We start from the raw sequence: 144,179 nt of genomic DNA, 5'->3' as shown, positions 1-144,179 counted from the left end.
CCAGGGATGCAGGGGTGGTTCAACATACGAAAATCAATAAACGTAATAAACCACATTAACAGAAGCAAAGACAAAAACCACTTGATCATCTCAATAGATGCAGAAAAAGCCTTTGATAAGATCCAACATCATTTCATGATAAAAGCTCTAAGAAAATTAGGAATAGAAGGAAAGTTCCTCAACATTATAAAAGCTATATATGACAAACCTACAGCCAGCATTATACTTAACGGAGAAAAACTAAAACCATTCCCTCTAAAATCAGGAACCAGACAAGGATGCCCACTATCTCCACTCCTATTCAACATAGTACTGGAGATCCTAGCCAGAGCAATTAGGCAAGAAGAAGGAATAAAAGGAATACAAATAGGTAAAGAAACTGTCAAAATAGCCCTATTTGCAGATGACATGATCCTATACCTTAAAGACCCAAAAAACTCTAGACATCATCAATAGCTATAGCAAGGTAGCAGGATATAAAATCAACATAGAAAAATCATTAGCATTTCTATAGAATAACAATGAGCAAATGGAAAAAGAATGTATGAAAACAATTCCATTTACAATAGCCTCAAACAAAATCAAATACCTAGGTGTAAACCTAACAAAAGATGTGAAAGACCTCTACAAGGAAAACTATACACTTCTGAAGAAAGAGATTGAGGAAGACTATAGAAAGTGGAGAGCTCTCCCATGCTCATGGATTGGTAGAATCAACATAGTAAAAATGTCGATACTCCCAAAAGTAATCTACATGTTTAATGCAATTCCCATCAAAATTCCAATGACATTCATTAAAGAGATTGAAAAATCTACTGTTAAATTTATATGGAAACACAAGAGGCCACGAACAGCCAAGGCAATACTCAGTCAAAAGAACAATGCAGGAGGTATCACAATACCTGACTACAAACTATATTACAAAGCAATAACAATAAAAACAGCATGGTACTGGCACGAAAACAGACATGAAGACCAGTGGAACAGAATAGAGGACCCAGATATGAAGCCACACACTATACCCAACTTGTCTTTGACAAAGGAGCTAAAAATATATGATGGAGAAATAGCAGCCTCTTCAACAAAAACTGCTGGGAAAACTGGTTAGCAGTCTGCAAAAAACTGAAACTAGATCCATGTATATCACCCTATACCAAGATTAACTCAAAATGGATCAAGGATCTTAATATCAGACCCCAAACTCTAAAGTTGATACAGGAAAGAGTAGGAAATACTCTGGAGTTAGTAGGTATAGGTAAGAACTTTCTCAATGAAACCCCAGCAGCACAGCAACTAAGAGATAGCATAGATAAATGGGACCTCATAAAACTAAAAAGCTTCTGTTCATCAAAAGAAATGGTCTCTAAACTGAAGAGAACACCCACAGAGTGGGAGAAAATATTTGCCAACTATACATCAGACAAAGGACTGATAACCAGAATATATAGGGAACTTAAAAAACTAAATTCTCCCAAAACTAATGAGCCAATAAAGAAATGGGCAAGTGAACTAAACAGAACTTTCTCAAAAGAAGAAATTCAAATGGCCAAAAAACACATGAAAAAATGCTCACCATCTCTAGCAATAAAGGAAATGCAAATTAAAACCACGCTAAGATTCCACCTCACCCCTGTTAGAATAGCCATCATCAGCAACACCACCAACAACAGGTGTTGGCGAGGATGTGGGGAAAAAGGAACCCTCTTACACTGTTGGTGGGAATGTAGACTAGTACAACCACTCTGGAAAAAAATTTGGAGGCTACTTAAAAAGCTAGACATCGATCTACCATTTGATCCAGCAATACCTTTCTTGGGGATATACCCAAAAGACTGTGACACAGGTTGCTCCAGAGGCACCTGCACACCCATGTTTATTGCAGCACTATTTATAATAGCCAAGTTATGGAAACAGCCAAGATGCCCCACTACTGACAAATGGATTAAGAAAATGTGGTATCTATACACAATGGAATTTTATGCAGCCATGAAGAAGAACAAAATGTTATCATTCGCTGGTAAATGGATGGAATTGGAGAACATCATTCTGAGTGAGGTTAACCTGGCCCAAAAGACCAAAAATCGTATGTTCTCCCTCATATGTGGACATTAGATCAAGGGCAAACACAACAAGGGGAGTGGACTTTGAGCACATGATAAAAGCGAGAGCACACAAGGGAGGGGTGAGGATAGGTAAGACACCTAAAAAAGTAGCTAGCATTTGTTGCCCTTAACACAGAGAAACTAAAGCAGATACCTTAAATGCAACTGAGGCCAATAGGAAAAGGGAACAGGTACTAGAGAAAAGGTTAGATCAAAAAGAATTAACCTAGAAGGTAACACCCACGCACAGGAAATCAATGTGAGTCAATGCCCTGTATAGCTATCCTTATCTCAACCAGCAAAAACATTTGTCCCTTCCTGTTATTGCTTATACTCTCTCTACAACAAAATTAAAAATAAGGGCAAAATAGTTTCTGCTGGGTATTGAGGGGGTGGGGGGGAGAGGGAGGGGGCGGAGTGGGTGGTAAGGGAGGGGGTGGGGGCAGGGGGGAGAAATGAACCAAGCCTTGTATGCACATATGAATAATAAAGGAAAAAAAAAAGAAATTGTTGTCAACTCAAAAAAAAAAAGAAAACCACATGTAAAGTTATGTAACTATTTCACATCTTGAGGTAATAAGAGACACATACCTACTAAACACTTTATGAGGCAGCTTTGCCTTGCATTTGTCTTCATAATTCTGTTAAACTGTAAACTGCCTTGCTTACGTCCCTGTTTCTGCATCCCTCTAATTGTCATTGCTGAGACATCATCACTTTGAGTGAAGGCCTAATCTTGCCCTGTGCTTTGGGATTGGTCCTACATGAGGAAAGAAGACGAGCCTTAGGAGCCCCAGGACAGATGTTTCCACTTCCATTCCAGACTGTGCAGCCATTCAGCCCGTTGTGAAGCTGGGATTCTGGTGCTTGATGACTGGGATAGTATGTTATCTTCTTGTGATAGAAACTTTGACACACCTGTCTCCCCAAGGACTCAATTTCTTTTGTTTTCTTTTTCAGTTTTTTAACTTTACTTTTTTGTTTTTGATTCATTATACATTAATAACATGAGGAGATTTCATTGTGATAATTCCACATGCATATAGTGTACCTTGAACAAGTTCACCCTCTCCCCTATTATATGCCCATTGCCCATTCCCCTCTTCCCTCTTCTTTAAAACAGTGTTTGGTGGGTTTCATTATGCTGTTTTCGTATGTATGCATTCAGCATACTTCCATCCTATTCACCCGTAATATCCTTTCCTTTTTCCATCCCCCTCTCACTGATACCACCAGGCAGTTCCCTATTCATGGGACATTCATGTCCCCTCATGATCATCATCATCATTTTAGGTCTAGGTTCCACAAATGAATGAAAATATGTGATATTTGGCCTTTTGACCTTGGTTTATCTTGTTCAGCATCATAATCTCTAGTTCCATCCATCAAATGACATGATTTCATTTTTCTTTATGGATGAGGAATATTCCATGATGTGTATTATGTACGTATGTATATATTTATATATATATATATATATATATACATACATATACATTATATTTTCTTTATCCATTCCTCAGTTTTTAGGCACCTAAACTTATTCCACAGTTTGGCTATTGTGAACGGAGCTGCAATAAACATGGTATGCAGGTATCTCTCTTGTATATTTAGTTGCACTCCTTTAGATAAATGCCCAAGAGTGGTATAGAGGGGTCATAAGGTAGGTCTATTTTTAGTTTTTTGAGATACCTCCATATTAATTTCCAGAGTGGTTGCACTAGTCTACATTCCCCTACTTCCTTGTCATCATTTGTTGTTTGTTTTCTTGATGATGGCTAATCTGACTGGAGTGAGAAGGAATCTTAGAGTAGTTTTGAGTTGCATTTCTTTTATGGCTAAGAATGTTGAACTTTGATGCATGTATTTATTAGTCATTTGTATTTCTTCTTCTGAGAACTGTCTATTCATTTGCCCATATTTTTATTCATTTATTCATATGTGCATACATCTTTGGGCCATTTCTCTCCCCTGTTCCCCCCCCCTCCCCTCCCCACCCCGCTTCCAGGCAGAACCTGTTCTTCCCTTTTCTCCAATTTTGTTCAAGAGAAGACATAAGCAATAATAAGAAAGACAAAGCACTTTTGCTAACTGAGATAAGGATAGCTATACAGAGAGATTCTTAGTATAGCTTCCATGCACAAGTGTGTTATAACCCAAATTGATTCATCTCTACCTGACCTTTTCACTAGTTCCTGATCACCTTCCCATATTGACCTCTGTCACTTTAAGGTTTCTGTATTAGCTCCTCTGCAGTGGGGACATCAAACACTTTCAAGTTTTGGGTTTCCTACCTGCCCCCATTCCTCCCGTATGTGCTCTCCCCTTAGCATGTGACCCAAGTCCAACAACATTGCTGTATTTGCCCTAAATCTAAAGTCTGCATATGAGGGAGAACATACGATTTTTGGTCTTTTGGACCAGGCTGACCTCACTCAGAATGATGTTCTCCAGTTCCATCCATTTACCTGCAAATGATAAGATTTCATTCTTCTTCATAGCTGCATAAAATTCCATTGTGTATAAATACCACATTTTCTTTCTTTTTTTTTTTTTGTTTTTTTTTTTTTTGATTTATTTATTTTTTAAATTTTATTATTCATACGTGCATACAAAGCTTGGGTCATTTCTCCCCCCTGCCCAAACTCCCTCCCTTACCACCCACTCCGCCCCCTCTCTCTCCCCCCCACCCCCTCAATACCCAGCAGAAACTATTTTGCCCTTATTTCTAATTTTGTTGTAGAGAGAGTATAAGCAATAATAGGAAGGAACAAGGGTTTTTGCTGGTTGAGATAAGGATAGCTATACAGGGAGTTGACTCACATTGATTTCCTGTGCGTGGGTGTTACCTTCTAGGTTAATTCTTTTTGATCTAACCTTTTCTCTAGTTCCTGGTCCCCTTCTCCTATTGGCCTCAGTTGCATTTAAGGTATCTGCTTTAGTTTCTCTGTGTTAAGGGCAACAAATGCTAGCTACTTTTTTAGGTGTCTTACCTATCCTCACCCCTCCCTTGTGTGCTCTCACTTTTATCATGTGCTCAAAGTCCAATCCCGTTATTGTGTTTGCCCTTGATCTAATGTCCACATATGAGGGAGAACAGATTTTTGGTCTTTTGGGCCAGACTAACCTCACTCAGAATGAGGTTCTCCAATTCCATCCATTTACCAGCGAATGATAACATTTCGTTCTTCTTCATGGCTGCATAAAATTCCATTGAGATACCACATTTTCTTAATCCATTTGTCAGTAGTGGGGCATCTTGGCTGTTTCCATAACTTGGCTATTGTGAATAGTGCTGCAATAAACATGGGTGTGCAGGTGCCTCTGGAGTAACCTGTGTTGCATTCCTTTGGGTATATCCCCAAGAGTGGTATTGCTGGATCATATGGTAGATCAATGTTTAGATTTTTAAGAAGCCTCCATATTTTTTTCCAGAGTGGTTGCACTAGCTTGCATTCCCACCAGCAGTGTACAAGGGTTCCTTTTTCCCCATATCCTCGCCAACACCTATTGTTGGTGGTGATTTTGATGATAGCTACTCTAACAGGGGCAAGGTGGAATCTTAGTGTGGTTTTGATTTGCATTTCCTTTATGGCTAGAGATGGTGAGCATTTTTTCATGTGTTTTTTGTCCATTTGAATTTCTTCTTTTGAGAAAGTTCTCTGTTTAGTTCAGTTGCCCATTTCTTTATTGGTTCATTGATTATTGTAGAGTTTAGTTTTTTAAGTTCCCTGTATATTCTAGTTATCAGTCTTTTGTTTGGTATATAGCTGGCAAATATTTTCTCCCACTCTGTGGGTGGTCTCTTCAGTTTACAGACCATTTCTTTTGTTGTGCAGAAGCTTTTTAATTTTATGAAGACCCATTTGTCCATCGTTTCTCTTAGTTGTTGAGCTGCTGGGGTTCTATTGAGGAAGTCTTTGTCTATACCTATTACTTCCAGAGTATTCCCTGCTCTTTCCTGTACTAACTTCAGAGTTTTGGGCATGATATTAAAGTCCTTGATCCATTTTGAGTTGATACTAGTATAGGGTGATAAACATGGATCTAGTTTCAGTTTTTTGAAGATAACCACTTTTCCCAGCAACATTTTTTGAAGAGGCTATCTTTTCTCCCTTGTATGTTTTGGGCACCTTTGTCAAAAATAAGGTGGGCATAGATATGTAGATTCATATCTGGGTCCTCTATTCTGTTCCACTGGTCTTCATGTCTGTTTTTGTGCCAGTACCATGCTGTTTTTATTGCTATTGCTTTGTAATATAGTTTGAAGTCAGGTATTGTGATACCTCCAGCATTGATCTTTTTGCTGAGTATTGCCTTGGCTATGCACAGTCTCTTGTGTTTCCAAATGAATTTTAAGGTAGATTTTTCAATCTCTGTGATGAATGTCATTGGATTTTGATAGGAATTGCATTAAACATGTAGATTGCTTTTGGCAGTATAGCCATTTTTACTATGTTGATTCTGCCAATCCATGAGCACAGGAGATCTTTCCATCTTCTGCAGTCTTCCTCGATCTCTTTCTTCAGAGGTTTGTAGTTCTCCTTGTAGAGGTCATTCACATCCTTTGCTAAATTTACCCCTAGGTATTTGATTTTTTTTTTTGAGGCTATTGTAAATGGAATTGTTTCCATATATTCTTTCTCAATTTGTTCATTGTTGGTATATACAAAGCTGATGATTTTTGCCAGTTGATTTTGTATCCTGCCACCTTGCTGTAGCTGTTTATGGTGTCTAGGAGTTTTTGGGTAGCGTTTTTAGGGTCTTTAAAATATAGGGTCATGTCGTCTGCAAATAAGGATATTTTGACAGTTTCTTTACCTATTTGTATTCCTTTTATTTCTTCTTCTTGTCTAATTTCTCTGGCTAGGAATTCTAGTACTATGTTGAATAGGAGTAGAGATAGTGGGCACCCTTGTCTAGTTTCTGATTTTAGAGGGAATGGTTTCAGTTTTTCTCCGTTAAGTATAATGCTGGCTGTAGGTTTGTCATATATAGCTTTTATAATGTTGAGGTACTTTCCTTCTATTCCTAGTTTTCTTGGAATAGAGCTTTTATCATGAAGTGGCATTGGATCTTATCGAAATTGCCCATTTGTTAATCAGATTATTTGTTCTTCTTTCAACTCTAAATGGATCGAAGATTTTAATGTAAGAACTGAAACATTGAGACTGCTACAGGAAAAAACTAGAGAAAACTTGGAAGACATAGACATAGTAAATTATTTTCTCAATAGGACTCCAGTTGCCCAGGAAGTAAGAGCAAGAATTGACAAACAGGACTGCTTTGAATTAAAAAGTTTCTGCATATCAAAAGAAACAGTTGCCAGAATCAAGAGATACCCACAGAATGGGAGAAAATCTTTGCCAGCTATTCAACAGTAAGAGATTATTATCCAGAATATACAAAAAGCTCAAGGGCTCAATTTTGTGTGCCTAAACTGATGTTTATCTCTGTTTCTGCTGATTATTGGCTACCTAGACCTTTATTGAATGTCTGCCCTGACCATGAATAGTAGTCAAGGTTCAGTACTGGGAAGAAAAATCAGAAATACCTGAACTAAAGGACCAGAAGATTGAATTAGAAGCCAAGATCCAGGAGTGACTCCCAGAATACCATGAAATTCACTTTCCAGTGGAGTTACTGCCTCTCTTGTAATCAGGAAGGTAGGGAATCAGGAATGTGCTACTAGAACTATTAAAGTTAAAAACAAATTGAAATGAACAAAACTGTTATCCAGAGGGGAGGAAGCTGCAGCAGCTGCCACTGTATCTGCCTCTTGATAGCCATTAGCTGGAGACTCCAACCAGCAGAAACCCTAGCATTTCTATAACTCTGATTGCAGTCACTAAGCAACCCAAAGAGCTCCTCCAATTAGGAACTGCTTTTCCAAATGTGTATAGGTGAATCTGATTGGTGGAATCCAAGCAAATGTAGAACACTGATGGCAAGGAAGTCCATGAAATTAAGCATTAATTTTTCCTTCTACTTCGGGACAGAAAGTCACACTAGGAAAAAATGGAAATAAATGCCAAATGTTAGATCCAACACATCATGCTCACATACTGGAAATCCTAGCTAGTATGCTGAAGCTAGGAAAACACATAGAAGGAATATAGGTCAAAAAGGAAGAAATAGGACTTTGTATATACCAAATCATCAAGAACTTATAAGAAAAAAAAAGCTATTGCAACTATTAAGTAAATGTAGCAAGGTACAGGATATAAAGTCAACTTAAAAAAAATCAATTGTTTTTCTCCATGTGAGCAATGAGCAATTAGACATTCAGTTATATTCCAGTCAGAATTTAAACTTTAGAAAAATACCATTTACAATAGCATTAGAAAATATGAAATACTCAAGGATAGACTTTATAAAACATATGTAAGATCTGTAAATGTGTTGAAAATTATGAAATATTGCTCAGAGAATTGAAAAACCTAATCAAATCGAGAGACATAATGCTCACAGATTTGAAGACATTAATATTACTAAGATGTCCATCCTGCTGAAATTGACTTTTAAATTCAACACAACCTTAATCAAAATCCTTGTAGGTTTTCTAAATAAGTATTTATAAACTGATTCCAAATTTATATGGAAATTCAAAGAACTTAGAATAGCTAAAATAGTGTTGGGAAGAAAACCCCACAAAGTTGGATATCTAATACTACCTGAGTTCAAGACATAGTTTAAAGTAATCAGGTGATATTGGTGTACAAATAGAAAGAAATACCAATGTTTTAGAACAGTGATTCTAGAACTAGAGCACACATACATGCTAAATTGAATCTCCAGAAAAGTGTCAAGGTAATTCAATGAGGAAAAGATAGTCTTTTTGACAAATCATGTAAGAACAGCTAGATACACATAGAAAGAGAATGAACTTCAATCTGTTCTCACATCCTACACACACACAAAATGAACTCAAATGGATAACAGACCCAAATGTAAAAACTAAAATATTATGCCGTCAAACAATACCAGGAAATATCTTTGTTACTGTGAAGTATACATAGATTTTTTAGAACACTGCATAGATTTTAAGTTTCAAATGTTTTAGAGTCAAGTAGATGTGGATACTGTATGGATGCCTTTAGTCTATTTACTTTATTACTTGAAATACGAGTTTCCTCTTCAGCAAGACTTTTTATAAGGATTTCATGAAATGTTCTATATGAAGTATTTAGCACACTTTATTACATAGTGTGCACTATTTGAATGCTAAATATTAATGTAACCAAAACTGGCTGTCACATTCTTGGACTTTCATAAGATTTGCCTGGACTCTAGCACCTGCAATTCTGCAGATTCTGCGATTTTCAAGCACTCAAATTGAGTAACAGGGTGCAAACTGAAGCTGAGGCTGGCATTTTCTTAAGACTGGAGTTTTTAAAGTTCTGGTCATTAAAAAAAAGCAAAACATTATAGGTCACTAAAACTTCTACTCTTTGAAAACCACCTCACCCCAGTACTGAACCCAAGTCTTTGTGCATGCTAGGCAAACACTCTACCACTGAGCTATATCCCCAACCCTGAAAACCTCCTTTAACAAAATGAAAAGCAAACCATAGACTGGGAGAAAATATTTATAGCATATACGTCTGATAAAGAACTGGTGTCAAACTCTTATTATTCAATAAGAAGGCAGAAAACCTAATTTAAAATGAGCAAAGTATTTGGACACTCCTCACAAATGATATATAAAAAGTCAATAGGCACATAAAAGTGTGAACATTAGTAGTTATAAGAATAATGCAAAGTAAAACATAATGAAATATTACTATACACTAAGTAAAATGGTTATTATTTTTTTTAAAAAGTGATCATACCAAGTGTTGGCAAGAGTATGGAGCAATCAGTACTTTCATACATTGTTGGTGGACTATAAAATGGTACACACACTTTGGATGCCATTTTGGAGTTTCTTATAAAAGTTAAACATATAATTACCATATAACCTAGCAATTCTGTTCTTAGGAATTTGTCCAAGAGAAATGAAAACATATATCCACAGAAAGATTTGACTATGGATATTAATGCAGCTTTATTCATAATAGGCATAAACTGAAAACAGTCTATCAAAGGTTAACATGTACATGTACTTCAGTGGAATTACTAAAATTAGAAAGACATTTGAACTATTCAGTAATAGTAAGGATTGACATGCTGATACACAACAATCTAGATACATTTCAAAAGCATTTTTAAGTTAAAGAAAGTAGACACAAAGGGGCACATACTATATTATTCTATGTGAAATTTATTAACAGGAAAAATTAATCCATGGATACAGATGCAGAATTATGTTTGTCTTTAGTGGGGAGGGGCAGAGAGGGAGTGACAAGAAAGGGACATGTTTTAGGATGATGAAAAATCTCCTTTATGTTTATTGAAGCAGTGTTTACATGGTTACACACGAGTTTTTGACAAAATTCACCTAATAGTACATTTCAATAGTTATATTTTATTACATGTAATTTATATCTGAGTAAAGTTGATTTAAACTGTAAAAAAAAATCACACTATATAGTATATATACCTCTGATAGTGAAACTAATTTCTAATTTATACTCTCTTAGATGTATATAACCATATCACCTTTTTCCTACAGTGATAACAACTCTTGAGATGATAAGTCCTTCAAAAAGTTATCCCATTTGCCGGCTTCTATTTCACTTGCACTGCCCAGATGTGAGTGAATTGTTTGAAGAAGTACTAACTTTTTTAAAGGGTCAAAGGATAAACAACTGATATCAATGAGGAAGGTAAGAAGAAAACCTGTTTTGTTTTTGTTTTTATTAGCATATATTCATTATATGCGGGGATTCATTGTGCCAATTCTGAATTATATTGCACATTAGTTAGCTTGCCCTCACCATTTCCCCTCTGCAAATCCTTCCCTGCTCCACTTAAAACAGTTGCAAGAAGTTTCACCGTTCTATTTTGTGTCTGTATACTAAGCCCATCAACCATATTCCCTCACCTTCATCTCCTTCATTCACCCTCCTTCCAAAATCAGTGTTCAAAGGGGTTTCTCAATGCTTCCTGGCTGTCTACTTTACTTTAGTCAGTTTATCCCCCTCTGTTACTCTCCCTTCCCCTTCCCCTATCCCCTGTTATTCAACAGCTTTCAGTATATATTGCTATGTCCTCTACCTGCACAGATGTAATGTATTTTGATATTGTTGACTATCATTCTCTTTTCTTTTCTCTCCTCCCCAAGTTACAAACATGTTCTATATATAAATGTGTATATGATCATGTTTCTTTTTGTGTATACATTTATCCTTTGGATCTATCTTCCCACATATAAGAAAAAACATTCAGCCTTTGTTTTTCTGAACTTGGCTTACTTCCCTTGACATGATGTCCAATTCCATCTATTTACTTAAAAATGACATAATTTCATTCTTCCTTATAGCTGAATAAAACCCCATTGTGTATATATCTTATATTTTCTTAATCCATTCATCAGTAATAGGGCATCTGGGTTGTTTCCATAGCTTGACTAATGTGAACAGTACTGCAATAAACATCTGTGTACAAGTGTCTCTATTATATCCTGACTTACATTCTTTCAGGTATATACACAGAAATGGTACCACTGGATCATATGGCAGTTCTATGTTTAGCTTTATAAGGAAACTCCATACTACTTTCCATAGTGTTTGTACTAATTTACATTCCCACCAACAGTGTATAAGGATTCCTGACAAAACCCACTTTCACAAAAATAAAGAGAGTAAGTTTTCCAACTACTCTCTCTCTCTCTCTCTCTCTCTCTCTCTCTCCCCTTCCTGTCCTCCATCTCTCCCTCTCCCCTTCCCCCTCCCTCCTCTCTCTCCTTCCTTCTCCACCCCTCTTCCCTTCCTTCCTCCCTCCATGTATTACAGTCTCTCTCCAATCCTTGCATCAAAACCTTAGGGGCTGTTTTGGTTTCTCCTTTACCTAGTCAGCATAATTATTCACAGGTCAAATGCAAAATCCTTTGTAATAGTTTTCACATCAGCCTCATTTCCCTTCTTTCCATCATTTCTGCACTTTAGATCATCTGACCACTTCACCTCCTACTCTATTAAAAGTATACCAGCCAGGTGCTTATCACTGGGGTCTCTTTCCAATCCATCCTACTCCCTGGCTACTTGCATAATTTTTTTGAAGCACATTTGTATGTTGGTACTTACAGGATAAAACACAAGAAATAACAATTAAAAAAATTTCACCAAACTCTTTACTAAATAAAATCTTAATGCTAGTATTCTAAACACTCCAAAATTGGGATGTAATTTGAATTGCTATGCTTGTTTTCCATTATTTCCTTATATCTATACAGACTTACAATGTAGTGCTGAAAAACTGTTATTATTTCTGTAGTAACAAAGGCAACACAGTGAGTCAAATCTTTCTAAATAACTATATCCAATGGGCAACTTCTGGCACTTCATCAAATATTCAGAAAGACTTGTATTCATATGCCACAGCTGTTTCTGAGGTCTGGTTTCCTTCAAAGTACATGTTTCCTCAGGTCTGCTACCATAAAAAATGGTCTTTGCCCTCTCTTGTGTTAGACATATTTAACTAGTCCATTCTCCAAGCAAACGTTCATATATAGAAAAGAGCTCTTTCATACTTAGACAAGTTTTTATTTTACATAGTCTATTTTAGAAACCTTGGTTATATGTTCAGAGTGATTTTTCAGCTTTATTGAGATCACTGACAAGTAAAAATTGCATGTATTTAAGATCTATAACTTGATGTGTACACATGTATATGTTGTGAAATGATTTCTACAATCAAGTAAATTAACATATCCATCATCTCCTCCCTCCCTCTCTCCCTCTATCCTTCCCTCCCTTCTTTTCTCCCTCTTTCCCTTTATCCTTTCTCTTTCTCTCAGTCCCTCTCCTTCTTTCTTTTTCTTTTCCTTTTTTTCCTGAAACACTCAAAGTCTACCCTCTCAGCAAATTTCAAGATACACTATCATATTGTTAGCCTTGGTTACAATGCTGTACCTTGCAACTCCAGAGCTTACTTATCTTTCCTAATTGAAACTTTGTGCCCTTGACATCTCCCCATTTCCCAGACCTGCAACCCCGGATTAACTATCATCCTACTCGTTACATCTATGAATTTAATTTTTTAAGATCCACCTATGAGTGAGACCATACACTATTTATCTTTCCAAGTCTAGCTTGTTTTACTTAGGGTAATGTCCCCTGGGTTCATCTATGTTGTCTAAGATGAAGGAACTTCTGTTTTCTTTTTAAGATTGTGTAATATCCAATTGAATATATACACATCACATTTTCTTTATCCATTCACCCATCAATGGTTCATTTAAGTTATTTCCATATTTTGGCTGTGTTAATAATGCTGCAATGAATATGGGAGGGCAGATATGTCTTTGAGTTATTAATTTCATTTCCTTTGGCTATAGACCCAGAAGTGGAATTACTGGATCTTATATTAGTCCTACTTTCAATTTTTTGAAAAACTTCTATACTGTTTTTCATAGCAGTTACGCCATTTTATATTCCCACCAGCAGCTGCAAGTATTGGTACTTATTACCTTTTGTCTTTTTAATAAATGTTATTCTGACAAGAGTAGGATGATATCCCAGTGAAGTTTTGATTAGCACTTCCCTAATAATTAGTGGTGTTAGGCATCTTTTCATTTTTCATGGTTGACCATTTATTTATATTCTTTTGAGAAATGTGTATACAATTCCTTTTTAAATTAGGTTATTTGGTTTTTGGTTATCAAGTTGTGTGGGTTCATTATAGATTGTGGACATTGGCCCCTGATTAGATATATGGCTATAAAATGTTTTCTCCCTTCCCATAGATCATCTTTTCAGGTTTGCTTTTTAATTTGATGCAAACCCATTCATCCATTTTTGCTTTTGTTGCCTGTGTTTTGGTATCATATTCCAAAAACAATTGCCCAGACCAATATTAAGATGCTTTTTCCCTATGTTTTCTTCTAGTAGTTGTATAGTTTGAGGTCTTATGTTTAAATGTGAAATCCATTTTAAGTAGATTTTTGTATATGGGACAAGGTAAGAGTCCAATTTCATTCACTTTTTCCAGCACCCTTATTGAAGGAAGAATCATTTTTGTTTGTCTTTAATCATACAGTTTTTGTTAAATTCTATAAATAGTTTAGTGTCAACTTTGTGAAATACATTGTACTTGTAATGCCAAGAAATTAAAAGATGAGTAGGACAAAAGCATTTAAATGTTTTACAATGTGGAAAAAAAAATCAAGATAATAGATTCTGAGAATTTAAAGCCAAAACATTTCCATCACTACATGAGACATACAAAATGTTATAGTGGCTTAAAGAAGGGACAAATCAAATGTGGTATGTAAATCAAGGGTTAATTATAAGGGTAGTTTTTAAGGAGGTCTTGGAAAGATAGGTAGAGTTTTAAGAGGCAGAGATGGTTCAAGAAAGCTTTCTGCTCAGAGGAATGTCAAAGGTAAAACAAAAGAGCTCAGGAAGTTTTGGGGTTTTCAGGAAGGAGTCAGTGTGGCAATTTAACTAATCCATAAAAGGGATAGCTGGTGATGTAGGTTAGGTCCATGTCAGCAGAAAGTCTGCAGTGGCAACCTGAGGTGTTTAGATTTGTGTTCCAAGCAAGAAGCCTGCTAGGTACATTATAATAAATGCAAGATTGGCACTTTGTTTGAGGATGATTAACCTGCAAAGATAGTAGAAAGGAGAAAGAACCCCAAAATAAGGAGGAAAGCAGGGAGTCTAACTCAATAATAGGTGGGGGGAAAGTAGCACATCAGGAGGAAACAGGTGAATAGAAGTAGCATTCTAAAGCATTTTCACAGGACCATGTGTAATGGCTCATACCTGTAATCCCAGCTACTCAAGAACAGAGGTCAGGAGAATCGTGGGTCAAGACCAGCCAGGCAAAAAATTTAGCAAGGCCCTCATCTCAACCAATAAGCCAGGAATGGTGTTATGTGTCTATGGTCCCAGCTATGGCCCTGAGTTCAAACCCCAGTACTGCCAGTTTTCACAGGATTTAGCAATGTATTACAGTTAAAGGAAGAAAAGGAAGAAAGCAAACCTTGCCAGAGTACCTCCATGCTACAGGCACTGGGCTCAATTATCATGCTGAGGGATGCAGCAAGATAAGAAAAGCAAAGATATCGTCAAGGCTCCAGTGCAGGTAACTGGGAGAATGCTTATTTCTACTAATAGAAATTGGGAAATTAGGAGATTATTAGCTGTGGAGAGCTCAATGTTTTCATGGAACATTTAGGTGGTGCTCTGTAATAGCAATAAAAAGGAAAACAAGAGAACCCAGAGTTGGGCTTGGTGGCTCACTCCTGTAATTCCAGCTACAGGGGAGGCTGAGACAGTAGGATCACCTTTCTAGGACAGCCATGGCAAAAGTTTGTGACACTTTGTCAGTAAAAGAAAACACAAACAAAAGGGCTTGGAGTGTGGCTTAAGTAGTAGAGAAGCAAACCCCAGTAGGGCCAAAAAGGGGCAGGGATGAGGAATGCCTGGAAATCATCCAGGTAGAAGAAATAACAAAAGCTGACAAAAGATCACCAAAAAGACCTTGTAGAGAGAGAAGAAAGGCTCTGGGCAGAACGATAAGAATATTGAGAACCCTCGTCACTGCCAGTGCAAACCTTTTGAGTAATTAGTATGTGTCAGGATCATGTCAGACAATTTTCATGCACTGATTAGCACAATAAAGGAGTATATGAGGTTATAATTACGACTAATTAATTTTAATTTTTAAGATGCATTATAAGCGTGCCTTTTCAGAAATAAAATCTCAGATGATTTCAAGGTGGGAAGTAATGAAGAGGGTGATCACAGAAGGGAAATGAACAGAACACTAAGTTTTCATATCCTCTTTAGAGAATGCTGAGTCTCTTCAATGGTTAATCATTAAAATAGAAATACAACGTGTATTTAAAAGTTGTGGATGGATAGAGGATGTCTCTAAAATACATATTTTTAACCTATTAGAAATACAGAAATACTTGCAAATAGATAATTTTAGTGAAAACTATAAACACCCCTTTTACAGATGACACAATTTAGTGACAATATAGTGACTGTGACAATTTAGTGACTACATGTATATATATATATGCAGACAGACAGAAATACATATGAGATTATTGATAAGTATTGTTTTCAAATGTCCTTGGGGGTATTATTAAGCAAATGGGTATTGGATAAAGATAATTTCAATAAAATTCAAACAACAGAACTCAGAAAACAACTTCTAATGATATTGTAATTAAAAAAACACAAAAATAAACTTTATTAACTATTGAGTAAAGAAATTTAAACTGAAATTATAGGAACTATTTCTAAAATTGGTCAACAGACTCAATGTAATTCTTGTCAAAATCTCAGTGACTTTTATGCAAAAAATGACAAGGTGATCTAAAGTTCTAATGGAAATGCAAGGGCACCATCATAGCTAAAACAATATTGTAGGGGACTTACACTTTCCAATTTTAACACTCACTCTTTAGTTATGGTAATCAAGACTGTGTGGTACTGGTATTAAACACAGACATACAGGCCAGCAGAATAAATCCAAACATCTATGACCGGTTGATTTTCATTAGGTTGCCAATATTGTTCAGTGGGAAAAGTACTCTCTTGAGCAAATGGAACTGGGGCAACTGGGTACCTACATACAAGAATGAAGTTGGATTCCTACCTCACAAAATGTTTGTAAAAATGACTCAAACTTAATCAAAGACTAAACATATTAGCTAAAACTATAAAACTCTTACAAGAAACCAAAGTGTAAATCTCCATATCGGATTAGGCAATGAGTTCTTAGGTATGACATCAAAATTATAAACATGAGAAAAAATAGATTGATTTTAAAGTAAAACCTCTGTGCTTAGAAGGATACTGTCAAGAAAGTGAAAATACAGCTCACGGAATCAGAGAAAATATTTGCAAATTATATATCTGATAAGGATACACACATATACACACAAACATTCTCGATGTATACATACACACATATTGTTACTGGAAAATGATAGAATCACTTTGGAAAATAGCTTGACAATTCTTCAAAAAATTAAACACCAGTATTCACCAGTGCAATCAATCAAAATCAAACATTTCTTGAAAAAACTTGACAAACTAATTCTAAACATCCCCTTTAATCATTGAAAAATGTTGGGTTGGAGAAAAGTGGCTTCAGTACATGGCAGCCTAAGACCCAGAAACAGGCTTACCCACCCATCCCAGGCATATCTGAACAAAGGCCTCCTCATAATAGACCTAATGCTGGAAAATGCCTCTGGCATATTGGAACAGAATAAAAAGTGTGCTTCCTGTAAAGAGAAAAAAAAAGAAATTTAACAATGTATGCCTAGGTGATTAGGAAAAAAGTAATTCTCATGAAAAACCAAAGGAGAGTGGCAGATGCAAGATTTCTTCAGACCAAATATGTACAGCCAATTTTCTTTCTAACAGGATTTTTACCAAGTACTTCTAATTATGTAAAAAATAATAACATAAAAGTAAAATAAATAAATAACAAAAGAATAAACAAATTTTAATAACTCTTGAGTAAAGAGGAAATTATAGGGACTATTTCTAAAATTGGTCAACAGACTCAATGTAATCCCTGTCAAAATCTCAGTAACTTTTTTGCAAAAAATGACAAGGTGATGTAAAGTTCAAATGGAAATGCAAGGGCACCATCATAGCTAAAACAATATTGTAGAGGACTTACACTTTCCAATTTTAACACTCACTCTGTAGTTATGGTAATCAAGACTGTATGGTTAATTCTACCAAAGAAGTTTGAGAATGGTTACTTTATGTAATCTTTGACAGGTCTGCCAGCCACTACGAGTTACCTGTGAGGTTTCCATTCTTCCTTTTGATTTTTAAGTAACAGAAGATTTGGGAGTGGTAATATACTCTGCTTATAAATTCTCAGCCTCTCTTGCAGATGGGGATAGCTATGTACAATGCTTTTTACATAGGAAACATAAGTTAAAAGTTTGCCAGTTGTTCCTGGAAAGTTTTATTTTCTCAGTTTGCTCTTCTGCTTTGTGTTTCCTTTCTTTTCCCTGCCAGGAATACAGAACTGGGACTGAGACTGCTGTCTGAGACTGAAGCATCCATCTCCTAACCAGAGGAATGAGACAGACATGTCAAGGACAGAAGTAGAAACTTATAAGTTTCCTGATGACATAACCAGCTACATCAGCCCTGCTGTGTCTTTTCTGTTGATCAGAATATTTATCCACACAGAGGGGTGACATTTTTCTATTTAATGCTTTCTCTTTGAGTTATATTGTCTTATATATCAGACTGGTTATTTTATTTTAATCTTTTTTTCTTTGGAGGTCCTGGGGTTTGAACTCAGAGCTTCATGCTTATGAGGCATGTACTCTACTGCTTCAGCCATGCCTCCAGCCCTATTTTAATCTTTCCGTAATCTTTTACTGTAGATATTTTAAAAATAACTAGATATTTTCCTTTCTAATCTCAGTCTGTGACATTTTTACTAAGAGAATTAAGCTGATTTGCATTTATAATTACACTTTGTGCACTTAGTTATTTGCTTGCAAGACATAGAAATTTATCTTGAATTATTTTAAGCAAAATGGAAATTCAGTGGCTCCCACAAGAGTACAGCTAGAGACCCACTGAGCCAGAGACTTAATATCACCAGGATTTTCTTGCTCTGCCTCCCTTCTTTGCCTCTCTGACTAATTTTTTCCATACACACACCGTTTATCTCCCAGCTTTATCTCCAAAGAGAAAAGCCCTTCTCCGCAGGTCCTGTTGAACAAATCATGGAGAAGGAGTATGTTTGCAGTTTATGCTGAGTGTCTATGTGCCTATGAGCTGGAACACGGAGGGCTGGGTGGCAAGTAGGTGAGAATGAAGAGATTCTATGATTAACCTAGCCTAAATTAGATGGCCACTTCTTCCAGGCAAGTAAGATCATTTATTACCAATGTTATCTCCACTTGAAGTCTATGCTTAGAATAAGATAAGTTCAGGAAAAGCAACAAATGATCATTTTAATTGTTACAGAAATAAAGTATCTTATGTTTTACTTCCTGGGCTTTGATCCTTTCTCTTCTTGGGTATAGGCTATTAGTTTGCTCTTTTACTCTGCAGTAGTTGAGAAGGAAAGCATCCTGTTTCAATTAAACTATTCTTAGACTTTTGCCATCTAATGTCTGAAGTCAAGAGCAATGTAAGAGATTTTACTCCTCTATATGAACCATTTGGGGCTCCTTTGATGAAACTTCTCCCTTCTCTGCTGGGTGGATTCTTCCTTTTTTTGTTTAGAATATAGTCACAAAGTATATTGTCATCTTTGTGTTAAATAATAAACACTATCTGTTTCGAGTAACTTTATTTCAAATTTATAGTTCATTTGTATAAATCCAATTTATCTACGTACTTATTTTACAGATCACCCCAACTTGTAGCCACTACTTTTCTTGTCTTAAGTCTAAATTATGATTAATATCTTGGATTTCTGAAGCAGGCCTTGAAGACATTTAGGAAGACAATCTGTTATCTTAAAAGCAACTGAGGCCAATAGGAGAAGGGGACCAGGAACTAGAGAAAAGGTTAGATCAAAAAGAATTAACCTAGAAGGTAACACACATGCACAGGAAATTAATGTGAGTCAACTCCCTGTATAGCTAACCTTATCTCAACTAGCAAAAAACCCTTGTTCCTTCCTATTATTGCTTATACTCTCTCTTCAACAAAATTAGAGATAAGGGCAAAAGAGTTTCTGCTGGGTATTGAGGGGTGGGGGGGAGAGGGAGAGGTCGGAGTGGATGGTAAGGGAGGGGGTGGGGGCAGGGGGGAGAAATGACCCAAGCCTTGTATGCACATATGAATAATAAAACAATTAAAAAAAAAAAGGAAGACAATCTGTTTTCTGACTTACTGGATACCTTTTGCTCCCCTACCTGATGATAAATGACCTAGGTAACTAAGGATGATGGAAACCTTGATGACATTAGTTACTTACAGTCACTGTCCAGAAAGAAGTAAGGATCAAGTAGTGAGGCTGTTATATTTCAACCCTACTTTACAAGTAAGTAGTATTTTGTTCCTTAACTTCTATTTTACCATATATTTATAGATGATTTTCCTCATTTAATGTAATTTCCTGGTGAATGTGGTGAGAATTTAGAAGAAAATTTTCAGTATGTCCTTTATCACCATTTTTGGTAGAAGTTGAGATTAGTTCTGTAATTCTATACCCAAGTGCAATAGATTCAGAATATGAGCAAAGAAGATAAATGTTAGGAGTTTCCTATGCTTGTGGTCTGGTAAAGAGGGTGTGACACAAGTTATGTACTGATGAGAAAGTGAAGATGGTGGTCAAACAAGAGCCCTGCTGGCAAGGCCAGCCATCGCAGTATACTGCACAAGAAAGTAAAAGAGGCTGCAGTAGGCAGATATTATGAAAGAATAGGGAAAGGTAAAAAATTGTAAGTTATTTGAGGTTGGGAACGTAGCTTAGTGGGAGAGCACTTACCTAGCATGTACAAGGCCCGGGATTTGATTCCCAGGATTGCAAAAAAAAAAAAAAAAGTAAGAGAAAAAAAAGAAAATTATTTAGACAAATAATAGGCTCAGTGGAGTGAAAAATTTGATATCACTGTCTTTCTATTGTACAATTTTCTTTATTATTTTATCTCTGGCCCATGCTCACGTTGTATTGCACTTTCCATTAATTATATTCCTTAGCAGCCTTTTCAGTCTGCTTTATGGAAACCTACCCTAATTAAGAGTCAGACATAGCTGGTAGAGTGTCTCAAGTGGTACAGTGCTTGCCTAGCAAGCATGAGGCCCTGAGATCAAACCCCAGTACTACCAAAAATGAAAATAAAAAACAGTCAGGCACAGATTACTCATTTTCCCCTCTAAGAATAATGCCATCTCTGTTTAATCGTCAGTTCTGGTTTTTGAATAATCATTCTTCATGGTACCAATATGATAAAAGTTTTGTAATTATGCAGATGCAGCGAGAACAATGTGTAAGTCTGTTCTGCAAAGAAGAAGAATTAAAAGGACAGAGTAATGTTAATTCCTACTTGATAAACACATACTTGCTATTACGCATGCCACCTAGCATTTCTTCTCTGATGAGAAAGCTTTTCATGATTCCCTGATTATAATTGAGATCTGCTCTACCACATCCTCTGCAAAAGATTTCACCAGCTGCCTACTTATGGGTATGATTTAGCCCACACTTCAATCCTAGTGTTGTAATTCCAAGTTGTGTTCTTTTTTTTTACTATTCTGAATTGCATCCCATGTGCCCTGCCAGACTGTAAATTTCTTGAGGGCAAATACTCAGTAAATATTTGGGAGATCTATTTATTTAACAGGAGTTGTGTAAAATGGTGTTATGAGATGAAGAACTGATTCTGTGGCTAGAATATAATTCTGATTCTTCTGTATTAGGGAGATTTACATTTATTAGTAAATATAGCATCCATACTGAAACCACATGGAACTAACGGAGGTAAAAAAAATCTAAATTTAAATTACACCTATGGTTCAAAACTTTCAGTCATAAAGATACAAACGTACCTGCTTATCAAATCCTCTGCCACTGAACTGTGTATAGAGTCATTGCCAATTTAAACTACTCTCTCCAGTTTCATCTCAATTTGAACCTTGTGTACCTACCCACACATAATTACAAAATTAGGGACCTTCTCTAAGTATAGATTTTATCTTATTCTCATTTAATTATTGTGTCATGAGCATATCCCAGGTGAGTCAATATGGCCATACAGCTAGTAATCCATAATTAAATCATATTTAACCTGTTTCCTTTGTTGAACATGTACAGCTTCTAATATTTTTGCTATTATAAATTATGCTGCACTAAACAGCTTTGCCTGTAAGTCTGTAGCTGCATCTTTGATTATTTCCCTAGGATAAATCCCTACATCAGCCAGTATTTTAGCAGAAAATTAATGGTGCATTTTAAGTGTTTAATTTATAAGCAGAGCTGAACAAGGTGACCTGGGCATCTTCCTCTGTGGAATGGCAACATTAAGCTCTTCCTAACCCAGACTTCTTCATTATCAACACATTAAGAAATATAGAAGGGCTGGTGGAGTGAGTCAAGTGGTAGAGCATCTGCCTAGCAAGTGTGAAGCCCTGAGTTTAAGACCCAAAACTGCTCCCCAAAATAAATAAATAAATATTAGAAAAAATACAAGAAAAACATTTATATGCAATAAATATTTTTTTAAAAAAGAAATATAGATATCTAGCTAGGAGAGTAGTTCAAGTGATAAAGCACCTACCTAGCAGGCAAGAGGCCCTGAGCTCAAACCCCAGTACCACCACCCCCCAAAAAAGAAAAGAAATATAGATATCACAGATGATCTAGGTTTAAATTCTGATTACCAGATATTTTACCTTGGGCAACCCATGTAACCTCTTTCTTTTGCTTCTTCATATATACAGTTCTACAGCTGTCATTATCATTTTTAACTACAGTATAAGAAAAATAGAGAGCCATTTTCATTTTTTTAAGTATCTTAATATGGAGTTGGAAGTACAAGTAAACCTAACAGCAAGTATTAAAAGCAGATAATTTAACTAAAGAGATGTCTAAACAGTGTCTAGTGGAAATTAATCAGAAAATAAGAATGAGGGAGAAGATGTAAGAGGGAAGAGAGAAAACAAGAGATAAGTGAACCTGGCAGGAGCCCAGGGCCTGTAGGGAAAGAGGGCTAGTAGGAAATTGAAGGCGAACAAATACAAAAGAACTTCTAAGAAAAGAGTGTCTAATATTTAAGTCTATATTTGCATTTCTTTGATGTAAACCCCAGAGTTTACTAAAGTCTGCTTATCTGTTCTTATATGAAAGGGAATGAGTGGTGAATAAAGAGCCAGCAATGACAAGTGTGGTCTACCTCACATTCCCTTCTTCCTAAGGGAGGCTCTGGAAGCTTTTGTGGGGAGCTGAGAGCATTACATGATAATGACAATAGGTTTGGAATTGTAGGTGACAATAAGCACAAAAAGCATGGACGTTGAGGGAGGTCACTTTAAAAAGAGGAGGTGGAGGAAAAAATGTAAATATCTATTTCCTAGTGAGACTGAACAGTGGGACATTAGGACATAGAAACAGTAGAAATGGAACCAAGCCATATATTACAAATAAGACCGAGAAGAAGGCTTCTTATTGAGGCTTTAGTTCACAAGCAAAAGGGAGTTAACACAGATCAAGAGAATGCTTATTTAACAAAGGGAATAACAAGTTTTTATTGATTTTTTTTTGGGGGGAGTGGGCTAAATTTTGGTAATTGCCACTGGTCAATGGGCAGGGTTTCAAAAACTATTTTTCCTTCTTTTGCACAAGCATTCTGGCCTTGAAGTTTGCAGGCTAATGGGCAGCTGACTTAACCCAGGAATTGTTGAGTTATTCTTGCCACTGACATCATCTCACACAAATATCCTGGGCTATTGGTTTGGTCTTATGATAAAGCCAAGGGCCTTTAGGTTCTGGAGCTGCTCAGAAAGCACAAGGGCTAAGCAGAAGAAACACATACCAGCTCCAATGGGCACCGGGTCAAGTTAATCCTATATTGTAGTCTTAGACAAAACATTTTTTAAATGATCAACATACTTACATGCAGAGCTGAATAGAGTCTGACCCAAGGGTTAAGACAGCACAGGAGACATAATATATAATGCAGAGATGCCAAGCCTTTTATCCTCTTTTACTTACCCATCAGATATCTGTAGGCTTAAATGAAGAGTCAGTGTTTTTAGCAAAAGCAGCTTTCAAGTTTCTCAAGTAACATAGGCAACTGTTACTCACACGTCAGAAGTGTGAATAACACCTCCCACAGCAAAGCTAGTGGGAGGCTAATAGTGTATTGCCCAGCTGTGTGACCTCCAAAATTAGTGATTTTTACATTAACTAAGAGCAAGTAAAGCTAGAGGGTTTATTTAGGTTTTGCCTCAATAACATCAAAGAAGAGAATTTGTCGTGAAGGGACTAATTCTTCTCCAACCTATTGTCTACCATCTCAGTTGATGTGAGGGCTTACTGAGGGCATTCATGGGATGGGCATTTTATGGGATGTGGTCTTTCCTCAGTAATAATCACACACTTGTATTTGTCATTTCTATAGCCACCTCAGACCCTACTAGTTTCAGCTTGGTTTAGTTATAAGGGGCCCCTAATCTGTAAACATTCTGGCCTTGTGTCCTAATCTGATGTTTCATGACAAAGCTGTTGAAAGCATACTTTTAATAGAAAACAGGTTAAGGGCCCAGGGTTTATTTGCCTTTTCCCTCCTTGTGGAGGTCCCTACCTGTTTCACTAGTGTTTGAGTAAAGCCATGAAACATATCATGCTAGTTTCCTGTATTTATTCATTCATTCAATTTATTTTTATTTCTGCTCAACTATATTCTTAAATAATTTCTTTATGAGGATTCTGTTGTGCTGTTGGTTTGATCTTGGAACATACAGGTTTTTTGGTTTTTGTTTTTTTCTGGTACTGAGGTTTGAACTCAGGGCTTCACACTTGCAAAGCAGGTGCTCTATCACTTGAGCCACACTTCCAGTCCATTTGTTTTCTCTTAATTGATTCATCAAATATGCAGTGAGAGCTAAGTAAGTGTCAGACACAGTCCTACGTCTTGAGGATGTACAGAATTAAACAAAGTCTTATTTACAGAACTCAGTTTGGTGGAGTGGGGAGATGGGGAGATTAGAGAGAGAGAGATGATAAATGCATAAGTAAAAGAAACATCACATCAGATGGTGATAAATACTGATCAAAATTAAACAGATAAGGGAAAAAGGCTGAATCAGAGGAGGGTGTGAAGAGAGTATAAATTAAAATAGGATGGTCAGGGAAGCCTAACTACAAAGATGAAGGAGGTGAGGGAACAAGACTTGTGAATGCCTGGGAGAACATTGCAGGTAGAGGGAACAGTAGATGCAAAGCCTTGTGCTGGGAGTGTGTACAGGGTATGGAAAGATCAGAGCCAGCGTGGCTTCAGTGAAATGAGCTGAGGGGAAAGTCATAAGAGACCAAGTGTGATGAGGAGAGTGTGTGTTGGGGAAAGCCTGATCCTGTAGGGTAAGAGTGTCTGAGTCTTAGTGGAGTGGCAGTGACCCACACCTGTAATTCTAGCTACTTGGGAGGCAGAGTTCATGAGAATCACAGTTTGAGGCCAGCCTGGGCAAATATTTTATGAGACCATATCTCAAAAATACCCAACATAAAAAAGGGCTGGTGGGGTGACTCAAGTGATAGAGTGCCTCCCTAGCAAGCACTGAGTTCAAACTCAGTTTTGCCAAAAACAAAACAAAACAAATTTCTGAATCCTGATGCACATTTGAATCACCTGAAGATCCCCACCTTGATGCAGCCAACCCTGATTTCATGGGGCTGTTAGTATGCGTGTTTTAAGAGTTCCGGTGATTCTAATATACAGCCAGAGCTAGGTGCTGGCACTGTGAATAATGCAAGCTGCTGGAGAGCTTATTACTGAGAGGGAGAGGAAGCTCTCCAAGGGTTTGAGCAAAGCAGCAAATATTTTCTGACTTAGACTTTAGGCAGCTCCCTGGCTTGAAAATGTATGCTATTCAGTTATACATTTAAAAATACTTTAAAATCCCTGTTGAAACAAGTCATGGTATTAATGGAAATAAATAAAACTGTTAGTGTCTCTTGTGAGAAATATGCTCAGCTGTTCAAACTCAAAGAACGTACTCAGAGACATGTGGAGTACAGTAAAAGCGTCACTTTAATGGTGGTTTTGCAAGATTGTGCCTGGTGAGCAGACACACCTAAAGCAGTTACAACAAGCATTATATTTCTGGTGTGCAAGTCCCTCCCCCCGTTCCTCATTGGCTGAGTACTATGGGAGGGCGGGATACATTCTCACCCCCATTCCCAAGTCACCTAGATTTCCTATTGGGTTATTTAAGATATGCCTCTTGGGATTGGTCAGATTCTAGAGGTGGGCTTCAGGTGGTATTCACCTCATTTGTAGTTGGAAGGTTTCCTTGCCATTTGTGCCTTCTGGCAAGTACATAGTTTTTATTCATTCCCTCATTCTATTGTGATTTACCCCTCCTAGCTTAAGTCCCCCCCCTTTTTTTTAAGAATATACACAAGAAGTTTATTAAGAGAAAAAACAAAGTTCCCATGTGAGGTGGGGAAAGGCTCCAAGCCAGTTATCCTAAGTTCCTTTATCAGTTGGCCCTCATCCAAAATTCACAAACTGATGCACAAGCAAATGGCTAGGATTAAATATCTTGCCTTGAAAATGAACAACCACTAGACTTTATTTCTAACATCTATGAAAATGCCTGTCATATCCTACTTGCTAAACAAATGTGAATGTATTTGCATGAGAAGTGATTTGTATTGTTTCATAAAATTGTAAGATATGAAAATTATAACAAAAATGCTGTGTATTTAATATAGTATATCTGATAAAATTCTGTTTAGTACTATCCTTTAATTTCTGGTGGAAATTTATAGATACATAGTGAATTAGAAAAGAATATGCATAGACATAATTTATTTCTGCTTTGTGAATGTGAAGATAATGGCTTATTGTTGATCTATAAGACTCTGAGACTGGAAATAATATCTAACTGTGATAAACTATATGAAACCCTTGTAAGAATGATAAGAAATGGATAAGAAAAAGGATGTTTTATGGTGAACATATTCTCTATAGGGGGTTAAATACCATTTATAACAATTCTTTTGTGAAGTGTTTTATTGGAATGTAAAATACATGCCATTTATTTTCAAATTGCTTCTCTGTTTTGCAAAAGAAAAGCAAAGAAAAAATTCTGATAAAAATGAGTAAACATAGGTTTCTGTTCTGAGATTGAAAAAATATAAAGTATGAGAGTGGATACTGCTTCTAAATATAATAACTCTGGGAGCTCTATAAAACTGAGATCCTCATGTGGCATTCCAGAACCAGTTCTATATGCACCAGTACAACCTTCCCTAATACTTGTAAGCTCGTTGTTTCAAAACTGTGTATTATAAACATTATAAGAGAAATTTGAGAAATAAAGAAAGGAAAAAGTAGATCTCTATAGTATAAGGCTGTTAATGAAGAAATAGTAGGACTATTTTTTACTTCAAAATGGGTAACTGAAATAAGTGATGGGTATATTTAGTCTACCCTCCCTACAATTTTGACTGAATAGTCTACCCTCCCTATAATTTTGTTTGAACATGTTTCTCCCCTCTCAATTTTTAATGTTTTAGAAAGAAAAATGTCAAGTACATAAATACTCATCACCCATCTTCAACAATTATCTCTGCTAATTTTTTTTGTCTAGAAGCTGATTTTGTCTGATATCAATAAAGCCATTCCAGCTTGCTTTATTGGAATGTTTGCTTGGTGTATCTTTTTTCCATCCTTTTACCTTTAACTTACTGGAGTCATCTAATTTAAAATCCTCTTTTCTTTTTTGCAGACAGCATTGTTAAACCTTCGTTTTTTTTTAATTCCAATCAACATTCTCTGCTTTGTAAATGGAATGTGTAGACTTGGCCATGTGATTGCCTTTATTTATTTTCTTTTTTCTGTTATTATTCATATGTGCATACAAGGCTTGGGTCCTTTCTCCCCCCTGCCCCCACCCGTGATTGCCTTTAAGTGTATCATTTTGTTTTCTATTTGTCATCTCTATTCTAAGTTGGGTTTTTTTGGGGGGGGAGGTCTTTTAGATTGATTGAATTTTCTTATTTAATCCTTATTATAAACTTAGTTCTAATTTTGCTGTGTTTTCTAGTATTTACAATATTCATCTTTAACTCAACATATTCCATCTTCAAAGAATTTGTACTAGTTCATATAAAATAAAGAACTGATGCACAGATGACACACAAAGGAATTTTTAGGTGTTCAGGGTTCTTGGGTCCACTCTGAGAATGAAAGCACAGGTAGACGCCAGCAGCAGAGGTTGGGAAGATTTCATTTGTAGAGAAAAGAAGGAAAGGTTGCATGGGGGGCATGCAGGGGAACCCAGAAACCGGTGGTCCCATGGGTCCAGTTGGAAATTGGGTTTTAATAGCCTTTTTGTATTGCCTGAGGGAGGAGAAACAGAAGTTTCCTAGGAAGAAAAAATGTCTCCTTGCCAATTATCACCTTTTGGGACCTCCTGCAGTCAGTCCTTCAGAACCTTCTCATTCTTTGTGTCATTGTTGTCACAATACATTGTTATTTATTTTTGCTTTAAATAGTTTAAGTAAACTTTAAAAAGAAAATATTATTTTATATTTATCTACATACTTAGCATTTCTGATTTCCATCTGGTTCAATTTCTTCGGCCAAAATAATTTCCTATCAGATTTTTTATAATACAGATCTTCTGATGACAAATTTTTCAACTTCTATTTGAAAAAGTTTTTATTTCATGTTAATTTCTTGAAACACATTGTCTTTGAATATAGAATTCTAGGTCGACCTTTTGTTTCTTATAGCACTGCGGAATCAATTTCATCCTAGTAGATATTCTTATGTTTATTCCCATGTAAGAAATGGTTCTTTTATCTCTGCCTGCTTTTAAGGTTTTTTTTATCACTTGTTCTCAGCAATTTGACTAAGGTGTAGCTTTTGTGTGTGTGTGTTTGTCTTGTGTGTAGTTTACTGAGCTGCTTTGATCTGTGAGTTTCTAGTTTTCATTTAATTTGGAAATATTTCAGACATTCTTTTTTCAAATAAGTTTCTCTGACTTTCTGCTCTCCCTTTTTCTGCAACTCCAATTGAGGCAGGCTAAAATTAGGGAAAGTTTGGGACTCAGAAATAAATACTACATCTCAGGTTAACCATGCTCTGGCTCAGGGACCCCCTCACTGGGCTGGGAACCACCCAGCCCCCTCCCCACTCATTGATTATTGGATGGAAATCACCTGGTTCTTCCCTTCCCATAATAAATTTTAAAAGCACCTGGAGAAGAGAAGCACATTCTCTCTGCATCCAGATTCCACCTGGGCCCTACCTTGCTTCCTTTTGTATTTACCTTCCTTAACATTTAATAAACTCCCTTTACACTCATGTATCCTACAATGTATTCTTCCATGCAGGACAAAGAATTTGGAAGTCTTCTGATCACAGACTAGACCAGAGCCATTAACATTTGTGGTGAGCCAGCAAGGAGAAATGGTGAGATTACTCTGTTTCTACTCTTTTTTTCCTCTTAAACCATAGCCAAGGGAATGGGCAGAGCTCTGCCCTTGGGGAATGCAGGTGGGAGTGGGGGGTCTCTGGGACCCAACAGTGTCACCCAACATGTGGATCTCCCTACAGATCACATTGCAGGGATGGGCGAGACCCAGGGGTGCCCATCTGCCCAATGAGTGCTCCCCTCATGGCTTGGGGTTTGTGGAGAAGGGGCAGGCTGCCTTAAAACTGCACGACCCTTTTCCCTCCTTCCTCCCTGCTTTCTCTCTCTTCCTCCCCCATCCTGAACCATGCATGCATGTGGCATATGCACCCGTGTTCCAGGTCTCTGCGCCTGTCAGCCTATAGGCTGACTCTCCCAAAAATGTGCACAGAACACACTCCAGGGTCTCTAACCCCCCAGTCCAGGCAGCCATGTGGCCCAAGAGGCATTCCCGCCATGGCAGCAGTCAGCCATAACAGCCATCTCCCCAGCCACTAGGGCAGGCTGCCCATCCCCCACTTCCTAACCTGTCCTGTGCTATGGGACACTGGTGCCCTACCTGACCTGCCCCAGGCCTTACACTGCCTTCAGAGGTACTACCAGAAAAATGGCCTTGGAAGTTTGTCTTGGTTCTTGCCTCTGGCAGGAGAAGATTCAGTGAAAGTAGTTTGTTGGAAGAGGACTATTCTTTTGGCAGACTGAGGGCAGGTTGTCTCTAGAATGAGAGCAATGGGGTCAGGTTTTAAGGTTTGACATATTTATTAAAAAAAAAACTCTTAGCTTTGGGTCCTTTTGGTCCCTGGGGTGATTTCCTGAGTTTTGGTCATTGTCTTGTTAAGAGAGACTTTGAGTAATGTACTAGTTCCTGCTCTAATTGATGAAGAATTTCTGTTTGAAATTCCTAACCTTTACCCTGTCTAGTTCCTTGGTTTGAGCTTTTGTTTTGTTATTCACTTGTGAAAACCTCGCTGCTCCAGACATAGTTGTTTAGGATATGGATTACTCTTGAGTAGAAAGTAAATTAAACTTCACCATAGTGCTAACTTTAGAACTTCCTGTGATAGCCTCTGGGCTCTGGCTACCTGATCTTAAACACATATTAGTGGAGTTAAGTTAAAATGATCTCTTCCTGTGGCCACCACTTATGCCAACCTGCTACTGATCAGTGGGATTGGGGCCCTGCCTAGCAGCTGGGAAGCCTAGAGTGCCTGGGGCTGGTGGGAAGAGCTTGGTGGCTGGGAGGCTTGTGGCACCAGCCTAGGCCCCATCACTAAACAGAAATAGCAACAGCAGTGCCTAATAGGAGCCCAGTGTAGCTGTTATGAGCCACATGGCCTAGCAGGCTGGAGGGAGAGGCGCCAGCACTGGGAGCAGCACCCGTGGAAGCTAAAGGTACTAGCTCTGGGAGTCACCACCCCAGGCCTCAGGGCAGACTGCTCTTTCCTGCATTTGCTGTGCATCCATGGCATTCTTCCTCTTCCTCCCAGTCCTGCTCCTTTGCCTGTCTATCCATCATGCCTCTGTTTGCTGTGGGCACCTGGTCCCAGCTCTCACCCATACTCTCCTTGTCCCCATGGCCTGCAGGGGTCACGGAAGTGCGAGGTCACATTCCCCTGTTCAGGAACACATACTCCAGGTCTACCTGTAAGTGTCTGACACCCTCCACTGATGGGATTAATGAGATTATTTGCTAAATTCTAAAGATAATTTCTAAGTCTCCTTTCTTTAGGAAAGCTAATAAGGACTTGCCTGCCAAATGTGAGGCCATGAGTTCACGTTAGTTTGATTTGATTATTTGATCTTGTCATTTGGACTTTCTCTCCGGGGGAGATGTCATTTATTCCTGCAACAGGTTACTATTTTAAGCCTGTATGTTTTATGTAACATGACTTTGTGTTCCATTTAAGAGACCCTTTGGAAAGACCATGTGGTCATAGGAAATGCTGCCATCATTATGAAACCACCATGTGTCCAGCACCATCTTGCCACTCCCTGGTGATAGGAAAATCATGGATGATGTCATCTTGCCATCCTCTAGGAAAATTATAATTAACTTGTGGGTTAAAATTCTCTAAATTAATACATCTTTAATACATTAATCTGTAGACAAAGAATAGAACATTTTTGTGAAAGATCTGTTATAAACTGATAGAGTAATAATGTCGCCATTTTGTGAATTGGCCAAAATGGCAGCTCCACCCCTTAACAGAAATTCCTGCTCTCTAAGACAGCCCCAACCCTACCAGAGACTATCATGCATGCACTAACTTCCTTAACCTCCCCCTTCTATAAAAGCCACACCTGGCCCAGAGTCTGGGCTGCACCATCTTTCCCCGGCCAGCCTGGCTATTCGAGCCTGCCATTAAACTTTGTTCTTGGACGTGAGACTTTTCTCATGAGCTTTCTTTGTGAGCAGCATTTTTCCTAACATTTTGGTGCCATGACTCGGATTGGGTGCACTCCTGGCACTGACTTTGCTCTCCTGGCCTCCCCGACCCCATCCCACTCTCTCTCAACTCCCATTTCCTTCCTCCAGGATCTGAGCTGCTTTGCCAGAATCCCCAATCCTAGAAAACACCACTTCACTCACAGGGAATTTCCTCTACCCCAGCATGCCTCCAATTGCCATCCACCACTGGCCAATCTTCCCTCAAGGTTCCCTCTTGGTGAGTCCTTTTCTCACGCAGAGCTGTGATCTCTCTCATTTCCTCAAAATTCTAGTGCTAGATCTTGGCTTGATCCCATCCCTGGGAACCGGGTTCCTCACTAGGGACTGTGGACCCCCTGTGGTGAAGACATTCCCTCTGGGTGCTACACATCTCTCTCTCTCTCTCTCTCTCTCTCTCTCTTTCTCTCTCTCTCTCTCTTTCTCTCTCCTGAGGACCTGATATTTCAGGGATGCCCACCATATCTCTCCTCAGATCAGGCCTCACCATGAGAGTTGGACCATCCAAAATTCCTTCAGACTCCCCATTGGGATGTCTTCTGGCCAATCTTGGGCCCCTCTGCCTAAAGCCTGATCTTAAGCCACAAAAGCTCATTTTTCGTCTGTAATCAGGCATGGCCTCAATATCCATTAGACAATGCCTCCAAATGGCCACTTAATGGCACTTTCAATCTCAATATTTTAAGGGATTTATACAATTTCTGTGAGCATGCTGGTAAATGGAAGGAACTTCCCTATGCCCAATCCTTTTCCTATCTCCACACCAAACCCTCCCTCTGTACTTCCTGTTCCCCTGCACAGGTTCTATTAGCTTCTAAACCAGCTTCTAAATGAACCAAATCCTCTCCCAAACTTCCTCCTTCCCCATGTAAGCAGACTCCTTGTGCTGCTCAGGCTGCTTGTCTCTTCCTATCTTCCTGAGGGACTTTCCCATTACGGTGTCAAGCCACTCCTTGCCAACTCTAGCCTCAAGGCAATTTCAGCTCTGGGAGAGTTCATGCTCCCTCCCTGTGGACTGAGACCAAGCCTGGGGTTTATTCAGGTATGCCTCATGTTACATTGGGGGAGTCCTGTTTGATTATGGCATCTGATGATTGCTTCTCTTCCACCCCCCACCCCATCTAATGCCCCTTTTTCCTGAGACAGCAACTGGAGATCGGAGGTTTCATGTTGCTAAAAGTGTTCCAGTACCAGTCAATGGGAGCAACCTAGAAGCACAGGTGATGGCTAATCCCTCGGGCATGTGTCATGTCTCCAGGCTCTGCCTTCCCCTCCCTTACCTAAGATGTCAGGACACCTTTTCTGCTTCCTCCATGGTCTCACCACAAGTCCTTTGTCTTTGTCTATCTTCCCCTCCCTGGGCTTATTGGGACCCTGGCCTCCCATGAAGAACTTGTAGCATGGTACCTTATGACTTAAGCTATTCCAACTAGTTTGCCAGGCCTCTCAGTCTAAAGTAACTTTAAATCAGCTGCTAGGCAAAAGTGCTTACAAAAAAAAAAACAAACAAACCAAACTGTAGCTGCCATGCTAACGCCCTAACTCTGCCACCACAAGGGGAGCAGGGAAAGAAAATAGGCATGCTCCTGCATGGCAGAAATGCCTGCCATAGATAAAAGAATCCATAGGCCAACCCAACACACATCCTAGGCCACCAGCTGCACATAATGGTGGCTGCAGCCCACCACCACTTCCCCTAGAATAAACATGCGCAGAATACACAGGAAGGGAGGCGGGGCAAACAGGCCACAGGATCAGGCCTAGGCAGTCAGGCTCGCTTGTCCCAGGTGTGTGTGGAGGGGTTGATGCCTTGCACATGCCCTGCTCCTAGCCCCACCTCACACCTCGGGGCACTGGACCCAGCCCTTGTAAGCCAATTGTTAGCTCAAGGTTATAGTCCCAGAAATAGCACATTACTGTGGTCTCTAAACTTCCCGTTTAAAATTTTCTATACTTTCTACCTTAGGATAAATTTTTCCCTTCAAACATTAACACTAGTTGTCCCATATGGTACTGTTATTGGCCTGGGATGCCCTCTGAATGCCCTTCTCTAACTTTACAGACAATTTATTCCTTTGTTAAAAAAGTAGCCTTTATTAAAGAGGCTGCCTGCTGTTAACTAAAAGACAGGATCCTAATGTCTTGTTCTTTCTAGATGGGACCTGTACCTTCCAGTCTTCTGGCTGGTAGATGTTGGAAGCTTTGTACTGAGGCCTGGCCTAAGTACGCCTTGGGTGACCAAGAGAAGTTGCCTTCACAGGGTTCCTTAAATTACAATACCATACTCCAATTAGACCTTTTCTATAAAAGGGAAAAAAGTGAACTGAGGTCCCCTGTACAAGTTTTCTTTCATCTCAGATTGGCTCCACATTGCTATTTAGATACTCAAATGCTGGCCATTCTTTATAAGCCACAGCATAAACACCCTCTGCCCTACCTTCTAAGCCACCCCAACATTCAGAACCCCCTAATGGGTGCTTCCCCCTTCAACAGGTAATGGTAAGAAGAGAGTGAGTCTATGTCCCCTTCCAGCTATCAGATCTAAGGGAAATTAAAAAACATCTGGACAGCTATACTGATGCCCAGACAAATACATCCAAGCCTTTACCTCTGTGATCCAAACCTTTCAATTGACATGAAAGGATATTATGCTTCTACTAGACTCTTTCCTCATTAGAAATGCAATGGGTTCTGGCCTAGGCCACTCAGGTTGGAAATGATTACCATTTACAATGAGCCCCAATACTAGTGACACCTGGAAATGAGGGAATAAATGTGCCTACAAACAGGGGCACAGGCAGTCCCCTTGACAGATCCATACCAAAAGGGACTGATGATATGGCTCAAACAGTAGAGTGCTGCTTTGCAGTCATAAAGTCCTGGGTTCAAACCCCAGTACAGCCAGAGAAAAGAGGAAAAAAATATTTGGGGATGAGGGCATAGCTCAGAGGAAGAGTGTCTTCCCAGCATGTACAAGGTCCTGGGTTCAGTTCCCCACCATTGCTTAAAAAAAATGGTAAGGAAGATAAGTGGCATTAATGTCACTTCAGCCATCTCATACTGGAAGAAAGTAGTTTAACCTAAACCAGATCCCTCATTCTTTAAGTGAGGAAACTGAGGCCAGGAATGGTTCAGAGACCTGCTCTCCAGAGTATCAGGTGTCAGTGTGAAATAACAACTTTGCTTTACAGCAACACCCTGAAGAAAATCCCCTTACCTTTCTGCAGCATCTTAAGGTTGCTATCAGAAAGCATACCACAGAGGACTCAGAGTCACAGGTGAGAGACGTTCTCCTCAAAGATAAATTTCTAACACAGTCACCCCCAAATATTCATAAAAACCTCAAAGTCTGTGGCTGAAGGAGAAAAGTCATTGAAGCAAGTAATACAGTTAGCCATGTCTGTATTTATAGCTATGTCTGTATGTCCAGGACCTCACTAACGGGAGAAAAAGATAAGAGACACCATGGCCTCATTGCTTCTCTCAGAGAGGGCCCCACCCGACTGGGACCTGCATCCTGAACTTGCTACCATGGTGGACAGGAGGGGCACTTCTGCAGAGGATGCTCAAAAGGGGGGACAGCACGGGAGACAGCCCCACCCCCAACCGGCACCCTGCCCTTTCTGCAAAGGTAACCACTGGAGGTCTAAGTGCCCCCACCTCCAGATGGAAGGTGAGGTGCCACCTCCTATGGATTGATGAGTCCTGGCCCCCTGTCCACACTCCAGTTCTTGGCATCAATGTTGAGGAGCCTCAGGGTAGCCATGATGGCAGAAAAACAAAAGATAATTTTCCAGCTAGACAGTGGAACTCATTTCTCTGTTTTACCTTTCTCTCCAGGTCCCCAGTCCAATGACAACAGTTATCATTCGGGGCAAATCTGGCCAGCCCCTAGAGCGCCAGTTTACCCAGCTTCTGGCCTGCTCTTGGGGAGACCTCCTCTTCTGTCACTCTTTCCTCATAGTTTCAAAAACTCCAGTGACTCTCCTGAGATGTGATTTACTAACTCAACTATAAGCTCAAATTCTCCTCCCCCCAGGCAGCTATCTCTGCTGCCCCCTCCTTCAGGAACAAATAGATCCCACAGTGTGGACTGATGAGATAAGTGGAGAGTAAGCCAGGACGGCCCTCCCTATTCAAATAAAACTCAAAAATCCCTCACAGTTTCCACACCCAAAACAATATCCCTGCAAGTCTGAGGCCTTATGCTTATCATAAATTCCTTAAAACAACAAGGGCTACTAATCAGTTGCTTCAGCCCCTATAATAAATCTAAAATTCTAATAGAAGTTAATTTTAAAATACAAGTTACAAAGTAAACAACTGGAAAGGATATAGATAGGTAATGAATGTATTTTTTGAGAAGTTAAAGGAAAAAGGAATGGTTTTTTGGATGAGAAAGGATTTTGTAAAGAAGGGTTTGTCCTAAAGATTATTTCAAATAGGATGGATTAGGACAATCCATCAAAGGGTTTAGTATGTTATATAAAGGTCTGAGTAAGTTTTAAAAGTGTATAATAAAAAGCTTCAGTGTGTGATAAAGTTAAAGTTAACTATAATCCAAGAGTTGCCTAAAAGATTTTTAGGGTCATGTCAAACTAAAATCAAATTCTCTATGTCTATAAAATAACAAGGTTATCTTAATATTGTTCTGCTCTGAGTAACATCTATAAAAAACCACTACAGAGAAAGATTTTATCAAAGAAATTACTTGTGTTTTCTGCTGATCTTATCAAGCTTTAAGTACTACTAAATCAGAGTTCATTTACATATTTGCTTATGTGTATTAAATGACCACCTTGTAACAGTGTTGTGTCTATACTTTATCTAAATATGGTACAAACATTTACAAAGTTATATAAAATGAGCTAGAGCTCTCTTTTATCCAAGAGTGTTACACTTAACCTAAATCCTGACAGCCCCTGCCTCCCACAGGTCACCTACCTAGATGTGGCCTTAAAGGGACAGACTCACTCCCTGAGTCATGAGTGCACCGACCCAATCTTCTGTTTCCCTCTCCCCTATACCATAAGCCATCTTAGAGCTTTCTTGGGAGTTACAGGATTTTGCAGAATCTGTATCCCTAGATATGCAGTCCTTTAGCAGACACCTTTTATGCTCCTTCTAATAAACTTGCCTCCAACAGACCCTGCTCTTCTGGCTGACTATCTACCTTATCTTAACCTTCTCAGGGAACTTCTCAGAGAGCCTGCAGACCAGATCCTGCCCCACCCTATAACAATTTCTGTTAAACCAGAGGATCTTGTTCTCCTCAAGGATCTTCTACCCTCTCCATTGGGACTTCAGTGGACCAGCCCTCATCTGGTCATCCTCACAACACCCACTGCTGTCAAGCTCAATGGGATCCCCCAGTGGCAGCACCTCTTAAGGAATGGACTCTTGGAATCCTCTAGGGAACATTTCACAGTGGTTCTCCTGGCCAATGCCCATCCTAATGCCTATGTTCTTGCTCTCCTATTCTTAAGCTTCCTCCCTTCATAACCAGCTGTACCTCCAGGGATACCAACCTCTCCAAAACTGTCCAGAGGACTGCTAGGAGGGCCCCCACCAGGATGCAGGAGTCTGAGGATCTTGCCCCATACAGCACCCCCTGCCAGCAGGAAGCAGCTAAGAGACTAACACTTCACCCCAATTCCCGATCCTCAGCCCCTACCTCATCATTATTAAAGAAAAAATGGGGGAATGATAGAACGATAATGTCACCATTTTGTGAATCAGCCAAAATGGCAGCCCTGCCCTGAGCAGAAATTCCCACTCTCTAAGACAGCCCCACCCCTACCAGAGACTACCGCACATGCACTAACTTCCTTAACCTCCCCCTTCTATAAAAGCCACGCCTGACCCAGAGTCTGGGCTGCACCATCTTTCCCCGGCCAGCCTGGCAGTTTGAGCCTGCCATTAAACTTTGCTCTTGGATGTGAGACTTTTCTTGTGAGCTTTCTTTGTGAGTGGCATTTTTCCTAACATAAACTACTTAAGAATCTAGCTGGCTAATCTATTAAAATTAATGACAAGAAATGATTTATTTAATAGTGCATTCTTAATTAATATGATTATTTTCTGTGTATGTCTTTATCTCTGACTAATTGTAGCCACTGAATTTTTACTTTTTTGAGCTCATACTTGCATGCTTACATTTGACATTTTTTGGCATGCCCAGGTTAAAACATCTGTGTGTGTGCTTAAATATCTTTAAGATGATTCTTAAACTACTTTTATGCAGTTAATGTGTAAAACTGTTGTTTAAAAAGTTATCTACAATTTTAATCTCAACCAGTCCTAACTATCCTCTGCTTTAGGACTAAAATTTATGGACAATAATCTGTTTCATTCTATTGTGAGTGAAATTTATGTTTAAATCTTTTATAATTAGGCCTATTAACCCATGTGTTCTTATAGATTGCTATTATAAAAAGATAGTTTAATTTACTTTTCTTCCTGAATCTTTTAACATATAAGGTTGCTAAGCATTTTATTAAAAACAGTGTTATCTAAATTTGAGTTTTTACAAAGGTTATTTCAATATACAAATTAAGTTCTTAAAGCTTATAAGTTTATATATATGTGTGTGTGATTGGGTTGGCTTAGAGTTTTCTGAGGTCAAAATGTAAGGTAGTAATATATATTTAAAAATAGATTTCTATCTTATCAAAATAACTGTCAGGGACTTCTGGTTCTATAGGCTGATATAAAATTTTACCAAAACTAAGCACAAGTTTACCCTGCATATGGAGTGATAAAACCTTAAGTTTTTGTTGGGGTCTATTAAAATGTTTAATCCTAGAATACCAAATTGCATGTGTCATTAACTCTCAATGACTGAGCCTATGTTTTGGTGGCAGGAAGTCTAGGGGCTACATGCAGGTCTACAACAACCTTGCTGTGTCCCATGCCATTTGTTAACATCAGCAGTCTAGGATGTAATTTCTTGCTGATATCCAAGGCATGACTTTCAGTCATTAGAGTTCTTGACTTTATGCTTACTCCCTTATCTCTGTTTCTGTATCTTATTATTTGAGACATTGATTTTTTGGTTTATTTTAAAAAGTACTTGTTCCCCCCAAAGGATTTTCTATTACTACTTGTATTAATGCTCCAAAAACTGTTCAGTTTTCTTGCACTGAGAAACTGTTTCCCCATTATTGACTCCTAACTTGCATCAAACTTGCAATTTGAATTTGATAGTTAATTCTGTACTGATTACAAAACTTCATATTAAGATGTTCCTTTTTAACACTCAGTAGATTGTCTTCCTTTATATTGTTGTATTTTCATTTAACATGATTTTGGTATCAGCCTCTTTGCCCAGTGTACATTACTTCTGATGTTTTAATAGTTGGGTTGGCATTCAGGAACCCTCATGCTGGGGTGTAAGAGACTGGACCTTTAGAGCAGTAGGAAGTTGGGGTACTCTGCTGCTTGTTTCACAGAGACATCTGCTAAGGGGCCTTTAAGGCAAGCCAGGTCTAGAGGACCTGCATTCGAGACTTCCAGGATATAAGAGGGACAACTTGAGGATCTTGGAAAAGATCTCACTCTCTCTGAAAGGGCAATTTTCCTCCCTTCTCTTTCCCTCTCTCTCTCTCTTCACCAGCCAGCATAGGGAATTCCATTCAGGAGCCCTCATGCAGCGGTGGAGGGATGACCCTTAGGAGACTTGTTCTCTTAAAGGGTAGATTTTCCCCCTTCCCTTTCTCTCTCTCTCTTTCCACCAGCCAGCATAGGGGGAGCCAAGATATTCACTTGGCTGTATCCTTAAATACTGGGAGTGCTTTGATCCTGCTAACTAAAAAAAAAAAAGACTAGTCCTCTTCATAGCCCATTTAAAATTATTTACTATTCTTTGCATCCTGCCTAAATTAGTCTCTTGCCAGATACAAAAACCCTAAGGTATTTTTCTGGTAACACTGAAGAAACTAAGTTTAAACTAAGCAAAAATTCTTTTAAATGGTTCTAATACTACCAGTGTCTTGTATGTGTATCTAAGTAGAGTTAAAACTGTATACATGTAAACAGCTATAGTTCTTTTATCTAAGGTACATCTATCTAATAAGGTCTTTGACATTTTGTCTCTGTATGACAAATGCTAAAAGTTCTGCTATTTAGGCCTGATGTCTGTTTGTCAGATAACATTGGTTTGCCTGACATCTGTTCATCATATAAATATTAGTTTATTTTAATGGTCAGTGCTGTATTGATAGTACAGACAACCACTAAATTGTTACTTTACCTAACCAAAATTCAAGGTTGAAACTGTGAGGCTGCTGCTGGATCCTTCATATGTTAGGTGTCTCTGTGTTCTTCAGGCATGTAAGTCTTCTAAAATAAAGTTATAAAAAGACACTGTACCAAGTTGGTGTCTTAGCTTCTTTTACAAGTTTGTGCATATGTTCCCAATTGTAATAAGAGAGGTTTAACAATACTATATACAACTAAAAGTAATGAGACTATTATGTTAATTGCTAAACTGTTAACCTGTTACTTTAAGTTTTGTCATTACAGTTCTAATCCTTCTAAAACATTTACAGACAGGCCTATGAAAAATGACTCTGGTAAGTACTTACCTGTCAACCAAGATAGACATTCTTGGGTATTGGGGTCATTTTGTATTTTTCTTGTAAAAACTTTATAACTGTTGTCTGCTGTCACTTTACAACAATTTAAAGGTGTCAGTATCTCCCCTATAGGACAGACAATTAGATTTAATTAATTGCAGCCTAAGAGCCATTTTAAAAATAAATCTCTTTGTTGCTTAATTTGGCCAAAAAGGTCACATTGGCACTGACTTCTGATCTGTTTGATGTATTACTTCCCCTCTTCCATGGGACAAAACTGGCTTTCCAGGAGAAGTTAGTCCTGCTCTGGGGGATAAAACTGCCAAATTGGCAGAATCTTCAGAGATGACTGTTCAGAGAAACAATTAAAGAAGACATGATCCCCAAGCAGTCAGCATCCTCCAGCTTCTTCGAGGAACAACTGGTGCTCAGCCATGTGAGACAGTTCAAAAGGACTGCACAAATGAGTGGATTGTCTACATCTAGATGGAGTCCATTATGCCAGCCTCTAAAAGTAACCAAAACTGAGAGATTTTAAAAAGGGACTCTTAAGCATGTGCTCTAATAGTTAAGCCTTCTAGGCTTCTGACAAAAAGCAAAGTTGTCTTTAGCCAAGGCCTTTTGTTTAAGCAAAGGCAATATAACTTTCAATGGTCTCTAACTTCTGCTTAGGGACACTGTGAATCTTCTTTCTATACAGAACTGACTCATTAATGTTTACCTTCTAATTAGACTGGCACCTGCCCCTTGGTACACCTGGCCTCTAGTATAGAATTACTCCGAACGATCAGTCCTTAACTGCCTATACAGTGGCAGTCCAAACAGGGCCATCTGAGAGTTAAAAATAAGTACAGATATAAATACCCATTGGCAAATTAACCATAAGACTTTCTGTCGCTTTTCAAAATGAAAAGTTAGATTCTTTATCCTTCCTGCCACACCTGGCCGGGCCCCTTCTGATGCTCCTATCATTGTTCATGTTTAGGTCATTCCTTCTAAACCAAACTTATCTCTTCCAGGATAAAAGCTTTTAGAACCAAATCATAAGGCAACAGGCTTTTGATCTCTACAGATGAACAAGATCTCTATGAGCAACCCAGATCTCCATTAGGAATCTTAATTGAACTGGACAACAATTCAGTCACCTTGGGTCCAAATGAGCCCCATGAGAAAGAAGTAGGCAAGACAATTTCCACTTGTAGGTAGGATCTGCTTCCTCTTGTCAGCATGTAGGAGATTCAGAAGAAAAGAGAACTCCAGCCCCTCAGCAACCTCAAAAAGATATTTTGGGGATCCTGTCTCTCAGGAGGAATTTGAGGCAGGCTAAAATGAGGGAAAGTTTGGGACTCATAGAAAAATAGATTAACCATGCTCTGACTCAGGGACCCCCTCAGCTGGCCGGGAACCACCCATGCCCAGCCCCACTCATTGATTATTGGATGAGAATCACCTGGTTCCTCCCTCCCCAAAGGTTAGGTAAGTTTTAAAAGCACCTGGGGAAGGGAAGCATGCTCTTTCTGCCTCTGGATTCCACCTGGGCTGTACCACGCTCCCTTTTGTAATTCCCTTCCCTGACATTTAACAAACTCCCTTTATTCCCACATGTCCTGCCATGGATTCTTCCATGTGGGACAAAGAATGTGGAAGTCTTCTGATCACAGACTGCACCAGCACCATTAACCTTTATGACAAAGCTAGTCAGGAGTTAAAGGGTAAGACCTCAAGATACCCCATGTGTACCCCCATGTGCTTTGCCATGGATTCTTCCACACAGGACAAAGAATTTAGCTGATCACAGAATACACCAATGCTGTTAACAATTACATATATGAAAATCTGCTTAATATTCTTTTAAGAAGGCTTTTTTCTGTTTGTTTGGCTTGTTGTTTTGGATGTTTTTGTTATGGTGATTCTGGGCTTGAATTTAGGGCTCCTGCTTTCGAGGCAAGTCCTCTATGACTTGAGCCATGCCTCCAACCCAAAGCTATATTTTCCCCTCTTCTCTAGGCTTCAGTTTGGGTAATTTTGAATTTCTGTCATGGCTTGGTATTTTTCTATCGACTTTATCTTGTTGTCTATTGTTTTAGTTTACCTGCCTCTTCATATGCCTCATCTCTTTTTGTTATATGTGGAACATTATGAGTGCTCTACTCCAAAAGTCTGGATTTAAAATTTTTCTTTGGAGTGTTTGAATTTGAAAGGAGTTAACTTACTTGAGGATTAGCTTGATTTTTCTTTTGTTCAAGCTGGGATCAACCCTGGCCCTTACCACAGAGCCACAACCCAGCCCCTTTGAATCCTGTTATGCATGGTCAGGGTGGGTCTACTGTAGCCTTTGTTCTACATCTAGTTTAACCCTACCATTAAAGGATTATTCTTTTCTAGTCTCTATGAAGTGCCTCAGGCTTTCAAAGAGGTCTCTTTACTTTGATGGTTAGAACTCAAATGTCTCCTTGCTCTGAGATCTGGAAATTTTTCAGCTGGTGACTCCTCAGTAGTTTTTAAACTAGCCTTGTGAAATTTCCCCTTATGAATTCTTAGCCTAGTACTCATTACCAGACACAAGGCAACTTTTATGCAGATTTTCAGAGCCCCTCCTTTCCTTCTCTCCACCCCCCTTTCTTCTTTCCCTCTTTGCTTCCTCTCTTCTTTCTATTTTTTCAGATACCCCTCTTCTCTAAGTTTTCTTGCTCTATAAATTTCTGCTGCCTCAACCTCCCCAATCTCACTTTCCCTGAGGACCGCCTTGCTCTTCTTGGATCCCCCTCCTTACTCTACAGCCAAGAAAGTACCTTTAGAAAAAAACAAAACCAAGATGATCATTGAACTTAAATAATTTGTTTCCTTTTAAGATTTACAATCTTGTATTGCCTGCTGTCCAATGACTTAAAACAAATGTCTCTTAAATTTTGTCTAATTTGTTAGATGTTGGCAATGGGACCACAAGTCCAGTACCAGTTACTCCATCACAGCCAACAGAACCAGCAACAGTTCTGTAGTTACCTCACTAGTTATTCATAAGTAGTCTTATTTCCTCCATACTTCTGCCCTCACTCCCATCCCTCCTAGACATATCATAGAAACCATTCTAAGTTGATGGTGGACAGGATGATTTCCAACTCAATTATGAGTGACTGAAATAGGAGAGCACTTGAGGGCTAGAATGTGCTGTCTAGAATGTGCAGTGTGGCCATGAACCACCTTTGCCACACCCTGACATCAGCTTACAATCAATACAGATAGCTTTTGGGTTTTTGTGTTTAAGTTATTTGAATTCTCACCCAATTCCAATGTCAATTACTATAAGCAAATTTATTAAGCTGACACTTACTGGTTCTTCTTTTAGAAAGTCAAACATACTGAATTTAAATAACAGGTTCTTAGCACAGGTACCAACTAGTGATTATTTAGATGTTAGATTCTTGCTACTTATTCATGTAGCTTAATTGATTAAATAGCTGTTTGGCAAGAAAATTTAAAGAGCTATTAATTCATCATTTTGACACCTATTATTTGAATATTATCCAAATTAAGGAATTTTATTAGTTTTAAGGAATTTTATTAGTTAATGTTTCTCCCCTAACTATTTTAATTGCCTTCAATAAGTGAACTAAACGTTCCTGTATGTTAAAATTTCCCAAAGCTTTCAGAAGGCTATAGAATATATTGCAACGTAAAAAGCCTTTAACACCTTAGCCAAAACACTGACGTGGTATAAACACCTTATAAAAACACAAGAGACTTGTATTCTGTCAATAGGAGTAACATTACAGTACACTTTTCTTCTAAGAATGTGAATAGTGATGTTATTAAGAAAACCAGAACTTCTTTTGCTTTCTTAGTAAACTCAGGTGGTACTAAAATGCAGTGTAATTAATGCCAGGAATTATTGGAAAAACTTAAGAATTCACAGTATTCTTCCACTTATGTACAAAACTTGTGAGGCAGTATGGTGAACTAAAAAGATCACTAGAATTAAGTGATTTAGGTTTTAACCCTAGCTGCCAATAACTTGCAGGCTTTGGTTTAAATATAGTTCAATCATTGTTATGAATTCAGTCAGAAGGAATTTCTTCTCCACAAGAATCTGACACTATTCACAGAATGAAATGGTACTTGATGGGAATGAGTAGTTCAGTCACTGGTGATATGACCTGTATTCTGGGAGCAGGAATTTCATCAGGAGTTTCTGTGACTTCTTAACACTGAGACTCAGTGCCACCATTTAGGCGATTTTATTTTTTGAGTTTTGCATTGGTGTTTTGGAATTTTTTTTAATATATAGGAAGTAAAATCCACTTTTTTTTTCTTACTGATGTCCAGGTTTAAGATTTGGCAGAAGTAATGGTGAGCACAATCACAATTCAGAACAGTTAACGTTGCCCATGCTGCCTCCCCCAAACTCTTAGTCACAGTAACAATTAATGTGTTCTCTTTTTCCATTGTGACTTTTCAGACTATCACATAAGTGGAATTGTAGAATAGGTTACCTTCAGAGATGGACCCAAGGCTGCAGTTTTATGACAGGTACTCTTATACTCTCCCTTTACAATCTCAAATAGAATCCATAGATAGCAACACCTACTCTGACATGTATGACTTATAATAACCAATATAATACTGTGTATGCATATAGAAGCCAAAAATAAATTTAATAAAATAATATGTTTTCAAAATGAAACTAGCTGAGTACAGCTATTCTGGACCCAACAAAGTAATCAGATGCTGGCCTCTACTTAAATAAGAAGGTTTAGTTTTAAGGGCAGTAAGATCAGAAGATACCTATATAAAAACAACAGAAAAATGAAAAGCAAAACAATATGAAAACCAGAGGCATAATGGTGTATTTTTTTTTTAATGAGAGCAATTGTTGGTAAAGCACAGGAATGGTGGGAGGAAGGGAGTAAAGAAGACTGATGGAAGAGGTAAATTCTTTTTTTTTTTGTTTTGTTTTTTTTGTTTTTTTTTCATTTTTCTTTTATTATTCATATGTGCATACGAGGCTTGGTTCATTTCTCCCCCCTGCCCCCACCCCCTCCCTTACCACCCACTCAGCCCCCTCCCTCTCCCCCCCCTCAATACCCAGCAGAAACTATTTTGCCCTTATTTCTAATTTTGTTGTAGAGAGAGTATAAGCAATAATAGGAAGGAACAAGGGTTTTTGCTGGTTGAGATAAGGATAGCTATACAGGGCATTGACTCACATTGATTTCCTGTGCGTGGGTGTTACCTTCTAGGTTAATTCTTTTTGATCTAACCTTTTCTCTAGTTCCTGGTCCCCTTTTCCTATTGGCCTCAGTTGCTTTAAGGTATCTGCTTTAGTTTCTCTGCGTTAAGGGCAACAAATGCTAGCTAGTTTTTTAGGTGTCTTACCTATCCTCACCCCTCCCTTGTGTGCTCTCGCTTTTATCATGTGCTCATAGTCCAATCCCCTTGTTGTGTTTGCCCTTGATCTAATGTCCACATATGAGGGAGAACATACAATTTTTGGTTTTTTGAGCCAGGCTAACCTCACTCAGAATGATGTTCTCCAATTCCACCATTTACCAGCGAATGATAACATTTCATTCTTCTTCATGGCTGCATAAAATTCCATTGTGTATAGATACCACATTTTCTTAATCCATTCGTCAGTGCTGGGGCATCTTGGCTGTTTCCATAACTTGGCTATTGTGAATAGTGCCGCAATAAACATGGATGTGCAGGTGCCTCTGGAGTAACAGTCTTTTGGGTATATCCCCAAGAGTGGTATTGCTGGATCAAATGGTAGATCGATGTCCAGCTTTTTAAGTAGCCTCCAAATTTTTTTCCAGAGTGGTTGTACTTACTATTCTACATTCCCACCAACAGTGTAAGAGGGTTCCTTTTTCCCCGCATCCTCGCCAACACCTGTTGTTGGTGGTGTTGCTGATGATGGCTATTCTAACAGGGGTGAGGTGGAATCTTAGCATGGTTTTAATTTGCATTTCCTTGTTACTGTCCCTGTACTGTGTGTAATTAAGTATTTTCTAGCTTGTAATAATAACAATGGTAATATTTAGAATGGAAGAGTGAGCTGAGATGGAAAGCAAGAAGTTAAAGAAAAGGGGAAAACAAATATACAGACAAGAGGGAGAAAGCAGAACAAGGTATCAGACAAGAGAGTTTCAAAGGTATAAACAGGGAGTGTTAGTGTACTAATTGACAGTAAGCTGAACAGACATTAGAGAGACAGAGAGAGGATTGAAAATCAAAGATAAAAAAAAAATAAGTATATGAAAGTAATATCTATATATAAAAATGAATTAAAATAAAATGGAAAATAGAAAATTAAAAAAAAAAAACAAAAAACTTCCAAGTTTATAGGCAATGCAGTTTCAGTCTTAATAATTTGGGTGTCCGTCTCAATCTCCAGTCCTGGAGTTGGTGCCTCAGATGTTGTTCTGTAGTTGTCTCATCAAAGGGGATGCATAAAGTAGAACAAAACTACACTCACACACACACACACACACACACAAAAGCCCCACCAAGTGTCCCCAGTTCAAATGCAATACAGTTTCAGTAAGTTTTTCGGCTTGCAGGTGTAATTCGGTTGTTCTCTCATCAAAGGTAGGGAGAAAAAGAAAAAAAAGCGTCTGGCGACAGTTCTGAGAGTGGTATCTGCAACTGTGGCTTGCCTGCCTGCTCCTCTCAGCCTGTAGCTGGCGGCGTTATTTATGCAGATCTCTGGGGTGAGCTAGCGCTCACCTGGTCCCACAGGCTTTGTTTGCTCAGAGTTCTCCTGTGAGGGAGCCTCTGCTACAAGCTTTCCCCTTTCCAAGCACTGGGAAAGGTGACCCTGCCCCGCGTTGTCAGGCCTGCGTGTTTATTTACAGTTCACGTGGGAGGTGGGTCTTCCCCCCTCTCCTCTGAAGTTTTCCTCCCACTGCCACTTTCAGAAGCTTTCCTGCTCCTGCTTACTGGGCGGTGCTGCTGCTCCTGCCGGCCGCCATGTTTGTTTACAGTTCACGTGGGAAGTGGGTCTTCCCTCCTCTCACAAGCTTCCCCGCTCCTGGTTGCTGGGTGTGCGCCCCACTCCCGCCAGAGGCTCTCCGGCCCGCCCGGCTTGTTTATTTACAGTCCCGGGAAGGGTTCCCTTCCCCCAATCTTCAGCGCTCAGGGCGCCCCACCCTCTTTCCAGCGTGTCTTAACTGTTCTTATTGCTTATTACTCAGTTTCTCTTTTTTTTTCCCCAGTTGGATGTCAGTCTGTCCAGAGGGCTATGCTGCTCTGGCCCAGGCTTGTCTGTGGGGGTACCGCGGTACCGCGAAGCTCACCTGGTCCGCATCTTCCCAAGCCGTATGGGCGCCGGCCACTGGCGGCCCCGGGGGCCCTCCTCGTTTCTCCGTTTAATGTGAAGTGGAGATTCTCTGCGCCGGCTGGAGATGTGGAGGGGTCAAAGTTATGCCTTTTCTCGGTGATTATGCCTACAAAGTGTGTCTCCAGCGTCTCTCCAAGATTTCACTATAGGAGGGTCACTTTCTGCTTCCTACCTCTAGCCGCCATCTTGGGATTCTTGTCGGAAGAGGTAAATTCAAGTACGATATATTTGATATATTATAAGATGTTTTGTAAATGCCACAATGTACCCCCAGCATAACAATAAAAAAACTTACAAAATAAAAAATAAAGTCTAATGAGTAGTTTAATCTATTGATGGTCCAAAATTTGAACAGACAATTGGGAGGTGGTAGAACTGTGGAAGGTAGGACCTGGTTGGAGGAAGTAGGTCACTGGAAACTTCCTGTCCATCATGATGTAAGTGTCCCTACTCTGTTTCCTGTCCATCATGATGTAAGTGTCCCTACTCTGTTTCCTGTCCACCATGAGTTGAAGGAGCTTCTTTATCATGCACTCCTGGTGCCATGATGTTCTGCCTCAGCACAGGGGGCCAAGCAACCATGAACTGAACCCTCTAAATCCATAAGCCAAAATCTTTCCTCCTGTGGGTCTTTTGTCACAGAGACAAAAATGTCTAGCTAACACACAGGATCTTGCTATGCTCCCCAGGCTGGCCTCAGACTCAAGGTCCTTCTGCCTCAGCCTTCCAAATGCCTCAGCACGGCATGTGCCATGTGCCACCATTCATCACTCAAACTGTGTGTTTTTAGTGTAAAATGCAGCTATGTTTCTAGATTCATATAATTATAAATTCTTCATCTGCATGAATGTCTAGTAGAGTAACAAAAGATTTGTAGGCTTGGGACAATTCATGTGTGTCTAATGCACTACGGAACAGCCATCATCCCTGGCTAATGCACTGTGGAACAGCCATCATCCCTGGCTTATAAAGCATCCTTCATTCACTATAAAGACAAAATATTCTCAAGAATTTCTAAAATGCCTCGTAGTAGTTGAGACTCACCAGTCAAGATGAAGTATCTCAAAAAAAAAAAAAAAAGAAAGTAAAAACAGTATTTATATTGGGAAAAAAAAAGATGAAGTATCTCTAGTGTAATCACTCAGTAATCTCATCCCATATTGTCCTGGATATAACCAGGCCAGAGCATACATCCCCTATGTGGCACATACATCCAAAGAGGTGATATTCTTCTACCTTAATCATCCCAGGACCAGGTGCCAGGCAATGAGGGACCACTCCAAAGTCCAGAGCCTGCTGAAATGATCCTAACTAGTCAGTCCTAAACTGTGTACCCTGCTGTGGCCTAGGTTCTCCCTCACTCTTTCCCCTTTTGCCTCCTGACCCATGTTGCTGCCTTCCTAAGTGACCTTGTGTAGTGTGCCCAGCCTCTTGTTTCTAGGACCTGTGAGTATAATAGACTTTGCTTTCCTGAGCCTCTTTTGTGTCTCATCTTGTAACAGCGATAATAATTTATTAATATAAATTATCAATTTTATATATCCCAATTCTGTTTTGAGTTTGGATAGCCTGAAACAGTTTCTGCAATCCAGATCAACTTGGAAGTAACAAAATTGAGTTTTGCACAAATGCACAAATGCAGCTTTTTTTTTTTCTCCACACTGGGATTTGAACTCAGGGCCTATACCTTAAGCCACTCTACCAGCCCATTTCTTTGAGATAGGATCTTGAAAACTGTTTTCCTGGGCTAGCTTTGAACCATGATCCTCCTGATCTCTGCCTCCTGAGTAGCTAGGATTACAGGCACCAGTGCCCCAGCAAGCAGCTCTTTTTTTTTTATGTTAACCCCACCAATGTATTGTCCCCTCAGTAGACCTGTGTTCACAATAAGCTGATCTCCCTTAAATTTTGTGCTTTTAAAAATTCATGATATGTTATGAGAGAATGTTTACTACTGCCACAAATACTCTTCACTTTATCTGAATGAGACCTTTAATATCATCTGGTATTGTTTGATTTTAATTATTCCCATGAGTGAAAAGAAAATATATCAGTTCTGGTGGTGCAGAGGCAGGATGTCTCAGGAAACTTGAATATTTTCAAGAAAGAATGCAAACTATAAGAATTCAACTCTTCTTTTTTTTTGTCCCGTGTGACAAGCACTCAGATAACTTGCTATTCTATTTCCCTTTTTGTTTTCTTTAAAAAAAAAAAAAAGGCTGACTTAATCCCCTAAATTGACTTGATAATCAATGGGTGTTAACCCAGTATCAAAAACTATTTGGGTCATCATTTTCTGAAACAGGAGAGAAGCAGTCATACACTTAGGGAGGATAAAATCAAGCAGCAGCAAAAAATGATTAGGACAAAAAGGAGACCAAGCAGGAGGATGGAGAGGTCATTTCAGGAGCTTTAAAAAAAAAAAAAAAAAGAATTTCTGAACAGTGACTGGGAGAGGGCAAAAGTTAAGATAACATTGGGTTTACATGCACAGGTGGCTGAGCAGATGAAGTGTCTTTGGAAGGAATGCTTTCGAGAGGCAACTGTATGTAAGATTATCAATTCTATTTTAAACAAAAGCATATTGATGGTATTTGGAGGAAGTTGGTAATTAGCACAGAAGTTGGAGTTAGAACCAAACAGAATATAGGGTTTAACTCTACAGTGAGTAGTTGAAGAGGATGGGATGCCCCAGGAAAGATATTAAAAAAAGAGAAGAAAAAGGAAAGAGTAGTAGGCCTTTATGGTTAAGGAAAACAAAACAACAACAACAAAAAAAAAAAGTGGGCTGCTCAAGTGATAGAGCACCTGACTAGCAAGCATGAAGCCCTGAGTTCAAGCCCCAGAACCACCAAAAACAAAAGAAAAAGTTCGGAGAGGAGTTCCACATGGTGAGATAAGATCGGAAAAAGACGCTAAGGTAGAAAGAAAACAGTACTACTTTTATAAATAAGATTAAAAATTAGCTTGGGCTGAGCCTCGGTACTGCATATCTATAATCCTATCTACTCAAGAGGCAGAGATCAGGAGGACCATGGTAAAAAGCCAGCCGGGCAAAAGAGTTTTTGAGATCCTGTCTCGAAGAAACCCATCACACACACACACACACACACACACACACACACAGACACACAGAGGAGGCTGGTGGAAGGGCTCAAGGTGTAGGCACTGAATTCAAACCCCAGTGCCACAAAAAAAAAAAAAAAAGTACCTCGAGTGGAAGAAGCCAGATGCAAAAGTGTTAAGCAGTGAATGATGGTAAAAAGGTAAAATAATAATAATAACTTCAAGTTTGTTCAGACCCCTCCCTGGCTTGTCCTTCTGGGACTGCAGTGGTGGGGCTCTTCCACCCCCTGCTCTGTGGCCTCCAGTCAGTGATTTGACAAGCGTCCTTTGGGAGGCAGGTTATAATCTGCTTCTTGTTTTCCTTGCTGCCAGCCAGCACCCGGCCTGTCTCCACGCCTGGCTGCACTGGCCTGGGAGTAGGTGCTGGGGGGGGTGGTGCGGGGCGGGAGCGCCACGCACGATCAGGCCATGATCGTCTCTGAACCGCACGTCCACACAGGACTCTGACCCCTCGAGCCTCACATCCGCAACCACCAAGTGGACCTTCTCTCTGCTCAACGCCTGAAGGAAGGTCCTTGTCGATTCCATGTTCGTCCCGAAGAGGTGGAACTGAACCCAAACTTGCCTGACTGCCCGGAGCCTGTGCCCGAGCCTTGGCCTGAATTCAACTCTTAATAAAAAATAAAGTTACAGGCCAACATTCTTGAAGAATATAGATGCAAAACTCCTCAATAGAATACCAGCAAGTCGCGTTTAACAGCACAGTAGAAGCATCTACAGCAGGATCATTGGGATTATCAGTAGTCAATTAGGGAACTTCCACAATGTACAAGATTTTTGGTAAAAGTTGTTTTAAATTAAAAGGATAATGCTTTTTATTTTCTTTTTAGAACGTGGGAAGAGTTTTTGGAATCAAGTTGCTTTCTTTAAGATCCTAATTGGTGCTGCTAGGGTTGTATGATTGCGTGGGAAGCTAAATCTATGCTCCATTGTCTATTAATGAGGAACTTTCTATTGCAATATCCCAAAGGCAGAGCAAATGCCTCTTGGGAATAAGTTCTGTGGGTTCATATAAATTAGTGATAAATGTCTAAGGCATTCATACCATTAGAACAGCCCGAGTTAAGGCTGTATTTTTGCAGACTTGGAAGAAACTAGTAACTTACAAGAAGGAACCAATGTTAGCCATTTCAGATCCAAACATTGTATTAACTCCATACACATTTAACAGACATTCATGAAGAGCCTATCACATTTCAGTACTTAGAAGCATTCCTTAAACTGAATCTTAGTCGAAGTAGCAAATCAAACAAAGTCCTCAAGTTAAAAAATACTTCATCCTACGAAGGTATTCTACTTTGGTTTCCTGTTCCTCTAATAGTAGGAAATCACATTGTTCCCTTTTTATCCTATCATTAAAAAACAGTTTTGCTAAATATCATAGAGATGAAACAGCATGGATGAACAAAAAGCAGTGGATGTGATTTGTGGAAGACAAGATAGGTTAGGTTGCTTGGCAATGCCAGCATGTGAGGAAAAAGAGCGAGAATGTTGCGTGGGGTGATGGAGAATGTTGGTATGTGCTGCACTTGGGTAACGAGCTGTCAGGTGTCCTGATGTGCAGTTTGTAAGTGAGAAAGTGCGCAAGCAGCATAGAAAGGAGTTGTTGGCCTGGGGAGGTGACAGCTGCCTGCTTTGGGAGAAACTGACTGAAGCACAAAAAAGACAACCTCTTCCTATTGTTCAAAACAGTTTTTAACTTTATGAGCATCTGTTCATTTTCTTTAAAAATCAGTAAATATTTGTGCATAAGGTGAAAATAATTCCCTATCCCTATTCCCATTCCCCATAGACAGTCACTGAAAATATTGTAAGTAATCTTTCAGACATTATATAGAAATATATATAAATGTAGATTGATAGTTCCTCTATGCATCATTAGATAGATACAATTGTTATATATATTGGATTTTAAAAACAAGACTGTATGAAGTATAACGTGTGGTGTGCTCTTCTCATTCCCATCCCGTTGCTCTCATTCCATAGCAGTGTGCTACTGGGGAGTCTGTGCCTCTTCTCCAAACACAACTCAGGTGTGGCGGATGTGCCCAGTCTCCAGATAATTCTGACTGAGACCACAAAGAAGAATAGCCAGCAAAAATGGCAGCTTGCCAGAGTAAGTGGGTGGCTGAGCCCTGGAAAGATCCCCCTAGGGTACTTGTAAGAACTGGACAGTGCTAGCCCCGTTTGAAGGACAGACAATACTCAACCCATGTGATGACCCCTTTGTAAAAAAGAAATATTGCCAGATCTCTTAATTTTTAAGAAAAGTCAGAGATCCAACTTTTTTATGAGAAATCTGATTTTCAAATGTTGGGAGCATAATTGGACTTTATCCTTTATTTTATTTTTAAGACAAATTTTATATTTTATATATTTATAATATTTTAGAATAGTTTTTAGGTTTTTTGCAAAAATGGTAGAGTACAGAGTTCCCATATACTCTACACCTAAGCAGGGAGTTATGCAGGGCTGGGTTGCTACGTAAATTCCGGTGGCCTCTTACCTTTTATCTGTGGCTTTGCTTTCTGCAATTTCAGCTACCTTTGGTAACTGTGGACCAAAAATTTTAAGTGAAAAATTCCAGAAGTAAACAATTCATAAGTTTTAAAGTGTGTGCTCTACTAAGTCATGTGATGAAGTCTCATGTCATCTCATTCTATCCAGCCCAGGTCATGATTCATCCTTTTGTGCAGTATATCCACACTGTGTATGTTGCCTGCTTATTGGTCACTTTAATAGCCATCCCATCTCAGTTATCACATCAACTGTGAATGGTTTCAAGGTGCTTGTGTTCAAGTGGCCCTTATGTATTAGCTAACAGTGTGTCACAACACCTACTTCATTTCCCCACCTCATCTCATCACATAGGCATGGTGTCATTTCACCCCATCCACCTAAGGGTGAATACAGTACAATACAGTATTCTGAGAGATTGCATTCATGTAATTTTTATTATACTTATTATAATTCTATTTTATTATTAGTTATTAATCTCTTACTGTGCCTAATTCACAAATTAAACATTACCGTAGGTAGGTAGATACAAAAAAGCATAATAGACTATATAGGACTGAGTACAATCTGCAGTTTCAGGCATCCCCTGGGGGTCTTGGGATATATCCCTCATGGGTAAGGACGACTACTGTATTTAGAGTTCTCAGCACAATCGTCCATAACCAGTTTCTATCTATCTTTTTAGCTTCATCTGCCCCTGCCCCCTCCCTTTCCCACTACAGACTCATGGTACCAGAGATCATCACCTACAAATCCTGCAAAGTGCTTTCTGTCTCTTGCCTCTTTGCTCTCACTGCTGCTGCTCCCTATGTGTGGATGTCTCTTAATTTCCCTTTGGACAATAAGACTATGCAAGTTCCTTCTGCTCTAGGTCTTCCTGAAACCCAGTCTGCTACTAAGAGACTTTCCGTGAGTCCCAAATACCCTGTGCATGTCTCCACCATGGTATCCATTCCTTCTTTTTTGTTCATCCTCCACACTCCTTGGTTAGTTCGAGAGTTCTTCAAGAGCAAGGGCTTTTTACTTGCTTTTCTACATCATGTGCCTGTTCAACACATACACCAAACACTTAGAAAGTGTTTCGAATGAATGAGTAGATGGATGAAAAATGTTCAGACTTCCAGATGTCAGAGTTCTTCTCTGAATTTTCAGTCTTTCTGTCCTGTTAAAAATTGCCATATTCTGCTTTATATTATGGTTGCTTGTCATTTTAGTCACTCCAATGCTCTGAAAGGCTGGGGTCACGTTTTGTTTTTCCTGTACTTTCTAGATCAATGTCCTGCACAGAAAACAAGTATTTAATAAAACTTTGTTGAAGAAGTGAATGAGTTAATGAACAAATACATGAAGCTGCAAACATAATTATCGATGAGAGTGAATCATACAAGGAAAGGAAGCACAATGGACTGGAAAATAAATGGTAGAATTACCAAACTAAATGAAGTCAATTTGTAGTAACTCCTACATTATAGTCAAATTGTCATTATTCACAAATAACTTGTCACATTTTTATTTGAATAGAGAAATTTAAAAACATACCTTTATTTTAAATGGAAATGCTACTTTGATTTTTCAAAGAATAAGCCCAGTTCAGCTCTTAGCTGTATCTTCCCACAAAAAATACACTCTATTACTCTTAAAAATAACTGACTATTTATAACTTAAAAATAACACAGATTGTTCCTTCCTCCTTTTTAGAAACCCAAAGATCTTAAATCCGAGAATTTTGTTTTGTTTCATTTTTGGTTTTTTGAGATAAGGTTTCACTATGCAGCCCAGGTTGCCCTTGAACTTGGGATGCTCCTGCCTTAGGCTCCCAAGTGCTGGGATTACAAGTTGTGTACTACCAGGACTAATTTAAATTCAGAGTTTTTTAAATAGCATGTTTCTCTGTCTATAACAAAATTCAATGTTTCTAAGTTTCCAATGCAGGGGAGAAGTGAACAGTATCATGATAAAAGGGAAAAAGTCCTACAGCAAGGTAAGTTACCATTTTCAACACCAAATTCAAGTGCTGCAGAAAAGCCTCACTAAGATTTTACCTTTTCTCTCACCCAAAAAGAAAATTGTATGGATGGTTCTCAATTAGTATTTGATTAGAACAACCTGTAGAGGGCGTCCTTGCACCAAGAGCCATAGGGGTTTGAGCAATACTAAAGGAGAAAATCTTCCATTAAAACAACGGGCTCCAAATGTCTACTGTGTTGTGAAATTACTATCTTTGAGTGACACTAGAATTACAATGCTAAAGTGTTTTAAAGGTTGCCTATTGTACTAATACATTTACTATGTAAATGAATATTCATTGAAATAAAATAATAAAATGTTGGGAAAGAGGTAAATATTTTTGTTTTAAAGGAAGAATGGCCGTGAAACTTTGGACTCAAACAGACTTAACTGACTTACTTAGTAGAACGAAGTACAGTGGATAAGAGAATGAGTTTTGGAATCAGATTTGAACCCTGACTCATTTACCAGCTGGATGTCTGCAGTTCAATTTACTGGACTTTTAGGAGTCTTACTTTCTTATCAGTAAAATGGGAATAATTAACAGTACCCATCTCAAAGAGCGGTGAGCGTAATAAGCACTCTAAAGTGCTTTAAAATTTAAGACACTGCAAGTTCAAATCAGTCATAATTCGATAGACTTCTGTCTAATTCTCTCCCCCCCCCCCATCAGTCAGTTACTGGACATATTTCATGTTGGCAAATGTATATTCTGTTCTTTTTAGTAACTTCTAACGTGTCCAGCTTCTCTTCTGTGGTTTCAATTTGCTTTTCCCTTTTGAGGTGTCCACCACTCTACAAAAGACTGAATAAAACACCATGCCTGACCCCCGACACTCGATCTTTAGGGCATTTGTCGCAGCGTCTGCGTGCTTAAAGAACAAAGGCAAGTAAACAAAACTTTTCAAAGTGAAAACTTTCTGTGCTTTTGAAAAACCTTTTGCTTCCACTTTCTTTGAACATCCAAAGGGTTTAGGCAGGAGATATAAATCCTTTGTGCTGGGGTTGGGTGGGTAGGAGACGCTAGAAGGCCAATGCCAGCACTTAGACTCACTCGCCAGAGTCAGAGCTAGAGCCTTGCTCTGGCCCCCAAGCTCCTGTGATTTCAGTTACTGCGCCTCCAATTTTCTTAAAACACCACCAAACACCAAATGTGAAGATGCTCTTCCCTCTAGGGAAGCCCTACCCTCAGCGGGTCATGTAAAGTTACCATCCAGGACACAGGGAACTCTTCCAGGCGCCTAAACCCTGTTGGATTATCAGGAAGACAAACCACGCCACCTTTTGGGTGTCGGTCAAGTGCAGAATGAAGGTCTTGTGCCAGCGAGAGTCCCAATGGACAGTTGTTGAGTCTCTTGGGAGTGCGCAAACTATTATCGCAGAGGAACAGAGAAGAGAGAGAGAGAGAGGAGGGAGGGGGGAGGGAGGAGATAATGAATATAGGAATATACCGGCCGAAAGGGAGAAGAGGTGGAACGTGTGCCTTCAGTTAGCACCGGGGGATAAACGGGAAGCATCATCATCAGCACCCAGTTAAGCCCAGCATTTTCCGTTCACCAAGATGCCTCTGGCGGGAGGAGTGAGCGCGGGCGTCCCAGGGTCCCCTGGAGTGCGCTTCTCTGAGTGCGCGCGCTGTCCAGCCCCTGGCGCGCCCCCCACCTGCTGCTCAGCGGAGCGAACGCGGTCCGCCGGTCCCGCAGCCCCGCCCACGCGTCCCCAGCGCCCCCCAGTGGCGGCGGGCGGACTTCGCAGGCCCCTCTCCGCGCACGCACCCCTCGTGCGCCCGCCCTTCCCGCGGTTCCTCTCGCAGTGTTTGACCCTCGGGCACTTGGCGCTGCGGGGCGTGCTGGCATCTGCAGCTCTGCCAGCCTGGCGTCTCTGTCGTCCCCTCTCCCTCCCACGCCCCCTCCTCCTGCACGGCTGTGGCGCGTTCGTCCCCTCCCGCCCTCCCTCCGTCCCCGCCCCTGCTCTGGGGCTGTCCCAGGCTCATTCGCACCCGAGGCAGGAGGCTGCACGCCCAGCAGTCCAAGTGCGCACAGCAGCGGCCGAGGGAGCTAGCTGCAGCCCCGCTGTGAAGTTCACCGCGGCAGGTTGGGTGCGCACAGCAGGACTCTATCCAGCAGTGAGGAGGTCCCGAGCAGCATGGCCTTCCCTGCCGCCGCGCTCCGGCTCTGGAGCATCCTCCCGTGCCTGCTCGTGCTGCGGGCGGAGGCCGGGCAGCCCCGCGAGGAGAGCCTGTACCTGTGGATCGACGCCCATCAGGCCAGAGTGCTCATCGGTAAGACCCCGGCAGGCAGCACTGTCCTGTCTGCGCGCTCACGCTCTCCATCAAACAAGGGATACCTGCTGGTAGTGTGTTTTGAAACTTCAACTTGCAAAGGCGATTGCTCCCCTCCTTTTAATCCCATACTTTCCATCCGAAACCTTCAAAAAAAAAACCAAAGCTGATCCAGTGTTGTGACCAGGCTGGTGCTGTTTGACTGCCCTACGTTTTTGTAGGTGAGTCCAGCGTTTGTTAGTCTCAGTTACTCAATGACAACTCGTTTTCCCTGAGAGCTTGCGGCTGTTAGCATCATTCCTACCACATACACAGAAAAGGGCATCTCGGTAGTGTTGGTACCAAAGGCAGGTGCTTTGTGAAAAGAACTGATCCGTACTAAGTCTTTGGTTTTCTTTTTTTGCATGAAACTTCTGATTTGGATTCTTTCCGGTCCACCTAGTTTGATAGTTTTGTTTATTATTTAAAAAACAGGATTTGAAGAAGACATCCTGATTGTCTCAGAGGGGAAAATGGCCCCCTTTACACATGATTTCAGAAAAGCACAACAGAGAATGCCAGCTATCCCTGTCAATATTCAGTCCATGAATTTTACCTGGCAAGCTGCAGGGCAGGTAAGTTCTGATAATCAGAGAGGGTGGAGAAGATTACCCTTTTATATTTCTACTGTCTGATGGCAAATAGAAATAATATTGTGTAGGGTGTAGTGTGGTACGTTGGCAATTTTAAAGAATAAATTTCTCTCCTCTGGTTGCCAAAGCAAATAAAGATTCAATTCTGGTTTATTTAACGTGGTCACATAAATTAAAGATTCTCAACAGAGAAGGCTAAGCAATGTGCCCAAGGTCACTATTTTGATAAGATGTGGTGTGTTGAGGCTGCTGGAAATATAAAGACCTCACATGCCAGCATCACTGTGTTTCTGTGGTCATGGACATTAAAATTGAACATAATATTTTAAAGACTATTTTCATACTATCTACTAATCACTTGTGACATTATTTATACTTCACAGCAAAATTTTTTAAGTCTGTATTTTCGGTATCACTCATTTTTTAAAAGCTGATTATGTTGAGGTGTGGCTGAGGTGGTAGAACACCTGCTTTGCAACCCTGAAGCCCTGAGTTCAAACCTCAGGCCCACCAAGAAAAAAAAAAAGCTGATTATGTTGAATGTTATTCACTGGAATGTGAATGCTATTTATTTCTGGTAGAAGTTCATAGACTCAAAGGTGTCATATAAAAATATTGTAAAATATGGAAGCTTTTTGATTTTTTTAAGTTACAAGAAAATTGCTTTATGAAGCATTCCTTTTATTTCTTAGCACGTGAGCATCTTTTGTATATTACTTTTTATATGTTTTCAGTACAATATAAATGACCTCTTTTTTTGGATAGAAAGGAGAATAAAATACTTATGAGGTTTAATTTCTGTGGTGCAATTGGAGAAATTAGTCTAGAGAACAAATGGTAAGTAATAAACTCTTTTGCTCATTAGTTGGTAAAATGTGTCTATTCTGAGAATCATTGTAATTATAATTAAAAGCACATTTTCAGATTTTTTTATTCTAAATTTACTTAAGTGGCTATTTCCAAGAAGAATGAGATCAAGAAAACTAGGGCAAATACAGCAATGTTGTTGGACTTGGGTCACATGACAAGGGGAGAGCACATACAGGAAGTATGGGGATAGGTAGAAAACCCAAAACATGAAAGTGGTTGATGTCCCCACTCCAAAGGAACTAATACAGAAACCTTAAAGTGACAGAGATCAACGTGAGAAGGGGATCAGGAACCAGTGTAAAGATCAGTTAGAGATGAATCAACTTGGGTTGTAACACATTTGTACATGGAAGCAATGCTAGGAATCTCTCTGTATAGCTATCCTTATCTCAACTAGCAAAAATGCTGTGTCTTCCTTATTATGCTTATGTCTTTTCTTCAACAAAATTAGAGATAAGGGCAGAACAGGTTCTGCCTGGAAGTGAGGGGAAGGAGAGGGTGGGGGGGGGGCGGAGAAATGACCCAAACAATGTATGCACATGTGAAGAAATGAATAATAAAAAATAAATAAAAATAAAAAAATTTAAAAAGGTGAATAAGAAATCTTGGATAAGTGAGATATACCTTGTTCATGAATGGAAAGCTAAATAAAGATGCCATTTTCCCCAATAAAGTCAATATAATTCTAAAAAAAAACACTTTATAAAAAGTCACTTTTGGAAATTGAGAAGCCACTTTGGTTCCCTCTAATTGCCTGTTGTAACATGGGCATGACCATTTTATCTATCTTCTTTTCCTCAAGTTCTCTCTCATTAAAAAAAAAAAATCCAAAATTGGCTAAATCAAGGCCCAATGCTTCCATTGCTATATGGTTAATGATGTTTTGAATAATAAATGATGTTTTTGATCCACTGAAGCTCATGACTTGAAGGTCATATATTCTAATACTGTGTGGATAAGTTCGCTGAATCTGCTCTTGCTCTGTAGGGAGATTGTTCCTTCCTCTCACAAGTCCCTCTTCATAGATACCTTATGGACAATTAAATTCAGAATATTGTGAAATCAGTAACAAACCAATGAATAGCTCTTCATGATCTCCTTTTCTTTTCACTGGAATCTGTTTACTTGTGGTTGACCACTTGTCAGATGGGCTCACTATTAATCCAATAGTTAAAAAAAGACTTTTAAACCTATATATTTATGGACTCATCAGAAGCATTAGAAGATAGTTCAAACTGCATCCCACTAGCTGAAAGGGTTAGGTATATATAAGAGGCAGAAAATACCAGTAGTTTTTTTCTTTTTCCTTTTTCTTTTTTTCTTCTTCTTCTTCTTTGTTTTTTTTTTTTTTTTTTTTTTTGCATACGCATTTGTCTTCTGAAGAATGGAATTTAAAGCCAAGGCTTGCATTCCATGCTATCTCCCCTATTGCTTTATAACATAAGGCCCACTTGCAAATATTAGCATATTGTTGAGTACAAAATGGTTTGGCATATCAAACAATCTCAGAAATGTGCCTTGTAAGGGATTTGAGAAAACTGTGGGACTGGCAGAAACATGAAGCTTCTATGATTTCATTTTCCTCCTGCTGAGGTGCAGACCACCCATATGAATGACCCCATCAAGCCAGACAATGTCAGTACCTCAATTAGGCTACCTAAGTAGCATACCTCTGTGCTCAGTCTGCATAGAAAGGTAACCCCAGGTAACTAACTATATGAAACCTAATGTCTGGTTTTCTTACTGGAGCAGGTGCCAAGGGGGGACAATCTACCCAATGGCAAAATCTAATACAACTAACTTTACTCGCTAAAGTTATATAAGTCCAGCACCATAAGGTTTAAAATGCCAGGAAAGTTTGAAGATGGGAAAAATAATGACTTCAATACCAATTAAGTACCTTGAAAGGCCTCTGTGGTTAAAGCCAAACCACATCAAAACATTTACATAGAAAGTGAAAAGTTCATCACATTACCTTGTTATTTCATCCAACTGATACCAAGCACTTCAGTGTTTCAACAGTACATAAACAAGACACATACCTGATGAATGACATTTTAAACTTTATATTTAAGTGTTTTAGCAACTTACGGACACAGTTAAAAATAACTTTAGATGGAAGACCTAGTACAGGCAGTAAGGTGTTATCTACCTCCAATAAATTTCTAGTCAAGTGACCCAAAAGGGTCGTTCAAAATATATCTCATGGTCAGCTGAGCACCAGTCACTCACACCTGCAATCCTAGCTGCTTGAGAAGCTGAAATCAGGAGGGTCATGAGTCCAGGTCAGCTTGGCAAATAGTTCGTGAGACCGCTTCTCCAAAATAACCAGAGAAAAATGGACTGGAGGTGTGCTCAAGTGGTAGGGTACCTGGTTTGCAAGCACAAAGCCCTGAGTTCAAACCCCAGACTCACCAAAAAAAAAAAAAAAAAAAAGGTATCTCATAGTCTAGTTCAGACAGGTGCAAATAAAATTTACAGTGAGAGATTTAGTTTCCCATATCAAGGAGGTCAGATCTTTTGAAAGCATTTTTAGTATGTGGAGAATTGTGTGTACTCACATGTTGATGTATGTGTTAGCCTCTTCATAGAGCAATTTGACCTGGATGGCAAAAGGCTTGACATAAATCGTTTGAGTGGGAAATATTACTTCCACAGATGCATCCTGAGGAAATAATCATGACCATGGGTAAAAATTTAAGTCCAAGAATGTTCTTCATCATGCTGTTTATAAAAGTAAAGACATGCTCACAAATTTAGAAGTCTAGCAATAGTAGCAGAATAACACAATGAAGCAAGGGTAAGGATAGTCTGGACATCCATTTGAGCTGTGGAAAGCTGTTCATGACAAATTAAGTAGTCTGTTACATAGTATATTCTGCTTGATTCCATTGGACATTAAATTGGCAGACACAGGAAAATCATCCAAGGTGTAAACACTGGTTACATCTGCATCTATTGTATAATGTTGGGTGGTTTTTTTTGTTTGTTTGTTTGTTTTGCTAATGAGTATGTATTGGTTTGCCATTTAAAAAATCATTTTCAGGGGCTGGCAGAGTGGCTCAAGTGGTAGAGTGCCTGCCTAGCAAGCATGAAGCCTTGAGTTCAAATCCCAGTACCACCCAGAAAAAATCATTTTCACATTAAATGTATATAAAAGGTTGTATGAGTGTAAAATTGTATTATGTTCTGGATCATAAATACTCTCTCAGTATTTATTATCTGGTATGATTTTTACATGACATATCACTCAATGAAATGGTAGAAAAAGTGGTTTTCATGAGTGATTAGCTCTATGGACACCAAAGACCTTACCGATGTTTGTCTGGTGTTCAATGATTTCTTTTGAGGTTCTCAAAAATCTTTTTTAGGAGACTTTTTTGACTGAAATCATTCTACCTGACCTTTTCCTCTCCCTGAAATTCTCATTTTCCATGTGCAACTTTGTCTTCACTTTATCTCCCACATCAAACACTCGTTTTGTGGCATGCCCTTTCCAAGGCTTTTAGGTGAGAGAAGAGTTTCCAGTGAAGAGACTTGGGCTTAAAGGACTTTTAGTCATTAAGGGAAAATACCCTTTATTATTATGTACAGCTTTTTAATCATTGATGCTCTTCAAAGAGGCTTGCCTTATTCTTTTTCCCTAAATTTGAGACAGGCAGGGACCATGAGCAATCATTTTGGTTTCCTAAATTAGGAACTAATTAAACATTTTATTTGGAAAATAACACTTCCTAAAACCAAGGCTTTAAAGTAAAAATTTAATGAGAAGTTTTGTTAGACAAAATCTGAATTCTAACTTTAGGACACCACTGCTGATTTCCATATGAGCCAGTTTAGTGTAAGACCAAACTATTTTAGTTATGTGGCTCTTATAAGTGACTCTTCATTTATAAAGATCATATAGGCTTGACCTTATAGCTATGTATGTTGTATTGCCTTCCTAAACATGCTAAGAAACTATGAATTTGGTCTCAATGAGACATCTCTTTTGATGTTGCCTTTTTTTTTTTTTAGCAGTGGTGATTGGTTTATACTGAGCTATCTGTACTAGTTTTCCATCCTCCTTGTAACCAAAGACCTGAATTTCTGAGCTAGATGGCAAGGGCCATACTGAAATTGATAACTATGGGATAGAAATTCTCTGGGTGAAGATAACCAACCAATATTACCATCAAATCAACCACTTGAATAATTAGCAAACGCTAGCCATCTGTAGCGGTAGGTGCAGATCTTAGAAAAAAACTTTATCTTTTAATGATGTACAGTGTATAAAATTCTTACAGCCACTTAGAAGTTAGTGGTGTGGCTTCATTTCCTTCAGTTTCAAGATGTTTGAAAGGAAAACTTTAAAGTATTGCTATGGAAAGAAGAGAAGAATTTTGTCTGCTATCCTGAGGATGTTGAGTATGTTGTTGAGTCGACTTTATCAGGTTAAAGTGCTCCTTCCTTTTATGCATGACCATCAAAAATAGAAAATATTAACTAGGCTGAATATACAGTGTATCAAGTGAAACATTGTCCAACACGTAAGGTTAATTAGAAATGAATTCATGATCCTTACTAGTTCCCTATCATTTAAAAAAAATTCTAAAACTACTAGGAAGAATACCAATAATAATAATCGAGTATAAAAAAAGCTTGAGAACCTTGCCTGGATAATGGTGTTATTGTGGGTGATTCCAGTCAGTGCTACTCAATTTCAGCTTCAAAGTGAGGAAATTACCATTGGAAAAAAAGGAAATAAAAAACAGGTCTTTTCTCTGACATCTGACTCACATGTTTGCTAATTTCTAAAATACAGAATGATTCTGCTGACATGTTTCTGTAATATCAACTGGATAATCCAGTTCCATCATTAAAATATCGCTAGGTCCCCAGAGAGCTTATTTTCTCAATGTGGGGTTTGATATGACGTAACACTGCTCCCATTAAGTTTGAGCTCTGGTTGCCATCTCAAATTTCCCATTGGACCAGCTGAGCTCAGGAGTATTAAAATGCTTTTTTCCCCCTTCCTTTCTCCCTTAACAAAAATCAAAGAATAATAATAGAGAGTGAATTTTAATTTACATCCATCCCTCTATCTTCAAAGGACCTGCCAAACACCCTTAACCTCCTCCTTCTAAAGTTATGGTGATACTTTTTTAAATCCCTAAATATGTATTATCCATATTTTTTCTTAATGGAGTTATGATTGTTTGGGTAGTTGTAACTCAAGTGGTTTCATACCTTTGCACTCCTGGGGCTTGCCATCATACCTTGGTGTGGTTTTACTTCACCAAATATAGGAAATGCCTTGTTTTCTGACCCCTCTTCCCTGATTTCAAAGTGGGAATGTGAATATGTTTACATATTGTGGGCATGATTTTTAAAAAGAGATACTCATCATATCAAAAGGACAGCTTTAAACCTTTAATGTTTAGATTCTGCTCCACTGTGGCATTTTGAGTTGTGGTGTTGTGGATATGCCACTAGGGGATCAAAGAGTGATTCTGTAGAGAGCCCATTTCATTTAGCAAAGCAGGCATGTGCCAGCCATCTGTTGTATCTGCTGATAGAAAACAGCAGTCAGTTTCTCAAACTTTTGCCAGAAACAAACAAAAAAAAAGCTTTATTACTTAGAGGAGATGAGTTACAAGGTACCTTGTAAGCCACATCTGGTTCTATAGCAATTTACATGGCATAAATGTAAACTCTGCCATGTCTTCCTTCCATGGCGGTGTAAAAGCACGTAAACAAACCCTTCACTCGATCCTCCCTGCTTATTCCTGACTTTAAACACAAATGAAAGTATTTTAAATTTTTGTGATGAAGTAGAAAGTTTTGATATTCAATAAGGAATTTTGTGTTGGATTAAACTGATTTAACCTGATAAATAAGACAGGTGTTCTTGTGGGAACAACTTTGGGGATTAAGAGTTTAGTGAAAATGAGGGCTGGCTTTGTGGCTCAAGTGGTAGAGTGCCTACCTAGCAAGCATGTAGGCCCTGGGTTCAAACCCCATTACTAAAGGAAAAAAACAAAAGCAAAAAACCAAAGAGCTTAGTGAAAATGCTCTTCATTCTGTGGCCAGAGCTCTGGAGGAGGTAGCATCAGAGCACAACTTCTTTTGCTGCAATAATTTATCTAACTCACCAAAGTTATATGGGAGTTACATTTCCATGGACCCTGGGTGCATGGGAGCTGTTGTCCCATGCAGAGGTTCTCTCTGACTTAAGCGCTCAATCAACAAACACAGTGAGGCACACAAAGAGGAATAAACTTAGCACCTGCTCTGAGGATGCTCATAGCCTAGGAAACAGTCATTACATTCTCATCCAAATAAGGTAAGAGCACAAAGGAAGCCACTTTTTTTCCTTCTATGGGAGAAGGGGAGTCCAGAGTAGGTCACCCTCAGAGCAGGTGATGTTTAAATTAATTCCTGGAAGGATGAGTCAGATCAGCCAGGAAAATGCTTTCCACGTGTAGATCTCAGGATGTTCAAATGCCTGGAGGTTTTAAAGAGGAAAACATGCTCTAGCTGATCATGAGAGGCTTTGAATCTCATCTGAGAGCTAGTGGAAACCCAATGAAGGGGAGGTCAGGGTCAAATAATGGAGAAGGGGTCCAGGGGCAGAGGACTAGAAAGTAGAAACCACTCGAGGAGGTTTCTCCCTTGTCTGCTGTGGAGAGAATGAACTTGATCCCTTGCAAATTTATTCCAGGGGTGTACTGAGTAAACCTTTGGTTATGTGTTAGGTAGACTACAGTTTCTTCATATCCCTCACTTAGCTCTTCTTTCTTACTAAGTTTTAGAAGAATTTATGATGATTTTTTTTTTTTCTATTCTTCTTCCTTTTCTTCCTCTACTCCTCCTGCTTCTCCTCCTTATCCTCCCCCTGTTGGTGATCAGGGCACAGAACTAAAAAATAATTTAATTTTCTAAAGGAGTCTAAAACTTTGAACATAACATGAAAAGGAAGCTTAAATAAGGAAAACAATATGTTAATTTGAAAAAAAAAAGAATTGACCCAGCCTCTCTTTTCAACTCCTGAACTACCTTTTAAATATCAACAAAAGTACAATGAAAGCACAGAAATTAAGCTTGGCAGGTGATCCTTCAAATGAGAAACTGAACACTGGATATGGGTCTGTTTAAAGCCTGCTTCTTCAGCTATTTGATTTTCCTTAAAAATTTATTATTGCTTAAAACTCCAAAGTCACAGGGCTCTTAGTTATTCCCTGTTTTCCTCAGAGAGACATATGGATGTTTATTCTTCTGAGCTGTACATTTTATCTTCTTTTTTGGATTTTATGGGTGAATAGGATGAAAGAGTCTTGGAAATTGTCAGTCGTCTTTTGAAACCCATTCACCTGAATAAAATCTTACAGGGCAGCCATGTGTTGTAGGCCTGGGACAAAGGGACACTTTAGGGGGTAAGTGCTTAAACTGGCTACATGAGAAAGGAGATGAATATAGTCTTTGCATAGCTGCTCTTGGCCAGAACTTAGATCGTGCAACCCCAGGGTCATGGTTCAAGGTCACCCTGAGCAAAAGCATAAGCACCTACATGAAAAATAAACTAAAGCAAAAAGGCAGAATCATGGTTCAAGTGGCAGAGTACCTGACTAGCAAGCACAAGGCCACGAGTTCAAACCTCAGTGCTGTCAAAAAAAAAAAAAAAAAGAGCCATTTCCTTCCCTTAAGAAAATTAACAGTTAATTGGAAAGACAGAAATATAAGCAGGTTATTGTGATAATTCCTGGAATACGATTGTGTAGAAGTTCTGAGGTATTTCCAGGCTACAATGAGAGCACAGAGTACAACTCCAGAGTCAATCTGACTAGTGAGTTTGCTGAGCAAACACAGGGCAGAGAGGATGGTTTTTAGGGAAAGGGACAAACTTGAGACAAGAAAAAACGTCATCTTGGTACATGGTACTTTGGATGGCTATACTATAGAGCGCAAGGTAAGAAGTAGAGAGGTAGGCAGGAACTAAGTCCTAGAGGACTGTGTCCATCATGCTACAGAGTCTGGGACTTGTTCCCAGATGGCACTGAAATGGCAGGTTTGCTCACTACAGAAGGATAAAGCAGAGACAACTGAGTCAACATTGCATCCTCAGATCACCTTGTTGGCAGGTAGAGGATAGCTCTACTGCAAGGAGAAAAATCTCTTCTAATGGGAGGGAAAATAGACTGGAGAAACACTTGGGAGATAAAAAATCCTGTCTTGGTGGCAGGAGTAAAGATTAACTCGTTTCCACTCACATGGTGCCCTGTTAGCCCCTTTGTGCCTCATTTCCCAAGCTCACCTTTCACTTCCTCAGGGCCTGTCCCTCTGCCTAGAGCATACTCCTTTCTGAATTTCTGCATGCCCTTCTCACTCATTTCCCTTATGTCTCTGAGAGACTTTTCCATGATGCCCTTGTAAAAATAGTCATCACTCTTTTCACCACTCTGAGTATCCTCTGTTGTACTTGGAAAAATGATAACACTTGATTATAGCTGGTCTTAGTTGCCTGACTCTTCCATTCCATGTAAGCAGGTCAGAGCAAGGACTCTGCTCTATCACCATTATCTCCAGATGCTGGAACGGCTCCTAGCACCTAATAGACAGTCCATAATTCCGTTGTGAGTGGATAAATGAGGCAGGTCCCATTATTATTCCCAGACAGGTAAGGCAACTAAGGTATAGAAGAGCAAAGCCAGTGATTCAAACTTAGCCAGTTAGGATCCAGAGCTTTTGCTTTGATGAGTGCTAAACAGAGGTAGGAACACAGAGCTCTGGGAACACAGAGGAAAAAGCAGTTAATTTTGGTTGGCAAGGTTGGGGAGGGCTTCACTTAGGAAGACCTATAACAATGGAACTGGGACTTGAAGGATGTTTATGAAGCTGTTTATTGAGAGGAGACATGAATAAGGTTCAAGAAGAAGTGCTGTCATAGGCAGAGGCAAAGGAGTTGTAGAAGTGCATTCTGGGACAGGTTAATGGTGTCTTAGGCTGCTGCGTGGTGTGTATAGGGGAGAATATTGTAGGCTAGAGAGGGGGTGGAGATGAGGACATGAAGCTCATCAAAGCTGGTCAAAGTCAGCTAGTGGGAAGGTCACCTAGTCCATTTGGGCTCCAGTGCTTTTGTCTATAGGGAATGTGGTTTGGATTACCTTTAACCCCCTTCCAGATTGCAATGATTGAAGTAAAACATCTTCAATCATTAAATGTTAATGGGAATATCATTACACAAAACATAATATTTGTCTCTAGATTTTTAAAAATCAAGGCACAAAGATTCTTTTCTTGGTCTTGTTTGTTGCCAAATTTAAATGATTCCCCCAGTATTCCTTTTTGTTTATCCTATGTTGATGATAATAGTCAACATTTCCATAGTGCAACCTTCTTGGTAGGCACTTTTTTAAACATTTTATGGATCTCTCACTGAGTCCTCACAAAGAGACACTGAGGTAGATCCCATTATTCCCAGTTTGTAGGTGAGGAAATGGGAGGGGGAATAAGGAAGTCAAGTTTCTTGCCCAAGAGCACACAGCTAAGAACACTTTTGCACATGTTTTTATGCTTCAGAGATCTTCAGATCTGCTCTGATAACTTCTGGGGTATCTTCTCATTCCAAAAAATAACAATTCACAGAACATTTATCAATGCTTACTATGTCCTAAGTCCTGGAAATACAAATTTTAATTGATCTCACTGTCTTCAGGAAGTCATCAGCTGGGGGAGAAGACTGTGACATCAATAAGTTGGTTGTAATAATAGTGATAAATTCTCAGGGCCAATTTCATAAGGTTTTTTTTTTTAACTGCACCTGAGAATCTAACCAAAGGGGTAAGTGGGAGCTGAAATCCAGCCCATCTTTCACTCCTCTGGTTTGATACTCTGGTACACAGCTGCTCCTGTCCAGAGGGAGCACTTTTTCTTGACTGGCATGAAGACTTCTCATGGGCTACCTGTGGCTCCTGTGAATGCTCTTAGGAAGGTTCCATGAGAGCATAAAGTCAAAGCACTTTGCCATTGTTTAGCTAAACTGCAATTATTTAGATGCAGGAGAAGACATCAACAAGGAAATAACATCTGAATTGGGTCATGAAAGATGCATAGTAGGCAGAGAGTAGCCAAGGCAGGTGGGATTGAGGGGGGCATTCTGGAGTATAGTGAACAACCCAAGAGAGGTATAAAGAGGTGAGAATCTTTGGGTACATTGGAGAATGGCATTTGTTGAGAATGGTTAGAGTTTGTGGGGCAGGAACTGGAGAATATGGGTATAAAAAAGTAGGTTTGGGGAAGATTTTGATAACTTCTGTATGCCTTACTTGACTTTGTCTCTATGTTCACTCATAGTATGACTTTGCTATAGTTGACAATGGAGAACAGTGGGGAGTTTAAAAGAAGATAATGTCGTATTTGTATGAAGGGTAACACTGTTGGTAGATAGAGGTAGATGATATGAGTCTGACTAAGGATAGGAATCAGTTAGGAGGTTATTTGAGGTCCACAAAAGGTGGGAAGGGCCTGAACTAAGTCAGGCAGTGGAGAGAGAGAGGAAGGGCCAATTCCAGTCCTTACCAGGGTAAATGGCAGAATATATTAGACCTGGCAATCATGGAAACTAGGTAACAGAGGATGACTCTGAAATGGCTTGGGTGGACGGTGGTGTCTTAACTGAGAAAGTAATTACAGGAACAAGATCAGAGCAGTTTGGTGTACCAAGATAATGGGGTTAATTTGGAAATTGCTGGACACATTTTCTACTAAATGATAGTCTGACAGGCAGTTAAAAAACTGAATCAGGACCTAAGACATGAAGTAAAGAATAGAAATACTAGTTTTAAGACTGAATCTCTTTTCTTATTCTACCCCTTCCCTTCCTTCTTTTGACCTCAATTCAGTATTTACTAAGGTCCTACCTAACACTGAAGCTTATGCTGAACACTAAAAAGGCAAATGTAAATTAGATATGAAGCTTTTTTTCAAGCAGATCACAATCCTGTGGAGACAGATATGACACAAAATAACAATACAATAGTAAACATTTCATAATTGCAATATGAAAAAGGTGCTGTGATCTGAAAAGGGACATTAATTCTGCTGGAGGAAGAGATACTTACCTGCACGGTGTTCTTCATGGTGAGATCCATAGAGCTTCGATGTGCACAATTAGAACAACTTTTGTTCTGCTGGACTTCATGACTTATATGTACTTGAGATAATTAAGCCTAATTAATTCTGCTTTCCACATACCATCAAATTTTGGAGATGGCTATGACAAATGTCCCTATATCACTAGGTGGCAGAACAAATCAGTTTTCCCAGGTGAAACATTGAAAGCTACTGTTGAGGGAACTAGTTTGTGGGAGCTGAAGACAGTCCTGAACAAATTTCTATTGCAGGGGTTGGTAAGGTGCCTTATTTCCAAGGACTATTTCAGGATCAGTCCCAGATATTTCCTAGGAGGATTCACATCTGAAGTTCAGTCCATGTGAGCTATCTTAGGTTTAAGGCAATTACCAGAAGGATCCTCAACAGACTTGTAGAATACTCTGGTATTTGGCTCTTGAGTTCTTAGTGAAGTCATGTGATTCCTACTATTTGAAAGTTCCATTGATATTCCTATTTCCAGTTAGAACTTGATTAGGGTTTGAAATTGTATTTATATTGCTGTCATTTACAGCAGTAGCCAGCAGGTGGCAATGTAAAGGTTATTCAGTGAATTTTCCACCTCAACACTTGAGGCTTCCGGTGCCATCTGTCTAACAGACCCATAGGGTATTGAAATCTTTATGTTACTCATTTCAATAACCCATTAACATATTTGGTAGGTTAGAAGATAAACATCCTCAAATGTGTGCCACTGATAGCATAAAAATTCGTATTTGAGAACTCATGGTCACTAAAAATATAAATGATTACATTACATACTACTTCCATTTGAGCAATTACTTAAATTCAGGTAGGAGTCAAGTTTGGAATTATGTTTCCACGTTCATTTTCTGTATTCTTTGCCCTTCTGGATGTATATTTACAGAACACAGAATAGCAGAGTTGGAAGATTCCAGAGCTTGTCCAGCTCCCTGAGTCCAACCTCTCTCCACACTGTCCATGAACTGTGGTCTCAGCCTCTAACGCAACATGGCAAGAGGTAGGGGACACATTAAGAGAGGGTTTTAAAACTACTTTCGTTGTGTTCATCACAGAGAATTCTTCACAATCTGCCTTCCCAATGTGACTTGAATAACCCTAGACTACCAGCCTACGGTAGCCTTTGGGGAGTCCTACGTGCATTTATACCCTTGGTTTGCTGACTTGTCCCCTCTATTGCTTAGGTAGGGCCTCTGTCTCATTTACTCCTACTCCTTCCCTAGCACAGATCAGCTACTTTGGAGTGAGCCCAGAGCAATTGGGTTTTTATTCAGAAATGGGGAGTCAACCCTTTCTCTCAGCTTGGAACTGAACTTTGTCACGTGGTATATTAAGGCCCTACTCCTGCAGCACATGGTCCCAGAGATGTCAGTCCTTAAAATCTTTCACCTTTGCCTCCCTTCCCCTTATCTTCCAGGCAGCTGCATAAACACATTCCCTTACCCCACACATACCAGAGGATGCTACAGATAACCAGAGCCACACCTGAACCCCAAATCCCAATCAAAGCTCTACCGAGATGCCCAGTCACTCCTGTAATCCCTGGCCCTCAGCTTCTTTCTGTTCTGTGGAGTCAGTGGGGGTTTGTTTTAGCCCCCGTCTTATTGGAAACCAGATCATAGGCATTTGAGGCCAGTTTCCATCCCCTTAAAATCATCTGTTGCCTTGCCAAACAGCCTCAGTTTCTTTAGCTACTTCACATAAGCAACTTTGTGTTTCTTCAAACTTGACTCCTAAAAACTTACTTAAAGTCTAAAATTCTCACAGACAGAATTTGTTGCTACTTTTCATACTCTGATGAGAAAAGAGTTCATTGCTAGAATTGGAAATTAAGTTATACATAGAAATCTGAAATTATTTTTTGGTCTGTAAACTTTGCATGAGAAAGAAGAAGAATGGGGAAGGAGGAAGAGAAGAAAACAGAGAGAAACAGCTGACACTTAATGGTTTTTGTTTGCCAGCCATTGTGCCCCTCGCTTTTTATCATTATCTAACTTAATTCTCACAATAACCCTATGAGATGAACACTACTAATATTCTCATCTTATAAAAATGATAGAAGAGTCAAAAATGTTAAGTAACCTGCCAGGTCACTCAGCTAGTAGATGGTGATGGCAGGATTTATACTTAGGCAGTCTGGCTCCAGAATCCATGATGAAGTTGTCATTTTTAGGAGGTCAAAATGATTGAATTTCATGTGATTTAACCTAATACTAAGAACTGACATTTATTGGGCAGCTCTGCTAAAAAATTTACATGGATTATCTCACTTAATATTTAGAACAGTTCTGTAGGCTAAAGGTACTATTTTATCTCCACATGACATATGAGAAGACTGAGACCAAGACAGATTAAGTAATTTGCCCAAGGTCAAACCTTACTTAACCTGTGAGCTTGGGTTTGAGCGCTGGCAGTCAGATGCCAAGACTCTCTTTCTATAGTATTGTGTATGTTATTTCACCTCTATATTACACATGGATGGGACAGCCTGTCCATCTAAATCAGTTTTTTAAAAAGGAATTTCATTTGTAGAGACATAAAATTATCTGAGTAAAGATCTAGTTTAGAAGAAAAATAGAACTAACACAAAATCTACTCAGCACCAGAATGTTGAACCACTTCACTGGCCCTGTCTTGAGTTTAAGATAGTTATTATTGCAGGTCCTAGAATGCCCAGGGTTTAAGGAAGCATTCACTCAGGAACTGAGAGTGGAAGTGTAATTGTTACAACTCTCCTGAATTCAGGTAAGAGGTTCTTGTATCTTTCTAACTAATAGCCTATTGTGCCTATTAGTTTAAAACATACTTTCATTTATATTACCACATTAAGTTCACTCACTTCTCCCAGTAACTGGCTTTTACTATGCACTAATGCAACTTTAGATAGCTAAATGTGAGGAATAGCTGATAATTTGTATTGTACGGCCTTTAGCCCAAAGTAAAATAATTAATACCCAATCTTTAACAGTTGTACATTTTCTAATGCACAAAAGATCTGGGTGTTTATGATTTTACATAAATTCTTTTGGCTGTCAATTAAAATAAATAAGGCCTATTCAATAAATATTATTCAATTGCCAGGAAAACTTTTCAGTGGAAAATATAAATGGATTTCTATTCCAATCCATAATAAGTGTACCTATAATGACCCTTCATATATTTTTGTACTTAATATTTCAGTTATTTTTTTGTAGAGAAACTGCATACCCAAGGCTTCTCTAGAAAGGTATTTGATTGTCTCCCTAAACACTGCAAGTTAACAGAAGTAATGGAATCTGCCCTTCTGGGTAGGACACAAGGCCAGAACTAGGGCAGGACAAGTGACGTAGAGTGCCTTGAAAGCAAGTTCTTTTGTAAATTTACACATGGGGGCCCAGCTTGTTCTCCTCCTACTCCTAAACATAATACAAGAATGTCATATGTGATAGTTAATATTATTTGTCAACTTGACTGAGCCATGGGGTGCCTAGACATTTGGTCAAACATTATTGCGAGTATGTGAGGATGTTTCTGGATGAGATTAACATTTAAATCAATAACTGAGTAAAGCAGATTGTCCTTCCTAATGTGAGTGGGCACCATCCAATCAGTTGATGACCTGAATAGAACAAAAACACTGAGACTCCTGTGGGTAGCAAGAACCCCTTGTGGCTGCCTGCCTTCACACTGAAACACCATTGCCTTCTGAGTCTCCAGTCAGCTGGCATTCACACTGGAACTATACCATGGGCTGTTCCTGGACTCCAAGTTGCCAACTACTGATTTTGGAATTTGACAGCCTTTACAATTATGTGAGCCAATTCCTTATTTCCTCTCTGTCTCTCTCTCTCTCTCTCCTTTTTTCTTCTCTTTCTCCCCCTTTCTGTTCTCTCTTTTACTCTTCTCTTCTCTTCTCTTCTCTTTTCTTCTCTTCTTTCTTCTGTCATTCAGATTCTCTGGAAAAGCTTAGCCAATATCAAAAACAGCAACACAGACTAAATCTTGATCATGGGGCCTCAGGTTCTTGAAGTGCTTTAGGAAATCATTAATTTACTTTTTTACAGTGGCAGCAAAATACAGTTGCTTAATGTGTACAATGTACTTGACACATAGTAGACACTGAAAAAGTGGGTTCTTTTCTTCTCTTTGTATTAACGAGCTGTTAGTGCTAGGTGGGAGCCATGAGGCCAAAGAAAGATCGTCTGCCAGACCCCAAACTGGGAGTGTGCTGGCAGAAAGCCCAGATTCCACCAGAAGTCAATGGTGTCCTAGTCTCTGAACTCAGAGTGTCACACTGAGCTGGCCTCAGGAGATCTGGCTTCTAGCCAGGCTCCCACACCCGCTATCTGGGACCTCAGACAAATATTTCACTTTATTTCTCATCTGTGAAATGAGGGATTTCTTTCAGTTATAAAATATCTGTGACTTATTAGTCATCATCATTTCTGCATTGTTCTTAGTTTTGTGTTTGAATTCAAATTACAGTAAGAAAAACAGTTGGAAAATATGATTGCCTGTAAGAATAATAAAATAAACTTTGAGCAGAATTAACTTTTCAAAATACTGTTTGCCTGAATAATCTTAATAAAATATAAACTCTCTTAAGAGCAACCTTTATCTAGTTTCTCTATTAGCTTGGCTCCAGTCCATTCAATTTGGCTAATAAACTGACATAAGAGTTGACCTCTAGGGCTAGTAGTCGGGAGAGTTATATTACTAGTATGTACCCTTTAAGGATATTCCCAAATGGTAGTCCCCTTCTAAATATTTTATTTATTCCTTGACTCTTTGCAAAGAACTGAGAATCGTCTCTGAGATTTGTCATTCTCTTATAAATGGAGGGTTTTAACATTGCTGGTTGTCTTTGTAGTAATTACAGTTTGCAAAACCCATTACTCATTCAGGAACATAAACTGGACTTCATTAGAGTGTGCCATATTTCATTTCCTGTGTATAACTAATTCTTTTTATGAATCCTGACAGAGTTTTACTTTTTCATGACTTTTTTCCATTGTAAACTAGTACACTCTAAAAACTTTTGGAAAATATAGAAAAGGAGAAAGAAGAATGGGAGAGGGGAGGTCATATACAGTTAACTCACCTAAGAAAATGTTAATGTGTTGATTTTTTGTATTGAAATAATGACCCTTTATTTCCTTGTTGTTTTCTTAAGGACAATAGGGCAGTTTCCCATGTTATTACATATTCTGTACACTTGATTTTTTTAATGGTTACACAATATTCTGCAGCATATGTAAACATTCTATTTAGATTTTATCTAACTTTTCATCATTTAAAAATAGTACCGTGAAGAACAACCTGACATATAAAACTTTTTCCATAGTAGGATTACTTCCTTAGGTCTGAGTTCCAGAAGTGGAATTTCTGAGTCAAAACACTGGATCATTGTGTAAGTTTTGCTGAATGGCTTGTAATGGCTACTCCATATTCCCAACAGAATTATGCAAGAATGTCCTTTTTAGTATTCTTTTGTGGCCTTAAAAAAATGAAACTTTCCAAGTGGTATTGATGGTGGTTGATTTGTGCCTGCATTTTTATTCAATCATAGCAAGTTTAACTCAGTGGGAATTTCATACTGTAGGGGGCGGTGGTGATCAGGACGTGGTAGATGATTCTTCCTTTTCATATGAGACTGTGAAGGTCCCTCCAGAAAGAGGTTATGCACAGCATGATTATTTATTGTGAACATGAGATTCATCTGCTAGATACCAAGTTATATTTCATACCTCTACTCTACAAATAGAAAACTACTGGGTGATTTCTAAAGAATAAAACAGGTCATTCCTTTTGAACATGGCAAAAAACACTAATTTTAAGTGAATATGAGTAAGCATTTATACGAGTTTCTCTGCACGTATCATATAGATATGCATTTATCCATAACTACTTAGAAATACTAGTGACTGGAATGTTTACTTTTGCATATTGACTCTGTAAATTTTTTATATATATTTTTTTAATTTATTATATTCATATGTGCAATTTTTTATATATTAAGTGATATATTCTGTCAACATGCAGGGATGTCATTTCCTCAGTTGTCATAGGGACAGGGTAGTTTGGAACCCATGAGTAGATCATCTTCAAAGCTCAGAGAGTCATTGTTATTAGTAACTACAATGTAGCCCTTGTTAAACAGGAAGAATACTGTATTATTTACATTTTATCAAAATGAGGGAACTTTAAAAAAATAAATATACTCTCTATTTCATAAAAGAAAAGATAGGGCTGGAGTATAGATCAGTGGTAGAGCGTGTGCTTAGATTTGTGCATCCCTGGGTTTAATCCCCAGCAAGCCTGTCCCAACAAAAAAAGAAAAAGAAAAGACAAATTGCCAGCCTGAGGTCCCAGAGCTGTATATCCAAGTAGGTCTAGGAGAAAGAGCTCAGGCAGCCAAAGAGCTGGTGTCACTTGAACTAGCAGTCTTAATATCTGAGTAAATACATTTTAGCCTTTGAAGTGTCTGTTAGCTTTTGCTGAATTTACTTTCTGTGGAATAAATGGTTCAGGAAATGGGGGTGGGAAGCCTGGTAGGTAGACACAAATTATTGTTTATAAACTGTTGGCCTCTCTGCCACAGAGCATCATCTGTAGCCACTTCAAAGGGAGGCATATCGCATGGCTTCTTTGAGCAAAACCTCCTGTGGCGAACACGTGGCAAACAGAAGGGAAATGAGCAGGTCTGATGGAGGGAAATCATTCTCAACCATCTCAAATCATTGGATTGCTCTAAGACATCTCATCAATTGGTTATCAGAACATATCTGTGCATTTTGAAAACATCAGGAGTTGATAAAGGCAGAGTGAACTTCCATGGATATTTGTGCACTGAATTTCAGGTTTGCATGTGTTTCTGAGAAGATGACTCATCAGATCTTAGGTCACTAAGAACACATTATTAATATACTAGGACTTTAAGAACTATTGAGCTTATGAGTTTTCTACAGATATATGTATGCAGAAGGAGCCATGTTCTTCCCAAAATGCTCAAGACTCTGTGTTAAATCTTGGAAGAAATTGACAAGGGCTGCCTTAAAATTATAGATTTTTCAGAAGGGAAGGAATCATAAAGGTTCAACCATATTTTTCAGATGAGAAAACCAAAGATCAGTCTTGATGACAGACTTCTAAGAATCCCAGAGAGAGTTAGCAATGAAGGTGGCAAAGAACACATTTTATAACAGTCAGGGCAAAGCTTTCCACTTTGTTTCAATCTTAAACTTTAGGCTGTTGAGAAGGTACAACATCACTACATAACAATTCAACAATCCCATAAAATGTTAAAGGGAAAAAGTTGACCATTTCTCTCTCAGTGTAGACTGGAGAAGTCCATTGATCTGTTTGTGCTGCCCAGGCCAACACACATACACACACACACACACACACACACACACACACACACACACACTCTTTAATATTCAATTCTGAAGCAGTACCTTTGGGTGGGCTGATGATAGACACAACTTCATTCTGGCAAAGATACCTTTTGTCCAGCACAATGTCTAAGATATGGAAGGTATTTAACAATGGCACTTGGAAATGGTTCATAGGAGGATTGTGGGATATCATGGAAGATGCACTGGGTCAGTCCTGACTGGGTGGGCTTTGGAAATATAACTAAACATCCCTGATTCTCAGCTTCCCCATGTGATCTCCTGGCAATTTCCAGCTTTAAATCATGATCACCATTTTACCTTAAAGGGTCTTCGTGAAGACTGATCTGTTTGTTTATAAAGCCCTTTGAGATCCCATATGATGAAAATTACTACAGCATCAAAAGGAGCTACAGATACAGATTTTTTCAAACATAGTTAAAAATTGTTTAGTAGATTATATGTATCTTTAAAACTAATGCTATTTTTACATGAATTTGCAAAGGTAGCCTGATCCTGTGTAAACCTCAAAGCCCATGTTCATAGACCGACTTCATCTTTATTCACTCCCTGTGAAGGAAGAAAGACATTATGTCAGCATAACATGTAGTGACTTTTATGTTTTCTCTTAATTTGTTTTGGAACATTGGCACTTTGTTGGAGATGATTTTTTTCTCGCAGAACCCACCAATCCTAGAATTAGATTCCTATCCTTCATTTTCTTTATTTAGTTGACATGTTCTCTCCCATAATATTTCTTATCCCTGGAAATTTCTTTTCATGTGGTCATGTTTTAACTAGTCAAGAACACTTGGCTATTTCATCATGCTGAGTATTAAGAAAAGCTAGATATTTTATGAATATCTTCTTATTTTGTGCATCAATCACTAATAAAAATATCCAATAGATTGGTTTCCAGGACTTACCTAAATAAACTACCACCCAGTATGTACACTTGGCTGACTTAGTTTCGTGCTTTGAGTGTGGCTCTTAAATTGATGGTTTAGTTATCCCATAGGTTGGTAAAGGCCAGACTCCCTATTTTGTCAAGAAGAATGCCATGTGGGAAGGAATCAATATCAAATTTTAAATAGAAGTAGACTTACTGATTTCTGTCCCTTTTTTGAGAAAGAATACCAATTTAGTCAGGTAGTTTTTGTTTCTTATGTATGTATATTGATGTCTAGGTTGTTTTCTAGATATTAAAAAAACATTAAAATTAGGTAGGAAAGCTGTTCAGTGCATAATTTCCAGCCCCATCCTCCCCCCACCCTCCATTTTTATTCATGGGACTCAGGTTTGAATCTAGGGTTTCACACTTGCAAAGCAGGCGTTCTAACTGCTCTAGCCACACCTCCATTCCTATCCCCCTTTTGTTTTTGCACAAAAACAAAAAGCTGATTAAAAAAAGACTCAGTTCTCAGAGCCTTTTAATTTTCATACATTCATTAGATCATGATTCCTATCACATCAGCCTTGTTGGTTGGTGTACATCAGTTTTTCTATTGATCTGTTTATTTCTTTTCTTCTTATGGGGCTGTCATCCTGTGTCACAACTGGGGACCCTAACAAGTTCACTGATATGTTCCTTTAAAACAGCCAAACTGAAGAGAGTTAAGAGCCTGATCCTTGTTCCCCATGGAATTACTGGCCTTGTTTGATCATCCTTCTGTACGTGTGCAAGACATTTACTTCGAAAATGGAATGAAAAATAGTTATACTGTCTGACTTTAGGAATTATACTCAAATAGAGGAGATATGGGGGCAAATATCAGATTTTTGATGCAGATGAGTACAATGCATGCATTGTGAGTCAGTAATTCTTAATTTGAATGCTACTGATGTGTTTACAAGCAGAGAGATTCTGTACAGTGGTAGCAGAGTTGCAAAGATGGTCTTAGCACTGCTATTTTGAACTAAGAATTTAAAGATATGGAAGTTTACTGGGAATTATTTTGCAACTTTAATATATGTTCTAAAAGAACATATATTAAGGTGACACTACAGGTATGGGGGAGGGAGAATTTACAGTTTTGGTAAGGGAAGGGGACAAATGAAAAAAAAGTCCCCCTTTATATACTGTTTTTGGCTTTATATGCTCATCTCTTTTTAAGGATCTGAGGTTTAATCAAAAACAATGTAACTAAGGGGGGAGTAATGACCCAATCACTGTATGCACATATGAATAAAGGAAATTAAAAAAAAAAAAAGACCTTGGACTTCAGAGTCCTGCCAAGAACATTGAAAATCCCAAATAAGAAAAAAAAAAAAATGGAACTACGTTTTGCTTAGCTATCTTTTGTTCTATCATTAATTGTTCCCTCAATTCTGACTTCTTTGTCCCTTTGCGTAGATCAGAAACCTCTGTTGTTTTTCTTTTTCTTTTCTTTTTAACTGCTGTGTACTTGGGTTTGGTGCTTTTTCTCCCCAATCTTTTCTTTCATCCTTACTGCCCTTCTTCCCAAAACAAAGGCAATTAAGCCACACCAAACACTTACATTTGCAATTTAGTAATATAATGTAATTTATTTTAATGAGAGGAGAGGAGAATGAGAGAGAGAGAGAGAGAGAGAGCAAGAGAGAGAGAGAGAGAGAGAATATAAATCTTAGATAATATAAATCATAAAATAATGGCTTCCTAGCCAGGTTCCAGCCACTTGAGGACTTTACGTGAGAGCATGTCTTTGCTATATGAAATGATTTATTGAACAAAGTCTTTTATCCCCCTGATATATTTTTAAAGCACACAAGCCATGCAATTAAGCAAAAAGTTACTGGCTCTGATTGAATTGCTTTACACAAATGAGGATCTATTGGATGGCGGGGGGGCATATTTATTTATCCTTTTATGTTTTCCAAAAATCTTGCCTTTCAGGGTCCTGCACCCAAGCTTTGGGGTCTGAAAAGTTCAAGGCTGACGGTAGCTGTGAAAAGTTTCATAGCCTTTTATGAAAGTTGGGTGGCTGTGTTTGGGGAAGAGCTCTGTGTGTTATGCAGGACTGCTAGCTAACACAGAGACTGTAACATATGGATTTCATAAAGGTCCAATTACAGGGCCGTCACTGTTCGCCACGGTTTTAACTTATGTAAGTTATGGATTATACTTTCATGAGATCATAATCAAAAGGTTATTCTTTGGTAATGGTGTGTTAGAAGAGCTTTATCCTGAACTTCAAAGCCATCCTCTGAGCCCAGAGAACAAAGGCTTACAAGTTTGAACCTAGGCCAGAATCAGTCTGTATGAGTTAACGACATTCCAGACCTGTCCAGGAGCCGGATCAACCTATCCACGTGCGTGCACTTTCTCTCATCACATCGGATCAACAGCCATCACTAAAAGATGACAGTTGATTCAGCTTTAATGTGTTCTTTTTTTTTTTTAAATGAATCGGCTTGACTAACTATGGTGTCTGCTCACATTCGTCTCAGAACCGTTTACTTCGACTGTAAAGTACTGTCATTGTGCGCTTCCAGACAAGAGTGATGAGCGTTAACTAGGGACACACCTAGGAAAAGGAACTGCAAGTCCTAAGGAATGCACAGAAAATAATTCTTAGAAATGAAAAAGGTAATGAGTAGCTTAATATCACAAGTAAAAACCGATAAAGAAGAGTTATGGTTTCTCCTAATCTGACATGCCAAAAGTTGACAACAAAGAAAGATGGTGAGATTAGCTAGCACTACCAATGGAAAACCTTCTCCCTCCTGTTTGGCTCCTCAAATCCTTAAATAAGTATCTATGGGCTTCATATTATTATGCCAAATAGGCAAAATGCCACCATGTGTAATCACATGGGCAAGCTTTGCACTTTCTCATGGCAGCCCTGAAAGACTATGGTGTAGGCTGCTTTCCTCCTAAGTCTTTGAACGAATCCATGAGCAGATTCTGGATTTTCCCGATTACTTTAGTGCTACTCTTATTCTCATTTCAGTAATTAAAATATTTACTTCTGGGCAGTAGTTAAAATGTGTATCTTTATCCATTGCTAAGACCACTCCCCTCCCTGGACTGCAACATTGTTGACTGTTCTCACCTTGGACTTCCCCAAGGCTGGAAGGTTGGGGTGGGGATTGAGGGCATGGAAAACAGAAGCAGGAGGAAAGAGGCAGGGTGTTGATGATGACAGTGTTTCTTCCGGCCCCAAGGGGTGTTTAGAACAGACACCGTTATTACTTTTCTGGGTTCCTCCACTGGGTATGTCTGACTACATTACTGTGATAGGTGGTTCACCTCTGGCTGGCTGATCATAACCATGGTGTCCACTCACTCCTGTATGGCCACAGAGCTTCTTTGCTGTTTCCTGAACATACCAGGTATGCTCCCACCTGAGGAACGTAGTATTAACGCTTCCTTCTGTAATTGTGCTTTCCCCCACACAGCCACACGACTTGTTCCCTCCCTTTGCTCCAGTCTAGTGAAGTGCCATCCCATCTGAGCATCCTTCCCCATCCATCCTCTGTCCCCAGCCATGCACATTCTCTTTCATCTATTTCTGCTTTACTTTTCCACATAACGCTTACCGCCACTTAACGTTTGTCCACTTAAGCATTTTTAAAATTATGGGTGTCTTCCTCTTCACCCTATGGGAAGTAAGCTCCACGAAAGCCAGGACTTTAACTTTTTCATTCACCACTGCATCCCAGCACCCGGAGCAGTGTTAGGTGTATATGGAGTGTGCACAGTCAATATTTACTGGATGACTGAAAGAAGGAATGAACAAAGAAAGAGAATAATAACATTCCATTTGTGTCTCCGTTTGGAAATGTTTTTGTTATCAATTAGAATTGATTTACTTTAAAATCTTTTTCATGGTCATAGCTATTGGCTGAAATTGCATCTTAGGGTAAAAGGCAAGACCTATGGAAAGTAAACATGTTTTTGGAAATACAAGCACAGTATAATTTAAGAATGAAAATGACCTCACACGAGTACCATGTGTGTTGTGTGATACTGGCGTTTGGACTCAGGGCGTATACCCTGAGCCACTCCACCAGCTCTGTTTTTATGATAGGTTTTTTTTTTTTTTCATTTTTCTTTTATTATTCATATGTGCATACAAGGCTTGGTTCATTTCTCCCCCCTGCCCCCACCCCCTCCCTTACCACCCACTCCGCACCCTCCCTCTCCCCCCCCCAATACCCAGCAGAAACTATTTTGCCCTTATCTCTAATTTTGTTGAAGAGAGAGTATAAGCAATAATAGGAAGGAACAAGGGTTTTTGCTGGTTGAGATAAGGATAGCTATACAGGGCATTGACTCACATTGATTTCCTGTGCGTGGGTGTTACCTTCTAGGTTAATTCTTTTTGATCTAACCTTTTCTCTAGTACCTGTTCCCCTTTTCCTATTGGCCTCAGTTGCTTTAAGGTATCTGCTTTAGTTTCTCTGCGTTAAGGGCAACAAATGCTAGCTAGTTTTTTAGGTGTCTTACCTATCCTCACCCCTCCCTTGTGTGCTCTCGTTTTTATCAGATAGAGTCTCGCAAACTATTTGCCCGACTGACTTTGAACCATAATCCTCCTGATCTCTGCCTCCGAGTAGCTAGGATTATAGGTGTTATCCACCCGCACCTGGCTTTTCTATTCAAATTCTAATACGTGAAACTGGTTGTCTGGGATAAAATATTGAGTTTATTTTAAACAGAGCAGATACTCTTATGTCCTTAAGAAAGCTGACACAATTACTGTTTTCAGAGTTTCTGAAACATAGGGACTAACAATTCTTCTAAAGTTCAGCTCTTGCCTAATGCTGTACTGGGCAACATACGTAATAAATACCTCAGCCGTGTATTGTTTTAAAACATACTCCTCATTGTTACCTTTAACAATAGAAAAGTTTCTACATCAATGCAAGTAGGCAAATGTGAGTGCTAGAAAACTTAGGAATAATTGAACAAATGTCAGACAACTTAGGGTATGTTATGCCCTGTGAATTGCAGATTAGACATTCAATACAGAGAACAATATGAGACTTTTTTCTTTTTAAAAAGCTTTCTATGAAGGAAGAATTTAAATATATACAATTGTAGACAGAATAGAAAAATGAACCCCCACTTACTTATCACTCAGATTCAAGAATTATTGACTCATGGCCAGTCTTGTGTCATCTGTATTCTCTACTCTGTCCCCCCCCCGCCCCCATAATATTTTGAAATAATCTTAGGTATGGTATCATTTTATCCATAAAAATTTCAGTGTATATCTCTAGAAGTTAAAAAACCTTCAAAGTTATTAAAAACAATTCCTTAATATGATGAAATATCCAGTTAGTGTTTAAAACTTCAACTATCTCTTATAAATGTTGAACACTTTCAATGATTTGTGTCTTATAATGAGAATCAAAATAAGGCCCACATAATGTGATTGGGAAATAATTCTTTTAGGTCTCTTTTAATTTATAGGCTTCCCCTCCATCTCTCTCTCTCTCTCTCTCTCTTTTCATCCCTTCAAATTTTTTATTAAAGAAACTGAATCTGCCCTACCATGTTTCACATAGTCTAGATTTTGCTAATTACATCTTTATAGTGTGGCTTAACTGGTTCTTCTATCTCTAAATTTCCTGTAAATTAATAGTTTGATAAGAAATTCCTAATTTGTCATTAAGCTAAAGAAATAAGATAATTCCGATGTTGCTTATGTATGCTAACTAGAACTGTAAACCCAAATCCTCAAGAAGCAGAAAAGGAAAAGATTATTTTAGGCTGTTTTCACAATCCCTGCTCTATTTCTGAACCCTACTGCCTATACCTACAGAACCTGGCTCATGTCCTTCAGCTCTGTGGATATTACCCTCACACTACTCCAGGGCCCAACAATCCCAGGCTCCTTTCCAACCATGGGTATGTCTACTGCCCACGAACTCTTACAGCCTCATCCCACCGATAAGACCATTTGCACTGATTCTATTAATAACAACTAGCATTTGTTGAAAGCTTGCAGGATGCCAACATTTGCTACTACTTTATGCACACTGCTTTAATCCTCACAGCAGCACTGTAAAGTAAAGGATGGCCTCCCTTGGGTTCCTCAAGCTTGCCAAAGTACTGCTCCCCTCATGCACCTAGTCTTTCCTCTGCTGAGGAAGCTACTCCTCCTTCTCCTGTCTAACCTCTGCTCATTAAGCTGATCTCAGTTCTGCTATCCTGTCTCAGACAAGCCTTCCCTGACCTCCAAAGTAAGTAACAGAGCATGGTCTCAAAACACCGTGTTCTTCTCTTACACTCTTTATCACAGTCTTAACTTTTTAAATTATTTAATTAATGACCAACTCCCATTCAGCCTGTAAGTTCCATATAGTCAAAAACCAAGTGTGTTTTTACTCATCTTAGCATCTTAGGCCTACACAGTGCCAAGTGCCTGGCACACTCAGTACATATGCACTGAATGAATGAGAGGACTGTGCCCCAGGCTCACTAGGAAGTAGTGGAATTAGAATTCAAGCCAAATTGACCTGAGTGTAGCCCAAATGTCACCCAAATTCTCTCCAGCCTTGTGGACATTGTTATCTGGACTATTAGCTCTCTCCCTTGGAGAACCAGCTTAGTCTCCTTGTGTGGCCCAGTTATCTCATACTTCCACTGACTTGTCATTGGGATCTCAACGTTTGCCTCTCTCAACCAAGGCTTCACAAGTGTACTTGACTTTCTTCTGTTTTATTTAAAGTCAGAAATCTTATAATTTGGAAGGGACATGGCAAAATGTGAACAAACAAGGCAATGAGACACTGATGATGAACAGGTGTGCTCTCTGAGGTGTATAGTAATTGTTCAGTTTTTTTTTTTTTTTTTTTTTTTTTAGTTACTATTAAAGAAATTGCACTTAGCAATTTTCTTTTTCACCCTCAATGTGAATGGATACTCAACTCAGTGACGGGTTCTGAAGCTTTAAAAAAGATACAGTCAAATGTAAGTCTTGAGAAGAAAAATATGATAGGTATTCCTTTTCTTTTTTTTTTTTTAGAACTGAAGTCTCCATGTCTCTCATCAGCTCCAAAACACCTACCTCCCACAGCTGAGTTATTTGTTGGCCCTTCCATATTCTACAGTAATCATTCTTTGTATCTCGGAGAAACTCCTAGCTATGCACCCACGCTTCTCACATCGTTTCTTTTCCACACCCTCTGTCAGATTGTCACTGGTTTCCAAAGTTCCACTTATACCACTTGTAATGTTGTTTTCTTCCCTCAGTCCCTTAGCTTGCCCACCATAATTGCCCAATGCTGTCCTCCCTCCCAGTATCCAGTTTTTAAGTTGGCCTTGACCCAAAACTTTGAAGCTAACTGCTTGAGCTAGAGCAGGCATCTCTAAGGAGCAGGTACTTGTCCTATGAACCTGAGGGATAAAGGGAACAGAAGTTTGTAGACACCTCATGGCTGCCTGCTGTTGTCCTTTCCATTGAAAATGTTGGCATTGGTGAAAGTCACGTGCCGACCAGGGCTGTATTTGTTTTTGTTTTTGTCACTGTTGTTTTCTCAGTGCTAGGGATCCAGCCCAGGGGCTTGCACGTGCTAGACAGTTGCTCTACCACTGAGCTATATCTCTAGTCCTAGATTTGATTTAAAGAATACTTTGTGTTTATTTTTTTAATCTTGAGACAGCCTGAAAAAAATATCTTTCCACCTCCCAGTGCTTTGCTTTTCTACTTCCCTGTTACCTCTTCCTCCAAAGATGAAAATAAAAGATCTTAACTTCTGAGTTTATTTAGGAGAAAAGAGCAATACAACCCTCTGTTGCTTCCCTATCTTTAGGACTTCTGAAAGAGAGTGGCTAGCTAATGATTTGTCAGATAGCCAGGTCTGTTTCTGGTTTGCATGAGCAGTGGTGATTCCAAACCCTCGGAGGAATAAAATGGAAAATGTCTTAGAAATTTCAGATTTATGTGAAGCCAAACTGTGTGATCTCCTGCCAGTCTTAGTTTACAAAATTCACATGGTCCTGGATATGTTTACTTGAACTTTAAGTTTTAATGTCACCATTATATTCCAATAACTTCACTCCCTCAACCCAGCCCACTGGCTACGGTCTGGTTTTAGTGTGTATAAAAATGATTACTAGAACAGAAGAACTTGGCTGATTGGTTTTCTCTCCTTAAGCAGTGTTTCTTTCAATGCCAATTTAAGCCAAAACCAGTGAAATAATTAACTACTTTGCATGAGAAGGTGCTTTTTCTTTTTGTTTATAAAAATTTCTTCTTAAAGTTAGTTGCAAAAGAAGGCAAGGAAAAAACACCATCACTGATATCTCATATTTTCTCAGTGATGTGGCAATTACATGTTGTAATTTATAGAATGCAAAATGACTGGAGACTCAAGTGAGAAATATGAACCAGAAGAGCATTGAACAAAGTTGTGTTTCAGAATGGGACCTTGTTTACATTTTCTGCTTATATTCTTTCTAGGAGCCTCATTGCCAAGGTTTTGTCCCACATCAAGCATAAAACAGTTACAAACTATTCACAGATTGGCTGGATATCAAATGTCAGTGTTCACTGATTGCTCTTTTTTTTTTTTTTTCAAAATGTTCTTTATTTTCTATGTTCACTGTAGAAACTGGCCACACAGCAAAGTCAAAGAGCTCTTTTGACCCATAAAAATAAGTTAGTGATTGCCAAAACAGAAAGATGCTGCCTGTCAGTGAAACCAGAAGCGAACACCATTTCACCACAACCATGTGTTCTGGAATGTACTGAGTTTACGCTTCTGGATACTTCTCAATAGGTCATTCATTCATTCAGCAAATATTTTTCAAATACCTTGCTTGTTCACCATGTTAAGTCTCCAACAGTGAGCTGGAAAAAATATATAATCCCACTTTTAGCCATAAGGAATCTAAAATTTAAATGAGAGTAATGATAATATACTTACAAACAGTTGAATAATAATATTTGCTGGTATGTGGTTAAGGGCCAAGTGAGTGTCAGTAGAGAAATCTAGGCATGGCTATGGTGTCACTGCAGCGGAACAGAGCTCCAGAAGATGATCCCTGTTGGGAGTAGTAAGAGATAAAGAAAATTTGGAGACAGACTGGAGATGCTTATCAGCTAAAGGCCTTATCCTAGAGATAAGAGGCAAAGGTTGGGTTAGGGTTGAAGCAGTGATGAAAGGAAGGAACTGAATCAAAAGCTATTATAAAAGGAGGAAGGCTAAGAGATGAGAGAGAGGCAAGAAACAATAATGATTCTGAGGTTAAGTACCTTTGTTATTAGAAAAATGACGATACTGTTGACAGATTTAAAAATCCAGCTGGTGTTGGAAGTTAATGAACTAGACTCCATGACTGTGAGCAGAGCCTGAGGCAGATGGTGAGAAGGATGTGATTCGTGGTGATCATCGAGTTAGTCACCTTCACAGTTCTTCAGTGAAATACCTGCAGCAATAACTTAAGAGAAAATGTTTACTTAGCTCATAGGTTGGAGGTTCCAGTCCAAGATTGGGTGACCCCATTGGACTGGTCATCATATTGCTACAGTAGTGTATGTCAGCTTGATTGTTCATGTGTCAAGACAGGAAGCTGACACAGTGAGCAGAGAGACCACAGGGTGCCACAGTCCTTTGAGGGCATGTCCCCAGTTAACTATGGATGTCACACATGCCCCCATCTTCAATAAGTTTCATTACCTCACAATAGCCCCATCCTGTGGATCAAGCCTTCAATGCATGATCCTTTGTGGGACACTCATTCAAACAACAGCAAGCATCATTGCTCAAATGGGCACTCTGTGAGAGTAAATGGATTGTATGACAGAATAAAGGGGAAAGGACAGAGGACTGAAGTCTAATGAAGTTCCATAGAGGTGAAATCACTGGAACATAGTTATGGCTTTACCGTTGTGACAGCTACATCTTAGTGATTTTCTGTGATTTTGAGCTGAGAGGAGGAGTTAATGAGGAAATGCAGGAACACTAAGAAGTGGGAAGAGAACCAACAGAGTGTCATACAATCCAAGGTTGACAAGTTTTGAGTTTGAAGGATGAAGTTTTGCAGAGAGGTAATAAGAACACTGAGGTACAATGACAATTCTTCTGGCAATTTTTGGTCTAGACAGTCAGATGTCAGATTGTTTTAAGCATTGGGTGTACTTATTCATTTTGTTTGGAGCTTTATTTTAACATTGCACTGTTTTCCTTTTTTGTTTATTTTAGGAGATATTTTCTTGCCTTCTACATACAGTGTAGAAGCTATTTTATATCCCTTTTGTATGTCTCACACCAAGTACTCTGCTAATCTGAATTCAGTTGTGTGCTTTAATGATTGTAGATTGTTATGATAATAGCAGATTATTGTGAGAATAGTTTCTGGAATATAGTAAATATGCAACAAAAATTATGTAAAATTTCAAACCTTCCAGCTTCCATATATTTTTTTAAATCTATAAATGCCTGAATTTTTCTTTAGAATAAGAAAATTTACCGTTTTAGTTTTCTCCCATGAACACTCAGTTCAACATCAAGACAGATGATGTTAAGACAGGTTTGAAGCCATGTGTGGTGGCCCACTCCTGTCATCCTAGCTACTGTGGAGGAGACAGGAAGATCACAGTTTGAGACCAGCCTGGGGGCAAAGTTAGCTTAAGACTCAATCTGAAAAACAAACTAAAAGAAAAAGAACAGGAAGGTGGCTCAAGTGGTAGAGCAGTTGTCTAGCAAGCATGAGACCCTGAGTTCAAACCCCAGTACCATTAAAAAAAAAGGAGGGGGGGGGGTTGAGGGCCACAGTTTTATGAAAGACTGGTTCTTAACTCAAAGGTTCCTGCAATTACTAGATTAAGTATCTGCCATAAACCCAGAACTTCAAAGGTGGAAAAGAAATATTGGATTCTCTCCATTCCTCCCAGTGATTAATGCAATTCTCTGCTTCTTTTATCCGTGTCTACCCCCAAAAGGAACACCAGAGCAGAGGCCTTATGAGTTGTCCCATTTTGCTGTTTAAATGATGTCTTCATCTATTCTGGAAGAGACAACTCTAATTTCAGCCAAGTCAATTGGAAGCAAGATAAATGGCCTCTAGCACTCCTCCCTTGATAATATTTGGGTGTCTTTTATACTTCTCCATGAAAAGAAAATTTACTGCATGGCAAAACAGGCCAGCAAAAATTTTCAGCAACTTAATTTAGAAGGGACTTATTCTCCTGAATAGACCCATTCTTTGTTTGAATACAAAGCAATCTTTTCATGCATTTCCCAAATAATCAACCCACTTGCTTCTACCTGAATTTCCACTAATGTCATTTAATAAAACAAAATGTACTTTTTCCTAATAGAGGTTTCAGACTCTCCAATATAACTTCTCTATTACAGTTCATGCTCTGAGTTCCTTTTATCTAAGTAGTAAATCTGCAATTTGTGAAACTTGTTCCCAAACTTTAAAGTAAGTTCTCTGTTCTTTTTGGCATAGAATTTAGGTTTTATTTGCCTCCAAATAAGTTTTTCCAATGGAGAGACTGGGGTCTAGGAATATTTATTATATTATAAATAAAGCAAAAATGGAAAGTTCTGTCTAGAAGTTAGAATATGGTATAAATCTACCATTCATTTCATCATCCATTTTATGACTTTTTAACTAAGACCTTAAGTTAAGTGAAAGGATAAATTTACTCTCTATGTGTGGTAATGATGATATATTTGTAGAGCTATTTATATGGTATTGATGTTTTTGGTAGATCTCTTTATAGTGATAAGTGAAACTTTTAAAGAAGTTGATGTCAAGATCAAACAAAAGGTTGATCAATGTCTAAGTGGTTTTCAAGTTATAATATTTAAGAAGCAATGAAAACAGTACAGTGGGCAAAAATCTTTTTTGGGAAAGCACTTTAAAAAATATATACCAAGTGTGAAGGAAATTACTTATTTCAGAGATTCAAGCACCATTATCATCTTTAATAAGAAGGTTACACAAAAGGTTTACTCTGGCAACTACCTTTTGCTGATAAGATCCAAGGAAGAAACTGTTTTGACTAGCTCATGCTTGGAGTAGTCTAGATATAGACTTAGAATTGCAATGGAATTGTGGTGGCTCTCAAAGAAATCAAAGGGATACTCTAAAAATCTGTTTGAAATTTGTGATGATAACATCAGGTATTGGCCAACCCAAGAAATCCATTAAACCTAGCTGCATCATGGTTGTCATGCCAACACTAATTATAAGATTTCTGATGGTGAATCTCACAGGTTCATGCCTTCCTAGCCTGATTTATGTAGACTGACTGTTCTTTAATGTTATGTTTTTGGACTCTGAGTGAAACTTTCAGTTGCAGAGTCTTTGAACATTATCAAAACTTTTCAAAAAAGACATTCAGAAGTTACTTTAATGCTGATTACTGTTGTCTCTCACCTTAAGGAGACATGCAAGAGATTGAAATAAAATTGTTCCATAATGAGCACAGGCCACCTTAAGTAGAAGTCCAAGAAGGATAGTTGATCTATGGTCAGAGAACTATACAAATAGGCATAATTGTAGTCAGCCACAAAGAACTGAGAGCAAGGCACATGATAAATGCTTGTTTTTAAATAAATGCATTAATTTCACTACAAACCACATACAGGAATTTTAAAAATTCATTTATTCATATGTGCATACATTGTTTGGGCTATTTCTCCCCCTTACTCCCCCTCCCCATCTGCTCCCTCTTCTCCCCCACTCCTCTCGCTTCCAGGCCACATACAGAAAATTTGAAAAAAAGAAAAAAGGATAAAACCAGTTACCATCCATTGGATTCAATTATTTATTTATTTATTTATTTTGCAGTACTGGGGTTTGAACTCAGGGCCTACACCTTGAATCACTCCACCAGCTCTTTTTTGTGATGGGTTTTTTCGAGATAGGAGCTCACTAAACTATTTGGCTTCAAACCATGATCCTCCTGATCTCTGCCTACTGAGTAGCTAGGATTATAGGCGTGAGCCACCAGCAAATCATTGCTTTAATCCTGGTATTTCACCCTTTTTCTTACCAATAATAATTTATTTTGAAAACTAAAAAAACATATTTCTTACTGAAATCATCAGATTTTTCAACTGTAATATTTTAATACATAAACCATAGATAGGTAGATTTAATTTATAATGTGATAAGACTCACAGGTATGTCTATGGGGTTGCAAATGGTAGCCTATTATATGGCATTTGAAGTTTTTGTTTCAAAGTTTTCCTGTTCTATCCACTCAGTTTTTCACTATCATTATATGTACTATGAATAAAATGTTTAGAGTAAGTTTGGCACATGGTGTGCATTACAATGGTGTTTGTTGTGTTACTGTCACTTGTTATTACTGTACTTGGTAATATAAATAATCCAAATATAGTTAATTATAAAGACATCCATCACCAAGTCCTTTCACTGTGCCAACTAAAATATGTTAAATGATAAATATTATCTAGTAGAGTATAGAGGAAAAGCAGCTGGTAGAAGTCATTTAAACACCTAGGTTCATAAAAATGTCTATACTCCCAAGAGTAATCTACATGTTTAATGCAATTCCCATTAAAATCCCAATGACATTCATCAAAGAGATTGAAAAATCTACCATTAAATTTATATGGAAACACAAGAGGCCACAAATAGCCAAGGCAATACTCAGTAAAAAGAACAACGCTGTAGGTATCACAATACCTGACTTCAAACTATATTACAAAACAGTAACAATAAAACAACATGGTACTGGCACAAAAGCAGACATGAAGACCAGTGGAACAGAATAGAGGACCCGGATATGAAGCCACACAACTATAATCAACTTATCTTTGACAAGGGCGCTAAAAATATACGATGGAGAAAAGACAGCCTCTTCAAAAAATCTTCTGGGAAAACTGGTTAGCAGTCTGCAAAAAACTGAAACTAGATCTGTGTTTATCACCCTATACCAATATTAACTCAAAATGGATCAAGGATCTTAATATCAGACCACAAACTCTAAAGTTGGTACAGGAAAGAATAGGAAATACTCTGGAATTAATAGGTATAGGCAAGAACTTTCTCAATGGAACCCCAGCAGCTCAGCAACTAAGAGATAGGATACTTCTGCTCAACAAAAGAAATGGTCTCTAAACTGAAGAGAACACCCACAGAGTGGGAGAAAATATTTGCCAGCTACACATCAGACAAAGGACTGATAACCAGAATATATAGGGAACTCAAAAAACTAAATTCTCCCAAAATTAATGAACCAATAAGGAAATGGGCAAGTGAACTAAACAGAACTTTCTCAAAAGAAGAAATTCAGATGGCCAAAAAACACATGAGAAAATACTCACCATCTCTAGCAATAAAGGAAATGCAAATTAAGACCACACTAAGATTCCACCTCACCCCTGTTAGAATAGCCATCATTAGCAACCCCACCAACAACAGGTGTTGGCGAGGATGTGGGGAAAAAGGAACCCTCTTACACTGTTGGTGGGAATGTAAACCAGTACAACCACTCTGGAAAAAAATTTGGAGGCTTCTTAAAAATCTAAACATTGATCTACCATATGATCCAGCAATACCACTCTTGGGGATATACCCAAAAGAATGTGACTCAGGTTACTCCAGAGGCACCTGCACACCCATGTTTATTGCAGCACTATTCACAATAGCCAAGTTATGGAAACAGCCAAGATGCCCCACTACTGACTACTGGATTAAGAAAATGTGGTATTTATACATAATGGAATTTTATGCAGCTGTGAGGAAGATTGACATGTTATCATTCGCAGGTAAATGGATGGAATTGGAGAACATCATTCTGAATGAGGTTAGCCTGTCCCAAAAGACCAAAAAATCATACATTCTCCCTCATATGTGGACATTAGATCTAGGGCAAACACAACAAGGGGATTGGACTTTGATCACATGATAAAGCGAGAACACACAAGGAAGGTATGAAGATAGGTAAGACACCCAAAAAAAACTAGATAGTGTTTGTTGCCCTTAACGCAGAGAAACTAAAGCAGATACTTTAAAGCAACTGAGGCCAATAGGGGAAGGGGACCAGGAACTAGAGAAAAGGTTAGATCAAGAAGAATTAACCTAGAAGGTAACACCCACGCACAGGAAATTAATGTGAGTCAACTCCCTGTATCCTTATCTCAACTAGCAAAAACCCTTGTTCCTTCCTATTATTGCTTATACTCTCTCTTCAACAAAATTAGAGATAAGGGCAAAATAGTTTCTGCCTGGTAGTGAAGGGTTAGGGTAAGTAAGGATGGGGGGGAAGGAGGGGGCAGGGGTAAGGGGGTAGAAATGACCCAAACATTGTATGCACATATGAATAAAAAAAAACAAAGAACACCTAGATTCAGTAGTGGATTGGCTCAAGTGGTAGAGCACCTGCCTAGCAAGTGTGAGGCCCCGAGTTCAAACCCCAGTGCCAAAAAACAAAAACAAGCAAACAAAAAAACTCACCTAGATTTGTGAAAGATAATCCACTTTTTTTCTGATGGGAATAGAATTTGAACTCAGGGCTTTGTGCTTGCAAAGCAGGCACTCTTGCAGCTTGAACCATTTTGCTCTGATTATTTTGGAGATGGGATCTCACAAGCTATTTACCCAGGCTGGCCTCATGCCATGATCCTCCTCATCTCAGCCTCCCATGTAGCTAGGGTACAGAGAGGTGTGAGCCACTGATGCCCACTGGTAGTCCACTTTTTGTTTTGTTTGTTTGTTTGCTTTTTAACAAGCAAAACATTTATTGAAAGTAGAATACACTCTCACAGAGGGGAGCAGATCTGAGTGAAAATGCTCAAGGCCCAGATTCTGTGTCAGAGTTGTAATTAAAAGTCAAAGCTGGGGCTGGGGGGAGGAGGAACTGAAAGGGGTGTCCCTTATGATTGACAGCTTTGATTGACATGAAGGTATTATATAACTTACTTTTGGCTTCTGCATGTCCCTACACATAATGCATTCTGTTTTAATTACATGCATGAGATGCAGTCCATATGTTTGAAGCTTTAAGTAGGGGGTGTCCTTAAAGGTCATCTCAGGGTGGGCTCCCATGTCCTCAGTGCACATGGTAGGTCTGGGGCACTCAACTCTGCACAAACACCCTCTTCATCATTACTTAGCAACTGTTGAGTTAGACACGAAAAGGGGCTCCAAGGACATTCCCAACATCTAGGTGTGTGTCCTAGAGGGGACTTGTGACATGTCTTAGGTGGGACTTTTATGTTATCTGGTCAGTCTTCACACCTTCTCCACTTTTAATAGTCATTGGTTTTCTTGCAGGGACAGAAATACTATTCATTTTCTTTTTCAAAGGAATTGATTCCTTTGAATGAACCTCTGCCTTCCCTTAGGTAGGATGGGAATCGGGTGTCTTAGGACCCTTTATCCTCAGGAGCCTCCTAGTGGATGAATTTAATAAACTAATTCATGAAACTGTCACTCACCTAGGGGTTTTCTGCAACCTCTGGAATTGTTGCCACAACTCACAAAAAGGGATGTCTTGGGAATTTGGTGAATGAAGGGCTGCTTTTGGTTTAGTGAAACCAGGAAGTGTACTTGTAGTAACTGAGATTACTTTATTATCCTCCTACGAAGCCCTTAGTGTCGAGTGCATTTGATACTGTGATTTCAAGCAGAAGGTTCTTTGAATACCTATCATGCATCTCAATGTCTTCCATATTGGAAAATAAATTTAACACTGTAAGAAAGACACTATTCTTTTTAAACCTCATTCAGCCAATGTTTGCTTACTTAATTTCTTTAATTAACCCATCTGAATTCTCAATATCTCTGTGGGTAACTGCCCAACTCTCACGTTACCATTTATCGATTGTCCTTTATTCCTAAGGAAGAACATATTTTTTTTTTGAGCACAAACCCTTTTAATCAAAAGCTCTACAGTGAGATTATGCATCACTGCTTTTAGTAGTCAAGGTCACTTGAGTTAGCAAGAAATTTTTTCTCAACTAGAGAGTTAATGGGAAAATGAAAATGTTTATGTTGTAAAGTTTTATGACTTGTTGTCATATTGTGGTGGTGGTTTTATGCATCTTAAGGCTTTTCTCTCCATAATTAAATTGAGACAAATATAAGCCTTTCAAAGGGAATGAGACTGAAAAATAAATATTAACAGCCAGATCATTAAATTTTGGCCTTTAAATGTCTTTTGCCAGTAGGTTGCTGTTTTTATTATCCTTTATTTATTAAAGCTCTACAAATTCTGATCAAAAGACTTTTCAGATTTGAAAAGAATTAAAAAATGACCCAAGAAGCTGAGATGTGTTTTCTAAGGGCTAACCAGTAATTGTTTTGACATCACTAATTTCCCTAAGAGCATTTTTTTCTCTACCCTTTCAATAACTAGCAAGTAAATAGTATCATTTAAGTTAAAAGACCACCTTTTGTGGATGTTTTGGATAAATGTTTTCAATAAGAATCCCTTCTTTCCAAACAGAATCTAATCCTAGAGCTATAAAACACAGAGAGTGAGCCATCCCTACACAATATCCTAGGTGTCAGAGCTACAGAGTTCCTGGAGGGAAAATTATCACTCTCCCATCAGATGGATGATGCCTTGGCAAGTGCCTTCTCACTGGCTGTGGTTTCCATGGTACTGATTGTCAATGCCTTTTGTTGCAGGCAGAATACTTCTATGAATTCCTGTCCTTGCGCTCCCTGGATAAAGGCATCATGGCAGATCCAACTGTCAATGTCCCTCTGCTGGGAACAGTACCTCACAAAGCTTCAGGTGGGTGGTCTTTGTCTTAGAAAAAGGTTTACACTTAAAAATGTAATGGCGAAGAGATAATTTTTAGATCCAATTGTTATATATCAGAGGGATTTTGCAGTGTTTTTCTGGAGAGATCTGTTGAGTGAGGACAGCTCAATTATTGTCCTACAGGCAAAGTATCAGGATGAGAATGAAGAAATATTGGATTTATAATTTTCCAAAAACTCAAAACAACTCCAGGCCACACCGAGTTTGTAAATTATTCTAGACAAGAAAGAAAGAAAGGAAGGAAGGAAGGAAGGGAGGGAGGGAGGGAGGGAGGGAGGGAGGGAGGGAGGGAGGGAGGGAGGGAGGGAGGGAGGGAAGGAAGGAAGGAAGGAAGGAAGGAAGGAAGGAAGGAAGGAAGGAAGGAAGGAAGGAAGGAAGGAAGGAAGGAAGGAAGGAGAGAAGGAGAAAGAGAAAGAAAGAAAGAAAGTAAGCATACCTGGTGATAGATATATTCAGCCAAATTAAGTTTGTTCAATGTAGTGCACATAAATGTCACAAAGATACCTAGTTAGTGGTTGGGAGTTAATGGGATAAGTCAAGAAAACATTCCCAAAAGTTAGCATTTTATGAGCAAGGAATTTGAAAGAGAAGAGACATGGGACAGTGATTCAGCACTTCAGATCTATCCGTCTTTGCTGAGAAAGAAGTGATGTTTGTTTCCAGCTTTTCATCTTCTGTACCCACTCAACCCACTGTTGAGTACCCACTCAAACATTCTATAATATGAGTACTTTAAGACTAGAACTATAGTTCCATTTTATAAATTTTTTAAAAATGAAGACTTATGATACTTAAATATTAGTAAGATGGTGTGAAGTTAAGATTAGAGCCCAGGATTTCTGATTTTTTTCTTTTTAAGAAAATACAGAAATCACTTGTGAGAACATGTACTTCCTTCTAGTCTTTTTTTATGTATATTTTTGCATAATTATATAAAATTATATATATGATTTCATGCCATGACTTTTTTCCTTTTATCATTTTACCATTAGCATTTGCCTATACTATTTATAGATTTTCCCAAAAGTTGCTTTTGCCTTTATAAGGCATTAAAATGCCTACTATAATATTCTATTTTATGGATATCCCATAACTTGTTTATTCATTCCCTTAGTGTTTGTTAACGAGATCTTTTTTAGAGTTTGCATGCTAGAACATCACAGTAAACATCCCTTTGAAACTAGTGGGTGGTAACTTCCATAGTGCAGGAACCCTAGCCATCTTATTCACCTTGACTCTAACACAAGGTCCAGCAGAGAGCAGGCATTCAGAAGGTAACTGTTGGATTAATGCATATATATAACTAAAATCTTGGTTTTTACCTCATTACTTTGTGAAAATAGATTCTTGGAAGTAGAATTACTGTGTCAAAGGATATAAACTATGACCTTTCTTAAAGGCTCTTAAAACAAATTGCCCAAATGCCATATTACTTTCCACAAAGGTTGTACCCGTATGTACCCTGGCTTGCAGTGTACAAGAGTGTCTAGCTTACCATAATCTCATCAACATAGATTATTAGTCATGCTAGCTACTTTGATGACTTTAGAAAGTGAAAAGTGACTTTTCATAGTGTATTTTAAGTTAATTTCATTTTTAAATTTACTATTCAGATAGAACACACTTCCTAGATATAAAATATCTGTGTACAATGTTTATTTTTATATTGAGAACAGTGTCATTAATGTAAGTCAAGTTTACAAGGCTTGTCAGATGTAAAGTAGATTTACCTTTTATTATGTTTTTAATTTATCATTTATATTTTAATTTAGTTTAGTTTTTAGAGAGAGGGATAAAATTATAGTCAAGCATCTTTTCCTTCCATGTTTTTCCCATTTCTTTTATGTGTGGAAATTAATTCTATTGCAGAGAGCAAGTTAAGTGATAACTTACACAGGCATCTAGTTTTTTTAAATTTATTTTGGCAGTAGTCTGAAGCAGGGATCTAACTCTAATTAATTTTCTGGGTCATCAACCTTTCCAGTGTGATAACAAAACCCTGATTTTTAAAAAGTCTTATTCTTCTAGAGGAATGTTAGAATAATTTTGTCAGACAGCAAATGAAAATCCTTCAGGAGCTAATTTAAATCTATAAATGATCAGGAAACCTGGGACCTTTTCTAAGGCTGTTTGCAGGTTGCAGGGATCAGCCACTTCCAGTGTTATAAAAATTGGGGACTAAATAAGCACAGTGTCTTTAATTTCCTGGCCAAGAACCATCATGGGCACAGACAGGAGGAATGTGAATTTAGGTCTCTTCAATCTTCCCAGTGCTGTCAAGACCAGCAGCCCTCTCAGGGAATTTGCTACCCATATAGATGGGCTTGGGGTTCTGGGTGAAAGAATGTGGACTTGGGTTCTGAAGATTTATTTGCCTGAGGTTTGAAGTCTGAAAGGCACGGACATCCTGTTCTAGAGACATAGACATCCTGATTCACTTAGATGGCATAGATGTGGCATTACAACATAATAGAGACAAGAAAGACACTCCAATCCCCAAGTTCTTAGAGCATGGCTATTGCTCAGTCTCCTGCCATTGTCACATGGTGTTCCTTTTTAATTAAAAAGGAAATATATTCCTGGAATATATTTCTCATTTCCAATTTATATTTCAAACTTTTTTCTTTGACTTTTTCTGATTATTAAAGCATATATAGAAGCTTGTTGCAACCCATTAACTGGAGACTGAATGTAATGGAAATACTATGTACTCAAGTATGAAAATGGAAAAGTGAGACATGTTGAAACTCTACCAGGAATGGGGGGAGGGGAAGGAATCTAGGAGAATGATGGAGGGGGTGAATCCAACTATGATATATTGTAAGAACTTTTGTAAATGTCACAGTGTACCCCCCGTACAACAATAATATAATAGAAAAATAAATAAAGAAGCTAGGAAAAAATGCATTAGTTAAATTTCACAGTTTCATCTGCTCAGTTTCCAGTAACTTTTTCATCTTTGAATTTCTAATTTAATTCTTATGTCCTATATCTTCCCAGCTTTAGTTGCTTTTTTTGTGTCAAGTAAAAAAAAAAAAAAAACCTCCTGAAATTCTACTTCTTAAGATACTGACACATAAGATACGATGTGAAAATGTCTTAATAGATCATGTTTACATTAAACACCAATTTCTAATAATGTAGAATCTTTAAATATAATAAAACTCAAAGGAAAAACTGGGTGACTAGGTGATATAAAGAACAAACATTCATCTGGGACAAGGTGATGGACCCGTGTGTGCACATTTCTCAGCTTGAACTCCCTCCCCTGAAACACATCTATTTTTTTTGGAAGCAGATATAGGGTTTGTTTGCAAACGTTCAGGGGCAGGAAGTTTATGGGAATTTTACCATCACCGGGTACTTGTTAGCTTCCTTAGCTCAGTCACCACAGAAGTGAAATGAAAGTACCTTGAATTATTAAAAAGTAACCAAATCAGTGTGTCTTTGCTCTCAAGCATCCAGGTAGCATTCATTATTTTTCTGGGCTATTTTATACCCCGCAGCTGCTAAGCTGTTCTTTTATCCCAGACTCCTGTATGCCTGAATGTTGCATGAAAAAAGAAAACTCTTGATCTTTAACAATTATAAAGTGCCTGCCTTCTGGCATCTAAAGAGAACAAAACAGGAAATACAAACTGCAGGGTGGTTCAGTAAAATTACTGAGTTGTATAACAAAAAACAGTTTCCATAAAGCCAAGGCTTTGCCACTTTGAACACACTGTCCCTGTCATAGCATGAAGCCCGCAGAGCTGTGGTGTTTCTCAACTAAGACTTTCAGGAATCCAATGTCTAGAAATTTTTAAATAGATGCTAACTTAGAGGGACTGTCTTCTTGGTGGCTCCAGTTCTTAGCAGAATGAGAAGCCCAGCATAGATGATCAATATTTACTGAGAAAATGAGTGGCTGTCGGGACAGCTTGAAGCACTAATGAATATTTATGTCGTGTAATTTCTAATCGTGGCACAGTGTGTGACCCTGTGATGTCGAGGTTGAGCCCCCACTGCCTTTTTCATTTCATTCCTCTTGTAAGGGTGGTGGTTCACAGACTTTGTACTGAGAGAGTACAAAGACCACACCCATCTCAGTGTGGAAGAGGTAGTCAGTCAGAATAAGCTTGCACTTTCTTCTACATAAAAGTTAGTTTCCATGCAATCGACAGCATGTCAGTGTGTACTTGAATGCCGGGTGGGTTAAATATAATCTGCTTTACTTTTCCTAAATTGTTTTAGTTCACCTTAGTTCAGATTGTACAGCCTAGACTGGATTAGATTCATATCATCTGGCCTAACGTCATTTAGTTTTTGATGAAAGTGGCTCTCAACTCATGTGCTTATTGTTGCAAAAGCACAATGTGACTTTCCATTTCTATTATTCTTTGGAAGTGAAGTGTCTGTGCTTTTTCTGCCTTTGATGTCCTTTTTTTCTTTGTGCACAGGTCTTCCCAGATACATGCTGCTGGCATTTTATTCTCTGTAACCCTCACTGTCTTGGTGAAATTTAGTCTCTGTGAATGTGTGTGGTTGTATGTGTGTTTGTATGCCTGAGTATGTAAGGGCATATGTGTGTATCTGTCAGTGCTTAGTGTGTGACAAACAATATTTGAGGTGCTTATTCTTGTCTCAAAAAAACTCATCCTTAGCAAAATACAGACCAAAATGAAACAATTGCCCTACAATTAAATAGTAGATAGAGTTGTTTGTGAAATATATAAGCAAAATGATTTAGGCAGGAGGTGTTCAGAAAGGCTACAGAGAGAAAGTGTCATTTACTTTTGGCTTTGAAAATTGAGTGGAAGGATACCAGATAGAAGTGCATTTTTAAAAGAATCAGCTGGGCTCCAAAGTGAAGGCTGAATAAGTTCTTGGAAAAAGAAATACCTGTAAGCTAATAAATCTTAGATGGTAGCCTGAGATAAGGAAGGTTCTTAGAAGTTCTGCTTTGAATATCCTCTCAGGTTCTTCCATCTTTTTATGCCTCTGAGAAATTATTGGACTACCAGTGCAGGCACAAGTTTTATAAGAGGAAAACTTCATTATGGAATAAAGTATAAATGCCCTGGAAGAGCAAAGCAACTCTTTTATTTCCTTCTGAAATAGAAATCTCTATGAATGGATATTTTTTTGTTTTGTAAATTGGCGTTTTCATACATAGGATTTCATTAAACCAAGGTTTTCCATGAAGACTATTTTACTTTGGACCTTTTAGACACAATTTTGGTTTTTTCTTTTTATTTCTGTGAAAATATCCTTCTTTCTTTTTCATCATAGAATCAACTATTTGCAGTGCTCAAATCTCAACTCTTGGGAAAGTGGAAATCAATGTTATTTTGGGAATGGCACAGTAATGAGCACTGACAATGCCAAACCTTCAGAGAATTTTTGTTTGCCAAGTACCTTAGGAAGATTATATGACCAATTTGTGTGGTGACAGAAAAGAGCAGGCTCATTTCCAGCTCATTTCTTCTTATAATCCTAGGAGAAAGTCTATGGACACTCTAATGGGAAAAGGATTGTCTTAGTTTAATGTGTTTTGCCCAAGTTGGGCAGTCATCATACCTGCTATACAGAAACAAAATGAAGCCAGGCGCCAGTGGTTCACGCTTATAATCCTAGCTACTCAGGAGGCAGAGATCAGGAGGATCACAGTTTCAAGCCAACAAGACCATGTCTCAAAAAAAAAAAAAACACATTACAAAAAAGCGCTGGTGGAGTGGCGCAAGGTGTTTGCCCTGAGTTCAAGACCCAATACCAAATGTGTGTGTGTGTGTGTGTGTGTGTGTGTGAATATAGCATAAATTTGCATATATACATACTGGCAGCATTTTTTCTTACTCACTAGGAAGAACTAAAGCCTAGTAGATCAGCTAAAGCAGTCTTCTGTCATGGATGTTATGATAATCCTAGAAATTTACACACCCCAGTCTCTCAGCCAATGTCACAGATTTGTCTATTTCACTCAATGGTTTGTGAGTATTCCACAATTGATGGCCTCTTTGTACAAAAATATTATGAGTTCCCACACTCTGCTTTGTAGCTCCTTAGATGGTACACATGCCAGTTAACCTTGGCTCACCAAAAGAGGTGGTTCCTGTTAGGAGCCTAAACCCTCAGCTTTAAGCCTGTCCAAACACTTCTTCACATCAACAAACAGCCTGAGACATCATTAGCCTCTAAGGAGAAGGGGCCCAGGAACTAGAGAAAAGGTTAGATCAAGAAGAATTAACCTAGAAGATAACACACATGCACAGGAAATCAATGTGAGTCAACTCCCTGTATAGCTATCCTTATCTCAACCAGCAAAAACCCTTGTTCCTTCCTATTATTGCTTATACTCTCTCTTCAACAAAATTAGAGATAAGGGCAAAATAGTTTCTGCCAGGTATTGGGGTGAGGGGGAGAGGCAGGGGGCGGAGTGGGTGGTAAGGGAGGGGATGGGGGCAGGGGGGAGAAATGACCCAAACATTGTATGCACATATGAATAAAAAAAAAAAAGAAATCATTAGCCTTGTTAATGCAGTCTAGTGGTTGGAGTCTGGTCTGGTTGTAGAATATTTTCAAAGGTATTTTGTCACTATCAAGCAGGCAGAATAAAAAAAGACTACTGGGCTTATGTTGCTCACATGGTTTAGTTACTATTTTGTGAAATATTGATTTCTAGCTCTTTGTGATGGTAAAGGTACCCACAAAATTTCTTCCCATGATTGCTAAATTTGTGCTGCCTTTTTGCACCCTTAATTTCCAGAGAATCTTTTGTTTTTATAAGGAAAGGGTATAGGTGGTTGAATGCGGTGGAAATATTTTGTAGTCATGTATGAAAATAGAAAAATGAGATCTGTTGAAACTATTCTAGAATGGGTGGAGGAGGGATAAAGGAGAATGGTGGAGGGGGTGAATTCAACCATAATATATTGTAAGAACTTTCGTAAATGTCACAATGTACCCCCAGTACAACAATAATATAATAATAATAATAAAGTTAAAAAATAAAACATAATACAAGCCCAGATGGTCAACAAAATATCCTCAATTCTAGGTCAGTAGAGTACAAATTCATGAAGATCATTTGTTTGTTCTCTACCCAGCAAGGTACACTATTGTGTTTAGAATGACCAGCTGATCAAAATATAGTCCCTATTCCAGTAGAGATACATGAAAATCACTGAAATGGTGAACATTTGTGCTTTGTTGTCTCTCTTACCAAGATTTCTGTAAAATTGAAATTAACTAGATAAACTCTTTCCCCATGCTTTCTCTCCCCTTTTTTTTTTTTTTTTTTTTTTTTTTTTTTTTCAGTTGTTCAAGTTGGTTTTCCATGTCTTGGGAAACAAGATGGGGTAGCAGCATTCGAAGTAAATGTGATTGTAATGAATTCTGAAGGCAACACCATCCTCCAGACCCCTCAAAATGCTATCTTCTTTAAAACATGTCAACAAGGTAAGCACTGATAATGACTCATGAAAAGGCTCATAGGCTTCCAGGTGTGATTTGGGCAAAAATTTTTGTTATAGTTATTTGGATGATGATAAGCACACCAATGGGAAGAGGGAGTGGTAAGCAGAGGGTCCAGTAAGATAGTAGACAGACTTTCTCTGGCTTGGACACCACTTACACTTTTAGGAACTCCAGCAGCCCTTAAGAGAATACTTTCATTTTCCCCCTTTTCCAACACAATATTTGGGAGAGCCCAAGAGTATCTCACCTATTGTCATGAATTTCCCGTTTTCTTGCTCTAGTTCCTCATTCCAAGTATAGTCATGAATAGCATTTTCACCTGTGGAAGGTAACCGTACCCATAACCATATCCAATCTCCTTCTCCTGCCAAAGGCTTGGTGCAGCTCACCCTCACAGACGACAGGACACTACTATCATAGTGACCCTGCCAGGCGAGGCCCTCACTGCCATGTCCCAGACACCCACTTAAGCCTGAAGGCCTGTTTCTTTTCCCATCCCTTTACAAGCCTTTCCAGCACAGAATTTAAGCTCTGAAGCCAGTCAGTACTCTAAAGACAGGATCAAAAAGTTATCCCACTCTCTGGAAGTGAACATTGAGGACAACATTTATTCTTCCGCCGTGTGAATTTAAGGAGGAACCATATACATTTGTAAGTTGGGGGGGGGGCTTATAAATTTACTTTACCTTCTTCCACGAATAAAAACTTACTTTACCGTCTTCCGTGAGCCCCCTACTGTTGGAAGTAGGATTGCTGGAGACAAAAAAATCTTTGTGAACATTTAGTGAAATCCAAGTGGTGCAGAGAGAATGTGCTCAGTCAATTTACAGTCATTGATGCAGAGGAATAAAAATGACCACTAATTGTCACCCTGGCTATAATTACCCAACATGATCTCAAGGCGATGCTCTAAGCTCTGTTTTCTCTTTGGTGCAGCGGAGTGCCCAGGAGGGTGTCGGAATGGAGGCTTTTGTAACGAGAGGCGAGTGTGCGAGTGTCCTGATGGATTCTATGGACCTCACTGTGAGAAAGGTATGGAGCACGGGGAGTCAGGAGCCCTGGCTTGCTTCCTAATGAACATAAATGCCACGCAGCACCCCCATGTGGGTTTTTAACACATCCCCTGAAATTATTTTTCTGGTCACACTATAAGGATTGGTGAAACTTTAAAAAGCCACAGAAGAGCTATTGGAAAGTTTTTTGTTTGTTTTTTTTTTCTAGGAGTGGTTTTCTGTTAAATTCGGTATGTGGTGAAAGGGTCAGAGAAGTTTGGCACAAAGTCAACACTCTTTGTGGTCCCCGTACCTTCACTATTATTCATACTGTACTTTGGAATAAGTTCATGAAAGTTTTGAGGGGTTTTTTTCCCCCTCCACTTCAGCTAGTATCATTATTGTTATGAAATTATTCCAATTAAAAGTAGCTTCATTCACATTCAATTAAGTCCACACTTGAGTTGTGAAGCTGTTATAAATCTAAAAATAAAAGGATGATGATAATTTGTGTAGAAAGCACATCCATTTCTGGGAGATTTTTTTTAAGAAAATTATGTGATGATGAGACAGTATGGAACCCCGAAGCCCCATTTAAGGGACAACATGACTGTGACTACTGAGTCAAGGAGCTCTGAAGTTGAATTAGGAGGTATAGCAAGGAGTTCTTATAGAACTTTGGATGAATCAAAAACAGAAGTTCATACATACGCTTAGCTTGGGCCACCACAGGCAAGTGGAAAATAAAAAAATGCAAAGCCTTGCTTTAAAAAAAAGAAAATTATGTAAAAAATAGCCTGATTATTACCACCACAACATTTTAAAATATAGCAAGCACTCTGGATCTCTGAAGAGTAAGCATTTTAGAGTCAATCACAAAGCCTCAAATTGCTGTATAGTTGACATTTCAAAATGATCCTGCTCCCAAATCCTGTTTGGCTTACTCAGGTTCTCTCTCTCCTATAAGCTCTTTGCATACCACGATGTATGAATGGCGGACTTTGTGTCACTCCTGGTTTCTGCATCTGCCCACCTGGGTTCTATGGAGTCAATTGTGATAAAGGTAACGGTTTCTTCTTAAGAACAGAGTTCTTACTTTTCAAATGTTTGAGTAAAATAAGTATACACAACATGTCATGTCATTACTCTGCAGGTATGTCACTTAGGGTAAGAATGACTGCCATGATAACTAAAATCCCGACTTGAGTGTCATTTTACTCAGCAAAAATCTATTTTCACTCCCAGAATGCTGCTCCAGTGTCAGAATATGGGTCAGTGTGCAGCTTAGCACTTCCCCCTGCAGTGACACAGCCAGCATCCATCTGAGGCCCTGGTTAGCACTTTGGAGTGCTCCAGATCCAGCCAATAAGCGGAGAAAGATATTGAAGTGGGGCACTTCTTAAAAAAACAAAAAGCCCATTCTCCAGATGTGACCCACAAAAATTCCACACCTACTCTGTGGATAGAAACTAGCTTCATGGTCCTACCTACATGGAGCCAGAAGAAACGTCTGGTGGCACACCTGTCCCACTGACAGCTCACGTTCAGAAAGGAGCAAGGGCTTTTGTGAACAACTAGCTGCCTCTGCCACATGGAGTTTTGGTGTGCCCTAAATCAGTTTTGTGGGTGAGCTTCTAAAACCCAAATTAAACAACTCCCAGTTCAGTGCTCTGCTCACAAATTACATCCTTGAGAGATTGCTGCCTCCTTCTTGACGCTGCAGCAGCATGGCCACATTTGACTCAACAGGGACTGGATTCAAACCGAATGATTCATAGTCTTTACACGATATCTGCCTAGTTTACCAGTTCAGTCTTTTAAGTGGAAAAACATTTAAAAGTATCCTGCAAAGCTTATGGATTTAATGGCATTATCCTCATATCTGTAATGCTAATTGCAATAGAGCATTGGCTTTTTTTAATTACAATATGCCTTAAAATAGAATGATGAATTTTATTCGCTGGAAGTCTCTCTAGTGATCATTCAGTTAGCACTAAGATTGCAACTCACAGTTTTTTAAAAAAAGAAAGAAAAGCTAAGAGGGCTCATCATGAGTCAGAATAATAATTTGTCTGTCTGCTATTTTATGATATATAAGTTACTTTCATGCAGTTATCTGATTTTACTCTCAATGACCTTTTGAGTTATGGAAAGTATTATCCATTTCATTCCCAGAGAAACATAAAGAGGTCTGTAGAGCTTGGGTTTCTTGACCCAAATTCATTCTGCCCTCTCCATCCTGTTGCCACCCTCCCTACCTAACTCAGCTCCCGGTTCCTCCCCAAGCAACTCTGGACTTGGGCAGAGAATGCACCTTCTCTAAATTGGGAATTCAGTCCTTAACCCTCCTGCTCCCACATCCCGGAGGGATCTAAAATAATATCTGAAAGTATTCATGTCTTTTATTGCAGGTGGTCTTTTTTAACTATAGCATTGGGTTAAAAAATTTTTAAACATATATTCATAAAGAGTAAACACTGATGCCAATAATGATCAACAGGCAGTGAGTAAAATTTTTTATGATGACACTTCATTTTGTCTAAATTTAACAGTTGACATGTCTGCTATTTCAAAGTTGGGCATTTCTTAAAGCAGAATTAAACACAGATTATGACAAAATTATTAGGAAATAAAATAGATCCTCCAGTGATTTGAAGGAAAAACTTGGATATTCACAGGTTCAAAGAAATCATTTACGGCTGGTGTTCAAATCCCAGTACCACAACAAAAAAAGAAATGACTAATGAGGGCTGCTTATGTTCACATAGCCAGGGTTGGTATGATTTGCACAGGTCAGTGTCCACTGCAATGTTTTTCTAATGGTGTTGTCACAGTCCTTCATGGTCACTGCTGAGGAATGTATCAATCTGTATTCCAGTAATTTTATGTTTTATAATACTTCATCCTTTAGATGAAAGATTTTATTACGTGTTAGACTCCAGTAATTTTTTAAAGATTCTTTTGGAAAGTCTTGAAATTCCAGTTAGTCTAACAAGAGACCTGGGAATACTAAAAAGATACTACCTTTTGCTACCTCAACAAAAAGATGCTTTTATTATCCAGGAACTTCTGAGAAATGGTTTAATTACTGGCATGAACTATATCTTAGCACTGCATATTGGAATAAACATTAGAGAACAACTGTCATTGACCCTCAGGACATTAGCCACAAACTTTAGGAGATGACTAGTTAAACATTGACTGGCACATCCGTAGCCCCAGTGAAAGTTGCTTAGTGTCTCTGACTCAATGCACAACAGAAATCGTGTTAGTCCATTTTCTGTTGCTATAACAAAATCCCCACAGCTGGGTACTTTAAAAAGAAAGAGAGGTTGTTAATTAAACTCACAGTTCTAAAGATTCCGGAACATTTCATCAACATCTGCTTGAGTCTGGTGAGGGCCTCTGGCTATATCACAGCATACCAGATGTGGCTTCATGGTGGGAGTACCTGCAAAAGGGAGACAGGAAGCTAGAGAGAATCAAGGGCCAAGCTTGCTCTTTTTATAACAACTTGCTGTTGCAGGAACTAACCAAGGTCCCATAAGCACTACATTAATCCTTTCTGAGAGCAATGGCCCCAGTGACCTAACTGCCTTCTGTTAGCTTCCACCACTCCTCAACACTGCCACTCCTGGGGACTAAGCTTCCAGCACATGAATCTTTGGGGTACCCACTCAAACCACATGCAAACCATAGCAGAAATGTGGAGAGGCTATCTCCTCTTATCCTCTTATCCTCCTTATCTCCTCTTATCCTCAGGAGAAACAGGGACAAGGAGGGAAATGGGAAACGACTTGTGAAAACAACTGCCCAGCCCTAGCAATGCTAGCAGCATAGGGCAAAGAGAAAGTCCAGGGAGTTGGAACTCCCTAATCCTAAATTCTATGCTGAAATGACATGCTACTGCTGATTTCTACATCAAGATGCTTGGTTTTGCTGAGACAAGTATAGCCTTGCCATAAGCTGGGAGAGGCTTATGATTTGAAACACAAAGTTTGTCATTTAAGAAGCATGATATTCATAGAACACTTTAGCTCGATGTCTTTTCCAACAAAGAAAGCACTCACTTCTAACTTTTGGATTTCCTTTCTGATTTTCCTTCTGGAAGCTTACTTTAGCTTTTGTTCATCTATAGCCAAGTTTGGCCTGTTTTATATGGGGCTAGAACAAACAGGACATATAAATGAAATTGCTCAAACCCCAAGCTCTAATTTTAATCTTCTTTACAGAGTGAGCCAACTTGTCTACTTTTAGATATTTCCTCTCCCCATTTCTATTTCTCCATCCTCCCTCTATTTCAGGTGCCTGCGAGCAGTGAAATTCTAGAAATTGACACCAAGCTGGAGGGTTTAGGATGAATTAAAGTATGATTATTACCAGGATATACAATTGGACTCCCATTCTAATACATCTAACCTCGATCTCCCTCTGGCTCAGCTGCTACCACATCCCTACCTGTGGGATCTCCGAAGGGTGCACAGTCTGTCTTTTTCTCAATACAATTACTTCTTTCTCCAAATGTCATAAAAGTCTATTCTTTAAAATCCTCTTAGGTAAAATGAATTTCTGTTCGTCTTACTCTGAAAGAAAGTTGCTTTCTCCTTCATTGGATTCTTTTGTGTATCCCAAACTAAGTTTTCTCTTATTTATTCTTCCTTTATCCTCCAACCTGATGTTTTTAAAAAATATTCTTTTGGATTTATAGCATTCTTCTTTTAAAAGCGCAGGTTTTATTTAACAATTAAAAAGTCAATTCTCTTTACATACCATGCATTTTTTCATCAGGATGTGAACTCGAGGAGTGGGAGGAATGTTAATGTATGTGATATCCTATAATGTCCTATCACATTCTGAAATCAAACAATTATAATCCAATTGAAATTATAATTTGAAATTAGTTTGAATAACTGAAGTAATTGGTTACAAGTTTTGTTTTTGCCAAGTGGCTTGCTTATTATGTAAATGAGCAATATAGATGCCTAAGAAATACCACTTACTTGAAGTGAAGTTTTTGTTAGGCATAACCTATGGTCTAATGCAGTACCCCATTATTCATTCCAACAGCAAACTGCTCAACCACCTGCTTTAATGGGGGGACCTGTTTCTACCCTGGAAAATGTATTTGCCCTCCAGGACTAGAGGGAGAGCAATGTGAAATAAGTGAGTATTGACTTTCTGCACGCTCTTTATTCTGGGGGACCTTAGAAACTTCATCTCACTCCTTCCTTTTATCAGAGAAGAATCTGAAGCTCAGAAAGACTGAATAGCTTGTTAAGATCTTAGGTCAATCTTTTCTTTTTACTATATTCATCTGCCACTCATTTTGGCTAAAGGTGGGGCAGAATGACATGGCACACATTAGAGGACTCTGATCAGTTAATTAGCATGTTACACTGTTTCTTGTTAGTCACTTCTTGTTGTTATTCAGAGCCCAGAAATGAAGACCAGAGCTTTGAAACAACTACCTGCAAGAATAGAGGGTTTCCTCTCTGCCACTCACTGCCAGATGTCCTAGAATAGACAGAGCCTCCTAACCCATCTAAGACAAAAGGATAGACTAAAGAAAAGGGAGAGAAAAGGTGGAGCACAATAAAAAGAAAAAAGAAAGAGCTAATAGCACACACAGCAATGTGAGTGAATCCATTCAGTGAAATGAGCTCAGTGCCTACTGCATGGCTCTGTATTTTTGAAGTTCAAGAATAGGCAAAATTCACAGAAAGTTAAAAATACAACTGCCATATGATCCAGCAATCCTATGACCATGTGTACATCCAATGGAAATTAAGTCTGTCGTGTTGAAGACACATCTGCTCGCTCGTGTTTATTGCTGCATTATTCACAGTCGCCAAGATATGGAATCAGCCTAAGTGTCCACCAATGGGTGAATGAGTTTTTGATGTGGTGTGTATACACAATGGAAGACTATTCAGACATAAAAGAGAGAAGGAAGTCCTGACATTTGTAACAACATGGATGAACTAGGAGGACATTCTGTTGAGGTAACCCTGACACAGGGAGACAAACACTGCATGATCTCCCTCATGGATTGAATCCGAGAAGAGTCACTCTCACAGAACTAGAGCATAGAATGGCTACTGAGGGCTGGACAGTGGGTGGGAGGCAGTTGGTGTGATGTCGGTCTACAATGTAAAGTTTCAGTTAGAAGGAATAAGTTCAAGAGACATTATACAACATAGTGACATAGCTAATATATTGTATTCTGAAAACACTTTAAAAAGATTAAAAATAAATGTAAACTAAACAAACAGACAAATAAAAGAATAGGCAAAATTAAGTTGGAGATGTAGCTCACGTGGTAGAATGCCTGTCAGCAAGCATGGTGCCCTGAGTTAAAACCCCAGTACTGCCAAAAATAAAAAAGAATATGGAAAAGTAATGGTGAGAATCATAATTTGGTGACAGCAGCACAACTTAATGGGGTGCTGAAAATGTTCTGTGTCTTGATTGGGGAAGGGTCATGTGCTTATTTGTGTAAAATAATTAAGCTGTCAACTTAAGATTGGCACACATCAACTTAAGATTGGCACACATTCTGCCTTCACTGTATGTTTGCCCTGCTGTGATATGAGGAAGATACAATTCAAGGGTAGCATGTGGTTGACCGTCACTGTTTTTGGCAATCAGTATACCAAACAGCTTGTCCTGGTTTGTAGCCCTCGGCAAGCCATTTCACCTCTCACACTCAGACATGAGCGAGCCCATCCTAGATTACTTTATGACCCAGAGACTAATAGTGCCAAGGAAGGAGTGAAAAGGGACCAAGTGTGTCCCCTGAGGGTGCTGTGCCTTGGTCTTTTGGGTGTGTGTCGAGAGAGATGACTCGGTTGTCATTCTCCTTTCTGACTGTGTTGTGTCTGGTGCAGCCACGGCTTCTGAGGCTGTAGTGGATTCAAAAATGAATAATACTGAGTTCCTGTTTTAACTTCCAACCTCTAATTTCTTTGTGGGTTTTTGTACTTTAATTGAGTAGTAGGTGAAGTAACCGTTTTTTATAGAGTTCAAATGAAATACCTCTGAAGTTTCCATAGAACATGTAATTAATTGTCAGGATGTGGTTTCTATTCTTATTAATTACCCTTTCCTGATAAAGACATCTCTGAACTGACTCCCCTCAGTTTTCTCCTCATGCTTACCCCAGACATTGCCTAGTGAGTAGGTTTGTTTGTAAGTCTTTGCTCATGGATTCATTTTATGTAAGGATGTCTTTTCCTGCCTTTGGCTTTGTGAATGTTCTGTTGGCAAAGGCAATGTTTTTTATTCTTGGGGATTTTTTGGTTGTTGTTGTTTTGGGTTTTTTTTCTAACTGGACCAAAAATGTGGACTTCTGAAAGCTCCTGATTGATCTTAGAACAAGTTTTACTCAAATTGTTTTAGGAAATAGTGTTTACAAGAACCACTATCAGGGAAAAAAGAAAATGGAAATTTGCCTTGAGTTGAAAAGTGCCTCTAAAAGTATAAAAAGTAGAGTTGAATTATGTATTATTCTATTTTAATGAAGATATGAAATTCAACATTTTAAAGTATATCATTCAGTACATTCACAAAAAAATTCATCATCCCAAAGAGAAAGCCCATACCTATTACCAAACATTCTCCATTCCCCTCATCCCCCAAACCCTGGTAATCACTAGTCTACTTTCTGTCACCTTAGGCATGCCTGCCTGAACATTTCATATAAATGGTGTCATACAGTACGTGTATGGTATTTTGGATCTGGCCTCTTTCAGTTCAGGTCCATCCTAACGTTTTCAAGCATGCACATGGTGTAGGTTATTATGTCAGTGCATAACTCCTTTATATTGCTGAATAATACTCAACTGTATTGTATTGTTTATTCATTCATCAGTTGGTGAGCATTCAAGTTGTTTACATATGAAGACTATTATGAACAATGCCACTGTGAAAATTTGTGTGCAGGTTTTTTGAGTGCGTCTAGGTTATTTCTCTTGGATCTGTACCCAGGAGTGGAACTGCTGGATCATAGGGTAATACCTTTTTTGAGGAACTGCCAGAATCTCTTCCAAAGTGGCTGCACCATTTCATATTCCCACCAAGCAATGTATACAAGTTCTAATTTCTCTACATCCTTGCTCACACTCATTATTCTTTTTTAAATGAGGTATACATTTCAATGCCATTTTTATTTTATTTTAATTTATCCTGACCTTGGTCAGGAATGACACATTTGCAAACTTCATTCTGACTTAATTGCAGAATATGCTTATAAGCCAGCAAATAAAACCATCACCAGAAGTATCTGGATGGATGGATGGATGTTGCATCCATCTTCTTAAGTCCCACAGATTTCCCAAGAGTCTTTGAAGAACAATTCAATTTAAAGGACCATATAAATTACTTATATTATAAATAAAATTTTAAAATAACAGTGAGTTCTTATAATGAAAGTTCACAGTATAGAATGTTCTCTGTAGGAAATTTAGAATATTTGAGAAAACAGTTAAAAATGGTCCATATTCTAAGACCCAGAGATGATGGTTGCTGGCACTTATAAGCCCCTTTGATTTTTTTTTCTTGGCCATGAAACAGAGTCACAATTTTAAGTTATCCTGCAATCAAAGGGGTAAAGTAACTTTAATGTCTTAGGATATGGTGTTGTTCTCATAAGGATTGGTCCACTGCTTACACTAAAAACGCTAACTGCTCAAACAGTCAAATTTGCTTGTCCTTAGGAAATGCTTAGTATCTTTAGGTAAAAATGTATAATCTGTCATGCTGATTTAGTTTTCCATTGTCCAATGGGTAAAATTTGGCTGCAAAATATTTTCAAGGAAAGGAAGTCAATATTGGAAACGTGTAGGATTCTGAATTTTAAAACAATCTTAGATTTGAATTTTAAAACAATAAGGTTTGGCCTCCCATAATCTTTGAACTTGCTATGGCCTTCTGGCAGTCCCCTGCAGTCACATTTCCATCATGTGGAAATCCTCCCCCCTGACTGAGGTAAACCTGAGGGTCCTCCCATTTCTCTTGCCAAGAACACAGAACGATCAGTCGAGTCAATGAAAGGTTCCTCAACTTAGCCCTCTCTACATTATTCCTGGTTACCACGTTCACTCCTAAAATATCATGGGGAAATTTTGGCTCACTAAGTGTTTCACTTATAACTACCCTGTTGTTCCTGCTATGTAGTTATCATCCCACATCTTGTTTGCTTATAAAAACTGCATTATCCAGGCGCTGGTGGCTCACGCCTGTAATCCTAGCTATTCAGGAGGCAGAGATCAGGAGGATCTGGTTCGAAGCCAGCATGAGTAAACAGTTTGACAGACCTGTCTTGAAAATACCCAACACAAAGAAAGGGCTGGAGGAATGGCTCAAGTGGTAGAGTGCCTGCCTAGTAAGTGCAAGGCCCTGAGTGCATTGCAGAATACTATGACATGATCCAATGTTGTGTATGTGTTGGATTCAGGTGTTCCTTTGATGCAAATGGAAATTGGGAGTTAGTGAGATTCCTTTCTTATAGATAAGATTTGAGATCTTCACTAAACAGTAGATGGTGTTCTTGTGTCCAAATCTAGCAAGTAGGACTTTTAATAGTTGATGAAAAGATTCTATTAAAAAAGATTGTTATAATACCTGTTTCTGGAACATATTTGCTTCAGAAAAAAATTCAAAGTCTAATTGTATTCCAGATTTTTCAAGAGACCCTAACTTCCCAATATCATTATATTTATGTTTTCTCTATGATAATTAAATAACCAGAGATGATGGTTGTTGGCACTTGTAAGCCCAAGTTGTTGTGTTGTGTTGGTCTAATTATATACAAATGAAGTCTTTTTACTTAAGCAAAAAATTTTAAAAGGTGTTTTTCAATAAAATGATTTTCCTATGGAAAGTTCTTCTTTTGTCAAGAATAGTGATATTAGTAAAATATATGCAGTTTGCTTCTCTCAAAGCTTTTTTTTGGCCATAAAAAGAAAGATTTAGAGAAGGAAAGGTGAGTTAGTTAAAGATGAAGAGTTCATTAGTAAGCCAAGCGCCAGAGGCTCACACCTATAATCATAGTTACTTGGGAGGCTGAGATTGGGAGGATTGCATTTTGAGGCCAGCCTGGACAAATAGTTCATGAGACCCCATCTCCAAAACAACCAAAGCAAAATGGACTGGAGGTGTGGCTCAAGTGGAAGAGTACCAGAGTACCTGCTTTGCGTACATAAAACCCCAAGTTCAAACCTCAGTCCCACCAAAAAAAAAAAAAATTCCATTAGTTTTCCTTATTACCCAGAAGGCCTATATAATACATGTTCTGCTAAAACTAAAGCAGAAGCAGCACAACAACAGCAACAAAACAAAGTGATCCATTACCAAAACCCAGTGGCTGCTTACTCTCTGTGACATCTTTACACCCTTGACAGGATAAAGTGTCAGCCTGCGCAAACAGTATGTTATAGTCCACTTCCTCAAAAACTTCATCCTTCAGGTGGCAAATTCTAGTTTGCAGAGGGAAAATAAATAACCTCCAGAGTAAGAAAGGAGAAAATTATTGCATAATTTTTATATTCTATTTTAACACTAAAATTCTGGGATTCAAAGACTTGTGAAAAACATTAGCAATACTCACTTGGCAAAGAGATATCAAAAAGAAGATGTATAATTAGCATCTGAGACATTCTGGAAAGGCACAGCTATAGTATTGGGCATCTTTTGTTCCCTACCTTGTATCCTCTTGCCCAACTTTCTCTCCAGCCCTTGCCATGACAACCTATTTTGCACAGGTGCACTGCTGAATGTACCTCATCTTATCTGCTCCCCACTTGCTTTCTCACCCCAGACACCTCTGAGTTCTTGTGAATCACATGCTGCAGTTACAGGATGGAAGCATGAGGAAGTTATCTCCCAGGGCAACACTTAACCAGCGGGTATCGAGTGCTCCCCTCACCTTCTTGCAGACAACTCTAAGGCACAGCTGATACAGCTCCTCAGAAGAACCCAGTCAGATAGAGCCCAGTTGCCCATAGTGGCTTTCTGACCCATGACACACTTTTGTGTCACCTTTCCCTCCTCTATTTCATTCTTCCCATGTCCCCATTACTGTTTCCTATGCTTACTTCCTCAAATAAGTTATTTTCATGCAAGCCCTGCTTTCTGGAGAATTCTAGACTAGGTCTATGTCATCAGGTATGAGTGTAGGCTTGCTTCCAGAAAAAGTAACATTCAAAAGCCAGAACTTAGAGCAAATATATATTAAGTTTTTAGTAAAGCATATCTTGAATTACAAGTATTTATGAGTCAGTTAAAAGATTATTCTGTTTATTTAAAAAGTAATATAACTACAGCATTTGGGCAATATGTTCATTGTGGAAAAAGATATGAAATAGGTAGATAGATACATACGTACATACATACATAGATGGATAGAGCCATGCATATATATCCAAAATCGTAAGTAAAAATATTAGCCTGTCTGTTCCAAAAGCAAAACTCACACAATGAAAAACCAGAGTTGATCTGAAATAAGTAGATATGACTGTCATTTAAAAGCATTTATCCTCTCAAAGCCTTGCAATTCCTTTGAAAGATGTAATTGCCTCTGAAGAAAGCATTGAGTTCCTTGCTTATTTGCATTCCTTTCTATTTCAGGCAAATGTCCACAGCCCTGTCGAAATGGAGGTAAATGCATAGGTAAAAGCAAATGTAAGTGCTCCAAAGGTTACCAAGGAGACCTCTGTTCTAAGCGTAAGTACCACATACAGCCATCAGTCTGGGTTAGGGGTAATTGAACTAACAGTCCTCTCGTGCTATCTAACTTTATTGCCTGCTGCCTGTTGCCTGGGCATCACAGTTGACTTTCTTCACTGACAAATATGTTTCCTTCATGTAAAATAAAGACACTTTAGGGAACCTATGCATGTAAAAAATTCACACATTCACACACACACAACTGGATTTTTTTGTGTGTTTATCTAATAGGCGTTTCCTTAAGGAAAATGAACTTCCACTGCCAAGCACTTTCAAAATTCTACTCAGAGTCTTTTGTGAATGAGAAATATGGTGCATAGTTTAAGATCACTCTCAGGACATTTTCAGAAAGTCCAAAACTGACTTTTAGTTAGAGATTGAGCCAAAACTAACTTAAAACTAGCCTAAAGAAAAGGTCTACAGGAAAAGTAACTATGTAATCCTGTTGAAAAAGGAAAACTCAGGAACTATTTTTTTTTTTATCTCCTCTGATTCTAGCCATCTGCGAGCCTGGCTGTGGTGCACATGGAACCTGCCATGAGCCCAGCAAATGCCAATGTGAAGAAGGTTGGCGTGGGAGACACTGCAATAAAAGTGAGTACAAGACCCCTATCATTAGCAGCAACTTCTTCTCTGTCCCCTTCCCCTCCCTCTCTAAAGAGTCTGAGCTTTAGAGTATAAAAAGTAAGTAAGGCACCATTGTAAAATGTCACTAGATTTGTAAAATATCACCACAAATATATAGGTTAAAATTGTAATATAAGCCAGGTGCCAGTGGCTCATGCCTGTAATCCTAGCTATGCAGGAGGCAGAGATCTGGAGGATTGCTGTTGGAAGCTAGCCAGGCAAATAGTTCATGAGACCCTATCTTGAAAATACCCATCACAAGAAAGGCTGGTGGAGTGGCTCAAGGTGTATGTAGGCCCTGAGTTCAAGCCCCAGTAGCACACACACACAAAAATCATAATAGAGGTTGATTTGGTAGTACAGTATGTTAACTGTGAAGGAAGTGAGAGCTAAAGATTTTAAATCAGATATAGAATCAGTATCTACTTTCCACTGATTTTAAAATTCAGTAGTACTCGAGGGGGTTAACCTGATGAAAGTACAATATGTGTGCATATGATGCATTGGAAAACTACGACAAACCCCTTTGAACAATTAATAAAGATTTATCAAGTCACATGTAAAACATGGTAAGTTTTACTTTTTAAAATCTTTAAATTGTTAGATATAATGTTTTAAATGAGTTCTTTTAAGGGAAAGGCAAGATCCAGAAGCCCTCTAGGGGAGAGATGTTATAATGAAATTGCATTTTTTTCAAATTTACTGACTACCAAAGAAGCAGTTCTATAAATAAACCCTTGGGCTACTTTATACATGAGCTGATAAATTGAGTCATTCGGTATTGATCGGTGTCTTTTGTGTGTTAAGTAGGAATGCAGACACTGGGGACCCATAAGTGAGCAGAAAGAAGAGACCCTGCCTCATAGAGTACATTCCAGTAAGGGGGTGGTCAATTAGCAAGTGAACAAAATAGCTCAGTTTTAGTATATCTGGCACGGAACACAGTCTAAGTCACTCTGAGGAAAAGAAAGTTTCAGTCATTCACACTTTCTCTGGGAGTTAGCTCCTCACACAGTGATAATGGTTGGATGGTGTCTCTACTAGGCCATACTTTGGGGAAACCTGTGGACTAAAAACCTATTAAAGACTAACTTTTTTTTTTGGTGATACTGGAGTTTGAACTCAGGGCCTTGCACTTACTAGACAGGCCCTCCACTGCTTGAGGAACTCCCCCAATCCTTTTTGCTTTAGTTTTTTCTCAGATAGGGTCTGGCACTTTTTGCCCCAGTCACCCTTCTTCCTGCCTATGCCCCCCAGGTAGCAGGGATTACAAGCATGTACCACCACTCCTGGGCTGGGAGATTAACCAATTCTAAATCCATTTTAGAAAAGAGTAAGACAGGCCTTTTATATACAACTGGATAAGCCAGACCTTTTATGCCAGCCCAAGGTTTGTCCCAGAATCAAAGTAACTCTTCAGAATCCTTGAACCTAGGGATGATGTGAGGTCAGATCACACACCCCAGCACTCAACTGCAAACATCTGTGGGTATCACTTCTTGCGCTTGGTGGTCACCAAGAGTGATGAGAGGCAGGCACAAGGGCAGTGCTTCCACTAACATACCCAGCCACTCTTCCAAAAAAAGGCAAGTTCAGGGCCCTTCCCGTAGTACAGTAATGAATGAACACTGCTGTCAGGGCTGCAGGCCTCCAAACAGCACTCCACTATAGACCACACTAATGAACCTGCCATCCGTGTACCACCTGCAAAGCAAGACATTGTGTGCCCAGAAGGTGCCCTGGTGCTTGATCAAATGCCTATTTTCTGGGAGAGGCCACCCAGCCATTTTATACATTAACTAAGAGACTCAAGAGCAAAGAGTGGAGTTTATTTTGACTAGAGGGAGGTGACAAGCAAGCTCTGAGTCACAGGGTTCTGGTAAGTACAGACTCCCAGTGGGGCAACACGTTGGGAGGTCCCAGGCACCCAGGCGTCATAGTGGGGAGGAGAATCCCAGAGACAGACGTCCCTGCTTAGGTTCCCCTTCGGCAGCAGGGAGGGTGGAGCTACATGGGTGGCAAGTCAAGCAGCATGGTAGGGATTTACTGCAGAGCATTGTTGGCTGGGTTTTGACCATCTCATGAGCTTCTTGCCTACATACTGACAATTCAAAGAAACACATTCAGGAACAAAGAAGTCTGTTCTCAGTAGTTCTTTAACAGCATGCTTGCATTTAAAAACCACAAGGAACAAAGGAAATGCTGAACTGGATGCACAGGAAGATGGAGACAGAATTTTTTAAATTATTTAATTAGCTTATATTAATTGTACAAAGGGATTTCATTGTGATATTTTTATACATGCATACAAATGTACTTTGACCGAATTCACCCCCTCTATTACTCATTCTTTTTCCTCCCTCTGGCCCTGCTTTTTTTTTTTTTTTTTTTTACAATTTTTAATGCCTTTCATTATTCTATTTTGTTTTTCTTTCTTTCTTTTTCTGGTAGAACTGGGGTTTGAGCTTAAGGCCTCAGCTTGCTAGGCAGGCATTCTACCACCTGAGCCACGCCCCCAGCCCTCATTATTCTGTTTTCATATATACATATAAAGCACTTCGATCAAATGTAATCACTGTCTTGGATCAGCTCTGGAAATTAGAAATGAGTCAGTGCCTCAAGCACCTCCAGAAGTTCACAAGTGGAAGGGAAGTCTCAAGTAGCTTAACTCAGTGTTACATTCCACCTACACCAAACTGGAAATGGATAGCTTATCCTTGAATGGAACTTACAAATTCCATTGATAAGGAGTCAGTTCAGATCATAAGTCTTTCTCTAACATGTGTACTGGAACTCCTTATTGCTCAGAAAATTTCTCTTTTGTGTGAGTGCAGTGGCACACCTAGTTGTGTGATCTATGTCAAGAGCAGAAAGTGTTATTATAGTGAACTGAATCTACATAAACTAGGCTGGTTGTACAATGCAATGAAAAGGATCGATGATCAAATCCTCTGGGGTGACATTCAGACCTCAGTGTAGATCCTTCCCAGCGCCCCCCCCTGAGGGGAAAGTACCCTTTCATTCAATCCCATGCATCCAAACTCTGCAGTATGAGTTTCCAGATGGCGAAAACACAGAGTGAGTGGGAAATCAGTGGAAGGCAGATTTGATGAAGTTAGTGAAATGGGTTTTTGTTTGATGGAGCTCTTGAACCTGTCACGTGTCTTCATTCAGGTAGCTTTTTGTGGTTGCTGTGGTCTTGCACTCTGGGTTGAAAAGGGAAAATGGATTTCACTGAAATGGTTAATGAAGAATCTGAAGAGCCTGTTTTTGTAGTTTCTTTTCTTTTAAGCTGTGAATGCTTTTGCAGGGTACGGAGCCAGCCTCATGCATGCCCTGAGGCCAGCAGGCGCTGGGCTCTGGCAGCACACGCCTTCACTTAAAAAGGCTGAGGAGCAGCAGAATCCACCTGAATCCAATTACATCTGGTGAACTCCAGCATCTGAACGATTTAAGTTACACCAAGTTCATGGCCTTTGTTAACCTTTCATGTGTCGAGTGTTCAAATAATGTTCATCACAGTGAAGAATACTGGCCTGAATTTTATTAGCTTCATTATAAATCACTGAGCTGATATTTACTCTTCCTTTTAAGTTTTCTAAGTGTGTCTGTAGCATGATGGTATAGATTTTCTTCTTTCAGTCCTGTGGGACAGATTTTATATTATGTCAGTTGATCAGGTTAAAATTTTGTCTTCTCAGTGTGTAGTTGGCAGATATTTGCAAAATTCTAATGATTCATGGTGTTGAGAAGCTGAGGAATGTTAGGTTAAACTGGGCAAAAATGCAAAAATCACAACAGTTTGGATGAAGCAGTTAATAATATTGAAGTTATAGCATTTCAAATTTTATTGTCATATACTTAGACATTTGTCACATTTAAAACTTGCTCTTATTTTTAAATTCTCATACAATATATTTTGACCTTACCATTCACTGCAGAGTTCAGTATTAAAAAAAAATACTAAAATATTACACTGTGGTAGTGGCATTTAAGCAATATAATATATTGTAAACACGATGAAATAAGGAATATAATGTATGAAGTTTTGCATTGGCTTGAAGCAACATAATATATTGTAAACAAAACACAGCTCTTACATAATAAACATTTTATACTGTTTGTATGTATAAAATAAAGGTGCTGCTTTAGTTTTCTGAGTGTTGTATGGAGTGGTGTTTTAATCCCCAGTATCCTATGGAAGTAAAGTTGGTTGCGATTTAATGGTAGTTAATACTTTGCAGTACAATTTAAAAAAAAAATAAGGTTCCATTCTCCATCCCTGCTGCAGCTCTCCAGCCTTGTCGCTTCCTCCCAGATCTCAGACTCTACTCCAGTCACACCATGTGACACTTTTTGTCACATCCTGGAACACTCCTGTTCAGGATACATCTTGGCTTAGCTGTCATTTTAAGAAATCTTTCTAACGAGAATATGTTAAATATTTGTCTTCATTCATTTCCTGCAGCTATACCAATAACCCAAGACTGAGTAATTTTTAAAGAAAATGAAATTTTTGGTGATAGTTCTTGGGGCTGGGAAATCCAAAAACATGACTCTATTATCTGCTGAGGGCCATCCTGTGGTACCACACCAGGGCAGAAGGCAGAAAGGCAAGAGCATACAAGAGCATGAGAGCAAGAAGGAGCTAACAGCCCACTCTTGTGATGCTAACCCAGTCATGCAGTAACATTAAACTCTTCATGACCCAATCACTGCTTATTAGGCTCTGCCTTCTGATACTGTGGCATTGGGAATTATGTTTTCAACACACCAACTTTGAGGCACATATTCAAACCATAGTAATACTCCATTAGTGGAAGATCTTCTAAGATATCCTTTAAGTGTCACAGTGTCACAAGTGAAAATTACTACTATTTAATTTATTGGTCCCAAGTACATTACATGAGTTATTTTGTAATATTATCAGGTAAATATTATGCCCTTTTATAGATCATGAGATAGTAATTACCTGAAGTAGTAATTTACCCAAGATCATACTGATGGGGCAGAGTTGGAACATACATCATCTGTGCTGCTCTCCTTTTCCATTTTCTCAGCAGATATGATAGAACATGAAACTCCACAAATCCTACAAAGCAACTTTCCAACATATGCTGTTCTCTCATTCTCCCCAGGGAATTGGAGACAATGTCTACAGATTTTCTCCTGCTAGGGTGTGGCACGATCAGTTGTGTGATGTAGGGAGGTGTCATGTTAATGAGTGAATGAAGGGGCACAGTGAGTCATTGTTCATAGGGTTGCTGAACCACAGTGATACTTCTCCTCTAACTGGTTGGATCCAGAGTGTTAGCCTGTGGTCACACAGACTTGGCCAAGCAGACCAGGGCCCAGAACCAACTTGGGAATCTCAATATGAGAACCAATTCATTTACTGGAACCTTTTGTTTGTTATTTGTTTTTTGGTGGTCCTGGGATTTGAACTCAGGACCTCAATGCTTGCTAAGGAGGCACTCTACTACTTGAGTCTACCTCCAGCCCTACTTGAACTTTTCAAAATAACATTTAACACTTACAGAGTGCTTACTTTATTCTATGTGCCTTACTTGTATTAATTAATAGTTGTATAATAGAATAATGGGGAAGGCAGAGCAACAACTACAATAATCTAGGTTAACCATCTCCAAACCTCTTTAATTACACAGTCCTTTGAAATTTGCGAGCACATAGTCCTATATATAACCACTGTTTATTTACATGGATAACTGTACTAATATGCACATTATAAAAGCCAGAAATGTTCAAAGGAAGGGAAAAATATAAATAGAAGCTCTTCACTTACCCAAGATGATTTTATGTACACCCTGAAGTGTGCACACAGCCCAGGTAAAGAGGAGAGATGATATGAAACTGGTTTGGGGGTCAGAGAGAAGAGTGTGTACTAAGGAGAGAGTTCGGATCTAAGCAGGGACTGGATAGCCAGCTGCACATAGGGTTCAGTAGAGGGACACCACTGAAACAGTGAAATTAATGACTGAGTCACAGGAAGAACAAGTGTAGGGCAGGCTGAGAGTCTCCAGAGCAGTTTGAAGATGTTTAATTTACAATGCCCTTGGGACATCTTGTTGGAAATGCCTGGTAGGCACATGGAAATACAGATAGAAGGCTAATAATAATTATGATTAGTTCATTATTAGTTATATAAGTAATACTGATTACATATTGAATCACTTTTAATAAAAATACATGTAAGAACTTTATTTAGTGAGGTGTGGTATTATTCACTTGTGTTTCATTACTTCTTGATTTTAGGTATAGTTGACATCCTTTGCTACTTTCTTATGTTGATGTTTATTTATATAACAGCATGGCCTTTATTATTTGGCAAATTGATTGTGCACTGAGCACCTCTGGCCACCAGATGTATTATGAATCATATCTAAAATATATCATTTGGTCACTTTGTTAATTTATGTAGGACCACAACAATGGAAACCAGCTCTTAAAACAAAGGTCAATAATTGTTATTTTATGGAATATGAAATCATTTTTGCTACTCTTATAAAGTTACCATATAAAGGAAGTTGGAAGGGAGAGAAAAAGGAGGATGACAAAGAGGAGGAGGAGAGATATTTTTATAAAATATCTCTATAAAAGAATTTTAAAATTAAAGTAATAAGGAGTCAAGGCAATCTGAAAAGAGGTATCCATTTGGAAAGATGAAATGTTTAAGGCAGAATGTAGGAAAACAAAATGTAGGAAAAATAAGGCAGAAGGAAAGTTTAGACAACAAAATGGGTCAAGGAGTGAGATTAGCACAAAAGGTGTATGTGAACCCCTGCACACCAGTGAGAGGTAGACCATACATTTAGCTCTAAGCTCTGCTCCAGTCACCTCAAAGAGGTAACCATGGTTGGTTATAAGTTCCAAACATAAACACAAAACAAACTAGGTGCTCAGAAGTTAAACCACAGAAGGTGCTTCCATTAGGGCTCGACCAAGAGGTATGAGTCTGTGGGGGGAATGCTACTTTTGGGGATCCTTTTAAGAAGATGATATTTAAAATATCTCTCCCATATTTATTTGCAGAGGAACAGCATAAAGAAGGGGTGAAAAAGAATGGCTGGTGATAGGGTTCAGTGTCTCACCCACTATCCCTGGGCATTTGCTTCTGGCCCTAAAAGTCTATGCCCCACTCAACAAACAGAATTTCTCCAGTTAAGTCCAGTCAACCTACTCAGATGAAAGTTTATGAACATCTTGTTACTTGAACATATTCCTTGAAATTCTTACCACCATTCCTAAAAGGAGTGTTGACAACTAGACATTTCCCCATTTCAGTCCATGTTCAGTGATCCTTACGACAAAATTTTAGCTTGATATGAGAAGCATAGCCCAGAGGAGCTAGTCCTTAAGCAACCTCTAAATTAGAAAGAGAAATATATTCTGTGGGCTCTTACAAAGATATCAGAGTGTTGTGTGATACACAATGCTCTCATTAATATAGACAGAGCAATAACAGATAGCACTGTGTCTTTTCATATTCTCCAGAGGGCACAAATCTTTACAATAAAGTACAGATTAACAAAAACATATCTACCATGATAGCAGATGTGAAGGGGATACAGTGAGGTGAGCAATTTTTAAATTGGTAAAGGAGAAATGTTGCTGTTTCAAGAATTTCCAAAGGCAATAAAAAAAGAGAGGAAGAAAAGAAAACAAATGACTATTCAAGGACAGGAGCTCTGTCGCAATAATTCCTAAGTTGTTTAGGCAACTGGTGCAAATATAAAAATTTAATAAGCACATCGAATAAATGTCCTCCATATGGCTCAACATTCAAAAATAAAAACCATATACAGGAAACTGACATCATAAAACAAAGCATTCAGGTGTTCAGTTAGATGTTTTTAAAAATCCTAATGTAAACTCCAAATGTAAATTGATTTTGCACCTTTCCACTGGTTTATTATTGATTGGTATATAAAAATTACAAATGAAAAGTAATTTTTGCATTGCAGAATTTTGCCTGAGTACCAGATTGACCTTCCTAATCATCTTCAGCTGTTAAAGTTACCTGGCATCTCTTGGAATTCCAAACCATGTGTGGCAAGAAAGATTTACTGCAATGACAAATAATCCACAAGACAGTCATCAGAAATTGACTCAATGGAGGGTGAATATTCAGGTTCACGGTGGATGTGACAATGGACAGTCCAACAATGCATTGTCCTGAGGCTGGAGCTGGGACTTCAGCAATGAGAGAAGAACAAAACGAAAGCAGAGACCTAGCCAGCTATAATCCAGGAGAAGGACTGGCTATGTACACTGAGGGGCTCAGAGCAAAATAAAAATAGGGGACCCCTTGCTCAAAAATAATTAAGAATTTCAAGAAGATGACAATAGAGCACTGTACCAGGTGTGGTGCTCTTCTTCACACAGGGCACTGTGTGATCACTGAAGCTGGCCCTGCTCAGGAGCAAGTTCTTAGTCCATATACAGGACTCAAAATCCAAAATGCTCCAAAACCTGAAACTTTTGGAGACACATGACACAACAACTGGAAAATTCCATACCTGACCTCATGTGACTCACCACATCACAGTCAAAATGCAAGTGCACTACAAATACTGTATAAAATTACCTTCAGGCCAAGCATATGGGTGCATTTCTGTAATCCCAGTACTCAGGAGGCAGAGGCCACAGGATAGGGAACTGAAGGGCAGCCTGGGTTAAATAGTAACACCCTGTTTCAAAAACATTACCTTCGGCTTATTTCTGTAAGGTATATATGAAACATGAATTTCACGTTTAGACTTGAGTTCCTACCCCAAGATAACACATTAGATGTATTCCAAAATCCAAAAACAATCTGAAATCTGGAACCTTTCTGGTCCCAAGCATTTTGAGTAAAAGGATACTACACCGGTATGAGGAAGTTTAGGTGAAATGGAATATATCCTTCTCTGCTTAGGCACTGGCTGAAATAATTGCTTCTTTGCCTTCATGGCTGACTGAAGCAACCCAGGCCTTGAATGGAAGAATCGTTAGCCATTAAATTAGTGACCAATTTCTGAATTTCTTCTGAATTAATATCGAGAACACAAAAATAGGAAGGAACACAGAGGGCAAATTAAGAAGACAAAAAATCTATTTGCTTTATGTTTCATTCCAGTCAAACTCTTTGAACCTCGGTTCTGCTTCAGAAAGAAAGAAGTTGTACCTTTAAATTTGTAGCTCACAAGAGAAAGATACTCTTCATAATTCTGTGAACAATCCATTATAACCAAAAAGGATTATTTTAGGTTCTTCCAACTTATGGTTGCTGTTCTTTATTAGAAGACAGAAACACAGAAACCTGGCTGAGTTGGGATGCCATGCCTGTGACAGAAAATAAGTTTATCCCCACCCATTGAAACTTAATTCAACGAAGAGCCATATGACACTCTCCAGAAACCCCAAAACAAATGTCCCCAAAGTCCCAATTAGTCTTGCTTCACTTTAAGGAAACACCCAGAACTAAAAAACGAGTCTATGATTTTTTTTTTTCTACTCTATTAAGATGCCTATTTGCTGAGAGTTTGCATTTGAGGCTAAAACACAACACGCTTGGGGAAGGAACAAATGCTGTGTCCTCCAAAGCAAAATCAGCCAGGGGCACCTTGTTAAATAAACTCATTGGCTTGTGTAGCACAAGCTTAAATCCAAGTATTCTACTGGAGTTTCAAAGCTGCCTTGCTTTCAGTCATTTGGATGTTCTGCCCTGACTTGCTTATTTGGATTACGTGCTGCCTTGTTTCTAAACCAAAACCAGACTAAGGAGGCAGCTTCATAGTAACGAGCTGAGGTGAGCCTTAGGCTGCAGCCATCCTGGCTCCACATGTAAGCCACCCTTGAAATGATGATGGGAACACAGGTTATTCCATGACAACTTGTCTCTATGTAAGTGACTAAAAATGTACCAAAGGAAATGATTGTGGCAGTTATGCCTTAAAACAAAAACATAACCTTTGAAACAGACCATCAGGTTGAAATTGAAGCAAGTTGGAGCTTCCTTGGTTTTGCCAAGTGTCCACCAATGCTTTTGCATGGGTGCCAACCAGAGGTCGACATTCCAGTGATGTGTGTGATTGAGATTTCTGGCAGAGTGGAGGAGGAGGGGAATTAATAAGGTGGATTTCTGCTAACAAACGCTATTCCTACACAAAGTAGCATTCCAAACTTTTTAGAGAAACTTTCTGTGGAAATTTTGATTCACAGCAGCTTGTGAGAGGGTTAAGCAATCCTTAGGAGAAAGTGGAGGCTAGGGTTTGCTAAAGATAATAAAACAGTGTAGAAGCAATAACACCCCCAATGTGGAGATTCCAACATTGTGTCCTGGAAAACACAAGTTTTTCAAAACATCAATAGAAATTTGGTAGACATGGGATTCGGGAGTCAAATACGTGTAGAAGATGAGGAGTCACAGTAAATTGGGAGGTGTCTGTACAGGAGCACTTCTCAGAGCCTTTGGTATGGCCGTGTGCCATACATCTATAAGAGAAGACTGGTATGCACCAGTCCCCAAACTTATTTGAACAAAGACACCATGTTCCCTAAAGCATTGCCCAGGAATAAAATTCTACCCAGCACACTTAGGAGCACACCACTAGTTAAGTAGTTTGAAGTCCCTGAAGTTGAGTCTTATATGCTTTTTCCTACAGAGTTTTTAACTTTATTCTATCTATTTGAAGCTAATTCAAGGGTATCTGAAACTTATAACTTACAACCCAAAGAACTTCCGGTTTGAATAGTAAATCAGCTGGTTTTAGATAATTTGCTTACTTTCTCCCTAGGTATTCCAAAAGAAATGAATTTGGTTTCTTCTAACTTTACTCATATATAGGAGCATTAGAAAATATTTTAATTACTATAACTATTTTTAAACTTTAGGTAAAAGTTTGCAGTTTATTGAATTAACTTCATTTGCAAAAGGATAAACAGATCCTTATAATAGAATTCATTTTCAAGGTATTTGTCTTAATCATGTTTTCATCACTATAACAAAAATTGTTATAAATTATTGAGAAAACAACATAAAAATAAGTTATCTAAGTTGTTGAGAAAACAAATAGAGGAAAGCTTTATTTTGGTTTATAGTTTCAGAGGTTTAATTGGTGGCCCACTGTTTAATCTGTAACTTCATTGCTGTGATCCTAAGGTGAGGTGAAAACATCGTGGTAGAGGAGAGTACTCACCTTATGGCAGCTGGAACAGAGAGAGACAAGAGAGGAGAGAGAGAGAGAGAGAGAGAGAGAAGGTAGAAGGGCTAGGGACAATATATACCCTTCAAAGGTACACTTCTAGTGATCTACTTCCTCTAGCTAGACTCCACCTGCAAATAGTTCATCCAGATATGAACTCATTAATGGATTAATCCATTGACAAGGTTAGTGTCCTCATGATCCAATTCCTTAATAACATCACCAGCTAGGGGCCAAGACTTCAACACATGAGCTTTTTGGGGGGACATTTCATATCTGAATCAATCATAGCAGTATTTAAGTAATCTCCAGCTTTCTTAATCTCCCTATTGCCATTCAAATATTATTCAGCTTCAAACTGAGGAGGTATATGGTAAGCAGAGAACAAAAGATCACTAACAAGCCATAGGGAGTACAGTGTACCTGGAGAAACTCACTAGCTGATGGTTCTTATCCAAGATGCCCAAAATGGTGCATCTTCAGCTAGATGTGACACTACCTGTTCTCCTCTCTGGGCTTTGTCTTTATTTCTAACAGTTGGGTTGACTCCCAATCCCTAAATAGTCTGAAAGGATCAAGCACTCTGATAGAGATGAAAAAGCTATCATTTCCTTCATTTTGTTACCAATTTAGTGCTGTTCTTGGATGCTCATGCCCTTAAGCTTGGGTCTCTTCTAGCAGTAAATAATCTTCTCTAGAGACAAGACAGGGTAGTCCTAAGTTGGTGCCAACACCTGTCTAGATAATAAGTAAATAGATCTACTTTCAGCCTTGATAGAGTTAGAACAATAGTCACAGCATTTGCTGATGACAAGGCTTTCTTCAAAGTTCTTTGTATACATTAATTTAAATAAGCTGGAATCAGTTTATATCAGCACATGAAAGAGAGTTCATTGTTTAATTTTTTTGGAGACTAATGAGCCAGTTGTTAAAATAAGCCATTATTAAAAATTGCATGAATACAATTCAATAAATTATTTTTTAAAAAAGTAACAATTACTCAAAACTAACCTCACCCTAATTACTTTTCTACATTTTACTATTATCTATATTATTGAGGTTGTTTTCACCTATTGTATCTATATAAAGGAAATATTACACCCTGGTGTGCCAGTTTGTATCTCTTCCCAACTCCACACTTACTTATTCTATACTGACAGCTTAAAATTGCCCACAGAGGGAGTATTTACACCACAGAAACTGGCAAGTTAGTTATTGAATGTTTAATATTTAATTCTCATAAAAACATTATGAAATGTGTACAATTATTATTCCCCTTATTCAGATAAGGGTTCTGATGATACACAATAAGGTTTAATGACATACCCAAAGCCACATAGCTAGTTAGTGAGAACACTGGTATTGTAACATGAACAGTCTGATTCCAGAATCTTGTACCCCTGATGATTCCAGGTAGGAACATGGGTTTTGACACAACAGAAAATAAGATATCTACAGCAATGGCAGATATGTAATTTCCTTCCAGATGGAAAGAAAAACATGCCTACAATCTAGTAAGGGCAGTTAAATAGGGTTGTTAGAACTTTAGTGGTTGAAAATGAATGACCACATGGTAAACAAATATATTTCATTCTTAAGAAAGGCTTACCACAAAGCCACTGGAAAGCCCTCTGTCTCCAGAATCTAGAACTATGCTTATCACCTCTAGATGATCCATGTTTCACCTTTTGCTCTTGTAAAAGCCACCATTTAAGGCAGTTGTATTACTTTCCTGTGACTACTATAACAAATTACCACAAACTTGAAGACTTAAAACAACAGACTTTTATTCTCACAGCTTTAGAAGCCCAAAATTCTAAAATCACTTTCACTGAGCAGAATCAAGGTCATCCTTCCTCTGAAGGATCAAAGGCAGGATCTATCCTTTGTCTATTCCAGTTTCTGGTAGTTGTCAGCATTCCTTGTCTTGTGGACATTTCTCTCTCTGTTGTCACCAGGCCTTCCTCTTGTGTGTCTGTATTCAATCTCCCCATGCTATTGTTCTTTTACAATGATATTTGTGATGGCATTAGGGCTTTTCCTCTCAAGAACCTTTATCACATCTGCCATATAAGGTAATAATCTCAAGACCCAGGAATTATGACATGGGCAAGTCTTTGGAACAATCACTCCAGCCTACTATAGCCATGATCATCAATGAGCATAAACCTATTCTGTTATGAGAGTTAGGGCTTCTGGCAGAATTGCTGTCCACAAGAAGCCTATAGCCCAGATGAGGTAGAATCATACCAAGAAGGAAATTATAGGAAAGATAAATGATGGAAAACATCTTGGCAGTTTCTCAAGTTATATGCATACTTACCGCATGACCCGGTAATTGTACTCTTAGACGTATACACTAGAGAATTGAAACATATGTTCATATAAAGACTTGAACATGAATGTTCAAGGCAGCGTTATTCATGATAGCCAAAAAGTGGATACAACCCAAATGTCTATCAACATTGATAAACGTATAGATTCATCAATATAGCATAGTCAGACAATGGAATCCTATTCAGTGATAAAAAGTGATGAAATTCTGATACATGCTATAGCATGAATGAACATCATGCTAAGTGAAAGAAAGACAGACATACAAAAAGCACACTTTGTATGATTTTATTTGTATAAAATGTCCATCAAGGGCAAATCTGAAGAAACAGAAAGCAGTTAATTGATTACCTGGGGCTGTGGATGAGAATGGAGACTGACTGAAAATGGGCATCTACTGATTCAAAACTGGGTTTTGGTGGTGACTGCACCATTCAGTAAACTTAGTAAAAATCATTGAAATACATGCTTAACATAGGGACTCTCATGATGTAGAATTATACCTCAACAAAGTTATCTAAAAGTCAATAACACCCCAAGCTCATGAGATGTTGATGGAATCAAATCTGCTGTGCCACCAGCCCTGACTTCCTTAACATTTCTGCAGGAAGTCTGGTGTGAGAATAGCTGTCCAATAATATCGTCCATGAGAAGACATCAAGTGGGTGATGTCACTCAGCTGCCATAGATCCTAAGAGGAAAGAGTGCCCCACACTACAAGGGCCCATATGAGGATGTAGAAAGCTGGTCAGGAGGCAGTTAGGCCTTAAATGTTTTTGCAGGACACTGTAACAACCATTCTCATTTTCTTTTTCTCCACCTGTCTATCTTCTTTAGGAATTAACTTGCGGTATTTCCTACAGAAGGCAGACTTAGCCATGTTTCCTCAGGTACCTCTTCATTGTTTTTCCACAGCACCTTCTGGATGCATGTATACCACAGAATGCTGACAAATACAATGCAAATAGTTTTAAATAAAATTTGGCATTTCATAGTAGTCAAAAATGAAAATAAGCAACATGGAATTAGCTAAATAAATTAAAGTAAATCCTGTGCTTGTCTATAGTAGATGCTCAGAAAATATTTAGAGAACAAATTAATATAGTGGACTATTATAAACCATTAACAGTTATATCTTTAAAGATATTTAGTACTCATCATGTACGTTAAATAAAAAGTCTGGGTAAAAATTAAGTATAACTAATACCCTTAATTCTGGACAGGTAGTTCAATAAATAGAGACTAGATAGATAGATGTACAGACAACAGAAAGAGAAATAGATTTTAAAAACTTGTAAGGAAATACCGTCAAATACAAAATGTTTTTAAGTAAATTGTTAAACTGCAGGTGATTTTGAAAGTATTTTTTGTATTATTGTGTATTTCCCAATTTTCCATAATAATGGAACAAAACCACAACTACCATAACCACATGGTATTCTTTCTGACTTCTATGGTGAACATCAGGAAATATGTCCATTGATCAAAGTTACTAGTTTCTATCTGGATTCCAGAGACAATGAAGGTATTTGATATTCATTGGCAGAATTTATCAGCAGGCAGCCTGCAATTCATCAGTGTGGCTGTCACCAGTAGTTCAATAAATCCATTGGAATCACTACAGAGGAATTCTAATGGGATCATGGAAATAATTTGGCCAGTAGAAAACAAATGATTAAAAAGTCATTACATTATCTACACAGGCGGGAGAAGAATTGCCTAATTTAACCACGAAAGTCACTACAAAAGACAGAAATAATTACAGTGTAAATGGATATCCAAAATAAGGGAACCATTTGATTTTAATGATACCTTGAGAGAAAATTAGGAGTGCACACTAAGTTTGCCAGAATGGCGTAAAACAGTTCATTAGCACCCTCATTGAACTCAATTGACTATGCATTTGGATCTCAGGCACCCAATTCCTCTCCTGGAAGCTCCTTCTTGTTAATTTCATTTTGGTTTCTGGGTCTGATGTCTTCAAATGCCCCAGGCTCACTTAAGGCATGCTGGAGGACAGGTTTCCCATGAGACCCATCTTCTTTTACGCTCCTAGGAGGCTCAGTTTGTAGCAGAATTTCAGCCTTCTGGAGCCAAAAACATATTGAATGCCAGAAAAATGTGGTGATTTAGTCCATGAGGCATATGGGTTGATGGACAACAAAAAGAGTCCTTTAAGGGAACCGAAAAGTGAGATTCCCACAAACATTGGAAAAGATCTCAGAAACTTGCTTTCCCTCCCAAAAGGAGTACACTATTTCCCAAGGAGCCAAGGCATGCCCTTGTACAACTGAATCTTCAAATCCAAAGTATCTTCATGAACTAAATTGTTGCTAATTTATATCATGTAACTGATAGTTATTGAGTTCCTACCATGTGCCAAGTATAAAGTGAATAGTCCTTTCATTAAGAAGCAAATAGTTTTAGAGGAAAGCAGGTAATTTGCCAGCATTCTATGGGATGCATGCATCCAGAGGGTGCTGTGGGAAAACTATGAAGTGTCACCTGATTCTGCCCCAGGCCATGGTGTAGAAAGATGGCTTAGTCTGCTTTCTTTAGGAAATACCTCAAATTAATCCCTAAAGAAGATGACAAGTGGAGAAAAAGGCAATGGGAGTGGTTGTTACAGTGTCTTGCAAAAACATTTAAGGACTAGCTGCCTCCTAACCAGGTTTACTGCATCTTCATATGGTCCCTATGGTGTGGGGCACCCTTTTCTCTTAGGATCTATGCAACGGAATGATATCACAGTGGATTTGATTCCATCAACAACCCACAAACTTGCCAGTAGCTACCAGCCAGCTTGGATCTGCAGACATCTTGGTGCAGATCTGTGCACAGACTCAAGATGTTAGGGAAAGATCAAGTGAGAAAAGCTGCAGTGCAGGCTGTGGAGGACAGGGAAGACCACACCAACTGTAGCAGAGAAACCCCCAGTAATACAAAAGATAGAGCCTTGAGGATTAACAGCCCCAGTACTAGTCACAGCTCCAGCTAGGAAATTCTGAGTATGGACCTAATCAGCATGACCAGGGAGGATGCTAGCAAATCCATACCACAGCATGGCATCAGACCTGGGAACTGAAAGGTGCCAGTATAGAAAACGATAGACTGTGAAATGGCAGGGACCTGGGAGGAGGAAGACGCCATACATTAAGTGGAAAGTGAATGGGGACTGGGGGATTGAGAGTCCAGACCTCAGAAGCCATCACTAGAGACTGTGATCAGATCTTCAGTCTACTACTCTACACTGGGAAACCAGCTCAGAGCCATGATTGGCCTCCAACCATGCTGGCACCTACTGAAATAACCTGGTCAAACTTTGAGGGGAAAAACAAAAAACCCAACTATGCTGGAGAGCAACAAAAAACACTGTTTTTTGTTGTTGCTGGAGAGCAACAAAAAACCCAACTATGCTGGAGAGCAACAAAAAACACGCGCGCGCGTGTGTGTGTGTGTGTGTGTGTGTGTGTGTGTATGTGTTTGATTTGGGTATTTTTGGCCTCCATTTCTCACTTTCTTTTTAGTTCTGCTTTCTTTCCCTTCCTTTGGTGCATTCATTATATTTGAGCCACAATAACCACCTTCCATTATTTAATCTTAAACCATATCTTCTCCTCCCTATTTCCCCGATTCTACTTTCTTTACACCTACAATTAGAATAGAGTAGTTTTCTTACCTGTTTTTCTTCTATCCCCATTCCCATATCCACAACACTTCTTTGTTGTCTGTATTTTTATTGTCTGTTTATTTGTTTCTTTTCTCTTACTTCTTTCTTTCCCAATATACATTTAGCTAGATTTTTTTTCTACTTATCTCACCAATTTTCTCATTACCTCCTTCTATTAACCTTAGCCACTACCCCTTCCAGCCTTGCAATACCATACACCTTGTGCTATTCATTAGTAGTATCCCCTATTTCCTTCCCAGTACCAACTTTATTAACTACAGTCTTCCTAGATCACAAAGTATCATTTTTGTTCCATTATTTCTCTAAACATACTGAAGCAGTGGTGGTGTTGGTCTTTATTAGGGATTACTGCTTTCAATGGTGGGTTCCCATCAACTGTGATTCCATCTGCAGCTATGCTTCTTCTCCCTGAGTGGAGTAGGGCTTGAGGAATGTGGGTGAATGTTTGACCACGTCTTCTCCCAGTCTAGTGATGAGAAAAAACACAACATAGCCAATACCTAGTCTTACCTAAACAGAGTGAAAATTCTAACTGAAAGGACTCTGGATATTAAAACCTCCAAACAAAGTCTTGGTCTCAGATATATAAATCCCAATGTAGAAACACAAGTAATTTGAAATAACAGGGCAACATGTCTCCTCCAAAAGCAAACAATTCCACGTAAAGGACTTGAACAATAGAAAAGGAAATGAAGTTTCAAACAGTGAACTCAAAAGAACAATGATAAGAATGATCAAAGAAATTAAAAAGGATGTGTACAAACATATGAATGAATTCAAAGAAGCTACAAATAAACAGCTGAATGAACTCAAAAAGAATTCACACAAACAGCTGAATGAAATAAAGAAGTCAGTGAAGAATATGAAAAAGGAATTCAGTAGAGACATAGGAATATTGAAACAAACCAAAACAAAATCCTGGAAATGAAAAACTTAATAAGCCAAATAAAAATTCAATTGAAAGCCTTGCTAATAGAATGGAGCATGTTGAGAATAGGGGATCAGATTGAAGATAAAGTACAGGAGTTAGATCACTGGGACAAAAAAAAGAAAAATACTAAGAAAATCTGAACAGAATATGGAAGACCTCTGGGACACCAGCAAAAGAAAAAATCTACGCATCATGGGTGTAAAAGAAGGGAAAGAAGTAAGAGCTTAAGGCATAGATAACTTACTCAATAAAATAATGCCAGAAAACTTCCTCAGTCTTGAGAGAGGGTTATTCAGCTACAGAAGGCTTTCAGAACACCAAACAGACAAGATCAGAAAAGGCGGTTTGGAGTCCAAATCCCACTTTATGCAATTCCCTGGTATTCTGGTATTCCCCTGAATTGGACTTGTAAACTTAAATAGAACTTCCATTTTCTCTCTCTGTCCCTCTAACATATAAATATTGTTCAAGTGTGATTTCCAGAAGAAAGGGGGGGGAGAAAAACAGAGAGAGAAGATAAATTCTATAATGCAACTGTCCTCTAGTTTTCTTATCCAATTGTTTGTTTTTAAAAAATTGTATTAGTCAGGGTATCCATGTATCTGCTTTAATTCACAAACCCACACATTTGGAGACATAATTTAAGTTTATTTCTCACTTATATTGCAGTCTGAAACTGACGTTCATGGTGAGTGAGCAGCCTTCTTTCACGTGGGGATTCAGGGACCCAGGCTCCTTTCATCTCCTGGTTCTGTCTCTAGACCTCCATTATTCTTAAAATCATAGTTCACAAGTGAAATACACTATGGTTTGAATGTTGACCATGTCCCAAAGGTCACTGTGTTAAAGGCTTGGTCCCAGGGTAGATTTGTTGAGAGGTAGTAGAATCTTTGGAAAGTAGGGACTACTGGGAGATCCCTAGGTCATTTAGGGTGTGCCCTAGAAAGCTAGTGTGGGACTTCTTGGTAGGTCTCTGGAGAGGGTTGTTGGAAAAAGCTAAGACTGGCCCCACCCTGTCTTTCCCTACTATGGTTTGAGATGTGACTGTTTACTCCTGCACATGTTCCTGCCATGATACTCGGTCTTCACTAGAGGCCAAACCAACAGAGTTTCCTGATCATGAACCTTGAATCTCCAGAACTGTCAACTCAATAAACTTTTTCTCTTTATAAATTTGCTGCCCCTGTTATTTTGTTGTAGTAACACAAATTCAGGACGTTAATTTTGATTAACCTTTTAGTTAGTAGTGGGGAGGTTAAGATAATGAGAGGGTACATTGATTAATAAGGAGGCAGCATAACAGAGCAGAAAGGATACAAGATGAGAAACATAAATGACACTTGTGTCATTTGTGTTTCTGTGATCCTGTGTCAGACTCTGGGCTTTGCCTGCATGACCTCCTTCAGTCCTCAATACAACATATAGATCTGCCTAATCTATATGATCTGATTACAGAACCCATGCTCTTCACCATGGCAGGTTAGTCTTTCTATAAACGAGTTTGACTTTGGGCAGTACACTTTAAAACCTATGGCCCTTACACAAGTCCCTTAATTTCTCAGAATCTATCTTCCTGTCTATGAAATCATCTTTTAGGATTAAATAATGTGATGTTGATAAAATCATAATAGGACTTCAAAAATATTCATTCAAAATTTTAAAGCTCTATGTATAAGGTTTTATGCTAAGTTCTGTGGTTATAAGCGGTGAGTGAGCCTGATATACTTCATTCTCTCATGGAGACTATAATAGAAAATATAGGCTTCAAATAATAATTGTACAACTAATTAATACAAACTGAGGAAGCTCTGTATAACAAAAACCCTGGTTGAGGGATCCCCAGCCTAACTGAGGGTTGGGGACCAGAGGTTAAGTTCAAAATCTAGTTAGGAATGCAATTTTTACTTAAACGTAGGCCTAGAGGGGAAGAAAGTTACAAGTATGCATGGGTTCACAAGTGTTGGATAGGGTCTTTCTGACAAAGCTCAAGAATACTAGAAAAAGCAGGGAGTTGTAATATAGGTGTGGCAGAGTGGGGGTGCCTCTGAAATGAACTCCAGCCCTGGGGATTAATGAGCATAGAGCTCGACTCCCAACATTCCACTACAGCGCAATGAGGACAGGTTCTTGAGTGTGATCTTGAGGATTCATTAGAAAGATGAAAGGGTAACAACTCAGGCACCCAGTAATCCTCCTGATTAGAAACTGCAAATCAAATCCATGGCTACTATCTGCTCCTACAATTGGAATTATTACCCACATCTATCATCCTTGACCAAGATGGATTGGCCAAGATTGCTTGAAATAGAGATAAATCTTACATGGTAACCATTTTTCTGGAAGCTATTGTAAAAAGGAATCAGGCATTTTTGCCTATTGATTTGAAAGGAGATCTCTTTTCTATAAATTAAAAGGTATAAATGAACCATCTAAATAGAACATAATAAGCATTAAAATAATCGTGACAAACACATTTGTCTGGGACAAAATGAAAGAAAAAGATCTCCTTTTCCTCATCATCTTCCCTTCTCTTTCTGAAGAATTCAGTCCTAAAGTCATCGGGTAGGGCAGACCCGGGCGAGCTTCCACACCAGCAGTGCGAGGGAGCCAAGAGGGAGCCCAGTTGCCTGGACTAGGATGGTGTGGAGTGGACATCATGGCGTAAGTTAGGAGAGGTGTGCTCGGTGCAGTTCAGCTCAGGATGTCAGCACCCAAGTGTGATGAGGAGGGCATCACCATGTGCACAGGAACAGCTCAGACAGTGGCAGAGCCCATGTGAAGGATGGGCAGCACAGGTGGTCAAAGACTGAGCAAAGTGAGGAGGGTGACCGTACTGGGAAGGGGATGGCAGTGTAGAGATCCATTGTGTTCAGAGAGCTAGATCAAGTAAACTAATATGTTAAAGATAGTGGAAGCCATGTCTCTCTCTGTCAGAGAACGAAGTTACAAATATGAACCCTGTGATGTTGGCATCAGACTAGAATCAGAGCTAGGTATGTGAATTTGAGGTTTTCCATATACAAAGCAAGACACAAAAATAAACATAGGGTGTGGTGTGGGTATGTCGGTGCTTCTTGGAGAAATAGTTAATTCTCATGGAAAACAAATAAAATCCACCTGGAATCTGCCTGTTGTTATGACAAAACACAAAGTGTTCAAAGAGTGATGATGATATATCAAAAGGTAATAGAATTCAATCTGAAGGGTTTACTGACCAAACCAGGAATCGATTGTATTAGCCAGTGTTGCCTAGAAGAATAGAACCAATAGAATGTACATATAATTATAAAAGGAGATTTATTAGATAGGCTTACATAATCAAAGGCTGAATAGTCCCAAAATGGCCATCTTCAAGTTGGAGGAGAAACCAGTAGGTGCTCAATCCGAGGATCTGGTAGCTTCAGAACAAGGTGGGAGCCCATGATGCAGCTCCAGTCTGAGGCTGAAGGCCTAGAAACCCCTTGGAGAGTTGCTCATGAAGTCAAGATCAAAGACTGAATAACCTGGAGTCTGATGTCCAGCAGCAATGGTAGCAACAAACAATTCACTGCTCAAGAAGAATTAAACTTTCATGCACGTGAAATTCCCCTTCCAGTATTAGAAGAATGTGCCGCCTACATTCGAGGCGGATCTTCCCTCTCAGTTTGCTGACCCACAGACCAATGGTCTCTGGAAGCACCTTCATACACTCACCCAGAAGTGTGCTTGACAAATTTTCCATGTGTCTCTCAATCCAGTCAAGCTGGCAACTATCACAATAATTAAAGCATCTAAAGGAAAAATAATAGTGATGCATTATAGCCCACCAAGTAGATAGGAAGAAGACCATGCAGGTTTAATTAATAAATGAACAGAAAGTTTAATGATGAATGGGATACTTACATAGTCTCAAATTATCTTCCTCCAAAATACTTACAATTACAAAGTAATAACAATTGCAGTGGAGAAGCCAGGCACACATCACATTTACTAATGCTCACTAGGAAGAGACCACCAGTCAGAGCAAAAATTAAAATCCTGTGCCATCTGAAAGGATGAAGAGAACACTCTTCAGTCCTATGATTCCCTACCAAAGATGAATAACCAAAACCTAAATCATGAGAAATCATCAGAGAAATTCAACTTGATGTGTATTTTACTAAATAGCTGGCCTGAAATCTTAAGATGGGAAAATCAAGGAAAGACTCAAGAGCTGCTGCAGATTAGAGGAAGCCAAAGAGGTATGGTAACTCAACGCAATGCATGATTCCCAATTGAAACTTTTTGTAGTAAAGGGCTTTATTAGGACACTTGGTATACCATAAGGGGCTTCATGTTTGTATGGTGGTGATGTGTCCCTGTTAATTTCCTGAATGTGGCCTAGCTGTGGGTAATATGCACTAAAGTGTCCAGGATGAGGAGGCATCAGGTCAACAAATTCACTGTCAACAAAGTGTTCAAAAAAAAATCTTATGCTACAGTTACAAGTTTCTGATGGTTTTCTGTAAGTTTGTGATTATTTAAAAACTAAGTATATTTTTTAAAACCAGGGCTAATGTGTCCTATAGTAGCCACAGAATACCTGGGAAAAAGGCCTTCCTGGAAATGTCAAAGTCTCTGGCTGCTCTGTCCACTGTGGATGAAGAAGTGCCACAAGGGCAGTTCTTTTGGCCCTTCTAAAAGCAACTTGGCCTTTCTATTTAGTTCTGGTATTTTCTTCAGCATGGAGTGCAGGCCCAGATGATGTCCATTTGTTATTAGCAATGATTTCACTACGCTTGAACATTTGTCCTGTGCTTAACTTAAAACACAAAAGGCCAGACACCTGTCCACTGAGTTTCCTTGCCAGAATAGTATGCAAAGGCATTGTCACCAGCTGACATCTGTAAACTATGTGTGTTCAGTGGCATCTTGTTTAGAAGCCAAAATTTCTGAAGGACGGTGACAGATGTTTAGAGCTAGGATGCCAGAGAAAAGCAATTCTGTTTTTTTCATTCAGCAAATATTTATTAAGTACTTCTTCTGATGGACTGGATGATTGTGTCTACCTAAAACTCATACATTGAAATCCAAAGCATTGTAGTGCTATTAGGAGGTGAAGCCTCTGAGAGGTGATTAAGTCATGAATGGGATTAGTGACCTTATAAAGAGGTCCACTATGTGAAGACATGGTAAGAAGATGGTGTCAATAAACCAGGAAGTCAAGGCCCACAGCTGCCAAGTCTGTCAGTGCCTTGATCGAGGACAATTATCAGATAGACCTTGTGCTCAAAACAAAGGATAGGGCAGTGTAAAAAACACAAGCTCTCTTCTCAGGGTCAAGGAAGGCACGTTTTTATTCTTGTTGTTGTTGTTTTTAAGGAGGACACTTTTTAAAGAAAACTTTTAAAAATTAAACTGCACACACATACACACAAGTACAAAAATCAGCCTCGTTCTGCTCAGTGAGTTTTCATAAACCTAACACATTTGTGTAATCATCACTCAACTCAAGAACGAGCACACGACCAGACTCTCCTTGTTCCTTCCAACCCCAACCCAAGGTTAATCTTTTATTTGGTGATACTGGGGCTTGAATTCAGGGTCTCATGCTTGCCAGGCAGGTGTTCTACCACTGGAACCATACTCCCAGACCTTTTTGCTTTAGGTATTTTCTGAATGTGGTCTCACTTTTATACTTCCCACATAGCTGGGATGACAGGAATATGCCACCACTCCCAGCTTCTTTTTCGTTAAGATAGGGGGTCTTATGGACTTTTTACCCCCAAGGCTGGTCTTAAACCATGATCCTCCTGATCTCCACATCCTCAGTAGTTAGTATTACATGTATGAGCCACCATGCTCAGTCAAAAGCAGTTCATTTTTCGAGGATATTTAAAGGAAGAAAACTAAATTCTTATTGGTTTAGAATGGTATTGCTCCTTCTGGGAGACTGGGATCGCACAGCAGCAATATGATTCCCTGTTCCCTTATGTGGTATCTCTGATTCATGGGTGCCAGTGACCTTTGCCTGGTATGGACTTGGACAGTAATTCCACATGAAGTTTTAACAGGGTTGCTGAACACAGTTGCCTGCTGAAATCCAACCCCTCCCCTTTTTGTCAGATGAAATACCACATTGTAGGATTCTGTGCTATCAAGGCCTCATGGCAGTTCTGAGTGTGAGAGCTGTTTGAGTTGGGAAAATGAGTGGAGTAGTGGTGAGTGAGCTTTAGCTATAGATCCAGTGAACATTCATGGGATTGCAAACTTCTTAGGAATCTCCAAAGGAGCCTAGTCCCTGAGTCTTTAATAGGAAGCCTTTAGGGGAGCCTCCTCAACTTCCCTGGTGTTGCTTCTCTCTTGGGGTTGCTCATTTATGTCAGTATATCCCACTTCTACCTTACAGGCTATTGGACAAAAGAACCCTTTTGACTGTGTAACATAAATCTCACAGAACTCATGAAGAAATAGGTATATATTCTCATCCAGGCCAGATAAAACATCCTTCTTTTCTTTTTTCTTTCTTTCTTTCTCTCTCTCGCTCTTTCTTTCTTCCTCTTCCTCCTTCTTTCTTCTTTCTTTTTAGAAATTTTGAGCCATTAGAGAGCTCTTGAATGCAGAATTATGGAACTCCTCTCCACAATCCTGAAGGCTGCCACATGGGTAAACGTCCTTTCTCCTGATGGTTGTAATTATTTAATTACTCTCTCCCCAGTCCCTTCCTCACACCATCATCACGTTCCTCTCATTTTCACCTGATCCTCCCTTTCACTTGTTTTCTCCCTTCCTTCCTTTTATCCCCTCTCTCACTCTTTTTTTAAGACTGCACTTGGATTTAATTATTCTCAATACAATGTGCTTTCCTTCATGATGATATTATAAATTGAAGAAACGAACACACCAACTTCATCCTAGGTGTCCTGCGTAAGTGGTATGCTCCAGCAAGTTGAGAATTTAAGAATTATGGTATTATTTGCAAAAGCATGCAGCAGAACTTATTCCAGCCTTCAGAAAGCACAATACAAAGGAAATCTCCTCTTCACTACCTCAAATTAAGGGCGGCACTTTTAGTGATGTTTCCCTAGCTCACTTGTTTTGGAAGTGTTGAAACTTCTCTGAGGAATCCAGTCTTTTTGTCTTCTTGTGGTTTGTTTGATATTCATTACTCTCTTTCATCCCCAAGGATCCCTTTTTCTCCCTCCCTGTACTCCACCTCCCTTCCAACCCCACGACAGTCCCATGTCAAATCTGAAGGATCTTGAAGGGAAATATAGTCACCATGGACTTATCATCATCCCCAAAACTAATCCCACATGGGGTTTTACCACAGCTCTGGTGCACTCCCCAGGGGCGATGTGGGAACATGTCTCCTTTTACTCTTCATTCCCATCTCGGAGATGAGTTCAGCCTACTAGAACCAAGAAATTCTGCTCCCCAAGCTTCAAGGAAATTTCTAGCCATGCTTTTTCCATTTCTTCAGCTACATTTCAAGAACAACAAAACTCAGAGGTTTAAAAGACTTAAAAAATATGTTTCATCCAGTTCTGTGTCTGCAGAATTTATACTCAGATTGAGCCCTTGCCAGTCTTTCTAACTTGATTGTTCCTTTTGTGTCTATAAATTATATTGAGTTCTTTTTTCTCTTTGCTCTAGTCTGTTTTAGTTTCCAGGATGGAAGAAATCTCGTCTCAGGCTTTAATAACTGCTCCAGCACTAATTTGTCATTTGTTTCCAAAATGTTTGAAGAGGTGTCTCACTCAGTTCTTACCCTCCAAAGTAGCCTCTTGGAACATCAGTGGATATTTCCACAGCTTCTGCCATTCGCCATGCATCAATCTGGATTTGCTACAGCAGAGGTCAGGAGGCACAAAAGGGTGAGCCCAGGACATGCTAGGTTAGGATGTCATCCAGCCATCCCTTCAACATGACTCCTAACACATTGGTTCCTGAAACATCTTATCCTTAACTACAAAATCACAACTGTTTAAGTAATGTTTTAAGTTTGTTTTTTAAAGAAAGAAGTAGGTTACTGTTTGATTTCTTCCCATGATCCTCATTGTTTAACAGACTGTTTGCAGAGAAGCCAGCAAACTTCAGCTGAAGAAAAGGAAGATTTGTCTGGCTCTCCTAATTGCTCGGCCAGTTACAGGAGCCCTATGGCCCATGCCAATAACCAGCCAAAAATTGACCTAAAAAAGAAAGGACATAGAAAAGCAATTCTGCTCTAGCAACCCACGTTATGGCATTCAAGGAGGAGAAAGACAAACAACTCAAAACACAACCTTCAAATGGGCCCAGCAAGGAACAAACTGTCCACTGGAGGCCTCTGGAACTTTGTTCTGATGCAAAGTTCATTTATATACTAAGCTAATGAGTTCCTGGAGCCCAGGCCATGATGGAGCATAAACACTTTGCCTGTAGGAGTTTTGCTCTGAAAAAGATTTATCATGTTTCAGATAGATTTACCACATGTCAAGAAAGATTTTAATTTTGTGAATTCTTCTCCTTTTCACACACACACACACACACACACACACACAAATGTGTATTTGTGGGATGGGAAATTGTAATAATTTTAACATATGTGAGATTGCCCAAGAGGTGTATCATGTTTACATGGCTTCAGAATTTCATTAATCCACCTTCTAGGAATGTGATATTTTACAGATTGTACTGTGTGCAATACAAAGACAGCTAATTTTTAACAGACTCTGAAGAGCAGTCTCTCTTTTCCAACATGCTCCTCACATTTCTTTAGTTGCTCAAACCCAGAAAAGTAACTTCTTATATCCAGACCATCTTTGACAAACAAGCTCTATTTGAATAAAGTTTATAGGCGATGGGATTTGGCGATAGAGTATTATTAATTGATTGGGGAGGAGTGGCCCCTGTCCAGTTTCTCCTTGTTAGATTTGTTGGGGAAAAAAGGTCAATCTCAAAGATACAAAGTATTTTTCACTTGA

The 144,179-nt window shown here is 38.8% G+C and overlaps 1 protein-coding gene across 1 annotated transcript; it reads left to right on the top strand.

Annotated features, from left to right (window-relative positions):
* Positions 1-57,297: 57,297 nt before the first annotated feature.
* Wif1 (WNT inhibitory factor 1) lies at positions 57,298-121,252 on the top strand. Its single transcript, XM_074083834.1, has 10 exons — positions 57,298-57,597; positions 58,072-58,211; positions 96,159-96,267; positions 103,594-103,734; positions 104,689-104,784; positions 105,712-105,807; positions 109,812-109,907; positions 116,370-116,465; positions 116,967-117,062; positions 120,406-121,252. Exons 1-10 carry the CDS (start codon positions 57,462-57,464, stop codon positions 120,525-120,527), a joined length of 1,128 nt encoding a protein of 375 aa, XP_073939935.1. The 5' UTR covers positions 57,298-57,461; the 3' UTR covers positions 120,528-121,252.
* The last annotated feature ends 22,927 nt before the right edge of the window (positions 121,253-144,179 follow it).

This window comes from Castor canadensis, chromosome 8 (assembly GCF_047511655.1).
Source record: "Castor canadensis chromosome 8, mCasCan1.hap1v2, whole genome shotgun sequence".
NCBI classification, from domain to species: Eukaryota; Metazoa; Chordata; class Mammalia; order Rodentia; family Castoridae; genus Castor; species Castor canadensis.
The sequence above is the reverse complement of the archived record's forward strand: the minus strand, read 5'-3'. Positions and strand labels throughout refer to the sequence as shown.

Excerpts from the sequence above, each read along its gene's own strand:
- Wif1 (XM_074083834.1), top strand. The coding sequence starts at position 57,462 with ATGGCCTTCCCTGCCGCCGCGCTCCGGCTCTGGAGCATCCTCCCGTGC. Across the intron at positions 105,808-109,811 it reads TGGAGTCAATTGTGATAAAG|CAAACTGCTCAACCACCTGC; the intron begins GTAACGGTTTCT and ends TCATTCCAACAG. Across the intron at positions 109,908-116,369 it reads GGGAGAGCAATGTGAAATAA|GCAAATGTCCACAGCCCTGT; the intron begins GTGAGTATTGAC and ends TTTCTATTTCAG.